Below are 139249 nucleotides of genomic sequence, written 5' to 3'. Positions count from 1 at the left end.
CTCATGCTTGGCCGAGCTTTGCGACAAAATTGGAGAGGATAGAGACTTTGAAGATATGTTTCCCGAATTTCAAGATTACTCATATTCCACGAGCGCATAATCAAATTTCAGATTTCTTAGCTAGGAGTGCGAGGTCTTTCCATAGAGTACTTTATTTCATTGGTTGTTTTATTCCGGTTTCTTACCTAGACCACTTCGGGTTTGAGTAATAGAATAGTCTTTCGATGTAAAAAAAAAAAAAAACCAAAATGATCTAAAATGTAAATTTTCATGAAATAATTGCTCTAATGTCAAAAACTTTTTGTTTGAAAAAAGTGAAAAAAAAAATTATTTGGGAATGGTGAGAGGCCGGAAAAAAGAAAACTGAGTGAAGATTCTGAACCAAAGACAATGTGCGATTAATAAAAAGAAAAAAAAAAACTCGGTTTGGGAATGACGAAGGGGAAGCATGAAGTAGAAAAAGAGTCGGATTCTTCAGACAAGAAAGCTTTTACGATTGACTGGAACTCGGTGCTGGAAGACGGCGGCGGCGACGGAAAAGAACATAAAGTGCCGGAGTTGCTGATTGTCAACACCCAAAATCCTCTCCCCGGCGATCAGATGGACTGCCACAGAAACCTAACAGATCACGCGCTAGACGAGCAGCTGGAGCGTAGCAAATCGCACCTTGTGAAATTAGGTCCTAGCCTACCCGACAATGGTGAGAAGATCCGTCTCAATATCGCTAGCCTCGAAGCCGAGAAGCAACGCAGGGTGTTACATCGCTCCAATATGGTTCGCATTCTCACTACAACTTAGTTTGATTTCTTTTTTCTTGTCTTGTCTTTTTTTTTTTTTTGGGATCCTTGTCGATGTTGCAGTGTTGGCCAAAACTTTATCTTTTTTAGTGTTCTTTCTCTCATGTGTCTCATGTGTGTATGATCATAGTCATGTGGTTATATCAACTGATATATGACTCTTTCACTTTTGCAGGATGCGGACAGAAGTTCGAAGCTCATGCATGCGAGTACCTCAGGTATCTTGTTCCATCTTTAGACAATGTTAGAGATTGTTTGTTTCCGACTAGTTTGGTTAAGCTCAATTAGTAACTATTAGGACCCTTTGCCTGGGACTGTTATCTTCTCACTAGTGAAGCTCAAAGTCTTGTTCTTTATGGTTTTTGGAGGATTGATCTCCCAATTTACTTTTTCACATAGGTTCACGAGGGAATGCAGCTTCAGCAGAAGCCTCTAGACAAACGAATACGGACTCGAAAGAAGTCTCACGGTCTACATTTGCTGCTGTTTTCAGTAAACCCAAAGTATGGAGATTCTTCGCTATTTACACTTTTTTTTTATGGCTACTTCATGATACGACTTTGTGATATATGTGTTCAACAGCCGGATACTCAGTCAACGAAAGCGTTTTGTAAAGAACTAGAAGATTTGGGATGTGCAAGTGTGAAACCCAAGGCGGAGAAAAAGATCGTGACAAGGCAGAAGAACCAATGGCGGATTTTGTCAAAGGCACTGGAAGAAAAGCAGACAGGGAATCACAAATCCAATGGATCTTATGGGAAGAAAAAGTACAAGGAATCTTGCACTTACTCCCTTCTTGATGATGATGATGACGACCCCAATGTCCATAAAACTCCCAAGTATGTTTCTTTTCTCCTTTTCCTACTACTTTGTGTTGATGCTTGGAGTCCAATGGCTGTGTATTCCTCTCAACTTCTTTCTCTTGCAGGGAGTGGTCTTGGGAAGAATATCCATCACAGAGTTCAAAGCGCCGTAAGGTATTTATTGCTTACTGCTCGCATCATATATTGCATTTTTGTACGCAATCATTATATCCCTCAAGAAATATACTCCAGCATTGCTACTTGTCTGTAGCATTTCTTTGGCGAATCTAATACTCTCTTTACACTTACACATTAACCATGCGGTGCTTCCAACCTACTGATAACATTCTCTGAAAAAAAAACTGTAGAACGCAGATGATTCAGTGATTAACATAGACGAAGAAGAACCTCAGCCTTCAACGGTGGCAGATCAAACAGTTGAACTGCCTGAAGGGTAAACCTTCTCTGTTTATCTTCATTAAGTTTCAGTTTCAGCTTTAACATAATCTAGTATTTGATGAACCATGCAGCTTACAGGAAGATATATGCTACCCATCAAGGTAATTTTTTCTCAAGATTGATTCTTACTTACCATAACTCTCGACAATGTTTCTTCTGTTGACTTCATCTGGTGATCCAGTGATGATCCACACTTTGTTCAAGTTTGTCTTAAAGATCTTGAATGCCTTGCACCTCAAGAGTTTCTAAACTCTCCGGTCATGAATTTCTACATCAGGTGTCTTGTATTGTACTTGCAATCATTTTTCATTAAATAAGTGTGTAACGAGTTTATGCAAAAAAAAGTTAATGTTTGCACTGTCCCTTTTTCTTTGGGTAGGTTCTTGCAGGAGCAGCAGGTATCTAACTATTGTCACTTCTTTAACACCTATTTCTACAAGAAGCTCAGTGACGCTGTTACAAACAAGGTGATCAATGGTTGTCTAGTGCACTGTGTTCTGTTTGAATGATTCACAGTTTAATCTCTTGTTACATTTTTAAATCATTGACTTTTTCATTTCAATAAAATAGGGAAATGACAAGGCTGCCTCTTTTCTGAAGCTCAGGCGGTGGTGGAAGGGTATTGATTTATTCCGTAAGGCATATATATTTATACCAATACATGAGGAGTAAGTTTTACAACTTGATGAAAGCAAAATCAAAATCTTTAGACTTTTTTTTAATAAAATCTCAGTTAATCTATGTATTCACCATGATTCTTATACCATGTCCCAGTGTCCATTGGAGCCTTGTAATAGTTTGCATTCCTGACAAGGAAGATGAATCCGGATTGACCATACTTCACCTTGATTCATTAGGAGTTCATCCGAAAAGATCAATTGTTGAGAATGTAAAAAGGTATGGAACCCACCACCAGGAGCTTTATCTTTTCACATGTTTGTCGTTTTTATGCATATGTAGTTTCAATACGTTAATGGAGAGGCATATATGTCAACATTGTGCAGGTTTCTAAAAGATGAATGGAACTTTTTGAATCAGGATGATGATTATTCATCAAATCTACCTATCTCAGCGAAACTATGGAGAAACCTCCCGCGCAGGATTAACGAAGCTGATATAAAGGTCAGACCTTTTACCTTTAATAGTCCCATCTTTCCTTGTGAAAATTTGACTAGTTAAACAGCAAGAGGATCATATCAATACATCTTAAAGGTATCTCTTTGTGCAACAGGTTCCACAACAGAAGAATGATTTTGACTGTGGTCCGTTTGTTCTCTTCTTTATTCAGCGGTTCATTGAAGAGGCTCCTCAAAGGCTGAAAAGGAAAGACCTTGGAATGGTGAGTGGTCTCACACTCTTCTATTCCTAGTACTAAGTCATTATATCTTCTTAGCATTGTATTAACTTGTGTGCTTCGATTCATTCAGTTCGACAAGAAGTGGTTCAAACCTGACGAAGCCTCTGCTCTGAGAACCAAAATCCGAAACACACTCATCGACCTTTTCTGTGTCAGTGACCAGACTGATCGCCACAACGACCCATCTGATGACAATGGAGCATCCCAGTCAAGAGATAGATCACCGCTCTAACAGAGTTTTAATTTTTGTTTGTATAGGCGATCTCATCATTGTAGTTCCTTACTTTTCTGGAAGTTAATATTGTTGAAAACGTCTGAAGAAAAAAATTTAAAATTGTTAAAGAACCTCTGAAGAAAAACTTGTTGAAATCTAATCAATGTTATTTCACAACATGGAGAGTACATCTTTTGCTCTAATCTTCTGACTGATCAAACAGATGCTTTTAGAGCGGTGCGGAACTGGTCAGGCACCCTCATCACTGGTGCTTGAATAGCACCAAGCATGCCAAGCTGCCCACATGCTGCCATTTGATCATTGCCTCGGCTAAACCGCATTAAAACAGTGCAGCCTCCTTCGGCCAGAACATTACGGAACTTGATCATCTTGTCTTCATCGGTCTGTATGAACTGAGAACCACTATGTGGGTTGAACTGAATAAGGTTAATCTTGCATGGGATTCCCTGCACAAGCTCCACTAGCCTCTTTGCATCTTCCATGCTGCCACAATTAGAGAGCTTCTAGTTCATGATGGTTTCAGAATCAAAGTTCAACAATGATGTTACCTGTCATTCACTCCAGCGAGCATCACGTATTCGAACAACACTTTGTACTTGTGCCTTGAACTGAGTTCTTCTCTGAGCGTCTCCAGGAGCAAAGATAGCTTGTATTTTCTGTTGATAGGCATAATCCAGTTTCTAACCTGCAAAATTCATTTTCAATGAGGTCTGACCATAGATCATGAAATGATGAAAAGAGTTAAAGAAAAGAACCTCATCGGTTGTTGCATTAAGACTGACTGCCAAAGCGCAATTACATTCACGAAGGAAACGCTTTAGCTGAGGAACAAGGCCACTGGTCGAGACTGTGACCTTGCGTGGACTAAAGTGAAGTCCATTCTCGTCTACCAGTATGTTTGCAGCTTTGATAACATTGTCAATATTGTGAAATGGCTCTCCCATTCCCTAAAAAGCACACATACAAGCTCCATGAGGAACTGAAGACCTTAACTGCGAGACAAGTATATGGTCTCATGCATACCATAAACACGACATTTGTTATTGATCCAACTTCATGGGAAAGCAACCGCCTAGCGTAAACAGCCTGCTCAACTATCTCAGCAGCAGTGAGATTTCTCTTCAAACCCATCCTGCAAAAATCAGATAAACTACATACATTACACCAGGACTCGAAAACCGAGTAGCTTAAGAGAATATCTTTCTTTCTGGATTTTTTACCTGCCAGTGTAGCAGAACTGACAATTCATAGCACAACCCACTTGGCTCGAAACACAGACTGTTGTCCTGCCACGATCACAAGGTATAACAACTGTCTCGATGACAAGCCCATCATCCAACGTGAACAGAATCTGCAACATCCTGCGAGCTATGAATCAATCCCCACAAGCTCACTGAGATATAACAATCAGTAATTCGAAATACTTGTTTTTGACCATTTATTCACCTTCCTAGTTCCATCTGAAGCCGGACGAACATCCTTGAAAGATAATGCCCCAAACTCAGCATGTTCACTAATCATTCTCTTGAAATCTTTGTTCAGGCCTATAAGAATGGGAATGAATCAGCATTGCTGAAACAACACAAAACCATCTGAGCAGAGAGAGACATAACAGCAGACGACAAAAACCTTGGAGCTGATCAGGATTTTCTGCCCATATGTTATCCTTGTATAGTCTCTTCCACAGCATCATAGCTTGTCCTGGTCGAAACCCATGCGATTCAACCCATTCCTACAAGTAGAAATTTACTCAATTCCAAAATCAAAGAACATGAGCATTTGATTCAATTCAAACCAATTGGATGAAGAAACGTACTTGGAGCGAAGCGTAACTCATACCCTTCAAGATCACCTTCTTGTTATCATCTCTCACCGCCACAGAAGCTATTAATCATCGAAAGTTACTACATTTCTCAGCGAAATCAACCCAAAATCCGGATTAGAACAAACCCATGAATCAAAGAAGTCACCTTTAGTTGATGGGAACTCGTCGAGTGCGGGAAGATAAGCTGCCGAAGAAGAAGAAGAAGAAGAGAAACATGAGAAGGAGGAGAGGAGGCTTCGGGATTTGAGGAGACGAATGGAATTGGTAAGATGGTGATTGCCGAGGGGAGATCGTAACGTCAGGTTTCTGGAGAAAGCCGCCGTCGAAGAGATTAGCGTCGGACTGACGACGGCGGAATTAGTGACGGTGATGATTCCCAGCCGCCTCATTGTCGTCGACAGACCAACCATTATCTCCTTCTCCTTTTTAACTCAACTCCTTCTATTTTTTTTTTTAAAACATAAATCCTTCTATTTAGGGAAAATATAAATTTTTATGTTCAGCACTTTACCTCTTTTCGTATTTACCATTACTGAAGAGATATTTTCAAAAATATATTATTCAGTGGAAAAATACTCTTATATCTTTGTTATCTATATACTTTTTTCGTTCCTAAAAGATGTATGTTCTGAAAAAAAAATTGTTTCAAAAAGATACATTTTTTACATTTTCAATGTATAATTTTATGAAAAATTATAAGTTTCAAAAAAATTAATGGTGTTTATTGAATTTCTATTGGCTAAAAGTTATGAAAAATTGTTATTCACAAAAAACAATGCATATTTAATGAGTTTTCTTAATATATGTGAAAAGTTTAGAATATTCATCTTTTAAAAACAGAAGGAGTATATAATAAATGATTATTTAAATAAAAAAAAAAATTTATATTTTCTAATTATACTTTATCAAATTCTATCAGAAACAAGTGGGAAGAGGAAAGAAAGTTTGAGAAAACCAACCAAAACATTCTTGAAAAGAGTCGATGCACCAGAAAGAGCCAAAGAGAAAATATTTATTTATATATTTATTAGAATTCTAAATTTCACAATTCAAAAACCATATCCTATACCTCTAAACTCTAAACCCTAAGTCTAGATTAGTTAACTCTAGGAGTATAAGTATATTTTACCTTTTATTAAAATTGAGGATAAAAGTGATTAGTGTAAACATGAAAATAGGGTATTTGTGGCAATTTTCCTATTTATTACTATTTAATTTAGTGAAATTCAGTAAATTGTCTCCTTTTGATTCATCAATAATTTTAAATCATCCTTTATATAATAAATCGCAAGTCGCCTAGCGAATCAGAAATTGCTATGTGAAAAAAAATTAAAAAATATTTAAAAAACAAATGACATGTGGAAAAAGTTTTAAAGCCAATAATAATAAAGAATGAAGTTTTTACATGCAGATCATATTCTTATGTAGTCTAAATATAAACTGTCCACTCCCTTTCTTTTCTCAAAACAATTTAAGCTACGTCGAATTTTTCTTTGCGATGTCTTTTAATAATAACTTACCTTTTATAACAGTTTTGAATATCTTATATAAATTAATGTAACAATAAATTAATTTAACAATAACTATCCACGTTGATAACTCCACAAAATATCCTCTTAACTAGTCTCAACTTCCCATCATCACACGATCAAAACATAAATTAGTTTACATATAATTCTCTCTTTTCCCCATCGATTTCATCTTCCTCTTTCTATTTCTTTACGTATAATTCTCTCTCTTCGCAGGTTTATGATCCATCCTTCAATTTTCTTATAATAACTCTTCTTTTTTTTCTAATACATCATCTGATCTATTTTTCTGACAAAGTCAAAGTGTAAGAACGCTGAGAAGGTAAAATAATCTTATGTGAGTATTTAATCTAACTTGAGTTTGTTAATTCTAATCATGTCTTTAATACTTTTACATAAAAGAATTAAAAACATGAGAGATTACATAAGAGATTTGCCTCATGCGAAGCACGGGGAGACACACTAGTTTATCATTTATATAATAAATCGCAAGTTGCCTAGCGAATCAGAAATTGTCATGTGAAAATAAATTAAAAAATATTTAAAAAACAAATGACATGTGGAAAAGGTTTTAAAGCCAATATAATAAAGAATAAAATTTTCTCTGCAGTCTAAATATAAAATGTTCACTCCCTTTCTTTTCTCAAAAAAATTTAAGCTAGTCGGATTTTTCTTTGCGATGTCTTTTAATAATAACTTACCAAACAGTTTTGAATATCTTATATAAATTAATGTAACAATAAATTAATTTAACAATAACTATCCACGTTGATAACTCCACAAAATATCGTCCTAATTAGTCTCAACTTCCCATCATCACACAATCAAAACATAAAATTAGTTTACGTATAATTCTCTCTCTTTGCAGGTTTATGATCCATCCTTCAATTTTCTTATAATAATTCTTCTTTTTTGCTCTAATACATCATATGATCTCTCTTTCTGACAAAGTCAAAGCCTAAGGATGCTGAGAAGGTAAAATGATCTTATGTGAGTATTTAATCTAACTTGAATTTGTTAATTCTAATCATGTCTTTAATACTTTTACATAAAAGAATTAAAAACATAAGAGATTTGCCTCGTGCGAAGCACGGGGAGACACACTAGTTTATATACTAAAGCGCAAGTCGTCTGGCGAATCAGAAGTTGACATGTGACAAAGTTTTGTAAAAAGAATAATAATGTAAAAAAAGTGATTGAGTATGGTTTATTTTTTGAAACAGAAATCTAAATCCCTGAATTTTCTCCTATCATCAATCAAAAATGATCGTGTCATCTATAACTTCCAATTATGCCACGATTTCAATAGGTTTGAACTTTTTAATAAATTGGAAGCAATAAAATCCATCTTTGATCAACTTCTTTCGCTCTGGTTCTATATCTTCCTCATGAAAGTATGCTTCAACGAGAAAGGCTTTGTTCTGATCCGTGAAACTCCTCTTACTTGGTCTTTTCTTCAAGGTTTGGTTCTAAATTCTAACTATGTGCACTGAAAGTCCTCATTAATTAAGCAACAAAATTTTAACTTTGGCACTATTAGGCAAACCATATGTCTTATTATTTGATCTTCTTTACAGCTGTGTACGAGTCAGCTAAACACTGGTCCGTTACTCCACTCCAGTATTAAATCATGCCAGGTCAGTGCAAAATTGTTATTTGACTACTTTTCCTTCCAATTACGTTGGATTACTTCTTGATTTTAGTTGTGCCGCAAGATCTCAGATTTCTAATCTCTGATGCATCACCTTCTCCTCTATTGGGTTTAAGAGAATTAATTAACCAGAAGATCAGACATATAATTTGGATTTGTGTTTGCTTTGACCAGAAATATGTTGAAAGCAGCGTACATGCTACTGCTTTTATCTGGGAATGGTGTTAGCTTAATATGGAAAGCGATCATGATTAGGAGCAACCTTAGACCCTATATTTTCTACACATGGCTGAAGGTGAGATGGTACGAGATAATCTATTTCTATTTATTTGAAGTTAATACCCTTCCACATATATTTGATGCAGAATCATCAAACCGTAACTTTCCCCCAGTATTTTGAAGGCCATGGAAAGTAATGTTTCTTTTACTCATTGTAACTTAATCATATGCTCTTTACATGTTCGTCACATCTCACAACTTAAGAAATCGTTGCTACAGTTCTTCACTTTCTTCCTTGTGGTAAAGTATATAAATTACTATTCTTTCATATATCTCTTTGTAGTTAAAGTAGCAAGAGAATTATGTGTCTGATCTAGGATACATGAGGTAGCTCCAAAGAAGATTAACTGCCCAAAACACATGATATCTACTAACCAGCCTCTAATTACCAAAGTAGTATATTTTTGTAATGCATATATACATATGAATTTTATCTATGTAGGTTTAGTCACTATATATATAGGAGGTGCGACTAGCCATCATTTGAATTTATTCCCACACTCATTGCAGTTTGATCACTGTCAGAAATGGGACGGTTACACGATCTGATTGGTAGTAGAGGCACCATCGACATGGGGATAAACTTACAGCCATAGTCGGAGAAGTCTTATGCACCCATAGGAGATGAAGACATCGAGCTCCTTTGCTCATTCAGAGGTTCAAATAAATAAAAAACGAAACTTCATGCATGAGATTGAGGACATTCAGCTCTGGATCTCATCAAAAAATACTTGGCATCAGATTCGGGAAGTGACAGTACAATGCTCGTGGAGTCAGAGTATGTGGTTTTCACATTCAACGCCAAGGTATGCCTTTCTTATGTGGTTAACGAACCTCACTTACATACTTTACTCCATAAATTAAGCACCAATTCCATATAGCGCGGGGTCCTGCTGCCTCTAGTTATATAATATTTTTTTTAAAAAAAATTACCAATAGAAATTTTAATTTAAATAAAATACATTAAGATAAATAATTTGGTTTTTTTTTTACTAAAAAAAATTGAGTATTTTAATCAAAAATACTCAATTTAATTTTAATCTATGTCAACAATAGATACATATATATTTAAAAAAATTGAGTATCTATATCTAAGGGTGTAACTGGATTGGTATTTTTTGGAATAAAACTGTTTGGAATAGCTTATTCCAAGAGATTCCAAAGAAAATACACCATTTAAGTGGAATTAAAAACAATTGTCATTCCATTAATTCCTGTGAGATAGGTGGAACCAAATGGAATGTAGTTATAATCCTTTCATGATAAAAAAAGAACGTGAATGACTGGAAATGGAATCAAACTAAATCAAAAATAAAAATTTAATTAAGTTTAAATATTTTTTTAACTTACTTATCGCAGTCAGATAGTTGATTTGTTAAGGTTTTAAAATTTAAAATCTGGTAGATTTTTAAGGTTTGTTACTAACTAAATAATAGCAACATCTTCTTCTTATTTAAACATTAATACGTAGACTATCAAACCCACCGATCAAAATTTGCTTTCTCCTAGTATGTCTTATTTCCTTTTATAATTGTTATGATGTTTGTTTCTGAGAAAAAAAAGCTTAAATTTTACTGTTTCTTGATCGATATGTTGTATATAGCCTAGTACATTTTGTTTGCTACATTTCCAAGTTGTGTACAAATGGTTACATTATTGTTTCTTTTTAACATTATTTAATTTAAATTAAAAATTAATTTCATTCCATTCTATTCCTTAAAAAAGTTACCATTTGTGTTATAAAAATATTTTTCTGCAATTATCCATTCCACTTATTTTATTCCATAACTTCTATCATTCCATTAGGTGGCATTCCATTTTTTTCAATTCCTTGCATTCATAGCATTCCTAAACTTGATTACCAGTTACACCCTAATTCTTTTGTGTTCAAAACCAAACCCCTTATATAGCTACTCCCAGAAACTGGACTGATTGGAAGGGACGACAATTGTCTGAAACTCTTTCTGATTGGTCCAAGTTATGTCCCGATCTTTTGCGATCGATCTTCGGATGCTTAATAATCTCTAAAGACTTTTACCGATCGAGAACTGTTTGTTCCGACTGGTATTCCGTTTCGACCACTTATGTGCCAACTGCGTACCCATAGCGAATTTTACTCGACGAAGACTCTACGTACGTTGTTGTTCGACCCAGGAGAAGACAATATTTACGAGATCGGACATCCCGGACTTGACTTACTTAAAACTAGGGGTGGGCATTTCACCCGAAACCTGAACCCGTATCCGAACCCGATCCGAAAAATCCGAACCGAAGTAGCAAAATACCCGAACGGGTATTGAATTAAGAGATATTAGATATCTGAACCCGAACGAGTAATATCTGAACCCGAATGGATATCAGAAGATAACTGAACATATGTATTACTAACTTTATATTTCTAGTTTAAATCTTTCATTTTATTTAAAATATTTATATTGATATTACACATACTTTAAGTTCATATATATAATATACATATAATTACGGAGGAAATGATTTGCTACTTATTTAAAATGCATGTCAAGTTTTTTGTTTCAAGAATTAACAAAAGTTACATCCGAAATTTAAAAACAATAACAAATTAGTGTCTTTTTAGTTTTAAAATGTTATGTCCAAATCTATTAATCATTCAATCTATTAAAAAATAAAAAATCAGTTAAGTGAAAGTAACATTTTTAAATACAAGAAACTTGAAAGATGAAAAAATAATTTCTTTCAAAATCTAAATATCCGAACCCGATCCGAAATAACCGAATCCGAACTAAAAATACCCGAATCCGATCCGAAGCACAGAAATACCTGAACGGGTTCTACACCTCTATACCGAAATACCCAAAAATTTGAAATATCCTACCCGAACCCGAACGGGTACCCGAATGCCCACCTCTACTTAAAACCCATGTTATGGCTAGTTGCAGCAACTGGCTCCTTATTGGACGTTCTGGTCTGAATCTATATCTTCAGTCTTCAGAACGTGTTTACTCGCGAGAGGATCAATCTTCCTGAGTGTCCGTGGCTTACCATCCAAAACTCTTCTTCTTGTCTTTGGATAAACGACGAGGGATTGTGTTGTAGCTTGCAGTTCCAAACAAGGCTGCTTGTTCTCATGCAAAAAAGGAGACGTTACGTGGTTGTGTCATGAACGCATAGAATGTGCGTACGTGACGTATAAAAATGGCAAGCTTTTATGTGTACACGTTCGATAGGTGCATCGAGATTCTTGATTTGGAGATTCGCTTGTCCAAGGAAACCCGTATCATAACCATCCGTTTCACATCGATAATGCGCATATCAGACACAAAGTGTTCCACATCGGTAATTAGAAGGGATCATAAGTAATAAATAAGATAGATAGATCACTCCACTTATCACCAATTGGTTTTACCTTGGAAGCCTATCTAACTTAACATGGTTTCATCGATGTGGGACATTTGTCCTATGAGTGTAATGATAACGAGCTCAGGGGAGCTTTTGATCGTTGTGACCTTCAAAGGAGTAAACAATAGGTATCTAAACAACGTCTACAAGATGAATTTAGAAAATGGTAACTGGGAGAGAGTCTAATCTCTTGGAGGTGAGATGTTGATATTAGGTCATGGAGTCAAAATAAAAGCACCAATCAAAGGTATTAATGGTTGGGGAATCAAGAGTGATACAATCTGTTTCGGTGGTGATGAAGATGATATTTTCCCAAGTAGTGATCGTTGTAACAGAACAACTAACTGTGGTGTATTTGATCTTGCGACAGGTACACAAACATCATTATATGTTCCATTCTTTAAGAGTTTCTGGTTTGTTCCATAATACGAAATCTTTGATCACGAGACTGGTTTTTTTTTTCTAGTATGACTTTTGGATCTACTAACTAATGTCATCGTTGTAGGGCCTTTATTGTTTACTATATATATTTTTTTTTATCTTTGCTTCTAGTCTTTAAAAACATAGAGAGGTTGCATGATTGTCTGAATGAGTTGGAACGTCAGAGAATACATACTGAACTCAAAACTATCTTCAAAATCATTCCTGCATCTGTGATTCGTAAGAGGAGTTTATATAACAAAGATGTTTTTTTTCTGACATCTGTCCCAAAGTTGGCTATTAGCTCAATCCGCAAAGCGTCATTATTAATTCTTGAGGAAACATCTCCTAGCTACCCCCTTAACTGCCCCATTTCAGCTTTAGAGCAATAGCTCAATCCTCAAAGTAGCATTACGCATTAGTTCCAGAGAAAACATGGCCAAGGAGTAGAGCATTCATTGCCTCATCCAACACAAATACATATACTAGAAACGTACAGAGGTTCTGTAAGTCAAACTCGTCGAAACTATCAATATACATTACGCTAGGTCAAGATCAGAACGATTCATGGTCGGAGAAGACTACGACTAATTGAACTCAACGACAGGGTTTGTTTTTGCAGTAGCAAAAGTTATATAGGTGAAAAAGCATAAGAAACAGATAGTAGAAAGGCAAAAAAAGGAAAGCCTGTCATAGAACCGTGCGACCACCCCAGAGAGGTCAAGACCTAACCGGATAGCGATCCTCTACAGCGCAGAGACTCCTAGGAGAATCGTAGCCGTTAATCACACTCAGATCGCACGGCCATAATTCATCAACCAGGTTTAGGGGCCTGTCTCCTTAGAAATCAAGGATACAGAAGTACGAGCCTATAGAACAGATCCTGTTCAAGTAAGGTCGTGACCTCTACCTTCGACTCTGCTCTTTATAAACGGCTTGACTTCTCTGTTTGTTAACGATGTGGGATGTAATAAACAACATGGCACGCTAAATACGTCGTCGTGTTTCTCCCCACAATGACCTATTTCCAATGCGCGGTCGTTTCTCCCCTCAGAAAAAAACTAATACCAAATACAGTAAGCAGATGAAAGAGACTGAAACAGATGTTTCTTTGAATAATCTCTTCTGAGTCCGTGATTGCGTTTCATGATAAGTTTCCGGTAGATAAGTTTGTGACGGAATTTCATGCTCTGTCTCCACAGCGGCGAAGCTCTTGCCCCAGAAGTTCGTAGTCTCGTTCGCTCTCAATCGATTGATTCCACTTCTGCGTAATTATGCGGAAAGCACTTGGGCTGTTGGATAATTTCTCAAGAAGCAGACCCAAGACTTTGGTTCTTGTCAAGCCAAAGATACTACTGGACAATCTAGAAACCGTTTTTGGTGGATTAACTGGTTGTTGTTAACAGAGGTGGTCACAGATTTGTATCGTCATTGCCAAGCTAACATGACAGACACAACTATGACTCATAGTCTATGAGATAACATATCTTTCTCTTGAACATTCACGTCAAGTACTTTGCACCCAAACACTTGTGATCCGTTGTGTTCCCTGGATGTCAGTACCAATTACCAAACATCCTTACCATATAATGTCTGGCTGCTTCAGTCTTGGGAGTTATGGCTATATCAGAATAACCAAAAAAAAAATGGAATATAGCCAGATTATTGTTTACAAGAATCTGCTTCAGTCTCTACAGTTTATTTTCTATGTTTTATCCGCCTATAGAATCTAATGCAATCCTCTAGCAAAGTTTTGTAGTTATGCTCTGTTTCGCTGCTTACTTGCATAAGTCTTCTCTATGGTTAATCCTTATTGTCTGGTCTTTTATATTTCTCTCAGGATATTTTATGGAAAGGGTGTATTATGGGTCATTATTTGTATAAAACTTGTTCTCGACCTTGCCTCCAGGATGCTGATAATAGCACACATAATCTAGTAGTGGTTATTGATGGCATGGAAAATGCTCATTTTGGTGGAATGAATTGCTGACCCAAAAAGTGAACTTGGAAATTTTAAAAGTGATAGAGTTCTCTTGGAGATCAAGGAGGTGTGGTGTTAATCTGTACACAACCTCAAAACAATAAACTTTTGTAGACAGGAAATTTTGAGTTATTAAGAGCTAAAAGACCCAAGAAAGCTATTGCTTGATGCCTATCTATCTAGGCTGATATTACTGTTGTCGATTTGGTATTCTCACGCTTTCCTTAACTTGTCTTGTCAGCTTTCGGGTACTGCCACCGAATTGAACTGATTAGTTATTCCGTTCGGTTCAGTCTTAACTCTTGAGAAAACAAACGTGTTAAATTTTGGTTATTTGTAATTTTTGGTTAATTTTGGTTTAATTTGTAAAAGTTTGGTTCAGTTTGATCCTGTGTCCACTTCACGGCTGCTCGTGAGTTTTTGATATGCCTTTTTCAAGGTTCCACCCAAACAGTTCATTTTACAATCTAGGGTAAAAAACTGAGTATTTGTTGTATAATATCAATTAGTTTTGAATCATAACATCCCAGAGTTCACATATTTTCTTCTGCTCGTAATTCTACTAAGAAAGAAAATTATAAGTTGAGAATCAAAACGGCAGGCAGAAAGTAACTATCTAGATTCTTGTCTTAATGAGTTTGAGCTTCAGAAGACACAGAGCTCAAATGCCATATATCTACTACAACATTCTAATAAACATGGCTCCAGGGCAGAATTACATATATATGAAAAAGCAACAATTGTGGGATCGTTTTGAGCATGTGACATTATAATATGTTTCAACTGAAAAAAGTAAAGCCTGTCAGACAACCGTGCTACCAATCCGGAGAGATCAAGATCTAACCGGATAGCGATCCTCTACAGTGCGGAGCCTCCGAGGAGAATCACAACCGTTAATCACACTCAAGTCGCACGGCCATGATTCATCAACCAGGTTTAGGGGCCTGTCTCCTTATAAATCAAGGATACAGAGGTACGAGCCTATAGAACAGATCCTGTTCAAGTAAGGTCGTGACCTTCACTTCCATCTCTCTGATATATAAACCGTAAAAGTTCCCTGTTATTTGACGATGTGGGACGAAATAAACAAAACCTCACATACTCTATACATTGCCGTTTCTAAGCTCAACGCACTAATGCCACATACGTCATCGTTATAGTTAACTCAAAGCCATCTCTCTGAATCTATCCGACCTGATGCTAGTCCACTTGAAAAAGCCAGAGATAACATTTTTTAGCTAACTTAACTGATTCTATAGTTTGGTCAAACACAGTAGATTAAAAATGTCACTCGATTATAATGTTATTGTGTTAGGACTTGTTTCGTTCGCAGATGGATCTTGCTCTTGCCAAGATTATGAAAGTATTTATGTTATGCAATTGCAGGGAACTCCTAACATTCATAAAAATTCTGGTAGTAAGTGATGATGATGATTCTTCTCTCCTGACTTCCTTTGGTTACTCGTCTTCTGGATCTAGGGCTATTAAGGTTAAAAATCCTTGAAGTAGATGCTGTAGCCGATGCACTGTGTTCTGCCATCATAATGATTGATTTTGTGAAACAATTACGTCATGGAAGTAACACTGTCGCTACATTAGTACAGATAATGTGGCATCATATTGGTGTTTTCACATGAGTTGGAGAGGTCTGAGTTATAGGGTCGATTCCCTTTCTCCTACTTTTCAGAAAACTACTTTGAGAAAACTGCTGAATATCGAGCAACAAAGCTATATTTCTTTGAGTAAGTGGATTACACCGTGTAAGAGATCTTGGAGTAGCGTTGTCTGAACACGGTTACTTTACAAGCTGGCAAACGATTGTGTTGCAGGCGGATATGATAGATATGATAATTGCTTGGCTTGCAAGAAACTGACTTTGGTTTTGAACATAAGCCGAATCTTGCAGATCACGTGACAAAAACTCTTTTCCTGTTAAAACCAAATAATCATGTATCCCTCAACTTCAATCTTAATTTTACGAATATACTATAAAATGAGAATGGAAGCTTTAAGAAAAAAAAAGGGGAGAAAATCTGCAAAAAGAGAAAAAAACGATGAAGCAAAACTCAGTAGTAAATATTAGGTATCCGAACGACAAAAGCTGTCCAAAGCCTTAATCAACAGTAGTCCACGTCATATCATTCTCAAAGATCCAATGACAAACTTCAATCCTACCCGGACCAGACCCTAGAGCCAAAAACGCTACATGACTTGCACTCCACGCTGACGTGTCAATATGACAAATGGCAATACCATGGTTAATCTTCTCTGAACTCTCCGGGTCAAGAAGATCCGCTTCATAGACCCGCACCTTAGGTACCGAATGACAATAATACAGTAGATACGGGTACAAACTCTGATGACATGAAACCGCTCTAGTTAAATCTCCACCGTTGATTCCTTTGACTTTCCCGATCACGATTTTTTTCTTCGACCCGACCACATTCTCCGTCGTCCTCACCACAACGCCGTGTCCAAGCACTGACGTGGCGAAATCGATCATGTCCTCCGCTGATCCCACGCACCGCTTCGTCTCGCCGTAGCTTGGCGGTCTCTCGCATTCGGAAATCGCCGACGAGATTATCCCCGCCATCGACGAGTTCTCGCCGGCGCCGAAGATTCTCCATACCTCGCCGGTCTTAGAAGATGAAAACGATAATTTTGAAACTATGGTTCGGGGTAAAAACGTCCTTTTAGGCATTTTATCCTTAATATCTGGCATTTGCATCAAAGTCCCTTCTCTTAACATAGACTCCCTGAAGAATTTACCCGGCTCTGTCCATTTATTTACCTTTTTGCCACTGGAGCTCGCGTTATTAAAGTACCTCGCGAAAACGACGCCGTCTTTTGTGTACGCTTTGAAACTCGGACCTTGACCGTAGGTTTTGAAGCTGACGTTACCTCCGTCGTTGCCTTGGCCGTAGCCTGTGAAGTCATCGGAGCCCAAGTTGAATGATTTTCCGTAATTTACGAAATTGACCTTCTCGTTGTGCGAATCTTTGGCGTAGGAAGAGAAAGAGTCAGCTCCGATGTTGGACTGGTCTCTGTAGCTCTTAAACCCGTAAACGGCGCCGTTTCCTCTTTCGCCGTACTTTTTAAAATCGTTCACCGGGAGATTCCCGTCGCCGCCGTAGCTTGTGAACGTGTCGTTAGCTCCGTTTGCGGTCTCCCCGTACCCGGAGAAACCAGATTTTACCACGTTTGACCCGGATCCGTAACCCGAGAACCCGTTCGGAGCTCCGTTGCCGTTTTTGCTGTAGCTGGTGAACGTCTGAGCGCCGGAGTTTGCGTTCTCGGAGTACGTCGTGAAGGATTGTGACCGGCCGTTTGCTTCGTCGGAGTAGGAAGTGAATCTCCCGTTGGGTTGGTTTGCGTTCGTGTGGTAGTTCGTGAAGTCGCCGGCGCCGCCGGTGGATCCGGTGGCGTAAGTGGTGAAGCTCTGATCAGCGACGTTGACTTCTCCGGCGTAATTCGAAAACCCATCGTCGTGTCCGGCGGAATCTCGGCTATAACGACGGAAAGAGTCGACGCCGATATTGTCCCCGCCGGAGTAATTTTTAAACGTGTCGGCTCCGGCGAGACGGTCGGAGCCGTAGTTGGTGAAGTTTTTGTCGCTGTAAACGGAGAACCCGACGTCATCGCCGTGCTTCTCGGTTACGGAGTGAGCGGCGAGCTCAGGGAAACAGAAGAGCTTCGCGGCGGTGCAGAAATCATAGAGGCGAGTGTCGAGCGCGTGGCGTGATGCGAGTGTGGCGAAGCGCGTGGAGTCTACGGTCGTTAATGGGGACGCCTTAGAGAGGAAAAAAGAAGGTGGTGGTGAGCCGCCGTTGATGCGTTTGTTCCAGTAACGTATCAGTGAGGCTTTGGGTGTGAATGGGTTCTCTGACGGCGTGATGTTGCCGGCGGTTTGTTTAGTAGCTCCGGCGAAATGCACCTACGTTTCGGCGGGTGAAAAGATCAACATAAATGCAAATTGTTATATATTTTAAAAAGCTTCTATGAAAAACGCTTAAAGTAAGATGATAAAGATTGAATATTGCTTACATTAGAAGATGAAATGAAGCAGAGGAAGAAAGCTGCTTCAATGATGTTCATCTTCTCTAGTTACGGAGTTGGTTGAGAAGGAGAAATAATATGAAGAGAGTTCACTCTGATATCGTGTGGTTATATATTTGAGTATTAAACTTGATTAAAAGAAAAGAGTATCAAACATTTATTTTGCAAAAACTTTATTAGGTATTTCTCAAGAACGTTAATCTATGTTTTCACTGTTTTCTCAACGACTACTTACTAATTAGTCAAAAAGAGGATTCAAAAGACCGTAAAAAAGAAAGAATCTGAATAGCTAAATAAGGCTGCATAAAGTATATTAAAGATAAACCTCTCTCGCCCAATAATTTACAAAAGACCAACATTATTTGAAATAGATAAAAAGAAGATAAAAAAAAAGCTGAGAGACTGCTTTCTTTTTTTTGTCAACGGGAGAGACTGCTTCTTGCTGAAGAAAGGGAGAAAAGTAGATAGAGAAAGTGATAAATTTAACATCTTGAAAATAGTAGTTTTCGGTTTAGTTCCTTTTTCCTTGCATGTAGAGCAATATAAATTTAAATGTATTAATTTGTTTATTTTATTCAAATAATAATATTTTTAGATGGAGATGAGTTTTCTTTTAATGTTATTAATTTAAATGGAGTAATAAACGAATATATTTACTCCATTTTTGAATAGTACTCTAGTTTTATTTGTCTTCTAGTACTATAGAGTTGAAAATAAAATATCTTAAAAATACTTCACTTTAAAATTAAATTTGAAATAAAAACAAAGCGAAGTTAAAGATGTTCTTTGTAAATTATCAATGACAATATCCCTATATGGTACATGCACTCGGTTTTAGTACCTCTTAAAATAAAATATTGATGGACTGTGTCCATGAACCCTCAGTATAAATAAACTATAAATCTGCATTAGTATTAAATCAAATAGCTGGATATATTCACATATATAATGGTTTGTGGAGACTAATTGGTGACTTTATAATTCTGTCTCCCACCAAAACAAAGATTCTCAACATTATTATTACTTTTCCTTCTCGTATTTTACAAAGTACATAGTTTTTGTATAATCAAATAGTCAAATAAATTTGAAATTGTTACTTTTTTTGTCAACTAAATTATTACATTTGTTACAATTTTTAAAAAGTCAGTACTCATATTAGTTAAAATATATATGAATTTAAAGTTCAGAAGAAAAAACATAAATGAATGTACCAAGCTTAATAAAAGTTCAACATTGATGTATACATTGACAATCTATACATCCAAAAAAAAGACTGGATGTATTAGGGTGCAAGAAATGGACCATCAAATTTGAGGAATGTGGTGGCGGCTAACGTGCAACCAATGTAACTTTTTGTAAAATTTTATAGTTTATTTTCTCATTAATGATCATAGAATCCCGCGTTTTAGCACTTGGTGCGATGATGGGTTCTCTCATGGTTTGTCGACAATAATATTTATATATTTATTTTCCAAATTCTAGGTAAATAATATTCATATATTTATATGTTAAGTAAAAATTTCTATGTTTCGGAGATCAATGTTAAAATCACCTAAATATTTTGAATACTTTTTTTTTCTTTGCAATGTTAGAATCACCTAGAAAAGATTCGATTAAAACTAGAAAATGAATAAAAAGGACAACAAGAAAAATATTTAAATTTTTATTAATTAAACCTAAATATCTTGTAGACCCGTGTCCCTAAAACATGTAACCGAATGGTTTTGAGATAAATATTTGATTACATGTATTGAGATATTATTGGTTAAATAAGTGTAATTAAAATCCAAATAAGTGTAATTAATAACAACTTAAATATTTTGGTTACATGTATTGGTTCTTAAATCCAAAGAGTCTACTTTCTTCGAGCAGAGGAAGTTTTGCAGGAGAGGAACCGAATGTTTTTTTAGCTACAACCGTGTGACGTGCACACAAAAAAAGCTACAATTGTGTGAAATATGGTTATTTCTATTCGTGTAGATTTTTAGATGGAGCGGTGCCGTAGAATTATTGAGTGATAATGACTAAAAAGGGAAATCATTCCTAATATTGTAACTTTCAAAGAAGAGAAGTTAATGGAGGCGGGAGAATTATACAAAGAGTTGCTCGGTAGGGGTATATTTCCTGATACCATACACTTATAACTCAGTGATCGATGCTGCTCCTCAAAACATATAGTGACTTTAAATTCTCATAGATGGATGTTGTAGGGCTAAGAAAGTGAACGGTGGAGTGGAATTTCTTCATGACATGTCTAAAAGAAGTTCTGTGACTTCTGTCAAGTGAGTGAACTATATACTGCCCAAGACCTTTTCCAAGAGACGATGTCCCATGTATTATCACAAGTGGGTCAAGCCCAGCTCATGCGAAGCCCAACACTGATTTGAACAAAACGCAGAGCTTTGCTCTTTAGTTTCAACGGTCTTTTTCCTGTCCAAGACAAAACGTTAGTAAGGATAAGACCAAAGTGAGCAATGGAAAGGAAAAATAAATGGGAGAGGGCAAGCCAGCTGGTCAAGCACAGGCTGTCAAGATCCAAAACCGGTACGCTTTGCTACAGGACGAAGGAGCACAAAGCTAAAACCCTAGTTTACAACTCTATATAATGTAACTCATGTTGTAAACAAAACTGCAAGAGAGTGAAGTTATAATAAGAAAGTCAAGAAACTTATCTTTGTTATTCATTCGTTCATGGTATCAGAGCACACGGTGCCACCATGGATCTTGAGCCTTATGACCCTCCTCGCTTAAACATCATTCACTGTGTTACCGTAAAGCTCAATGAGCAAAACTTTTTCTTCTGGAAACGTCAGTTTCAGTCTTTTCTCAGTGGGCAGCGTTTGTTTGGTTTCGTCACTGGTACCATCCCTCAGCCAGTTACTACCATCTTGGCTCCCACCATTCATTGCACCTCTACTCCTGTTCCAAACCCTGACCATGAGCTTTGGTTTCAAACAGATCAAGTCGTCCAGTCATGGCTCCTTGGATCTATCACTGATTCTCTCCAATCCATGGTGGCGAACTGTTCTACAGCTCAAGAGATCTGGTCCACGCTTGAGACACACTTCAACAGACCATCTAACTCCCGTTTGTTTGAGCTTCAGCACAATATGCAGACTTTAGCCAAAGGAGACAAAAAGATGTTCGATTTTCTTCAGGAGGTTAAAGCCCTCAGTGACCAGATTGCCTCTATTAGTGCTCCCATGACGGAGGCAATGAAGATCTTCTCGGCTCTTCATGGTCTGGGGCGTGACTATGAGCCTATCAAGACAGATATTGAAGGCTCTATTGATACTGTTCCACCTCCGACGTTCGAATCCATCTTTCCCCGTCTAGTTGCTTTCGACGACAGACTTCAAGGCTACAATACTGGTCAAGAAGTGACTCCGCATCTAGCGTTTGCGTCAGTTCGCACGCAACAGCAAGGGAACTACTACTCCTCTCGAGGTCGTGGTGGCAGAAGAGGCCGTAGTCGTGGTTCTTACAACACACGAGGACGAGGCTTTCACCAGCAGATCACGTCTTCGTATGATGGAGATACGCGTCCTACATGTCAAATCTGTGGCAAGCCAGGTCACCATGCCCTCAAATGTTATCACCGTTTTGATAGTAGCTACCAACTTGATGAACTTCCTCAGGCTCTGGCAGCAATGCGCATCACAGAGGTCTCTGATGACTCTGGTTCTGAGTGGTACCCTGACTCTGCTGCATCTGCACACGTCACAAGTTCCACGAGGAATTTACATCAGTCACAACCTTATCATGGAACGGACACTGTTATGGTAGGAGATGGGAGTTACCTACCTATCACTCATATCGGTTCCACATCCATAGCCTCTTCCTCAGGTATACTTCCTCTCAACGATGTCATTGTGTGTCCTCAGATTGCCAAATCTCTCTTATATGTATCAAAAGTCACAGATGATTATCCTTGCACTGTTGAGTTTGACAATGTCGAAGTTTCTATAAAGGACAAGGTTACAAAGAAGGTTCTTACCAAGGGAAGAAGGGCTAATGGTATTTATAGAGTTGGAACAAGCCGCAAATAAAAGCTCTATACTCCTCTAGGCAGCAATCTGCTACATACGCTATTTGGCATAGAAGACTCGGGCATCCTCATCAGCAAGTTCTTCAACATCTCTCTGCAAACAACCTCATCAAAATAAGCTCAAGTACCAAGAAGATGTGTCAGTGATGTCAACTTGGCAAGAGCAGTAGCTTACCTTTTCAGTCTTCTAGTTATGTTGCTTCTCGGCTTTTGGAGAAGATTCATTGTGATCTCTGGGGGTTTGCACCAACAACATCTGTTCACGGTTTCAGATTTTATGTAATCTTTATTGACCATTGGTCACGGTTTTGTTGGATCTATCCTATGAAATACAAGTCAGATTTCTTTACAATCTTTTGCAAGTTCCAAGCTTTAGTAGAGAATCAATTAAGATGCGGAATTGGTACCTTTCAATGTGACGGAGGCGGTGAATTTATCAGTTCTGCATTTCTCTCTCACTTGCAAAAAGATGGGATCAGACAACAAATCTTGTGTCCTCATACGCCGCAGCAGAACGGACTGGCTGAAAGGAAGCATCGACACATCACTGAGCTCGGGTTGTCAATGATGTTTGATAGCAAGATGCCTCTGAAGTATTGGGTAGAAGAGTTCTTCACAGCAACCTTCCTGAGCAATCTTCTCCCTACAAGCAGCCTGCCAAACAATCAGATTCCTTATCAAAAACTGTTTGGGAAAGCAGTCAACTACAGTTTTCTAAGAACGTTTGGTTGTGCTTGCTACCCGTCTCTCAGAGCCTATGCTACCAACAAGTTTGATCCTAGATCTCTCAAGTGCGTATTCCTAGGCTACAATGACAGATACAAGGGATATAGATGCATTTACCCTCCAACTGGTCGTGTCTACATCACACGCCACGTTCTGTTTGATGAAACTGATTTCCCTTTTGAACATGCTTACAAGCATAGTCATCCATCAGTCTTAACTCCTCTTCTCAAGGCGTGGCAAATGAGCTTTGTTCCGCAATCACCCGCAGAGCAAGAGAAGGAAACAAAAGCTCCAGTATCAGAATCAGTGGTTCATCAAGGATCTGTTCCTCTGTTCTCTGAATCTGACTTCCCACCTCTGCAGTCTGTTCCTCAGTCTCCATCGGCTTCAAGTAACAAGGTGTCTTCGGCATCTTCATCTACTTCTACACCAACTCCTCCTCCGGAACCAAGTCATTCTCCTATACCACATCCATCTCCACCTGCACCACAAAGACACCAAATGGTCACAAGGTCGTAAGTGGGCACTGTCAAACCTAACCCTCGCTATGCTCTACTCACACAAAAGGTGTCAATACCAGAGCCAAGAACTATAGCAGATGCGTTAAAACATGAAGGTTGGAGAAATGCTATGGGAGATGAGTTTGAATCATGTAAAGAAACTAATACCTTTACACTGGTTCCACGGTCTGAAGATATGCACGTCCTAGGAAACAGATGGGTGCATAGAGTGAAGTTGAATGCAGATGGAAGTTTCAAGAAGCTTCGATCTCGTCTGTTTGCAAAAAGAAATGAGCAAGAAGAAGGGGTTGATTATCTTGAAACCTACAGCCCTGTGGTTAGAATGGCATCATTAAGGACAATTCTACACATGGCTACGGTATTGAATTGGGAAATAAGACAAATGGATGTCAAAAATGCATTCTTACACGGTGATTTACAAGAATAGGTGTTCATGAAGCAACCTGCTGGTTTTGTTGATCAAGAGCATCCTCATCATGTGTGGAAATTGAACAAAGCGATCTACGGCTTGAAGCAAGCTCCGAGGGCGTGGTTCGACAAGTTCAGCACCTTCCTGATTGACTTTGGTTTTTGCTGCTCCAAGTCTGATCCATCCCTGTTTGTTTACAAAACGGAAACAGACATTATTATTCTTCTACTATATGTAGACGACATGGTGATCACAGGAAACAGCTCAGAGAGTCTTGATCATCTACTTAAGCAACTCAACAGCGAGTTCAGAATGACTGATATGGGAAAGCTACACTACTTTTTGGGAATTCAAGTTCAGACACATGATAAAGGGTTGTTCTTATGTCAGCAAAAGTATGCAGAAGACTTACTTGCAGTCGCAAGGATGAAAGACTGTGAACCAATTCCTACGCCTTTGCCACATCAACTGAATCGAGTTGAAGACAAGTCTGAACTGTTCTCTCATCCTACCTACTTCAGAAGTCTTGCTGGCAAGCTCCAGTATCTGACTCTGACGCGTCCAGACATTCAATTTGCTGTGAATTATGTCTGTTAGAAGATGCACTCGCCAACAGTCTCTGATTTTCACCTGTTGAAACGGATCATCAGATACGTTAAAGGCACAATCACAATGGGGATCTCTCTACACAAAGAAACAGACTTCACCCTCACTGCCTACATCGATAGTGACTGGGCAGAATGTAGCTCTACAAGAAGATTTACTAGGGGTTATAGCACGTTTCTGGGGAAGATCTAATTTCTTGGTCATCAAAGAAACAACCTACAGTATCTAAAAGTTCTACTGAAGGTGAATATAGAACTCTATCTGAGACGGCATCTGAGATTACCTGGCTTTGTTCTATCGTCCGGGAGCTCGGATTGCCTCTTCTGACTACACCATTGCTGCTTTGCGACAATCTCTCAACGGTTCTTCTTTCAGCAAATCCCTCATTTCACTCGAGGACCAAACACTTTGCGCTGGACTATCATTACGTCAGGGAAAGGGTTGCGTTAGGAGCTCTCGAGGTGAAACACATCTCAAATCAGCATCAGATCGCTGACATCTTCACCAAATCTCTTCCTCAAGCTGCGTTTTCTTCTCTTCGAGGCAAACTCGGTGTTGATACAATCGATGCACCAAGTTTGAGGGGGCCTATTATCACAAGTGGGTCAAGCCCAGCTCCTGCGAAGCCCAACACTGATTTGAACAAAACGCAGAGCTTTGCTCTTCAGTTTCAACGGTCTTCTTCCTGCACAAGACAAAACGTTAGTAAGGATAAGACCAAAGTGAGCAACGGAAAGGAAAAGCAAATGGGAGAGGGCAAGCCAGCTGGTCAAGCACAGGCTGTCAAGATCCAAAACCGGTACGCTTTGCTACAGGACGAAGGAGGACAAAGCTAAAACCCTAGTTTACAACTCTATATAATGTAACTCATGTTGTAAACAAAACTGCAAGAGAGTGAAGTTATAATAAGAAAGTCAATAAACTTATCTTTGTTGTTCATTCGTTCATCATGGTGTGTGCCCTAATATTGTAATTGACTAATTGATAACACCAGGCTTAACGGTCTCTATGCACTAAGAACATCATTAACGCGTTCTTTATGGTGGGCTTTTAATGTTTTTAGGATTAAAAAAAAAGAAAATTATGTACTTTAATTAGACATGTGTTGGACATTCAGCGTCTCTTCTCTCTCTCTCTCTCTCTCTCTCTCTCTCTCTCTCTCTCTTAACGGATTGATTCCGTTTGCAGGGTTCACCAAATCGTCGTCGCTGCTACACTCATCTCTGTCGATGGCTCGATTCGTTATAACCCAGGCAGAATCGCCCCATCGGATCTGATGTTTCTTCGATCCAGCTTCTTCCCACCGGTAACCCTTAAAAACAAACTCTTCGGATCCTCCGACTCTTCACAGATTCTGAAAGCCCTTTTTCTTTTATAAACAAAAGGTAAACCAATTTCAAACATTTCCTCTGTTTCGTCTCTCACTCTCTTCATATGAAAAAAAACTCTGTGTTGTTAGCAAATCTCAAAAGGGTTTCTTACTCCAGTGTAAAGGGTCCGAATTTATAGGTCTAACTGTCTCATTATGGCATAATTTTATCTCTTTTTGCAGTAACTTTTTGTTATGATGATGATGTGTTTGGATTTGATATAATTGTATAATTGTGATGATGATGATGATGGGGTCTAGTTTCTTTATGATCATGATCTTTGCAGCTCTCACCATGCCATTGTAATTGTGAAGAAACAATAAAGTGTTCGTTTTCCATTTTAAAGTATGTTGCTTTTATCAATGACTAGTGATTTTTGGTTCATCAGTGAGTTTTGTGAATGATGATTTTTTTGGGTTTGATATGATTGTATAATGCTGATGATGATGATGATGATGATGATGATTGGGTTTATTTTCTTTAGGATGATCTTTGTATCTCTCATCATGCCATTGTCATCGTGTGAACGATATAAAGTGTTTTGTTTTTGAGTCTAAAGTTTGTTGTTTTAATTAATGGGTAGTGATTTTTTTGGGTGCAGGAGAGAGTTTTGCTGGTGTGATGGATGAATCAAATGAGATCATCCTGCATAAATCAAAGAGATTGACATCTGTTGTGTGGAACTACTTTGAATGGGTGAGAAAGGCTGATGTCTGCTACGCTGTTTGCATTCAGTGCAACAAGAAACTCAGCGGTTCAAGCAAAAGCGGGACGACTCATCTCCGGAACCATCTCATGCGTTGTCTCAAAAGAACCAACCACGACAGTGTGTATATGAGTACATGTCTCTCTTGGATTTTGATATGCTCCCAATAATAAATTCAGTTGCAATTTTTTTTTTTTGTTGGCTGGGTTCTTAGCTTACAAGTTTTGTGAAAACTACTTATTGATGCATAATTACGAGCATGGACAGTCTCACATATACAAGACTGTTTCAGAAATGCATGTTAGTTGAATCGTGGTGTTTCTTGTTTGTAACGAAAGTGTATTCATAAACTTGTATAAATAAAAGTGTATTCACAAGAAGCCTTTGTTCTTCCTTCTCATTCTCATGTTCTTCCTTCGCAAGTTCAAAATATTCATCTAAATCTAAAACAAATTCTATCTTGTAAACAATTTTTCTAAACAATTTTATCTTTAATTAAACAATTTTTTTTTTTTTTAAAGAACTCCTAAATAAGAGACTCCCATTGGAGGACAAAAATATTGGTGTCTCTTAACTAGGTCTCTTAAGTAACATTTAATACTTAAAAATCATTAAGAGACCCAAATGAGATTTTGGGTTAATGATGCTCTAATGCGAAAAAAGCATTGGGAAATGTTTGAGGTTATTGCAAAGAGTACAATTGACTTGAATATTACTACTTAAACCGAAACGGATACATGGACAGATACGGGTACGGAAACGGCAAAACTAAAAATAAAATATTGAAAAATAAAATATATCACCGTAAATCTTATCTAATAAACTAAAAGATTAGAAAGTAGGTTATAAATTTAAAATCTAGTATAAACTTCTACTTTTTATTTTTTATTTGGAAGAAAAGTAAGTGAATATGCTTAAAAGAGGATAATAGCAAAGCAAATATGTTCTGAAAATTTCCATAATTAACTGTTCCGTCTCTAAAGTGTCCCCGTGCCGTCCCCGAAGTGTCCCCGTCCCGGAAACGTCTCCGGTACGGATACCTCAATCAATTTGACGTCCCCGTGCTTCATAGCTTACAACATCATCATCCATCGAACGTGAAAGGTAATAAGGTAGATGAAGCCTATGATTTATTTTCTAGACTAGTCTCTCTCCCTCACAAGCGTGGAGCCTGAAACAAACACGTTATTCTAGAAAATGAAGAACAATGGGATAGTTACCAAATGGATTCACATACACTACACTCATAGAGCTAGTGAAATCTCTATCATCTGAACTCATCAAGGAAATCTCTGATGGTAGATTGGACAATACTACAATAGCTTTTTTGGATATCATGTCTTAATGTTGGTGTGGTGTTTCTTGTAAGGATAGATTTTTCTTGGTTTTGTCCCTTCCACGGTATAAAATCAGAATTCAACTCTGGTTGTGAATTTAAAGATTAGATATACTTGACAAAACAGAAACATGTCTTGGAAACAAGTTTTTGTTCCTGGTTTTGTATTTTTCTTCTGTTTTTATACAAAAAGACAGAGTTAATCAGATAATTCTCAGATCAACATTCATGTCATATAAATGAAACTATCAAACAAACAAACTGTTAGCAAAAAACCAAAACAAAAAAAACACAATCATGTCAACGTATATCAAACCATAGTTAAGAATCAGAAACAACTTACAAAAGAGATAAAACCCAACAAGTAATTCCCTAATAATCTTGTTAATTAGAATTCAGTAAACTAACCAAAAACTTCAAAAATCGCATGTAATAAGATCTCAAGAACAGTTATAAGAGGGGAGAGGAAGAGTTACTTAGTTACATGGGAAGAGGAACAAGAACCAAAACAGAGGATTCATCGGCATCTGAAAGACTAAAGACTGATGCTGTCGCCGTCTTTCAATCCGTTGGCCTTACCAATATTGTTCCACCCACAAGCCAAAACGTAATGCAGGTTCTTCATCTTCCAACTTTTCAGAATCACACCACGAGAACCGTTCTCTCCCACACCCATATTTTGGCTGTTGTTACACTAAACATGTAACAAACGTATGCATCAAAATAACAGGTAGAAAAGCTATGACAGTTGAAGATCATATACTTGCCAAGACAAGTTTACAAGAAGACCGAGTTCAATTCAGATATTTAAGTCAACAAGATAAAAGTAAACATCAACAAACTGAAATTGTTAACACAAAACATATTCATGTCAAAACTTTCATCAATTCAAAGTTACAATCAGAAACAACAACATTCATCTTGTTTTAAGTAACTGTGCTTCCACATCTTGCCTTCTTCAATGGTCGTCAGCATGACGATCTTCATCTGCAGTGTCATAAAATCCAGCGGGTGCCCTCTTTTCAAAAGCAATCTCTGCACTATAGTCGATCCCCTTCCCCTTCCTGTTCCTATGCTTCCCATCATCAATCCCAGCTGCTTTTAGTTCCCTCCTCTTTTGAAGAGAAGCAAGACTTCTAGCTTCCTGAATTTGCTTATCTCTAGCTTTTCTTTTAGCCTTCTTTCCCCTAGTGTTAGCCAATCTAGCCCTCGCTTCAGATAGCATCTCCATCTCATCATCTTCCATGTCCACTGGATCAGGACGAGCAGGCTTTGATTCTGGATTAGGATCAATCTCACCAGGACGTAATTTCCTTGGATCACCCCCTGCTTCATAACCTTTACCGCATGATGATGCATCAAGAAGCTTTTCGTACCTCTCAAGGCACTGAGATGGCGTGCGCCCCACGGCAGGAGCGATTGTTCTCCACTGAGTAGGGAGAATCTTTGCGAGATGTAGAAGCTTCTCATCTTCTTCGACGGTCCATTCGGTTTTCTTGATAGACGGATCGAGCCACTCGTTCCAGCGAGCTTTGCATTGTTTGGCTGACTTGCGGACGCTGAGAGACGAGATCCGACCCCATTGGTTCTTACCGTACTTCATCATGGCGGCTTTGAGGACCTCATCTTCCGTGTTCTTCCACACACCTCCCTTAACCATATTCCTCATCTTCCCTCGAGATTAGGGTTCGAAATTAACGAGGAAGAAAAGATTCAATCAACCTCTCCTTTGTTTCAGAGCGAATAAAGAATAGTGAGAGAAAGAATGGTTGTGTTGACATTAAATAGTTGAGTACTAATTGGGCTTTTGCAATCAAACCGCCTCAGATCTACTAGGTGATTAGCCGACTTCCTTTTTTTCCTTTGATATGGATAATGAAGAAAAAGTTTTACAGATATTATAAATGAAAATAGGCCATATTAACAATTCTACGAAAAGTTAAGGATATATACCCTTTCTACAATTAAAGTTAATAGATTAAAATATTACAACTAACTACCATCAATTATTTAAATAGTGTTTTGATTTAACAGTTTTTAATCAGATTTATAATTTTATTTTCCTTTTTTTCATTATAATTTTCCAAACGAGATAAATAATAAAAGGAAAAATATTTAAAATTAAAATATACAGTTGGAAAATATCTTTAAAATGGGGAAATTTTACTTCTACTTTTCAAATTTACCTTTATGATAACCAATTTCATAAATACACTAAGTTTGTGATGAAAAAAAAACTCAAAATTAATCATATTAAATCATTTATAAAAATTTGAAAATTATTTCTAAAAGTATATAAACCAATTCTATCTTCTAAATATTAAACCCTAATTTTGTTTATACATATGGCTTATCAATACAATTAAAAGGGAATTTTTTTAAATAAAACTAATTATGCAAAGTTGTTGGACCTATTTACTTTTAGTATCAAATGTTCCAATAGAAAAGGGTCATGTGTCCATCGTATCCGTCTCATCCTCCTCCATTAAAGCATCAAGTGCTTTGCAGAGAGGCATCAATGTGATGTTTAATATATTTTTTTTTTGATCAAACGTTTATTCCCTACGCACATTTTATTCAATGAGATCAAATAAATTTCAGAGGGAGCATGAATAAAGCAATCTTATATTTCATCTCTTCCATTATATTAGAGCATCAAGTTCTTAACAGATATGCATCAGTGTCCAATTTAATATATCAAAACAATTCTATACATTCATTTATTTATCACTTATTCGATTCATATTTATAACTTAGTTATAAGAACTAAAATTGTGTTTTTCGTCACGTTTATTGAATTACAAATACAAAACCAAACCCTATAACAGAAATAATAAACAAATATTTTATACTTTAATATTGATTTTTTTTTTGGAATCATAAATATATGCACGTTTTTAGATTGTGTATTATACACGATTTTGAAAATAATTGATGTTGATATATTCGTATCTTAATAGTTTTACATAATTATCGTCAAATTTTGTAGAAAATGTAATCTAAAGATTCTTTTAAGATCTCTCATTAGTAACAACCAAGATATTTAAAAATTTATACCCTGATTTTCGATGGTCTATACCATCTCTCCCCTTATATTATAAATAGACATTCATTCTTTAAATTTTATAAGATATATGATTTATCTTATATTATTAAAAGAGAATGATTCTTAATAAATCTACTTATGAAAGGTTATTGCATCCTTTCATTTTTTAGTCTAACCTATAATATAAAACCAAATATCATAACATGCTTTTATCATATCAATAATTTAAAACTTATTACATTGTAATAAATAATCCACGATTTCCAACGATTATGATAACGACAATTGTCATCATTTTGCATTTAGCAACCCACATTATTTGAATCACACGAATGTACAAAATATCTTGATTTTAAAACATTTAATTTAAATTCTTGACTTTTGAAAATTTGATTGAAAATATATCACATTTTTCATATGTTAGTTTAGTTATACCAACATCCTTTAATATTTCTACATTATATCAAAGGAAAAAAAATGTTTCAAAACAAAGGGTTCATGTTTGAATCTGTGGGTTGGATTCTTCGGATCCTAAACATTTGACATAACTAAATATTTTAAAATTTATATTTTAAGTTAGGATTGATTATTTTTGGTTCCGGATTAGTTCGGACTCATAATTCAAATATCTGTAAAATAAATTTAATTTTTGAATACATAACAGGTTCGGATTGGTTTGGGTATTAGAATCCATAAAAAACACGAAGTATATACCCAAAACACAAAAAAGACTTGAAACACAAAAATACCTGAAATCCAAAAAAATACTTGAAAAGTATTCATATACTCAAAAGATCCAAAATTTTACCCGTAAACCTAATCCATAGAACCGAAAACAACCAAAATTTTACCAACCCAAAAGATATTTTTCTAAAATTGAAATTTTACCCAGAACCCCAAACTATAACTGAAAACCCGAACCGGAAACTTAAAAGTATCTATAATGCCGAAAACATATATGAAATACCCAAACATACCTAATATACACAAATCATTCTAGGTACTTTGGTACCCGATCGAGTCTCGGATAAGATCCAAACTGGAACAGAGATTCGCCGGTCCAAAAAGATATTGAATAGGTACTTTGCCCAGGACTCAGATCCGAACTGAACCTGTATTTTCGGGTTGGTTTCAGATTTAGTTTCTTAGATCTGAAAAACTGTCGAAGCGTATGAAAAAGTTAAATAAAATATGTACAGATAAAATCTGAAATAATAACGTATAACAATCACAAAACATTAATTCATATAAAACTTTTTATAATAAAAAAACCCGCGCTTAGAAAATCTAGTAATATACTTAAAATTGACTTTAATTAACAGAAAAATCATTTGTGGGATGAATGTTATATTTTGAAATCTGTTCTTTTAGTACTTGAAACTTTGTGTTCTTTTTTAAGAACTTAGTTTAAAACCTCAGATTGGTTTGCTAATAATATGTGTTAAGCTTTTGTGGGTTCTTAACATGCTGGTTATTCCTCTGTGTGTGCATGTGTTAATAGATCGTGGTGATTAGAGAGACCCGAATAAGAAATACATTTACTTGGGATAGAAACGCTTCTCTTATAGCTTTTGTGCATTTTCATGCTCAACCAGTCTCCAACGTTCAATACTCCTACCCTGATTTTACTTCTTGCGCGCTGTGCTTTGCTATATTTGTCGGTTTGATGTTCCCGGTCAAACATTGCTCAAGTTTCTGTGATATCTTCTTTGGCTTATCAGTTTGATAGAGTTTAACTACTTCCATGTCACCTCGAAGAAAGAAGTCAATGAATGCTAAATTACCTCCCCCCCCAATATTGATATGGGAGCACAACTTCTCCGGACAATAAAACAATATCTGAAAGACGGGTTTACCAGAAAGCTTATTCTGAATGATAATCATGAGAAACGTATCCCCAAGATCCAATGAGAGCACAATTCCATAACTCAAACGTGAAGAGGAACAAAAGTTTGCACAACTATCAGCAACAAGAAGAAAAAAAAATGACACAATCAAGAAGGAGCCTATCAGGAACAAGCGTGAAGAGGAACGAAAGTTTGAGAAAACCAACCAAAACATTCTTGAAAAGAGTCAATGCAGCAGAAAGAGCCAAAGAGAAAATAATTGGTAGAAAGCAAGACTTGGCCGAAGCCGAAGACTGTATATATTCATAATTCAACTCTGAAACTTGGTTGTTTGACGATTCACTATGTATTTAGAGACTATATATACTTTTGTTGCTGGTTTTATATTGTTCTTGCTGTTTATACAACTAAACTGAGTTAAAATCCGTTTCATCATCAAGATTCATGTCAGATAAATAAAAACTATCAATAAACTGAAACTTTTAAGACATCAAATCATAGTACAGAATCAGGCAACAACTAAAAATCACTTGAGGTAAACCCAACAAGGTGTTGTAAGATCAAACACAACTGTACCAAAATCCTAATTACAATTCGGAGAAGGCACTAGACACAAACCTACAGAATCGTCTCAACTAAAAGAAGTTATCACAGAGAAAGCAAAAGAAGAGCTACTCTGTCACATGGGAAGGGGGACGAGAGCAAAACAGAGGACTCCTCGGCACCTGAAAGACCAAAGACTAATGCTGTCGCCATCTTTCAATCCATTAGCCTTAACAACATCGTTCCACCCACAAACCAAAGCGTAGTTCCAAGAACCGTTCATCTCCCATCTCTTGAGAAACACGCCCCACTTCTTGATGCCTTGATCGACAAGAACCGCCCCCAAACCCATCTTTTCTCTGTTGCTGATGTCTTCCTCGATGATCCGCGACTCAGCGGGTGTCAAGAAGTCGTTTCGGATGAGTTTGTGGAAAGGGATCGAGAGGCGGCTCTGGCTTGGTTTGACATCGGTTTCGAACAGAGTCTTCTCGAAGATTAGCATCGGGTCTGCGGCTCCTTTCGTGTTTCTCATCAACTGGATCATCCAATCCGGCGTGTCTTTCCCCTCCCATGTGAATAAAGGTGACACCTTTGCTTTCTTGAAACAGCGCTGCTTTCCTTCTAGCACGGCACGTCTCTTGCGGCTGCTTGTGTTGTTGTTCTCTGTTAGGCACGAGGAGGAAGACGATAAGGAACTAGGGTTTTGTGGGTTTGTCTTCTCTGACTCAACCATCGTGTTGCAATTGACGAGCGTCTTAGTATCTGAGGGAATCTTGTTAAGATCGAAGAGTTGTGAAGAAGAAGATGTAGAAGCACCGTTAGGGTTTTGAAGAGGTTTCTTTACCGATGATCTTGGTTCTCTTCGGAAAAGATCGAAGATTCTCTTCATTCTCTGTTCGTCTTCTTCTTTTCGAGATACGGTCTTCTTCTTCTCCGTGTAACATGTTGGCATGTGTTCTTGTTCGTACAGCAAAGCCGCAGTATCCACCAAAAGAGAGAAATTTGACCACGTCTCCGTGAGATCGCTGTAATAAGTATTCATCGTGGTCGGAGGTATTAGAAAAATCAAGTTCTGAGAGAGAAAAGAAAAGCGGGGAGAGAGAGAGAGCGAGCGAGTTTGAGAATTGAGTATGAGAGAAGAGAAAGTGAGAGGAAGAATGTTTGTGTTGTGTTTACACTAAATAACAATCTGGTCTCTCGTTGCAACCAAATCCTACTACGATCGTCATCAAATATAGCCGTTGTTTAGTTTCCATTTTTCACTTGCTCACGTGAAAATTACCATCTAGTCCCTGTTTCGGTAATTTCCTTTTTTCCCCAACCTTGAAAATTCAAAAAAAAAAAAACATCCGAAGTAAATCAAGTGTTGACGAAAGTTAAGGTTTTTGCTTCGGCAGTAGAGACGATTCAATCTGGCAGTGGGCAAGAGACGAGGCGATCGTTAGAAGCTGTTCAGTTCCAAGGTCTAGTCCAGTCCTGTATTATAAAGCGTCGATATATTTTCACAATACGAATCGTAACCGTACACGTGTTGTTTTCTCCATCGTAAAGAGTTGTAGCGCCCCAACATTTTGAAACTATTTAAAGTTTTCCCCGAATTGTTTGATAGTAGTACAATTTACACCCTAGCTAGTTTGTTGTAATCTAACATTTTGCACGGCGTCCCTACATAACATAGGCCATGTTCGTTTACGGGTCGCGCGACCTGCGACTAAGATTATGTTCGTTTACGTGTCGCGCGACCTGCGACTTGCGACCTGCGACTAAAACTATGTTCGTTTACGTGTCGCGCGACCTGCGATCTGCGACCAGTCGCCCGATCAAAATTTTCTTAATTTTTAGTCGCTGTTTTTTTTCGGGCGACTTAAATGGAACCCGCGACTGGTCGCGCGACATCAATACGAACAACGCAGGTCGCATGTCGCAGGTCGCGCGATAGGTAAACGAACATGGCCACTGAATACTTTGGACATGATCTCTGCTAATCTAAAGCAATAACAAAAGAATTCTCGGTAACTTTGATCTTGTATCACCAAACAGTCGTATGAAAATACTACACTGTCAGTCTTACGTATATGTATGTATATAGAGAGATCCAGAGAGAAAGCTTTCTTCTCTAATACAAAATTTTCAGCCAAAGGAGGCAGTGCTCATGATCTGGGTGGCTTGGTAACCCTTCATTTGTAATGGGCTGCAAGGAAAGAAGAATAACAACTGCTACATTATTAAAAACTCAGATTAAAGAACTTTACAAGCTTGAAATGTAGAGTCTGAGGCTGTTCTAAGATAATTTAACTGGTATGTTTTAACTCAAACAAAAACTAAGGTGGATCTAAGCTGTTTTGTGGGTAACCGTATCCAGTAAACTAAGGTGAAACAGGCGTTTATAAAATTTCAGAACTTACCAGTGATGAAGATTTAGAGGAGAACCACGTTGATAAATTTCCTCTTGGCGAATGCAAGCCACCATTTGTTTGGTGTCCCATTAGCTCTATACGCCACGCTCAGTAGCCTCCCACTTGTCTCCTCTCGAACCTGCTTCAGATAGTTCCTGAAAAGATCTGGCATTTTGAAGCCAACAAAACAAGAGGGCTCAAAGAGTTAGTTAGCCAGTGAGGATCAAACTTGCTCAAAAACGGACCTATTAACATTTACCAGCTTCTTCCTGGGACGAAGGAAGTGAAAAGAGACCTGGAAATGGAAACCCGGTTTCTCCAGGAACAGGGATATCCTCTAAACCCAAGTTGATAATCGCCTTAGTTCCTACAGCCAGTGTTCTACACCCTTCGAGCCTCTTCAACGCCACGTTTATGTAAAACGTCAGGTAAATAAGGAGCTTATCAGCAGGACTTTTGATAGGAAAGTTTGTGAAGAAGACATTCGCGCGGAAGAACGTGATTGCCTCATCCACTATATCAGTCCTATCTGCATATGTATAAACAACAATCATGTAAATGATCTTCCGTTTCCTACATTCGAAGATGCTTTTGATGATGAATACCTTGTTCTGAAACAGGTGCAGGACCCTTGATGTGGCTCTTGAGAGGAAGCAAAGGACAACCACACGCCTTTGTTATCCCTTCTTCTTCCACAAAGCTCGAGTGATACACCTGAGAAGAGCGTTTTAACCATGGAATCAAATGAGTCTCATAGAGTTATAACAAGCTACAATCAGTGCATTCAAATTGGTGATCCAACGGGAAAAGGAGGAAGAAGATCCAGATTGAATAATCGTACCATTGTGTTCCAAAACAGATATCAGGCGGGAGAAACAATCGAATCGAAGCTGTGAGAACGTAGAGCTACTGCGATGAAGAAGATCACGAAGGTATCAGAATCGATCGGGAGGTCAACGAAACGAGTCGAGATTTGCTTTTAGAGAAAGCTTTGACCTGAGATCAATCTAACTTCTAAAGCATCTGCGAAAGAGAATAGATAAAATGAAAGAGAATCTCCGGATAACGTGTCAAATACCTGATTCCGGTGAAGAATCCGCGGCGAAGTAGCGACGGTAGTCTCTAATCGACGAACTAAGGAATCGAATGAAAGAAAAAAAATCAAAGGGGGAGAAGACAGTCAGATATGTTGACACGTGTAAAGCCTTCAGAAAGTAGAATGTTAGCTTCGTACCGATACAACTGATAAATATCAATTCCCGGTTTTGGTTTGATGTTGGTTCAACGGAATTGACAGAAATAGGTTATTGCTCGGATGTATATTTAATTCTACACGAAAGATTATTTTTAGAGTGATACAACAAGTTTTAAGTCTCGGTTTAGCCGTTTAGGTATAACAAAAGAAAAACCGTATCAAACAAGTTACTTAAAATTTGGTTCGATTTTCGGATTGGTTTTCCGGTTCAGTTACCGGTTACCTTGGATTTATATGTATATGTCATCTTTACATAAACAGTCTTGTGCCAACAAATTGACTATTAATGAGCGCATCTTGACCTCAAACCAATAACTTTAAAAGACACTTTTTCTACACTGATTTCATAACAATACAACAGGTGATCACTGCACCAAGTGACTAAACTAGATTGATGCTACATTCAATGGCTTCACCATCATTTACATTAGCAGTTACTGGGGTGTGTCGAAAGCTATCATCATCTGAACACTTAAGAACTGCTCTTTCCACAGTATGGTGATGCGGTTTTAACTCGGTACTATGGCTCTGATCTTTGTAGCTCGTGAACGCGCCTAAAGCTCCAAGAAACCCTTCATGTCTTAAGAACATTGCTTTTGCCTCACCTCTCGACCTGAAATTACAAGCATTACTCTTTAATCTGAAGGGAAAGGTTTATTAATATAGTAGCATCAGTCTTTAGATTATACCAGAAATGAACAGCAACAGATATTGTGTCCATGGTGTACTCGAGCCCGCGGATGAAAAACCCACCAAAGAATATACGCTTAAGGCCAAATCTTAGTGCATTCAAGTAAGCAATCTGTAGAGAGATAGAGAATGATACAATATAGTCAGAAGCAAATCATTTGCTTAGAGTTGTGGAAATGTTTGCAAGAAGCAGACCTGACCGATGTTATTTGATATCATTCTTAAAAGGGATCTTGCCACATCTTCTGGCTGGTAATCTTCGAGCTCTTTGCCGTCCGAAATCGCTTTCCCGAAGCTGGAAGCTATGGCCGTTGAGGAGAGACCAATCTAACATTATAAGCAATGAAAATGCTAAATACCAATCCAAAACATTAGCAAAACAAATATTAATCAAGTTACCTTTGAGTAATCTGTTCCACCGTAGATATCACCAACAAGCATGTCAATTACTCTGTTATTACCCTGGTGGCTTAACTCCAGCAGCTCATCAAAACTGAAACTTAGTGATATTAGTTATACTCAGGAAAGTAGGAAACTGCATGAATAGCGTTTATATAAGAAAGAAAGTTACCTCTTGCAATTTGTTAAAAGCTTTCCAAGACCTAGAAATGTGCCTCCACCAAGGCTTGTTCCACTTATTCTCTCATACTTTCCATCTCCATCGACCTACATAAAGAACGAGCTAGAGAGTAAGAACCATTGTTGCTGTACTTGCTAAAGAGGTGATCAGAGAAAAAGCCAAAACCATAGTAAACCTTGATCATGCTAACGCCAGAGCCGATATTAACAAGGAGATATGGATACAAATCATTATGGTCGATCTGGACAAACTCCTTTTGTCCATCCAAATAGGTAAATGCTTCCCTTGGCACTGTCTGCAATATCAGATTCATACTTCAGGTATAAGCCGGCATACAACAATAGCTTATCTGTTATGGATTAGTAGCTATGCAAAAATTGCACAATCTGTTAGAGATGATGATTAGATAGAGAAGAAAAAATCCAACCTTTAAGAGAAAATTGACGCCACAAACAAGAGAATGCATCTCATCTTCCTTATCAAAAACAATCCCAAGTTTTTCCTTAAACAAATCAGCAAACTTAAAGGCTCCACCACCTGTGGCCTTTTGGAACATCATTACCAATTAGCATTACTATAAAATCAACTATAAACTTCAACGCCAACATTCCTTCACTGCTCAGCTTTTGATGATAGCAGATAGCTATTACCTTAACAGAAAGCTTATCGCGCGCTGTGCCATTCGTATGCTGTACACCTGAATAGTCACAATAAAAGGAATCAATAAGCTTATTTGTAGTTATATTAGAAAATACTTTATTTTGCCTCCATTTCCTAAAAATACTTGATAATTCTAAGAGAAGAAAAGCATCAAAGACAAAACTAATTAAACCAGACATGATCATTGAGAAAGTAGACAAGTACATGGTGTTTTGCCTAAATGTTTATGATCTGGTTCTCACAAGCAACATGTGTTTCACACTAATCATTACTCCAAAAGAAAAAAGCAAGAAAGCTTCTGTTACACATTTAAAAAAAAATCAGATCTTTGAATCAGATAAAGAAAACACTAACCGGAATGTTGAAGGATATTGAACCGAATAAAATCTAAGCAATCATCAATCTTTCTGGTCTCAAACTTGGCGAAACAAAGCCTCCCTTGCACGACGGAGCAACCATTACCAACGACGATGCTTCCGCCTTCGCAATTGTCTCCATTAGGAGAGAAATAGACAAGCTTTATCAAAGTCCCTGCGATAGAAAAATCAATTTCCGGATCAATCTAGACGAGAGCCCCAGAACAGAATCGGATCTAAAAGGATGAGAAATTAACCTCCGATGTCGAGAGCCAAATGAGAGATTTGAGTCGAGAAGCGAGAATTTTTTGGATCCATTCCCGTTCTTTTTTTCTCTGATATTTCGAAATGATCTTTTCTTCCTTTTTTGATTTTGTTTTCGAGTTTTTATTTATTTATTAAACGTGAATTAAAAGGATGTTGTTCAACGTTCAACTACTTTGGATCTAACCTATCCCCATGTCTGACTTGTAATTCTTCTCCATTGAGCAATGTGCAATGTGCCGCAATGTTTGGTTCTCTTTTTTTTGTTTTCTTAAGGAAATATTTTTTTCTTTCTGAGAGACGAAATCTTGCTGACTTGTCATTTGGTCTTGTTGGGTTGGGTTGGGTTGCATAAAAAAACATTGTTGGAACCCAAAGAGAACGAACATTTGTTTCTCTGTTGGATTGGGACATGTTCTTTTTTTTGGGTAGAAAACTTGATCGTCGAGGAACCGATGATTTTTCTTGTGTCGAGATAATATGATTAAGTGGATTGTTAAAAACCAGTTAAAAGAATGACAAATTTCTTGCTTGCTACATGACAATGCACATATAGTCCTTACCGTCTTGGGTGCTTTAAAGTTTGAGTTTTAAAGTTTTTTTTTTCCGGATATCCAAGATGTTTTGGGTTCGGATAATAAGTATAATCTGAAATACTAGCTTACAAAATATATTAGGATATTTATAGACCGGACTGAGAACAGATTCAAATTCAATGTCCAGATCTAAAATAGATAATCCGTTAACTTTTTTTCTGTTGAGCATGACTCTCTCTTTTAGAGTTTGCAAAAAGAGTTTGCAAAACTCTATATTTAAAGTTTAAGGTGTTTTTCTGCAAAAATAAAACTTCAAATTTAACTTCAAAATTATTTATAATTTGCACTATGATCTTTATATTTGTCATAATTAATATAAATACATACAATTTTTATAAATAACTAGCACATATATAAAAATATTACAGTAATATTAATTAATAAAATATTATATTAAATATAAAATTGTAAATAAAAGTACATAATTAAATATTAAACTACAAGCAAAATATCACATTATTCCATAAAATTATTTCCGTAATTCTCTATCTTCGGTTACACAAAATTTGTTTGGACAATATTTTAAAGGTTCTAAAGAAAATTTACTAGACTATTACTGTTGTTGTAATATTTAAATTTGTGTAGTAATTATGTCTTCATGTTTTTTTTTTTTTTAAATTTTTATTAAGTTTCTTTTGTAATATTCTTGTTGTCTAATTCTAGTTTTAAATATTATAAATATCATTTTAAGAAAACTATTTAATTTTATGTGTAAAATTTGAATTTATTAAAATAAATTTGAAATATTTATGATATATAAAAGTTTTATAGAATAAAACTAGTAGAGCATTCATTGCCTCATCCAACACAAACACATATACTAGAAACGTACAGAGGTTCCGTAAGTCAAACCCGTCGAAACTATCAATATACATTACGCTAGGTCAAGATCAGAACGATTCATGGTCGGAGAAGACTACGACTAATTGAACTCAGCGACTAAAGTTGCACAAACACAAAGATTATAAGAACTTATCTTCTTATTAGATTTAGAAACTCTCTCAAAACTAAACCTTTCAATGTGTTTCTCTTGATGGAACATCTCTCCATGAGAACTCTTTATATAGGAAGAAGCTACATCTTTTTCTAAGGGCGAAGCTACATCTTTTTCTAAGGGCGAAGCTACATCTTTTCCTAATAATAATATGGAAACATTCCTAAGCTCGATATGTTTTCCTTTTTCCTTAATCCATCAAACTTCACTTTAATGAGTTAACTTGCTCCTCAAGTTAATTGGAATTATCCAACATTCTCCCCCTTAATTCCAACTCGAATCTTGGGTATGTTGATCTTCTGAACTCTGATGAACTTCCATAGACCGTTAATAGGGGCATCACATTTCTTCGATACGATGTTGCATCAGAACGTGAGTATAAATGCTTCACTGCTTCTCTATGACTCTCTCTTGAACTCTGAATATATTTGCTTAATACACCAACCGAAAACGCCAAGTCCGATCGTGTATGAAGAAGATACCTTAAACATCCTATGATGCTTCGATACGATGTTGCATCAATCTCAGGCTCCTCCTCTGCCTTTGATACTTTCAAACTCGTGTGCATCAGATCGTGAGTATAGTTACATGACTCCATCTTCGTCTTGACAAGTATAACTTGCGTGTATCCTTCTTGTTTGATGTGAATGCCATCAGCTCCTTGTGTTACTTCTATACCAAGATAGTATGTAAGCATCTCGAGGTCTGACATCTCAAAACTTCTTGACATATCATCTTTGAATTGCTTGATAACGTTGAGTGAAGTCCCTGTTACAATCAAGTCATCAACGTAAATAGCTATGATCAGAAGCTCCCCCTTCTGTTTCTTTTGATATACCGCAGGTTCCTTGGTGCACTTCGTGAACTCCATCTCCTTGAGAACACGGTCGAATTTTATGTTCCAAGCTCTTAGAGCAACTGGTATAGAGCAACTGGTGCAAACACTTCGTCGAAGTCTATGCCTTGTTGTTGCACGTAGCCTTTTGCGACTAGCCTTGCTTTGTATTTGATCACCGTTCCATCTCCATTCCTCTTGATCTTATAGATACACTTCAAACCTATCGGTTTCACACCTGCCAGCTTCTTGACGAGCTTCCAGATCTTGTTTTTGATGATAGATTCGATCTCTGCCTTCATTGCATCGATCCAAGCTTGTATTACTGCAGCTTAGATGTAACTTTCTGGTTCACCATCGATGGTGAGCAAGAGGTTGCCACTTTCAACTTCAGCGAGTAGGATGTAATCATCGAAACGCTTTGGTTTTCTGATGTTACGACCATATCTTGATGTTACACGCGGGTCTTGGTTTGCATCGTTATTCTCTACTACTTGCTCTTGTTCATCTGCATCTGCAGCTTCTTCTTCTTCATTATTGTTTTGCTCTTCGTGTTGTTGGTGATCTTGATGCTCATCACCATCTCCTTCTTCGGTAAAATCGATATGAGGAAGCTTGAATGATCCTGGTTCTTCGTCCACGTTTGTTGATAGTGTGTACGATGCGGTGAGATGTCTAGTTACATCGTTTTCTTCACAAAAACGAATGAACTCAGAATATGTGAACTCTCCTCCTCTATCGGTGCGAAAAGTCTTGAGTTGTAGCTTCGTTTGCTTCTCCACGTAACCGATCGAACGCTTCACTCTTCTCTCTTAGCAGCATCGTCCACATATATCTTGAGTAATCATCAATTAAGACAAATACATATCTATTGTTTGCTGGTGTTGATGGTGATATCGGACCGCACAAGTCACCATGTACCAACTCTAATGCGTGTGATGCTCGAGACTTTTCTTTAGGCGGGAAAGACTTCCGAGTTTGCTTCCCAACTAAGCAAGCGCTGCACACATCTTTCTCGTGTATCACTTGAGGCATCCCTACTACCATCTCCTTGTCTACCATATTCTTCATGACTCCAAAGTTCACATGTCCTAGCCGTGTATGCCACGTCCATGTAACATCAGTTTATTGTATTTGAAGACACTTCGGATATTCAACCTCCATTGGCGTCTTGTACAATCGGTTTGGTTGCCTTGCGACTTGTACTAATAGCCTTCCACGGGGATCTTTCAGCATCAGTAAGTCTTCTTTCATATTAACCTCACAACCCATCTCAGTTGCTTGTCCAAGACTTATGATATTGTGTTTAAGACTTGGGATGTAGTAGATATCTTTGAGTGCTCTTCTCTCCCCTGTTTTTCCGATGAACGTGATCGAACCTTTCCCAACAATCTCGACGTTTGATCCATCACCGAATTTGACTTTGCCTTTGATGCTCTGCCTTTGATGCTCTCATCTAGGTTTGAGAAGAACTCTCTCTTTCCTGTCATATGGTCACTTGCACCATTGTCAAGGTACCATATACTCGTATTTCCATCGCATTCATCAAACTTCTTAGGAAACACTCTCTTTGTTGAGGAATACTACTTCATGCATATATAATGCATCTGCTTCTTGTGTTTCCGTTAGGTTAGCTTCTTCTCTTGGGCGTGTAGGACAATGTGACATGAAGTACCCCATCTTGTTGCATCTCCATCATTTAACCTTGGAGTAGTCCTTATTGGTCTTGTCCGAAGCTTCTCCTCCTTGGTTATGACCATCAGAACCATTAGACCTTCCTCGTCCTCTTCCTCTTCCACCATAACCTCTACCCCTTCCTCGCGAGTTGCTATGGCTTCCACGACCTTGTGCATCATTCTTTACAAACATTAGCTTCGATTGATCTTCATCTTGGGTTTCTTCTTTGATGCGTTCTTCGAAAGCCTTCAATCTCCCAACAATGTCTTCGAATCCCGTTGAATTTAGATCCAACACTTGTTCTAACGAAGCTACGATGTGAATGAACTTCGTTCTTGGAAGTCCCTTCAGAAACTTCTTTACCAGCTTTGATGCTTCCATTATCTCTCCTAACGCGGCTGCTCTCAATGCTAAGCCTGAAAGTTTTCCTGCGTAGTCATCCACCGTATATGTGTCTGTCATCTTCAGTTTGTCGAACTCAGACATCAAAGTTTGTAACCTTGCTTCTCTCACGCGATCAGCACCTAGGTTACTGGATTTGATAGCTTCCCAAATCTTCTTCGATGTATCATGTTCTCCAATCTGAAGTATTAGCGCCTCCGGGACTGATTGAAATATTAGAGCAATCGCCATATTGTTCTTCTTTCCATCGTTACTCCCTGGATCAATCGTATTCCAAACTTCGTATAAACGAAGCATCACTTTCATTCGCATTGACCATACGGTGTAGTTGGTCGATGTTAGCATCGGATATCGTATGTCCTTCTTCATCTCAAGACCTTTATCACGTGCTTGAGAATCGTCTCCCATGTTTTGATCGAAGTTACAACTCCTCTTGTAAACGACCTTCGAAACCTGGAGCTCTGATACCAATTAAAGTTGCACAAACACAAAGATTATAAGAACTTCTCTTCTTATTAGATTTAGAAACTCTCTCAAAACTAAACCTTTCAATGTGTTTCTTTTTGTATGCAGTAGCAAAAGTTATATAGGTGAAAAAACATACGAAACAGAAAGTAGAAAGGAAAAAAAAGGAAAGCCTGTCAGACAACCGTGCGACCACCCCGGAGAGGTGAAGACCTAACCGGATAACGATCCTCTACAGCGCAGAGACTCATAGGAGAATCGTAGCCGTTAACCACACTCAGATCGCACGGCCATGATTCATCAACCAGGTTTAGGGGCCTGTCTCCTTAGAAATCAAGGATACAGAGGTACGAGCCTATAGAACAGATCTTGTTCAAGTAAGGTCGTGACCTCTACCTTCGACTCTGCTCTTTATAAACGGCTTGACTTCTCTGTTTGTTAACGATGTGGGATGTAATAAACAACATCGTACGCTAAATACGTCGTCGTTTTTCTCCCCATAATGACCTATTTCCAATACGCGGTCATTTCCCCCCTCAGAAAAAAACTAATACCAAATACAGTAAGCAGATGAAAGAGACTGAAACAGCTGTTTCTTCTTTGAATAATCTCTTCTGAGCCCGTGATTGCGTTTCATGATAAGTTTCCGGTAGATAAGTTTGTGACGGCACTTCATGCTCTGTCTCCACAGCGGCGAAGCTCTTGCCCCAGAAGTTCGTAGTCTCGTTCGCTCTCAATCGACTGATTCCAATTCTGCGTAATAATGCGGAAAGCACTTGGGCTGTCGGATAATTTCTCGAGAAGCAGACCCAAGACTTTGGTTCTTGTCAAGCCAAAGATACTACTGGACAATCTAGAAACCATTCTTGGTGGATTAACTGGTTGTTGTTAACAGAGGTGGTCACAGATTTGTATCGTCATTGCCAAGCTAACATGACAGACTCAACTATGACTCATAGTCTATGAGATAACATATCTTTCACTTGAAAATTCACGTCAAGTACTTTGCACCCAAACACTTGTGATCCGTTGTGTTCCTTGGATGTCAGTACCAATTACCAAACATCCTTACCATATAATGTCTGGCTGCTTCAGTCTTGGGAGTTATGGCTATATCAGAATAACCAAAAAAAAAAATGGAATATAGCCAGATTATTGTTTACAAGAATCTGCTTCAGTCTCTACAGTTTATTTTCTATGTTTTATCCGCCTATAGAATCTAATGCAATCCTCTAGCAAAGTTTTGTAGTTATGCTCTGTTTCGCTGCTTACTTGCATTAGTCTTCTCTATGGTTAATCCTTATTGTCTGGTCTTTTATATTTCTCTCAGGATATTTTATGGAAAGGGTATATTATGGGTCATTATTGGTATAAAACTTGTTCTAGACCTTGCCTCCAGGATGCTAATAATAGCACACACAATCCAGTAGTGGTTATTGATGGCATGGAAAATGCTCATTTTGGTGGAATGAATTGCTGACTCAAAAAGTGAACTTGGAAATTTTTAAAAGTGATAGAGTTTCCTTGGAGGTCAAGGAGGTGTGGTGTTAATCTGTACACAACCTCAAAACAATAAACTTTTGTAGACAGGAAATTTTGAGTTATTAAGAGCTAAAAGACCCAAGAAAGCTATTGCTTGATGCCTATCTATCTAGGCTGATATTACTGTTGTCGATTTGGTATTCTCATGCTTTCCTTAACTTGTCTTGTCAGCTTTCGGATACTGCCACCGAATTGAACCGATTAGTTATTCCGTTCGGTTCAGTCTTAACTCTTGAGAAAACAAACATGTTAAATTTTGGTTATTTGTAATTTTTGGTTAATTTTGGTTTAATTTGTAAAAGTTTGGTTCAGTTTGATCCTGTGTCCACTTCACGGTTGCTCGTGAGTTTTTGATATGCCTTTTTTAAGGTTCCACCCAAACAGTTCATTTTACAATCTAGGGTAGAAAACTGAGTATTTGTTGTATAATGTCAATTAGTTTTGAATCATAGCATCCCAGAGTTCACATATTTTCTTCTGCTCGTAATTCTACTAAGAAAGAAAATTATAAGTTGAGAATCAAAACGGCAGGCAGAAAGTAACTATCTAGATTCTTGTCTGAATGAGTTTGTGTAGAAGCCGGATAACCAGACTGAATAAACGAAATAATAAAAGCGATATGTTAAGGAAATAAACGATCGTAAAGAGCGAATACAAGAACGATAAAAAATCGTATTCGCAAATGAACATGGAGTCGAGATATAATCTCTTTCCTTAATTCTAAATATTCGCTCCGTTAGTGAGACGGTACTGTACGAATATCGAGTCTTAGGATACAACCATGGCAGACGATCACGCTTCACTCGTGAATCGCCCTATCGAACTATAAATCTAGAAAACTGCATGACGTTTTTATTTTCTAGACAAACTACTTGTCGTTTCAAAATAAAATGGATGTGGCTTTTGAGAATTTAAATGGCAAAACGTTGAACTTAACTTGGTCCAAAAAGATTATTCTTATTGGGCCAGAGGCCCTCCACCAAGACCAAGCCCAAGCCCAAGCCCACGCCCACGCCGAGCCGAGCCGAGCCGGCCGGACGGCGGCGGCGGCGCGCACGTGGGGAGCTCTCTCTTCCACTGAGCTGTTTAACCACTCATAATACAAGAGCTTATATATATTACTCAACTTTTCTTCTCCCAGCCGATGTGGGATGTTGTTTCACCTCTTCTTTCATTTAAAATAAAACCACCAATTGGTCCATTTATATTCACATTTTCCCAATTAATTTTGAAGCCCATTGGCCTTAATTAATTGATCCAACAATCCCCCACATGAATAGAAATTACTCTTCTAAACATATGCAGACTAAATGCAGACTCGAAAGACTCTAAAACTAAACATATTCTAATCCTGACTAGACTAGACAGACTTATCGAGAGTGTTTGCGAAAAATTCACTGTGTTTGAGTTGGTGGCATTTTTAAGCCTTGAACCACTCATAGTTAATATCTGTCGGGTTTAATTTACCAGAAAGTGAACATGATGTCTTGAACCAACCAGTCTTTTATGTAAATCGAGACAACATGCATAACGCAGCTTCATTTTCTCGTAGAACTTAGTTCTCTATTGTGTTCATTGTGGCCCTGAACTATTCATGGTTTTCATGAGTGAACTTAGAGAATATAGTCTTGCATTCATTCTCCTAGAAACGGTCTCATTTCACACTCATTAGGTGATTGACCATGAAAAATATTGAGTAATACCCCGCTTAGAAGCTATGGAATCATTAAAAGCTTATGCTTATCCTTCACACATTTGTTAGCACTTTTATCATCTTAGGAGCTGGGAAGAGACTACTTTGTCTCAAGTGCTTTGGTTAGATTCTGTTTGATTTTGTTTTCCCTTTGAACCTACGTCTTGGGATCTCCAGTCATGATAGGTAGGGTTACAATCAAGCATCCTCATTCGTTATAGGCTTTAAACCCATTCCTTTTGATGATTTAGCAACAACATCTTGTGGCAAACCTTTAGTAAATGGATCCGCTAGGTTGTCAGCCGATTTGATGTAGTCTATTGTGATTACACCAGTTGAGATAAATTGTCTAATGGTTTTATGTCGTCTTCTAATGTGACGATATTTACCATTGTAGAAATTCTTCTGAGCCCGAGCTATTGTTGATTGACTATCACAATGTATGCGTATAGCTGGCACATGTTTCTCCCAAATCGGAATATCTTCCAAAAAATTTCTAAGACATTCGGCTTCTTCTGCTGCTTTGTCTAAGGCTATGAACTCAGATTCCATGGTAGATCTGGCTAACACTGTTTGTTTGGTAGATTTCCATGATATTGCTGATCCTCCTAGTGTAAAGATGTATCCACTCGTGGATTTTGAGTTTTTAGAATCTGATATCCAGTTAGCATCATTGTATCCTTCTAAAACTGCTGGTCTTTACCATAGTGAAACCCAAAAGCTTTGGTGTAACGCAAGTAATTGAGTACCCTCGTTATAGCTTTCCAGTGTGTACGACCTGGATTACTTGTATATCGACTAAGTACGTTTACTGCATGCGCAAGATCCGGTCTAGTACAATTGGTCAAGTACATGAGACTTCCGATCACACGTGCATACTCGTTTTGTGAAACCGCTTCACCTGAATTCTTTGTCAAGTGCATTTGGGGATCTAACGGAGTTTTTGCCGTACTATTAGAGTAATTTTTAAATCTCTCTAATATTGTTTGAGCATAATGAGATTGGGTTAAGATAATTCCGTTTGAATTTCTTGTGACTTTAACCCCGAGAATTACATCTACTAATCCCAAGTCTTTCATCTCAAATGTCCCTTTGAGCATGTTCTTTGTTTGATTGATAATGTCTTTATTGCTTCCAATAATGAGCATATCATCTACATATAGACATAGCAAAACATACGCATTTTTGGTAGTTTTGTAGTATATGCATTTGTCACATTCATTTATTTTGAAACCATTTGACATCATTGTATTGTCAAATTTTTCGTGCCATTGTTTAGGAGCTTGTTTAAGCCCATAAAGTGACTTTACAAGTCGACATACTTTGTCTTCCTGTCTGGGAATGACAACACCTTCAGATTGTTTCATGTAAATTTCCTCTTCTAAATCACCATTTAGAAAAGCAGTTTTTACATCCATTTGATGGATTTCTAGGTCTCTTAAGGCTGCGATTGCTATCATCAGTCTTATTGATGTTATTCTCGTCACTGGAGAATATGTATCAAAATAGTCAAAGCCTTCTTTTTGTCGGAATCCTTGAACTACAAGCCTAGACTTGTATTTTCCACCAGGTTTTCGTGTCATTATCCATTTATTCTCTAATGCTTTGCAGCCAGGTGGTAAATCCGTTATGTAATAAGTATAATTTTGCATGATCGAATCAAATTCACTCCTGACAGCTTCGTTCCAAAATGGAGCTTCTGGTGAAGCCATGGCTTCTGCCAAAGTTTTTGGAACATTTTCTACTAAAAATGCCATTAGAAAATCTTCTCCAAAAGATTTTTCTTTTCGAGCTCTTTTGCTCCTTCGAGGTTCATCTTTTTCTCCATTTTCTGAAATATCATTTATAGAAATCTCGACGTTTGTCTCAGTTTCTGAGTTTTTGTCATTGTCTCTTTCTTCTCGAGTTCGTTTTGAACCTTGTTTTTCCTTATATGGAAAAATATTTTCGAAGAAAGATGCATTTCTTGATTCCATTACTGTATTTACATGAATGTCTGATATTTCAGATTTATGTACCAGAAATCGATAAGCATTACTGTTATGTGCATATCCGATGAAGATGCAATCCACTGTTTTAGGTCCAATAGAGACCTTCTTTGGTGGTGGTACCGCAACTTCTTAGGTCCAATAGAGACCTTCACATATTTCTTCTGCTCGTAATTCTACTAAGAAAGAAAATTATAAGTTGAGAATCAAAACGGCAGGCAGAAAGTAACTATCTAGATTCTTGTCTGAATGAGTTTGTGTAGAAGCCGGATAACCAGACTGAATAAATGAAATAATAAAAGCGATATGTTAAGGAAATAAATGATCGTAAAGAGCGAATACAAGAACGATAAGAAATCGTATTCGCAAATGAACATGGAGTCGAGATATAATCTCTTTCTTTAACTCTAAATATTCGCTCCGTTAGTGAGACGGCACTGTACGAATATCGAGTCCCAGGATACAACCATGGCAGACGATCACGCTTCACTCGTGAATCGCCCTATCGAACTATAAATCTACGAAACACTCTCGAACCATAGACTTACGCTAAGGGATTTTTGCTGTTGGTTTTTGATACGGAAAAAATTAAACAATGAAGGAAGAAGAGAGACGATATTTAAAGAGACAGAGAAAACCCACTTCCCGCAACAGCTGCTGCACGTGGGCGAGAATCTCGCGGAGATCAAGGGAAGTTGAGTTCTGAAACTTCTTCCTCAAGACTCTCTCTTATCTCGTTTAAAAAATTTCGAGAGAATAAACTGCATGACGTTTTTATTTTCTAGACAAACTGCTTGTCGTTTCAAAATAAAATGCATGTGGTTTTTGAGAATTTAAATGGCAAAACGTTGAGCTTATCTTGGTCCAAAAAAAATATCACCGAGACCCGAGCCGGCCGGACGGCGGCGGCGCACGCGCGCGCAGGGAACTCTCTCTTCCACTGAGCTGTTTAACCACTCATAATACAAAAGCTTAGATATATTACTCAACTTTTCTTCTCCCAACCGATGTGGGATGTTGCTTCACCTCTTCTTTCATTTGAAATACAACCATCAAGTGGCCCATTTATATTCACATTTTCCCAATTAATTTTGAAGCCCGTTAGCCTTAATTAATTGATCCAACAGTTTGAGATTCAGAAGACACAGAGCTCAAATGCCATATATCTACTACAACATTCTAATAAACATGGCTCCAGGGCAGAATTACATATATATATGAAAAAGCAACAATTGTGTGATCGTTTTGAGCATGTGATATGTTTCAACTGAAAAAAGTAAAGCCTGTCAGACAACCGTGCGACCACTCCGGAGAGATCAAGATCTAACCGGATAGCGATCCTCTACAGTGCGGAGCCTCCGAGGAGAATCACAACCGTTAATCACACTCAAGTCACACGGCCATGATTCATCAACCAGGTTTAGGGGCCTGTCTCCTTAGAAATCAAGGATACAGAGGTACGAGCCTATAGAACAGATCCTGTTCAAGTAAGGTCGTGACCTTCACTTCCATCTCTCTGATATATAAACCGTAAAAGTTCCCTGTTATTTGACGATGTGGGACGAAATAAACAAAACCTCACATACTCTATACGTTGCCGTTTCTAAGCTCAACGCACTAATGCCACATACGTCATCGTTATAGTTAACTCAATCTACTAAAATAACTCAAAGCCATCTCTCTGAATCTATCCGACCTGATGCTAGTCCACTTGAAAAAGCCAGAGATAACATTTTTTAGCTAACTTAACTGATTCTATAGTTTGGTCAAACACAGTAGATTAAAAATGTCACTCAATTATAATGTTATTGTGTTAGGACTTGTTTCGTTCGCAGATGGATCTTGCTCTTGCCAAGATTATGAAAGTATTTATATTATGCAATTGCAGGGAACTCCTAACATTCATAAAAATTCTGGTAGTAAGTGGTGATGATGATTCTTCTCTCCTGACTTCCTTTGGTTACTCGTCTTCTGGATCTAGGGCTATTAAGGTTAAAAATCCTTGAGAAGTAGATGCTGTAGCCGATGCACTGTGTTCTGCCATCATAATGATTGATTTTGTGAAACAATTACGTCATGGAAGTAACACTGTCGCTACATTAGTACAGATAATGTGGCATCATATTGGTGTTTTCACATGAGTTGGAGAGGTCTGAGTTATAGGGTCGTTTCCCTTTCTCCTACTTTTCAGAAAACTACTTTGAGAAAACTGCTGAAGATCGAGCAACAAAGCTATATTTCTTTGAGTAAGTGGATTAAACCGTGTAAGAGATCTTGGAGTAGCGTTGTCTGAACACGGTTACTTTACAAGCTGGCAAACGATTGTGTTGCAGGCGGATATGATAGATATGATAAATGCTTGGCTTGCAAGAAACTAACTTTGGTTTTGAACATAAGCCGAATCTTGCAGATCACGTGACAAAAACTCTTTTCCTGTTAAAACCAAATAATCATGTATTGACTCTCTCAACTTCAATCTTAATTTTACCAATATACTATAAAATGAGAATGGAAGCTTTAAGAAAAAAAAAAGGAGAAAATCTGCAAAAAGAGCAAAAAAGCGATGAAGCAAAACTCAGTAATAAATATTATCCAAACGGGCAAAAGCTGTTCAGAGCCTTAATCAAATGTAGTCCACGTCATATCATTCTCAAAGATCCAATGACAAACTTCAATCCTACCCGGACCAGACCCTAGAGCCAAAAACGCTCCATGACTTGCACTCCACGCTGACGTGTCAATATGACAAATGGCAATACCATGGTTGGGAAAACGGTTTATTGATGCCCTCACTATAGAAACCAGAGAAAATACATACCCAAACAATATTATTGTGCCAAAACATTCCTAAACTAAATAGAAATTTGAATTGCATACATAAACTCATAATAAATAGCTAAAACATGTCTCGTAACTGACACGTGTCAGTCCATTTTAAAATGTATTGATTTATTTTTTTAAATTATTATCTTTTATAGTGAATTCTTATACAACTAGGTGTGGCCTCACACTTTGTGCAAGCTAATATATATTCTTAATATTTTTTTTACGCTGATGTATTTAATTAGATATAAATATTCTTTTGTGTGATTTCGGTCTTTATTAACCAAATCTCAATTGCTTATTGTGTGGAAATATTTTTCTTATTGTTTATACATGATTTTTTTTATCTCGAAATTTAATCCCAAGTTTTTTTTAATATTAAAGAGTCTAATTTTATAAATTTTGGTTTAAATGTAAGCGCATTCAATATGAAAGAACAAATCTTTATTTTAGTAGTACAGTTCTTGGCTAAATAGAACTATGCAGAGAACTTGAGTAAAACTCAATAATACATATCACTGTAATTTTCATGATCAGTTTTAAGAAATCTGATACTTGGTTTGCATACCAAAAATGTGCATGTTGAACATGTATCACTAAATATTTAAAATTTAAGTAAGCGTCATGTCATAAAAATAAAACAATATTAAATTAAACTCTGAATAAAATTTACATTGTGTCACGAATAGTTAAACATTTTTTTGCTGCAATGAGATATTTTAAAGGTTCAACATTCACAACTTCGCCAGTAATATCTAAAACACAAAACATTAGAATGAAGAACTCGTGAACAAACATATCATAAATTGAATACATCAATAAAAACAAAATATGATATAGAAAATTCACCGACTAGACATTCCTTTTCATATTGACGTCCCAATATTTATTTAAATTTCATGAAATATTTATTTTTTTTTAACTCTTTTGAAAAATCATCACAAGGTATGATTTTGCTTGTTCTGTAGAAGTTCATCTTAAAAAGCAGAGGAGACGTTCTATATTTTATTGTATAATCACCGAAAGTGAAATTATGCAGAATAAACGAATCCCCTTGACATAACTTAGATCAGAAATTACCAAAAAAAGTCGCCAAAAGAATATTTATCAATAGAAGCATGAGTCCCTAATTCCCTAAAAATTAAATTTCAAAATAATTGACTAACACCAAATCATATAATTAATGTGAATCAATAATGAAATAAATTAATATTTATGATGGTATCAACCAACACCAATCCAGTTGAAACAAATTTTGATTTTTTCATAATTCTAAACTATCAATACTTTTACTCTAATTTTATAGCAATATTTAGCTGAGTCAAAATCTCCAATAAGAAAAGGTGAAACATGCTTCTTTTTCAAAAAGACAACGTTTGAAGTGTTTCATATTATTTAAAGATGAAGTTTTGAAAAGTTTTATGTGCATTTATCATCAAACGTATGATGAGAATATACACAATCATAGCATAGAGTCGGCAAACTATAATAATAGATTATTAAGATGGATACTAAGATAAAGTCGGCATCATAATTCTATGTATTAGGATTTACATACTACTATAACTATAATATGACATAGATTAAGATAAATATCACTTACACATTATTTATACTAACATTAAGCTATAAACTATATTAAAAGATAGATTATGTTCCACATCCAGTAACAAATATGATTTTAAAACAGAATAATAAGAATTGATCATAACTCGTCAAAATTACAATTTTTATATATATATATATATATATAAAATTAAAAATCTTGAAATAGTTATATTATTTAAATTAATAAATTAATGACTCAGCTAAAAACTATTAATAAATTAATGATTCAGCTTAAACCTAATTAAAACATGAAAAATAAGCAAAATTACCTAAAATCATGGAAATCATGACAAATAAGCTAAATCACTTCATAAATAATAGTATAGATAGTTGGACATATACGTTTTTGATATTAAAAAAAGAAGTTCATATACATTTTAAAATTGTTGTTCTCATAATTTATAAATCAATAAATTTATTTTTGTATATATAACACTCTACTTATGATACTAATTGATTTCTAGACTTGTAATTTGTAAACATATGAACACTCCACGTTTGTATAGTTGATTGCATAATAGGTAAATTACGTATTTAAAGTGTTGCAGATAACTATGTAATTAGCTAAATAACATTCTACTAGACGGTATTTGTAGAACAATAACAAAATTCTATTTTACCAAGAATCAGACAACAAAATATGTTTTATATGTGTGATTGTATGTTACATTCATCATTTACATTTTTTTATTTTTTGGTTTATTAAATATTTTTATTAATGTTTCAAATAATCTAAAAATATTAAAAGTCCAGATATCGACCAAAAATCTATGATAAAAAGACGATATATTTGTTTTTTTGTTATATTTTAGCAAAAATGCCATGAATTATTATAGTTTGACAAATTTATTCTCACCACACAATCAAAGAAAACATATAACTTAAAGCATAGAAATCAAACACACCAAAACAGTAATTGTAAAATTAATTTGGCTTTATGCCACGCCAAAATATTTCAAAAGGGCTTCCGCATCTTCACCAGGTATTTACGATTTGAAATCGAGGGATTCGTCGTTATAAATATCCCACCATCTCTTGACCAACATTTTGACATCTTCTCTGTCCATGTAAGCTTCTTCTCCAGTGAACTTCCATGGCTTGGATCCCTACCATTATTCACCAGTAATACTTATAAAAAGGATGAAAGTTTCAGAATCAAGGCATGTATGTAAGCAATAGAGAGTACTTACAGGTGCACAGTAATGAATAACTTTGACATTCTCCAGCTCCACATTCTCCGGGTGGCGCCAAAGTACAGACATAATCAGGTTGTAAACCAATGGAATCGGTTTAAAAACTTTCTCGAAGAACACATTGAGAAAATCCTGCCAAAATCCCACGTACCAATTCATCATCATTCAAATCAGTGGAAAATAATATTTCATATCTTTTATTTTCTCAATAACCGAGTATGATTTTAACATTTACGAAAACATGTTTGCATCATTTTAATCTGATTTTTAATTGTATCATATAACTCACTTGTTCTGCAAATTCTGAAGGTGGTGTGACCTTGAGAGTCTGGAGGAGGCTCTCATATGTAGAGAGGTTAGGCTCAAACACAAACATTCCAGCGTTGTAGTACAGTGGAGGAGGAGATTCCATCTCGACCGGCCACTTCACCTTTTCCGGGCACTGCTGGCAGTATCCAATTTTGTATTGGGGCGTGTGGCTCCATGTTTTCTCACAGAAACAGCCTATAACGCCATGCAAGTAACCATCTGGCAAATCAAAGAGCTCGTCTATATTGTCATAGACTTGAATATCCGCGTCAAGGAACACTACCTTGTTGTACTCTATAAACTACAAGTTTAAAGTAAATCAGAAACTTAGAGTTCAACATATATAAAAAAAGTGCTCTGGTTTTCAGTTTGTAATGCTTTAGACATGCTTACGTTCCAAATACGAAGCTTCGAGTAGTTAATAATGTAATAGTCCCTTGCATAAGAGACCTGGTCGTCCGGAGGATATACAGGCTCGATCTCACGCATTATACAGGCTTGAGACCTCAAGATCTCTTTATGTTCCTCAGGCACATCAGGCATCACAGCAACAACGAGAGGGTAAGCACTTTTAACCTTACGCAAACCCTTTGCTAGACCCACTACACCCTTCACATACTCTCCATTACCTGCCAGGAATGTCATATAGGCTCTTTGTTGATGGGCATTTTGCTTTAAAATGACTGGATCCATGGGAATGGATGGGGCCATTTGGAACAAGGAATGTTAGGTTGGGTTTGGAAGTATTTAAAATAGGAGTCTGTTTTCAGATGAAGCTTGTCTGTGCCAACTTGTGACGTTGGCCTCTGAATTATATACACTTATGTTACTGATGAAAGTTAGCACCAATTAAGTCACATATAGAAATGTAAAACTGTGGTGACACCTTATTGGTCCATATGTCATTCATATATCATGAAAAGAAATTTTTGAAATGTATTTGTACATACCTTTTTTTGACGTTGGTCCTTATTGTAATTTTTTCCATACCTTTTTTGCTTATTCTAAGAATGTACAATGTAAGAAATTTTTGAAATGTATTTGTACATACCTTTTTTTGTTAGCATATTCTTAAGAAAAAAAATATTACCAAAAAAAAAATATATATTTCTAGTTTTAACAGTTGACCATATTTACTTTATATATTACTAGGGCAAACCCGCCCTACGGGCGGACGGGTGAATAAATGAAATGATGTAGGTTTTTATTATTTTCACTGGTGGACTGCATGCAGGTGATATCTAGAGAATGTGGACTAATGTTAATGTGTTTAAGAGATGATATAGGTTTTGTTTTTTACTTTGCCATTGGCCGAACGTACTATATATTAATATTTGGTTGTGGTAGAGTCAGAGTAAAAGAAAATGAGAGAATTTAATCTATTAATTGAGTGTCATATTTTTTATCTACCATATAAAAGTTTATGTCAGACGATTCATTAAAACTAAATATACTAAATTTACTCATATATAATATTTTCTTAATAGAAACAAATAAATAATATACTTTTAAACAATAACATTCCTAAGAAAAGCTAAATATATTTTATGCTATTTTTTAATTGTTTATCATGTTTAATCTAGACTAAATTATATATATATTTTACTAATTAGTTTTAAAATTAAAAAGTACATTCCAGTTCTTTTGTAAATTATCATATTAATTTTTTTACTAAACAAAATAAACAATAATTTATCGGTTGTAAGATTTTATGTTTGATTTTTGTAATGAAAATAAAAACACCAAACTGAAATATGATATATTAAAATAAAATTATATTTAAAAAATATAATAGAAATAATTTAATTTAGTCACATACAAACATTTCGAGCATAAAAAATTTTAAACAAAGTAATGTTTAAATTAAACTATTAATATGATGTTGCATTTTAAAAAGAATAAAAAAATAGTAGGTGATTAATATATGATTAGTACAATTTCATCAAAAAAACATCAAATATAAAACTTTCAAAATAATATTATATACTTAAAACTGATATTAAATGTATATCTTTATAACTTATTTTATAGTTTAAATATTATTTTAATATATATATATCTGCACGTAAGTGCGAGTTCAAATCTAGTTAAATATTAAAGTAGAGTTTGCTAGATCAATCTCATGAACATATTCGAAGTAAAAAAAAAAATTCGAAGTGGTTTAAATTTTTTGGTATTTATTAATCTCGCATCTTTTTTTCTTCATTGCTTAAAAGTTTGATCTGAGGGAAAACATTCATAGGTTTGCATAAACTTAAATCACTCGTATAAGAAGTCAAACGGAATTCATAAGATGGTTAAGAAATTATTTATTTTAAAGAAACTTTACCAGATGCAACATATTTTAAAAATTGATGCCGAAACATTATTCAAACAGAAAATAGTGGGTAGAGAGACTTCATGATCTTCGCCTATGCGACCCATGCCTTCTTGGCAACCTTGGAAGTTGCTGTTGCGGGAGGCTTATTGGTGTGGACACCAGTTGAAGTAATTCCTATAGTTGGTGCTTACTCACAGTCGTCACCATCAGTGTCCACCTTAGTAAGCACTGAGATATTCCCGAGCATATCATCGCCATGATCATCGTAGCCATCCTGTTAAGACCGTCACTCTTCATTATTTCCATACTACAAAAGGACCAGAGTGGAATATAATTTAAAACATATATGGGCAACGAACTCAGAGAGTGGCAGACGGTCACGTTCGTTCAAGATGCGTGATATAGTGAAGGTTTGGTGATTGGCAGCGAAATTGTAGCTGCTTACTCTGACCTGGAAGGTGAAAGTCTTGCCAACCATTTGTTACGGTAGGCACGTACCAAGATATGCATTTTTTCCCATTGAAATCAACAAATAGACTTTCAGCAATCTCATCAGCAATAGTTGTTTCCACACGATCCATAAAATAAAATGTTTAAAATGTATGTTAGTTGCTGATGTGTCTATGGGACCTCATTTTAGGGTCCAACATATCGAAGGAAACCAACTGCATTGGTGTTACTGCAGGTTGCCAAGTAAAAGATGAGACTGTCCGCTGAAGCTTCTTTGTACATCTGGAGCAAGAGACATAGCACCAGCCTTTATCCATATTAAATCCAGTGACCTTCATGGGGCAGACAAATTCAACCTTTACATTTTACATTAACATAATCACATGCAAAATACAATCATACTAAATATTATTGTACAACCTGAGGCTGGGAGTGAGGATAAACTCGTTTAGTTCAGCTATGGTCACATGCTCAACCTTGGATTAACCCCTCAGCAGTGAAGCTGATGATGTGTTCCCAGTGTCTTGAGAGACCAGCCTGTAATGATGGACAGTAACCCGTCAGAGCATGTAGTGGATAAGTCATAGAACAAAACAAATTTGGACGTAAAAGTGAAAGAACTACCAAATACTTACTTGTAAAATAGGTTTCCTCTGCATTAGTCTCCTTGTCAAAATAAAGTTGTCTCCCAGATGTGGCATTCAGGAACAGACGCCTGCAAATCAATAGTGTTGTAAGTGTTCCAAGAAGCATTAGGGTCGATCTTAGTTAAACAATACAGAGAATATGTGACAGAGTACCTCTTTTCAATTGTGGGACTTATGCTAGCCGTCCAGGTGGCTATGGAATGATACAGCATCTGAGTCAAACATACTCAACGTCCCAGAAACATCACTGTGAGGAGAAAAAGAGTGCAAGGAATGCTCAACATTTTTTTTTTTATATAGATGTGAGCTCAGCGATTTATTCCTGAAAAGGATTATCATTTTAAGATCTTAAAAGTTGCAATGGTGAGTCTGTGAGAAACTGCTAGTAAGTGGATTACCTAGAAGCTGGGTATTTGTGTTGGCTAGGCCAAGCAGCTGATTTTGATTTCGAAACCTGAAGTGTTCTTCTGGAATTGAGGAAACCGGTTCGGTTAACTAATCAAAACTGGTTGAATCACTCAACCATATCAATAGAGGAGAGTCCGACAGACTAAAATTTTGATTACACCTAGTGACATCAAAGCCGCATAGAACCCGCCTTTAAGTGCCGTCTGTAGGTGGTGAGATGGTGACGATCCTGGCATGAGTGTCGCCTGAAAATGAAAAAAAAAAAAACATAAGCAACAACAGGATAAACCACTCCGAAAAAAGGAAAAATTGAATTTCGCAAACATTTTTTGGATATATATGAGCCTAACGCAGACGTGTGTTCAAAGACTACAATGGACATGAGTTTTAAGAATTGGGCAAAAAATTATAAAAAAAAACCTTAATCAACATCCGGATTCGAAACCATTTCCCAAAAATAAAAAATGTTATTTGAAAACAACCGGATTTGGCAAAATACGAACGAAAGAACAGTTTGCTCTGAGAACATATTTTTGATAACTATGATCCTAAATGCCGTCGCGTGTTCAAACACTACGACGAACATGATTTTTTTAGAACGGAATCACCTTGGAGTCGAGGAGGAGCATATCCACACCGATGAGCTCACCACCGCGTTTGACGTTACTAAGAACCAAGTTTTGATTGTGTTAGGATTGGTGAGGATGATGATTATGGAACGAATACTGCCTTTTTATAGGTAAAGTTTCACCGACTTGGAGGGAGTTACGAAGTATTGAATGAGATGGTGTGGGTCCAAGATGGCCGTAAATGACGATGAGCCACTTAATCATGTAACGTATCATAGGCGTTGAATCGGAGACGGAACGACATGAAGGAAACCAACAGAGAGATTTGATACAAATATTTGATACAGAAAACCTCCTAGAACCTCCATGAGAGTTTGACCTAATCGGATTTTAAGAAATCGATTGAAGAAGACGACCTTTTACTTTTTTTTTTTTTTAACAGAGCAAATATTGTGTCTCGTAGCCCACAAATAAATAAAAGATGTTACAGCCCAAAGAAAACCAAACAATTGGAGATCGAGGCCCATTAACAATACACGCAACAAAATAATCAAAACGAAAACCGAGGACACGTGTCAGCTCCTGAACCCATAAATTATCTACGTGGAATCTGAGGTGGCGCTCTCACAGGAGAGAGAACCTTACTTTATAATAATAGATAATGCAATATTGCACTTTAAAATTTCATATCAATATTTACAGGAAATATATATTAATATAGATGATTTTACATATGCACTTCGAAGTACATTAACCGCAAAAATCAAAGCGTAAAACAGTATTAAGTTTGTAATAATAAAATTTGGGGGAGAATTCATTTGTTATATATTAATAAAATAACAAAAGTTATGTTGAAGATAATTAATCCATAAAATAATTCCTCCTACATAAAGAGTAGGACGTCAGTTTTCTTTTCTTGCCTAGACGATTTCCGATACCGAATCATTGGGCCAGTGACCCATAATCAAGACATGATGCAATGGGAACCATGATTTTTGGAGTCATAATTAGGGAAAAATTTAATCTGATGTATACTTTTGGTTTGTTTGAATAATCTGTAGGGATTTAGTGAAATGCGATGGTAAAGGGATTGTTAATAGCCTTTTGCTGCTCGGTTTCGATCCGCGTTCGGAGAGACTATTTAACAAATGCAAAAGTTCCCGGCAAAGAGGTGAACAACTCATTTTTCTATATTCAAAAAAAAAAAGGAAATTCATTTTCAAATGATTCAGTTTACAAAAATATCAAATTTTAGTTTTAAATAATATTAGATTATTATTTGTGAAAAGTCTCTATTATCCTTAATGAATAATCTATACTATTATTTATGAAGTGATTTTGATTTCTTGTCAACTTCTCCACAATAATAGGTGATTTTGCTTATTTGTCATTGGTTATTGCTTATTTGTCATATTTTTCATAATTTTAGGTAATTTGTTTATTTGTATGTTTTAATGATTTTAGTTTTGCTTATTTGTCATATTCTCCATAATATAGGTTATTTATTTATTTTTCATGTTCTTTATAATTTTAATTGGTAATTTTATTTATTTTATTTATTTTTTAATTGTTTTATGTGGTAATTTTAATTTTGCTTACTTGTCATGTTCTCTATGATTTTAGGTTGTTTTGTTTATTTACATATATTTTATTATTTTTAGAAGCTTATTTCTCATATTCCATGATTTAGGTTGAGTCATTATTTTTAATAAAAAACTTTTTGAATTGTTAGTTTTTAAACATTTTTAATGATTATTTAATAAATATTTTCATTATATTCAGAGATAATTATTATTAACAAGTATTATCAAATTATTGCAATAGTTTTATAGTTTTGTTCATCTTATGTTTACTTTAGTAAATATTAAATAGTTTAATTTTTTATCTATCATTTTTAAAAGAAAGATTTTTCTCTTTTATGTCACCGAATTATCTTACCAATAAAAAATATGAGTCTAAAGAATACAATATCTCGCCATTATAACTAAAAAATTCAATTTTTACTAGACATATATAATCTATCACTTTTAATTTATAAAATTTTAGTTAAATAAAACTATTTTTTTAATTATTATGGATAATAGGTGTAACTATAAACTCTGAAAAAGGAAATTCATAAATACAATTAAGGCTTTGACGAAGATTTAGATATCATAATCAGTCTAAGTATAAAATATTTATACTCAAATATAATGTAACGCTTCGACCCGTCCACGGCTAATGGACCACCCACGCCCACTCTCTCAGCCCGTGAGCCCCATCCCATTCGACGGTTGGTCCGTTAATTTTTCCAAAGCTCGAAATCATTGTTTACTGATCCTGCAATCACCACCCGACCTTTCCCCGTGTTTTGGCCTCACTCGCACGGTATCGCGAATCACTTCCCGATAGGTTACCCACCCTTTCACTACTCCAACCCAAGCACGCTTAACTCTGGAGTTTTAAACGGATGTGTGACGGAAAAGGTAACTCAACTTTGGTGACATAGGTAGCCAAATCGATTCTCTTAAGCCTTTCCATATATCACAACTCAGGATGTTACAATTCACTCTCTCTCAAAGAACGCAACGTCCTCGTTGCGCTCTACGACAGGTCTCAAGACGTCTCTCGGGTCAGAACTAAGATGGCTAACCTGCTCTGATACCACTTGTAACGCTCCGACCCGTACACGGCTAATGGGCCACCCACGCCCGCTCTCTTGGCCCGTTAGCCCCATCCCATCCGACGGTCGGTCCGTTAATTTTTCCAAAGCTCGAAATCATTGTTTATTGACTATGCAATCACCACCCGACCTTTCTCCGTGTTTTGGCCTCACTCGCATGATACGCGAATCGCTTTCCGATAGGTCACCCATCCTTTCACTACTCCAGCTCAAACACGCTTAACTCTGGATTTCTAAACGGATGTGTGACAGAAAAGGTAAGTCAACTTTGGTGACATAGGTAGCCAAATTAATTATCTTAAGCTTTTCAATATCACAACTCGGGATGTTACGTATAAATTCTAAAATAATCTAAATTTAATTTAAACATATGGAAAAAAATCCGGAAAAATCTTAAGTATATATTAAAGTTGTTTATTAAAACAAATGAATCAACTTAAAATCTTGGATAAAATAACAAATCAATATAATCACTTTTCGAATTATAGTAGATAGACTCGAGTCAGAATTTAGTATCCATATTAAAGATGTCGATGAAGCTTTCAACAATGTTCTTAAAGTTGGATCGGACGATAAACTCGTTTAATCTTTTGGTTTTGCAATATCTCCTAGAATTGCATCTCTTATTTCTTAAAGATGTTTCCACCACGGGCCGAGATGAATCGTCGGGCTAAGTGCAGACTTGTCTACAGAAACCTTCCATATTATTTTTTAAGAAAATCAATCTCAGATTGTCCAAGGCCAAGAACACACTTTTGCATCACTTACTGTTCTGTTTGTTTTCAATCATGCTTACAGAATATGATGGAGGGATAATCAATAGGACACCTTAACCAATATAGAAATTAGAACACCAATAGTAAATATATCTTTAGCAAAGCTTCACATAGATACAGCAATACAAATACTCCAATTCCTTATAGGTTAACACCTTACACACTAGCATATACTATTTCATAACGTCTCGGGTCGAGAAAGGGAACCTGAGAACTGTAATTTCAACGCGCAAGGGTTTCTATTTCTGCTTATACTATTTCAAACTATGTATACATATATATCAAAAGAAAATAGATAGAGGAACATGCCAAGTCTTTTTGCACTTTATTTCTAGACCATCTCAAGCAGCGGAAGGTGCAGGAATGTAGGTCATTTCCGGTTCGAGTACCGAAGCTAGGATGGTAGATTTTGTAACGGTCTCTTCCACATCTACAGGGATTTTCGACTTGAAATCGAGTGATTCATCGTTATATACATCCCACCATTTATCAACTAACATCTTGATGTCTTCTCTGTCCATGTTAGCTTCTTCTCCTGTGTACCTCCATGGCTTGGATCCCTATCAATTTCATCATCAATAGTAAAAGGAATCAAAATTCAGCAACAAGCCAAAAAACCGGCTCCGGTTTGTAAAGCAAAGGGGTCACTACTTACAGCTGCACAGTAGTGGACAACCCTGACTTTCTCCAGCTCCACGTTCTCAGGGTGACGCCAAAGCATAGCAAGAACAAGATTGTAAACCAGAGGGATCGGTTTGTACACTTTCTCAAAAAACATATTGAGAAAATCCTGCCAAAGCAAAGTTACAAAAATATACCAAATACCAAAATTAACAAAACCAGGTCTTAAGTATAATCAGATATATAATCAATTATTAAACTTAATGTAACTCACTTGTTCTGCAAAAGGTGAAGGTGGTGTGGTCTCTAGGGTTTGAAGGAGGCTCTCGTAAGTCAAGGGGCTAGGCTCAAACACAAACATACCAGCGTTGAAATACAGAGGAGGTGGTGGAGATTCCATATCTTCCGGCCACGTGACCTTCTCCGGGCACTGTTGACAATACCCAATGGAATACTGCGGCGAGTGGCTCCATGTTTTCTCACAGAAACAATCCATCACGGCATGGAAATACCCATCAGGCAAATCAAAGAGGTTATCGATATTGTCAAAGACTTGAATATCTGCATCCAGATACATAATCTTGCTGTACTCTTCAAACTGCAACAAGTAAAACCGCATAGATATTCAACAATAACTTATCTTTTTTTTTCTTTAAAAAAAAAACTATAACATATATCTTGATGAACTAGATTTTTTGTTAAGAATCGAAATACTTACATTCCAAATACGCAACTTTGAGTAGTTGAGAACATAATACGCCATAGCAAACTCAACTTGGTTGTCTGGAGGATGAACAGGATCAATCTCACGCAGGACACAGCCTTGAGACCTCAAGATCTCCCTATGTTCCTCAGGCACATCAGGTAACATAGCAACAACAAGAGGGTAAGCACTTTTGACCTTACGCAAACCCTTTGCTAATCCCACGACTCCCTTCACGTAGTCCCCATCACCTGCCAAAAACGTCACGTAAGCTCTCTTTGAAGGTGCTTGATGTACCTTCTCGGATATACTGAGCGTGTTTACGGAAATCTCTGGGGCCATTTTGAGGAAAAAAGGGTTTTGGGGTGGGTTTTAGGATATAACTGAAAATGTTTTCTTGGGTGTTTGAGAAGTTAAGGAAAATAGTAGTTTTGTTTTCTAAAGGATATGCCAAGTTTAAGTTAGTAACTTTGAGTTTTGGCTTGTGAGTAGTTTCCATGAAGGCTACCACAACGTTTGGTTAAATAGACGTAGCACGAAGGGTAAATCCGAACAAATTAACTAATAATTTACTTATTTTGCTTCTATGTAATACAAGTTTTATATAATGAAACTGAATTCAACTTTCAGGTATACTATAGAAACTAGGTTATGATCCGCGCAATTCGCGCCTTGCGCGAAATGAACATTATATATAAATTATTTTTACGTATTATATATTTCTTATTTTACATATTATGAAATAATAAATATATATTAAATATTATAAATTCAGTAACTATTACGTATATTATTAAATTGATGTGAACACATAAATAAAATTTTTTAATCCAAACAAACACTTTTTATTTTATATGGTATATAATTAAATTTAAATGATATTAACATAGATAAATACTATATGTTTAATATTGATATTTACTAAATAATATTTTTTACTCATTTTTTTGATCATTTGTATCTTTTTATAATAAAAAAATTTGAATCACTGATAGCAAAAAATTTCACTGTGTGATGTTTGATAGTTTTTGTAATTTATAATTTTATAAAAAAAATCAATGCAAATTTAAAATTTAACTATTAAATTGTCAATATTTGTTCAAAGCTTTTATCAAAAAAAAAATTGTTCAAAAAAAATTTCAAAATTAAAATATTTATTTATTTTATATGGTATGTAGTTAATTTAAACGATATTAACATATATATATATATATATATATATATATATAATCTTATTTATTAAATGAGTTTTCATACTTATATGATTTTGTAATCATTTTTATCTTGTCATAACAAACATTTTGAACCATTATTCATGCAAATTTTTATGTAAAACTTTTAACAATTTTAGTAATTTATAGTCGCTTTTCAAAATTCAAAATATAACATATATGGAAAATCTAAATTTATATTATATGGTTAATGTGGTTGTTTAGTTTATTTTAATGAGTTAAAATTGAAAAATGATAGAAGATACACTAATTTATCAAATCTTTATTATTCAAAATCATTAATTTTCATATATACTTTAGACATATTAGGTAATTTCGTAATTTTTATTTATGAAAAGAATGAAAAATATTAATAATTAATTTATGGTTAGTTTAATAAAAAACTTATCATATATTTAGATGGACAAACTTTTTTTCTCTAGAGATACTAAAAATCATTATGGTGATGATACATGGTTATTTCAAATGTTGTAATGTTTCTCTTTTCATATATAGGAAATATATTTGAGAAATACCCTATGATACCACTAAAAAAGTTTTTGTCATAAATATAGACTCTGAGGATCAAAATGACCAAAATGTTTCATTAAAGAGGTAAATATACATTTATACCCTTGGAGTTACTAATTCAAGCTTTAGGGTTTGGAGTTAAGGACGGAGGATTTGGGATTGAGGTTTAAAATTTTATAAAATAAAAAATAAATATTAAAATTTTGAAAATAAAAATTTGAAAATAAAAATTTGAAAAATAGTTTCAAAAAGTATTTTCAAATTACAGAAAGAAAATTTGAAAAAATAAATAAATAAAAAAATTCAAAATAAAAACTTCAAAAAAAAATTTTATAAAAAAATTTGAATTTGAAAACATATTATTTTTTATATATCTAGGGTATTAGTGTCATTTTACCTATTAAATGAAACATTTTGGTCATTTTCCTCCTTGTAGTATATTTTTGTGACCAAAACTCGAAAACAGTCTATGAGAATTGCCCAATATATTTTCCAGTGAATTTGAAAATGAAAATTTATCTTGTATTTTATTTCATTTTATCATCGGTTGACGTCACTAGGAGAGATGAAAGCTAAAATATAGTTTACTACAAATTCAAAAGAATTTTCTTTTTAAAGAGAAAACTAAGCAGTTGAATTTAAATATTATAAATCATTTTGGAAATTCATTTTCGTAAATGTAAAAAGAAAAATTTAACGAAAAGGTAGATTCAAAAGTGAGTAGTAATATAATAAGATTGGAACAAGACTATGAATTCCTCGTGGAAGGTCGTTACAGCCTCCAAAGAAGTGGCATGTGTGTGTCACACGGAGTATATTTTAGACCTTCGAATTGTTAAAAACTAATCCTCCTCAACATATGTTATTTGTGATGATCATGCTCAATCTGATAAAAGTGAACTAATCAAAAACAGAAAAATAGTTTGGATTTGATAATACTGAACAAATCAAATAAATATTACTTTTACAAAAACACAATATATATATATATATATGGTACAGTTTATAAACTGATAAAACTGAATAAACTAAAAAATTAATTAATTAAAATAATAGTATAGATATAATTCTATTTATATTATATGATGAAAGTGATCATATATATAATTTATTTTATTAACATGATCTTGATATTAAAAACGGATATTAATAAAATGTTTTAAGTTTTATTTCTTTCTAAAAAAATATTGATTAAATCAAAAATTACACAAGTTTTTGATTAAGCCAACGAAACACCAATCACTCGGAAACAAAGAAAAAAGGTAAAAAATAAAGATCTCTAATTAAGTTATAAATTGGTGTAATTATCTTTCTATTTTCATCAAATTAAATAAAATATTTATTGTTGACAGATAGTTGTGCTAAATTTTAGTTATTTAATAATAATATGATATTACTAATTTTTTCTTATTTTTATTTTATGGAAATTATCATTATTTATTTTTTATTTTACTAATTATTTTTAATAGTTAAATAAAATATGAAAAATATTTTTACTAAAATATTTTTATGTTTGTTAATAAATCTGATTCATAATCAAATAAACAAAAATTTCACAAAGTGTTATTAAAAACAAATATAATTATGGTATCAAAAATTGAAAAGTATGTATCAACTAAAGTATATATGTTTTATTGTGGTATCTCATTTTTATAAATCGAAATACTAAATAAAATGAACCAAAATCTGAATTAAACACCCATATAACATGTAAAAATACGAGATTACACAAAAACATAAACTATTATTTTGTAACACTGATGTTTAATATGAACTCAGCACGTACTAGAAGTATACACGAACTCGATGGTGGGTTTTGAAAGATGTTTATTGATGATCATTGAGACGATTACAAGAGAACTATTAGACTTTTATGGAGATTAGATTAAACTGACGAGAATAATGTAAACTCTAACTCTTGTGCCAAATTGCGTATGTTTGTGAATATCTGTTTTGGCTTAAGGCTCTTCCTTTATATACATGTCTTCTTTCTTTCTTTTTTTTCAAATTGGTCTAATCTTACGCCGACTTTAATTTAGCTCGACCGACTTTAGTTGGCCGACCTGGACCGAATTAGACTGATGAAGAGAAAAATGCCGAGTTATGTTATTCGATGAGCTCTATTCGAATGATTATAATTGCTCTCCAACAACTGATTTATTATCTTATTAAAAATTATGAAAGTATTGTCATAACAATTTTACAAGCGACAATTCTTCATATCTTATAAAAAAATCATATCTAATCATTTTACTTACACTACACTTGAGTGTTATATGAAAACTCTCTTTCATTAATATATAGTAAACTGTATTTTTATAATTCAAACTCGAGACTTTTTATGTAGAATTATTAGTGAACTTTTGATGAACCGCTGAATTAAAAAGACTTCATGGATTTTTTTTTTTTTTTTTGTAACTGGACTCCATGGATCTTTTTTTTTTTGACAAAGGGCTTTGGACTTCATGGATCTTGTAACGTGATTTTCTTTTAGGAATGAAAATTATACATTGATGCACAAGTATTGAGAGTCTTTGTGGCCTTTCATATATGTGATTCTTATGAATGGCTCTTTTATGCTCAAGTAGCAATAGATGGTATGTATAATTATCATCCAGGGTGTGAGGAGATGTTTTTATAGATGAAATTCACTCGACTTTTTCATTTTTTTTGAAGGAACATAAACGTCTTTTGCTGAAGTTTTACGGTTATGTCTATTTTTTAAAAGATGTTTGGTCTATCAGTCAACAACTTAAAGACTTTCCATGTATAGCTCTAATATCATCAGAAACAGGCTACAATTTTCTCATTCTCAAACAGGATAGCCAAAGGCAACATAAGATTGAACTCTATTTTCTTTAGACAGTTTAGACCACAATATAGGCTTCTCTGTTTGCTGAAGTTAGTTCCAATGAAACTCTCCACTCCAAAGTACGATTACACTTACTAAGCCCTGAAAGACGACCAAACTTTCGGTCTTTAACTGCTTCCACCACCATCTGAGCCAGTGAGCCTTTATCAGATGAACTTTTGTCGTTACATTAGCAAAAGAAAACAATGTGCCAAAAATTCCACAGCTATAATGCAGTTTAATGCTAATTTCAGATTGGTAGGTTTATTAGACTACTATATTATTTTATTTTTATGACCCGGAACTTATCGACGCCTGACACGTATTTCTTCTTAGATCAGATCATGTTTAACTTTTATAGCCGACAGAAAAAGTATAATTTTATATACTATCAACAGAAATAAAAACAGTTTTAAATTTTAATCTTGGCTTACATCACGTTCAAATTTTAAAATACTCTCTTTTTGTAATATTTTTCCAGAAGCAAATTATATATTGCGATCATTTGACTAGTCTGGATCATTTCTGTGGGCAGGATACCTCTGTATAATTCAATATATATATATATATATATTGCGATCAATATGGGGTTGAGCTAGGGACTGAATCTAGGTAACCTGAAAATATAAGCAGGACAAGAGTTCCATTTTGTTAGACGGATAATTTGTTAGAGGTTTATCCAAACTTTGGTGGTTTCATAATTGTGTTTTTTTCTTATATCACAATCTGCTTGTTTTCGTTATAGCGTATTTTGTTTGCATATATGTGTCTTCTTTAAAAACACCAACACGTCTCATATCATGTCACTTTAATGACGAAATACTCATAAATGATATCTCGCCGAACGATTTTTTTTGTCTATATTAGTCATTTCATTTAGACGAATAGTTTTCTTGATAATTTTATTAGTGATTTAAATTAGGGACTTTTATCCGAGATCCGATCCGGATCCGTTCCGAAAATTCGGATATCCGGAGAGGCCGAATCCAGATCCGGATAGTAAAATGTTAGATCCGTAAAAACCGAATCTGGATCCAGATATCTTGATTTTTTAGTCCGGATATCCGGATCCGTAAGTTTTATTAAAAACTATTTCAAAAATAGTAATATTTATTTATAAAACCTAATTTTATTTAATATATTTTCATTTTTATAATAGTATATATAAATTTTATGTAAATTTTGTAATATTATACATAGAAATAATTAAAAACATTATATATATTTTTATTTTTAAATTATTGTTAATATTTTATATATATTAATATTATTTATTTTAAGGATTCAAATCCGGATTCGGATATCTGCCGGATATTATAATTTTTAGAATGATATCCGACACTCGGATATCCAAAAACTCTGTATCCAGATTATGAATCTGCCGGATAAAGATCCAGATCTAAATATCTTAAAATTTCTCACATATCCAATCCGGACCTAATTTAAACCATCCTTTACAGCAAGGTTATCATCACTGAGACCTCTCAGAGAATAAGTATTTTCCACCTTTATTCGGATTATTTTTTAAACAGTCCATTAGAAGATTTTACAATTTTACCATGAACTGAAAAGGAAAAGAGAAATGTAATTAGTTTACGTGTGTAAAAAAGCTTCGAGAGGCTCTGGGCTCCTATGCTTACAACTAGGCATTTTATCCGAAATCTAGATTCGATCCGGATCCGATCCGAAAATCCTGATATTTGGAAGGGCCGAATCCGAATCCGGATAGTAAAATGTTGGATCCGTCAAAGCTGGATCCGGATTCAGATATCTTAATTTTTTAATCCGGATATCCGGATCCGTAATTTTTATTAATAACTATTTCAAAAATAGTAATATCTATATATAAAAACTAACTTTATTTAATATATTTTCATTTTTATAATAGTACATGTAAATTTTGTAATATTATACATTTCTAATTAAAAACATTATTTTTTTTATTTTAAAATTATTTTTAATATTTTTATATATATTAATATTATTTTTTATTTATTTTAAAGATCCAAATCCGGATATGGATATCCGACGGATATTATAATTTTTAGAAGGATATCCGACACCCGGATATCCAACAACCCCAGATCCAGATAATGATAATAAAATTATGGATCCGCCGGATAAAGATCCGAATTCGAATTGCCCGGATATCCGATCTGTTTCAGGCCTAGTTACAACATCAGCACATTTATATATATTCAAATAAGTGCCTGACTTAGTCATGACATTGATATTCGACTTGAAATTTAAAATGGAAAAATCTCTGTAATATGGTAAAATAATGGAACTTTGTATTTTTACCAATCGATATCCTTTAATTTAAAAATATTAAACGGAAAATAATAATTTTAAATCCAACACATTAACATCACATATTCACACGCGTTTTGGGTCTATATTATTTTATTGTTCTGTTATACAAAAATATATACGTTCAAATATATTGGAAGCACTAGAAGTAATTACTTTCACGGAACTTAATTGAAGTAAATAATGGATCTGGTAAGTTTTTAACTGTGTATTGCATTGGTTACTAACTTACTATCATGCCATGCATATGTTTTTTTTTGGTAAACTATCATGCCATATGTTATAAGTTTTTAACTATGTATTGCATTGATTAGGGCATGATTAACCCCGGTCTTTTAGCCGGGGTTCTTAACTCATGATTTGATATTTTTTTGTTTTTTTATTTTTTTTTTATACTTTTCGACTAAGAGATTGGTCTTATATCTTTTATTTAAGAGACGGTTCTTAACTTTTCTTAGTTAAAATCTAAGAAAATCTAAGAACCGTCTCTTAGCCGAAGCTAAGAACTCCAGTTAAAAGACTGAGGTTAATCATGGTCTTACGGTCATGCCATATGTTTTTTTTTATTGGGTAAACTATCATGCCATATGTTCAAAAATCGAAAAGAGATTGGGAGCCTGCATGTCTAAAATAAACCTCATAAATGGTTGTCTCACTTGGAATCATCAAAACTCTCACCCTTTTTATTTATAACATGTAACCTTATAATATTTTTTGACAAATATATTAACTCACTGGAACTCTTTTTTTTTTTTTTCTGACTAAACGGAACTCTATTTTCTTCTTACCTATATGTTCGTATATTTTAAAAGTTGTTTTCATATTCAGATATTGTTTTGGTCAAAGTCCAGATCTTTGCACTGCAGTATTACACGTGAAAGATTATATCTCCAACCGACTGAATTAGTTAATTACAACGTTGAAGTCAAAAGAATGTGTTTTTTATTGTTTTTTGCAACTTTTTTTTATGTGTTTTTTATTGTCCAACGAACATTTGGAAATTGTACTGGATATGAATTAAACATAAGGTGATATTGATAATATTAAAAAAAAAAAATTGTCGTTGGTATTAGTTTAATATAAGAGATTAATATAATCCCTTGAAACGTCTCGAAAGCTAAGCACACATGTAAAAAATATATCAATCAATCGCATTCATGCATGAGTTTTTTACGCCGACAATTTCTCGCTTTCCAATTACACTATAGGACATTTAGTGTTTGAGACACATTTTCTCATGTCAAAAAGACTCTTATGACCCTAGACTTTATTCTTTCTCTCATTGTTTTATGTTTTTAATATAAAAGTTGTTTTCTTCTTATCACATGAATCTTTTTCCTCTTTTTATTCCACTTTATGTTTTCATTTACTTTTATCTCAGATTCTAAAATATATTAAATAAAAATAATTATCATAATAAATTATACATAAAAATCTCTATTTTTTAAGATCCATCTTCATATATATATATTAACGTGTAAACAATATTAAGTGTGGACGTGGACACCAAAGCGTGGATAGTAGAGTTATATACTAGTTGTGGACATGGACATCTTACCACGAAAGTTGTTGGCTGATACCTCTAAGAGCTTATTCTTCGCTATAGTCTCTGGCAAGGAAAAACCCACATAACCACGTTTCCACCGTTACTCCCACCGTCACAGGCACCGCCGATGCCACCACCACCATCTAGCGGTTTAAAAATCTCATTTTTGGATGCTGAAGATTTACCATGTGACCACATCCAATCCAACACAACTAGTTAGCTCTCGATCTCTGATAAGACAGTTCTGATCGAGCTCCAATGGATAAGACATCTCTGATCGAGCTGTCTTATCGAAGATCGAGAGCTAGCTGCGTTGTATTGGATGTGGTCACGAGGAAGTCTCTAGCAGATCGATGTACATCGGATCGAAAGATGAGACCTTTAACGAGTTAGAACCAAATCTCGATCGTGGTGATGGTATCGGCGGTGCCGGTGACGGTGGGAGTAACAGTGGAAACATGGTTATCTGAGTTTCTTATTACCGGAGACTATAGCGAAGAACAAGTTTTTAAAGGTATAAGCAATGACCTCTGAGTTAAGGTGTTCATGTCCACAACTAGTGTATAACTCTACTATCCACGTTTTGGAATCCACGTCCACAATTAATTTTGTTTACAAGTTACCATACATATATGAAAATAGAACTTAAAAAATAGAGAATTTTAAATATAGTTTATTATGACAATTATTTTTATTTAATATATTTTAGATTTTGAGATAAAAACAAATGAAATCACGAAGTACAATACGAAAAATAATAAAAAAAACTAAGTTGTCCAAAAATCTAATGGACCTCATAAAAAAATGTGTCACAAGTGGAATGTGTTTTTTATTGTTTTTTGCAACTTTTTTTTTATGTGTTTTTTATTGTCCAACGAACATTTGGAAATTGTACTGGATATGAATTAAGCATAAGGTGATATTGATAATATTAAAAAAAAAAAAATTGTCGTTGGTATTAGTTTAATATAAGAGATTAATATAATCCCTTGAAACGTCTCGAAAGCTAAGCACACATGTAAAAAAATATATCAATCAATCGCATTCATGCATGCGCATTGCGTCCACTAAAGCATTTTCTTATTTGTGATTGTATGGACAAAATAGAGATATCATATCGCATTCGGGCCGGCCCAGCGTTCTATGGACCGTAAGAGTCGAGGCAAAAAAAAGGTTAAATCGTTGGAGGTAGGTTTCACTCTTTAAAACCCGATTTAGAAGATCCATCGTAATAAATGGTGGCACTCTGATGGGAATCTCTTCGAGTTTGGTGTATACTCATTAGTTTTGGATATGTTGTAAAAGAATGGGGAATTCGATCTCACTTATTAATGAACAATAGAGGTTCTTTTTATAAGGATTACAAAGTATAAGTAAAAAGAAAATTATCCAAAACCTAATCCAAGAGAAAATAGGAAAACTACTAAAAATAACAAGAAAAGGAAAACATCATAATCCTAAGTCGGCCAAGACTGGACGACTTAATACTAAGTCGTCCAAGCCCAGTCGACCTAATACTAAGTCGGCCAAGTGGCCGACTCTCTCTCTCCTCTTGGTCGCGGCCGCGGCTGGGCCTAGACATGGCTGATGGGTCTTCTCTTCTGGTCTTGGTTAATAGCAATCCACTCCATGATTTATAACACTCCCCCTTGGATGCTATAACCATATGGGTTTGTATCATGCACGACGTTGCCTCATTAAAACCTCTCTAGGAAAACCAAAAACCCAAGGTGGGAAAAAATGGAAACCGTAGACAGGAAAAAGAGTACAACACATGACACTCCCCCTGATGAAGGCATCACTGAAGATCCTTCAGCTGGCGCATTCCTATCTGATGAACCAGCTTCTTGAATGTTGAGGTTGGCAGAGACTTGGTGAAAAGATCGGCTGAATTGTCACTGGACCGAACTTGAACCACTTGAACTTCATTAGCCTTCTGCAGGTCGTGGGTGAAGAAGAATTTGGGCAAGATGTGTTTCGTTCTATCTCCCTTAATGTATCCATCTTTGAGCTGAGCTATGCAAGCTGCATTATCCTCATAGATGATCGTTGGCTCTTCTTTTTCCTTTCCCACGGCCAAGCCACTCTCTTTAAGAATATGGCCGGTCATGTTCCTCAACCACAAAAGCTCTCAGCTTGCTTCAAACATGGCTATGATCTCGGCATGATTAGAGGATGTTGCCACTAAGGTTTATTTTGTGGACCGCCAACATACTGCAACCCCACTGTGTATAAACACATAACCTGTCTGAGATCTAGCATTGTGTGGGTCAGATAAGTACCCAGCATCTGCATATCCGGCCAAGTTCTTTCCTGGTCGGCCGGTATAGAACAATCCGAGGTCTGCTGTTCCTTGCAGAAATCTGAACATATGTTTTATTCCGTTCCAGTGCCTAAGTGTCGGACATGAACTGAATCTAGACAGTAAACTCACGGCAAAACTAATGTCCGGTCTTGTATGGCTAGCCAAATACATTAAGGCTCCAATGTCACTTAGGTAAGGCATTTCCGGTCCGAGCATCTCCTTGTCCGGCTTCTTTGGTCCGAATGGGTCCTTTTCCAGGTCTAAGGACCTCACGACCATAGGACTTGACAAGGAATGAGCCTTGTCCATATTAAACTGCTTGAGTATCTTTTCTGTATATGTCTTTTGATGCACAAGGATTCCATTTTCTACATACTCAAATTGCAGTCCCAAATAGAACTTAGTTTTTCCTAAGTCTTTCATTTCGAATTCTTTCTTTAGACATTCGACTGTTCGGGAAATTTCTCCAGAGGTTCCAATTACATTCAGGTCGTCCACATAGACAGACATAATCACAAAGCCCTTGCTGTCGAATCTCTTTATAAAAATACATGGACTTATTGGATCGTTCTTATAACCCTCTTTCATTAGGTACTCTGATAATCTATTGTACCACATTTGACCTGATTGTTTCTAACCATATAAGGCTTTATTCAGCTTAATACAATGTTGTTCTCGAGAACCTTTCTTATCTTTGAGCTCAATACCCTCTGGAACTCTCATATGAATTTCATTATCCAATGGGCCATACAGATACACTGTTACTACATCCATTAGGCGCAGATCAAGTTTCTCTTTCACGGCCAGACTGATCAAATATCGTAATGTAGTTGCATCCACCACAGGGGAATAAGTTTCCTCATAATCTATTCCTGGTCTCTGTGAGAATCCTTGTGCTACAAGCCGTGCTTTGTATCTCACTACTTCTCCTTTCTCATTTCTCTTTCTCACAAAGATCCATTTGTATCCCACTGGTTTGACATCTCTAGGTGTCACGGTTATAGGGCCAAAAACGCTTCTTTTCTTTAATGATTCTAACTCCACGTTTATAGCTTCTTTCCATTTGATACAATCTGATCTTTGCATGCATTCATATATGGACGTGGGTTCTAGATCCTCATCTTTTTCCATGATCTCAAGTGCTACTTTATAAGCAAATATATCATCGACGTCGATATCATTTCTGTTCCATTTCATTCCAGACATTATATAGTTTATAGAGATCTCTTGATTGTCCGGCTCTTGTGTCCCATGAAGTTCGGCGTCCCGAACCCCATCATTTGGAACGGTCGGATCATTTGGCATGGCCGGCTCACTTGGCTCGACCGTCTGGGTCGGCTCGGCCGGTCCATTAATGTTCTGGACGGTTTTCTTGATGCTCTCGGATCCAGCACCTCTCTTGGACTTCCGAGGCTGTTTATCTTTGGAACCAATAGGTCTACCACGTTTGAGACGTTGTTTAGACTCTGTAGCCACTTGACCTTGTCCCTTCTGGACGTCTATTCGTATTGGTGCATTACAAGCCGGTATGTATGACTTTGTCACTCTATTTGGGTCAGCAAATGAATCTGGCAGTTGATTAGCTAGCTTTTGAAGATGTATAATCTTTTGGACTTCCATATCACATTATTTAGTCCGAGGATCTTGCCAAGATATTGATGGTCGAGACCATTCGATTTCATTTCTCAACCGGCCGTTATCTCCCCCTAAGGTCGGATATGTGGACTCATCAAACTGTGAGTCTGCGTATCTGGCCTTAAACAAATCACCGGTTGTTGGCTCAAGATACTTTATAATGGTTGGGGAGTCATATCCAACGTATATTCCCATCCTCCTTTGTGGTCCCATTTTAGTTCTCTGTGGTGGAGCAATTGGAACGTATACGGCATATCCAAATGTTTTGATGTGGGACATGTCTGGCTCATGACCCGTGAGTAAATGGGATGGCAAATATCTATGCTCACTAGATGGCCTGATGCGAATCAGTTCTGCTACATGTAATACGGCATGTCCCCACGCTGATACCGGTAGTTTAGACCTCATGAGTAATGGTCTGGCGATCAGCTGGATACGTTTAATGAAGGATTCGGCCAAGCCGTTCTGTGTATGTACATGTGCCACGGAGTGTTCTACACTTACCCCCATGGACATACAATATTCATTAAACGTCTAGGACGTAAACTTACCAGCATTGTCTAGACGTATAGTCTTTAAGGGGAAATCTGTAAAGTGTGCTCTAAGTCTTATTATCTGAGCAAGTAGGCGTGCAAATGCCAAGTTCCGTGTGGATAGTAGGCAAACATGCGACCATCTGGTCGATGCATCAATCAGGACCATGAAATACCGAAACGTCCCACTAGGTGGGTGTATTGGTCCACATATGTCTCCCTGAATCCTTTCCAGAAAATTTAGGATCTCTTTATCCACTTTGGCTGGTGATGGCCTAGTTATGAGTTTCCCTTGTGCACATGCTGCACATGTGAGATTGTTTGGGACAAATCCTTTGAACGTGTGCCCTTGTGAATTCATTATTAGTTTTCGCATCATATTAGTACTGGGATGGCCAAGCCGGTTATGCCATAGAGTGAAATTGTCGCAGGCATTAGCCTCGATCATACTGATCTTTGCATAGTATAGACCAGTAGCTATTGCGGGTACGGTCTCTAGGACCGTCCTATTGCCTTGGGTGATCGAAAATATGTTAAGGAATTCTTTATTTCCTTCTTCCCATGTTTCAAGATGGAAACCGTTCAATCTTATATCCTTGAAACTCAATAAGCTCCTTTTAGAGCTAGGGGAATACAAGGCATTTTTAATCTCTAGACGAGTGCCTTTAGGCATCAATATATAAGCTTGGCCGTGACCCTAAATCAGGCCGGCCACGCCCGCAATAGTGTGTATGTTTGCACTTTGCATTATGAGATTGACGAAGTATCTTTTGTCTCTAAGAATTGTGTGACCTGAGCCACTATCCACCACGAGTATACTCATCTCATTCATTCTATATAAGAAGATTTCTAATCTCAGAGACTTTATAAAACTTTAAAGCTTTCATATTTTAAATTCAAACAACAAAAATAAAAACACCAAAGCAATCACAGAACAATCAAAACTAAAAATCGAATTTAGTCTTTAAGACAATCGGATGTCTCGTGATCCATTGGATCATCCTTTTCATGGTCGAAATCATAATCAGCATCATACCCATTGTCGTGAACCATATGAGCTTCTGGTTTCTTGTTCTTAAGACTCTCTTGATATAGTTCACATAGATGTTTAGGGGTTCTACAATTCTTGGCCCAATGGTTACTCATCCCGCACCTGTGACAAACAGATTTGGTCGAGTAAGACGACTTAGATATACCGCCTCGACCGCGGCCAAAATTGGCTCTTCCACGGCCATAGTTGGAACCACGACCACGGTTATTGTGGTTTCCATATCCACGAACATAAGCATAATTGTCACGGCCACCACGTCCCTTGTACCCACCACGGCCTCTGCCGTGTGTTCTTCTCTCATTATAGACGTGGTTGCTTTCTTTGGGATCTTTCTTTTCAGCTTTGTGAGCTTCTGGTAATGGTTCTGATCCTGGAGGTCTCATCTCACTGTTCTTCATCAGGAGTTCATTATTTGGCTCGGCCAGAAGTAGGCACGAGATCAGATCAGTGTATGTGGCGAATCCTCTCTCTCTATACTGCTGCTGCAGCAACACATTCGTTGAATGGAATGTAGAGAAGGTCTTATCAAGTAACTCCTTCTCGGTTACTTCTTCACGACACAGTCTCATCATTGAAACTATTTTCACCAATACAGAATTGTATTCATCCACAGACTTATAGTCCATGAATCTGAGATTCTTCCATTCATATCTAGCCTTTGGAAGTAGCACCATTTTCTGGTGATCATATCTATGCTGTAAAGCGGTCCAAAGGTCTAGTGGATTTTCCATTGTTAAGTACTGATCCTTTAAACCTTCAATGAGGTGATGGCGTATAATACTAATCGCCCTGTATTTGTTATTATCATTCTCATTGTTTCCCTCGATGATAGTATCACCGAGTCCCTTTGACCTCAGGTTGATCTTTGTATCTAGCGCCCACTGTAGATAGTTATCTCCAGAGAGATTAAGGGCTGCGTAGTCTAGATTTGAGATTTTCGACATCTGGATCACATTGTCATTTAAAATTCAGATTCACAATGTGATCATTCGACCTTTAGACATTCAAAACAAATCGGCTACAAGCATGCCTTATTCGGCCATGTTTTTAAACAATAGGATCGGCTATGTAAATCTATTTGACCATGGTGCGAACAATCCTAATTATGATTCTATATGTGACAGAGAGATTTAAAGCCACACGTCCATATGCTTTATAAATGTAATCAGATTCGAATTCGTATGTTCTATATGCTGGTCGGTTTTTAAACAATACGAATGCAGTTCAATTTTCAGATTTAGATGTAATGTAAACAGCCTAAGCAAATCCGATTTCTATTGGATTCAATTTATGAATTTAGGGTTTCAATTTAAACAATACAGGCTGCTGGTTTAATCAATATGATTTCAAGGTTTCAAGGCCTTTAGAGTTTAAATTGATTTAGATTATTCAAGCAATCTATTAATCCTAAAACCTCAGATCATCAAACACTCAATCAAGAACAATTAAATTCGGATTCATTCTTTTAGGTTTAGGGTTTTGATTCCAGAATTAGGGTTTCTTAAATTCTGATCAGGAACAATTGATCAATCAAACAAATTCTAATGGAATCGATTCTGGTTACTAGTTATAAGATTTGTAGATTTTAATTTGTGATTTCTAGGGTTTCATCAAGAACAAAGTTTCCATAATAATGGATTAGGGTTTTGATCTTTCTAGGTTCTCAGATCACGGTATACCTTTGTTTCGTAGAGGTTTAGAACCGGACCACCTTTAGAGAGAGAGAGAGAACATATGAAACTTCGAGCTGAGACGAACGGATGCTTGATGTCTCCTATCGGGTCGCAGACGGGGGCAGGCGCGAGCTGAGGACGGACGCGGGTCTGTCTCGGATGCGATCGTAAGCTGGACGGGTTTCGTCTGAGCTGGGACGTGAGCTGAGGACGTCAAGGATTCGAGATGGAGTCGTCTGGGTTCAAGGATGAACGAAGAACGTATCTAGGGTTTAAGTGTGGTCGCCGGTTTAGGCTTTTAGGTTTCGATTTTGTCTCACGGTTCTGGAGGCTATCGTGCTGATAACGTGTTGTAAAAGAATGGGGAATTCGATCTCACTTATTAATGAACAATAGAGGTTCCTTTTATAAGGATTACAAAGTATAAGTAAAAAGGAAATTATTCAAAACCTAATCCAAGAGGAAATAGGAAAACTACTAAAGATAACAAGAAAAGGAAAACATCCTAATCCTAAGTCGGCCAAGGCTGGACGACTTAATACTAAGTCGTCCAAGCCCAGTCGACCTAATACTAAGTCGGCCAAGTGGCCGACTCTCTCTCTCCTCTTGGTCGCGGCCGCGGCTGGGCCTAGACATGGCTGATGGGTCTTCTCTTCCGGTCTTGGTTAATAGCAATCCACTCCATGATTTATAACATGATACTATTTTTGTGGAAAATAAATTATCATTATTTGACCAGTCTGAATTTGAGTTTTGGCATAAGTGATTTACATGATAGATCGTAACAGATGATCGGTTCATCCTTTGTTATTATTTGGAAGGTATTCCAAACTCGGTTCAGTGTAAGATTCATACAGAACGGCATAATACTATATGGGCCGTAAGGCAAAAAAAAAATTTTTACCCTCTAAGATTTATATTCAGATAATCTTTAAAATATTTTTAAAATTTAATAAGTAATATTTTTTTATATTTTGTGATGAAAATAACTATATACATATCAAATAATTTTAGTCATTTTCAAATTTATTTATTATATTTATAATTTCTTAGAAAAATATAAATTTATAAAAAAATTAAATCCTTTAACTATTAATATATGGAGGACACGAATTTGGAACTGAAGCCCTAATTAACCCCTAACTCAGCCGGCCCTAGAGTCATACCGGAGAAAAAGTTCTCCCCCGTTACAATCTTTACAAAAACCAGGTTTACGCGGAGAAGAAGGAGGGAAGGGGAGCTTGGTCTCTACTCTCTTGGTGCCCCCCATAAGCTTGAATCTTATATTCTCTTGTATTCCGATATATATAATTATTGATTTTCATTGAATTCCGTTGTATCTCAATTCATATTTGATAACAAAACATCTTTTTACCTTGAAATCTGTTGGGAATATTACCCAATATCGATGAGATGAAGATGGGATTAGACAACTAAAAGATTTAAGAAGAAGACTCTTTATAATTTTGGAAAGAGTTTACAAAGATTTTGTTTTGAGAACTCTCTCTTACAAATGTTTTCTCTCTTTGTTTTCTTGATTCTTGGATGATGTTACAAAGGGACTCTACACTCTTATTTATACTAGTGGAGGGTAACTACAAGCTAATTCTAGAGACTTCTCCATCTTCTTTTCTTAAACACTTCAACACACTTCTACACACTTCTCAATCCACACTCTTCTTCTCCTTCTAGATATTTCTTCTTCTTGGACTAAGGCTTGATTTGTTTTGGGCTTAAGGAGGGAACTCCAACAAATCTCCCCCTTCCCGATTTAGCCCGAAACAATTGCCATACCCGTGCCTTTGCAGCAATCTTCAAACTTCTTGATCGGTAATACCTTGGTCATAAAGTCTGACCAGTTTTCATCGGTGTGTACCTTGTTGAGATGTAGAAGCTTCTCTTCAAGAACTTCTCGAATCCAATGATGCCGAATGTCGATATGCTTCGAGCGAGAGTGAAAGCTTGGATTCTTTGCTAGGTGAATGGTGCTTTGATTGTCACATAGCACAACATACTTATCTTGATTTACTCCCAACTCAAGTAAGAAGTTCTTCATCCATAACATCTCCTTGCACGCTTCCGTTGCTGCGATATACTCTGCTTCTGTGGTGGATAAGGCAACACACTTTTGTAGCTTCGATTGCCAGGAAACAGCTCCCCCTGCAAAGGTAGTCACATATCCTGATATTGACTTTCTTGAGTCTTTATCACCAGCCCAATCTGCATCAATATAACCGCTTAACTCTAATTTTCCATTGCCAAAACATAGACACTTCTTCGTTGTGCCTCGTAGATAGCGTAGGATCCACTTAACTGCTTTCCAATGCTCCTTTCCTGGATTCGCTAGAAAGCGACTCACAACTCCTACAGCATAGGCAATGTCGGGTCTGGTGCACACCATAGCATACATGAGACTGCCCACTGCTGATGCATATGGGGTAGTCTTCATTTCCTCTTTTTCCTTCTCACTTGTTGGACTTTGCTTCGAACTTAGCTTGAAATGTCCACCAAGTGGAGTGTTCACTGGCTTTGCCTTATTCATGTTGAATCTCTCCAACACCCTTTCAACATATCGTTCTTGGGATAACCACAAAAGCTTCTTTGGTCTATCCCGAGTGATCTTCATTCCAAGAATCTGTCTCGCTTGCCCCAGATCTTTCATCGCAAAGGACTCTCCTAAGTCTTTCTTCAATGCGGTTATTTTGTTGCGATCTTGGCCCACAATCAACATATCGTCAACATATAGTAATAATATGAGAAAGTCGCCGCTTTCGTACCTCTTTATAAAAACGCAATGATCGTTCTTGGTTTTCTTGAAGCTGTGATCCACCATGAAGGAGTCAAACTTCTTGTACCATTGTCTTGGGGCTTGCTTGAGGCCATAAAGACTTTTCTTTAGTCGGCACACCAAGTCTTCTTTTCCTGGAACCTTGAATCCTTCAGGTTGCTCCATATAGATCTCCTCCTCGAGTTCACCATGTAGAAAGGCCGTCTTGACATCGAGTTGTTCAATCTCAAAGTCTAGAACCACTGCTAGACCAAGAACCACTCGGATAGAGGACATCTTCACCACTGGAGAGAATATTTCTTCGAAATCTATGCCTTTCTTCTGGTTGAATCCTTTCACAACCAATCGAGCTTTGTATCTTGGATTTGAGCTTCCCTCTTCATACTTCAACCTGTACACCCACTTGTTCTTCAAGGCTCTCTTTCCTTTTGGTAGCTTCATCAGCTCATAAGTGTGATTATCATGCAAGGATTGCATTTCATCTTGCATAGCTTCAACCCACTTATCTTTATGAGTGTCTCCTATGGCCTCCTCATAGCTTTGAGGCTCCCCCTCATCTGTAAGATTAACGTACTCATCTCGATAATATCTTACAGATGGTCTTGTTTCTCTTCCAGACCTTCTTGGCTCATGTTCTTCCTCTGGCTCCACTTAAACTTCTTCTTCACCTTCATCACCATTCGGGTCCATGATAGGATCCCCTTCGCCATCATCTCCAATCACTTGTTCATTATCTTGAGGCTTATGAGAATCTTCATTCCTTACAACCCTTAGCTTTGGTTTCTTTGATTTGTTGATGTCTTCGATTGTTTGATCTTCTAAGAAAACAACATCTCTGCTCCGTATAATTTTTCTGTTAACCGGATCCCAAAGCCGATAGCCAAAATCATCTCTTGGTGACCCAAGATAGATGCACTCTTTAGTCTTGGAGTCTAGCTTGGCTCGTTCATCTTTAGGTATATGAACAAACGCTCTGCAACCAAACACCTTCAAATGGTTGTAAGAGACCTTCTTACCCGACCAAACTTCCTCCGGGACATCGCCTTCCAAAGGAACTGATGGTGTAAGATTTATGATGTCCACTGCAGTCTTTATGGCTTCTCCCCAAAATGGCTTGGGTAGTTTAGCGTGAGAGAGCATGCACCGAAATCTTTCTGTAATCGTTCGATTCATTCTTTCTGCTAGCCCATTCAGTTGTGGCATCTTTGGTGGTGTCTTCTCCATCCTGATTCCATGAGCTTTGCAAAATGCTTCAAAGGGACCTCGGTACTCTCCACCATTGTCAGATCGAACACACTTGAGTTTTTGACCCGTACTTCGCTCTGCTTGGGCTACAAATTCCTTGAAAGCATCAAGAACTTGATCTTTTGACTTCAAAAGGTATACCCATACCTTCCTTGAATGGTCATCAATAAAGGTGACGAAATATGATGCCCCTCCATTGGATTTTTCGGACATGGAGCATACATCAGTATGCACAAGATCAAGAATATGCTTTCTTCTCATAGGCGTAGACGATCTTCGGAAAGAGACCCTATGTTGTTTTCCGGCTAAGCAATCATGACATGGTGAGAGAGAGGTACCTTTCATATCAGGAAGAAGTTTATTGCGAGAAAGTATATTCAAACCTTTCTCACTCATATGCCCGAGTCTTTGGTGCCATATATCAATGTCATCACTTGCGACATTTACTTCATCCTTGTAAAGCTTGGCTTGTGTTACGTATAATGAGCCTTCTTTTCTTCCTCGAGCCATGATCAAACTCCCTTTGATTAGCTTCCATTTTCCACTGCCAAAGTGACTGTCCAAGCCGGCATCATCGAGCTTTCCGGTTGATATGAGATTGAGTCGCATGTCGGGAACATGTCTCACATCTTTGAGAACTATCTTACATCCAGTGTTTGATGTAAGAATAACATCCCCCTTTCCAACGATCTTGCTTCTTCCTTGATTTCCCATTTGAACATTACCAAAGTCACCACTTTGATAGGTTGTGAAAAAGCTTCCATGAGGGGTGACGTGAAAAGAAGCACCATAATCAACGATCCATGAGCTATCATCAGAGCTAAGATTACATTCTCCAACAAGATATAAATCTTGGCTCTGGTCTTCAACAATGGTCGTTGTCTTGTCCTCATGCTTCTTTGTAGGATTGAACCGGTCTGGTTTGATATTACCGGCTTGTTTATCTTTCTTGAGAAACCGACATTCTGACTTCATGTGACCCGACTTACCACAATAATAGCATGTAACTCTTGGACGTGACTTGGATCTTCCTCGAGATTGGTCTCGTCCTCTGCTTCCATTGTGACCACGAGTCTCTTCTCTACCCCTTCTATCAACAATGTTAGCTTCTGAATAAGAACTCGAACCTCGCTCCTTCCTGCGAACTTCTTCGTTTAGAAGGCTATCAGTGACGGTGTCCATGGTAAGCTTTCCCTCTGGTGCTGAATTGCTTAGAGTGACGACTAGTGTGTCCCAACTCTCTGGTAGTGAACTAAGGAGTAAAAGGGCTTGCATTTCGTCTTCAACCTTCATATCAACTTTGTTAAGCTGATTTACAATCCCCTTGAAATTGTTCAAGTGCTCCATCATGCTCTGGCCATCCTTGTACTCCAACTTTACCAACCGTCGAACAAGAAGAGCTTTGTTTCGTGGTGTTTTCTTTTGAATCATGGATTGAAGTTTTGTCCATAATTCAAAAGCATTTGTGTAGGTAGAAACATGTTCAAAGAGAGATCGGTCAATGTACTTACGGATTACAACAACCGCCTTTCGGTTTAGTATTTCCCATGTTTTGTCATCCTTTCCTTCCGGCTTCTCCTTCATGATGATGGGTTCATGCAAATCCTTATAATAAAGGTGATCTTCCATCATCGGTTTCCAATAAGAGAAGTTGTCCGTCGTGAGCTTGAACATGTCACCTTCAAAGGTAACGGTGGCCTCCATCTTGAATCTCACGGGTCTTGATGTTATGTTTGAGCCTAGCTCTGATACCACTTGTTGGGAATATTACCCAATATCGATGAGATGAAGATGAGATTAGACAACTAAAAGATTTAAGAAGAAGACTCTTTATAATTTTGGAAAGGGTTTACAAAGATTTTGTTTTGAGAACTCTCTCTTACAAATGTTTTCTCTCTTTATTTTCTTGATTCTTGGATGATGTTACAAAGGGACTCTACACTCTTATTTATACTAGTGGAGGGTAACTACAAGCTAATTCTAGAGACTTCTCCATCTTCTTTTCTTAAACACTTCAACACACTTCTACACACTTTTCAATCCACACTCTTCTTCTCCTTCTAGATATTTCTTCTTCTTAGACTAAGGCTTGATTTGTTTTGGGCTTAAGGAGGGAACTCCAACAAAATCATAGTAATAAATTTATTTTATTCATTTCTTTCTCAATACGCATGTCAAAACTATAACCCTAAAATTCTGAGTAGATTTTGAGATCCATCATTTGACGTGTTTAAGATAAAATAGCCTTTTGAAGATTTTAAGTGAAATACACATACGCACATCAAAATGGCTGAAACAAACACGTCCGATTTGACAGTAGCAGCAAATCCATGAATCCCTCGTCGCAGACCGCATGCCAACAGCTTGCTGAGGACGAAACTCCTACAACCATCCCACCGCCACCACCACCAGTCATGGATCTTGATGCTGCTCTATCCGAGGTACCAACTGAATTACCAACTATTTTCTCTTTGTTGCTTCAACGTACAGGGCAATATGACATCGTGGAACATCATGCTCTACAACGCTTACATGAACTTTCCAAAATCCATGATGAACAGCAGGCGTAGATCAATTCTCTTGTCACCCCGTCACCAAAGAGCCTGCATAACCCCATCTTAGCACAACAAATGACCTCCACGGAGAACAGATTTCACAGCGTCCATCGCGAATCTAACCCAAAACACACAACCCTGAGCCCGGACAAGACCACAACCAACCTCGGGAAAATACAATAAAAAATTCTTCGTGCTACCAGCTCAGTCCATGAAGTCGTTTAAGTCATCGAAGAAATACAGAAAATGCCGTTTACAAATGTATCGTCATTATTCCTAGTTCGAACACGGAACATCAAGCTAAAGATCTCATATATATTTTTTAAAAAAAAACAGATCTTCGGGCTTATGATAGCTTTCTGTAGAGTTATGGGACGAACCTGATAATGACGGAGAACAAACATCAAACTGAAATTGTCAACTCTTCATGGAAAATCTAGCAGGACCATCTCTAAACTGGTTCTCTCGCCTATACACAACGATACCATCAACAACTTCTTTCAACTCTCTACGGTGTTTATTATTACTTCATGTTCATAGAAAAATGAGAATTTGACACGGACATGTGAACATTGTCCCAAAAGTAATAAAAGATAAATAAATTCATCACCAACGTTCTGTTATATCTATCGTTAAAGACAAGAATCTTAATATCACAATCCCAAAATAAATCATTTTTAACTGGCAACTTATACGACTCCATAACCACCAAAATTCAAAACAAAAAGAGAGAGAAAAAGGTTTTGAACAAGAAGCAGAGATAATGCTTCTCCCAGAAGCCAAAGCTTTCGTCTCACAAAGCTCAAGCCTGCAAGCAAAACGTAGAACAAATATCAAATGACTACAAAACCAAAGCAAACTTTCATTATAGTGTAGACTATAGGAAGAAGAACAAAGTCAACTGCACATCAGCTAAATTTCAAAAACTTTTCCCGGATACTATAATCTGGAATGTGTCTGTAAATGGAAGGCTCACTTTGTTAGCAATGTTGTTGGAGAGCCAGTCCAGACCTTCGTACAGTCCCTCACCGGTGGTGGCGCACGTGCTCTGGATGTACCTGAAGAGAACAACGGAACAGTGTTGGTTTTATGTTTTGAGAGCTCACAGACAATAACAATGCGAAACAACAAAAATGTTCTTTGATAATCACCAATGACGCTGCCGGAGAGAGTGTAGTCCAAGCTTATCGGTTATCTCCGCAGCATTCATTGCATTTGGGAGATCCTGCTTGTTAGCAAACACAAGAAGTACTGCATCACGAAGCTCATCCTGCAGATTACAATCATTAATAGGTCAGTCAGCTTCCTAGTCTGATTACTATCGTAAGTGTAGCACAAGACCAATGGAAGCAGCGTTATGGGATTGACTATAAGGGAGCAAGTAAGTGAAGAGTAGTAGTAAGGTACCTCGTTTAACATCCTGTGAAGTTCATCTCTTGCTTCAACAACACGATCTCTGTCATTGCTATCGACCACGAAGATCAGACCTTGAGTGTTCTGGAAGTAGTGCCTCCACAAGGGACGGATCTGTAAGAGAACACAAGTGAGGACACGTTTTCTATTACAACCATAGAAAGTTAAGAGATGGTAGAAACCTTGTCTTGACCCCCGACATCCCACACAGTGAAGCTGATGTTTTTGTATTCAACTGTTTCCACATTAAACCCTGTATAAAAACAGATCATACAATGAGTCTCTCCACAGATCAAGTATGTTGATTTAATTATAATCACGTTTCCTAAGACTGTTTGTACCCAAATCACTTGTCAATGAGTATTCTAATGTAGCCTCCAACATTTAATTTATATCTTTGTTTGTAAAAACATTAATTGAGGCAATTGGTTAAATCCAAATTTATAAACCCCATGCAACTAAAAGTATTGAGTTGATATTCTAGAGAATAGAACATCCAAAAGGCAACATCTATACTTGCAATGACCAATAAGCAAGATGGTGATCATGCAGGATAAATTATGTAAAAATGATGGTTATAAAGTAGAGAAGACTGACTGACCAATGGTGGGGATGGTGGTAACGATCTCACCAAGCTTGAGCTTGTAAAGAATGGTGGTCTTACCAGCAGCATCAAGACCAACCATAAGGATACGCATCTCCTTCTTCGCAAATAGCCTGCTGAAAAGCTTTCCAAATGAAAGCCCCATTTTCCCCTTCAGCTACTGATCCTGAAACACACACAAACAAGACTCAGATCTTAAACATTTTAACTCAAAGATTTTTGCCAATTTGAAATTCAAATAGAATACGAACTAGCCAATCATCATCCTAACATGAATAGCACTCTCGGTCTACTGCCAATTTGAAAATTCAACACACAAAACTATAGACTGCACTATGTGATTCCTGATCCTACGACCTACAGAGACTCATCAACGAGGAACTTGACATTCCAATCACGTAAACAATTCGGAAGCAAATGAAATGTGAGACAATACGATCGATCACGATAATACGTATTTCAAGATGAATCTCTTAACACAGGATCAGGAAAACTACGAAGAACGAGATAACTGCAGATAGATATTTCAATTAAATTCAGATCAAATCACGGATTTGAAAACAGGAAGCTGTCACAATCTCTGAAGAACAGAGGATCTAAGCCAAAGAGATCCGATGTGTATACGAAGCAACAGACTCCGAGAGCATCGAAATCAAATCATCAATCGCGTGAAAATCTTAAGAAGCAAAACGATCAAAAAGGTTTGGAGTTTACCTTTCGAGCTTGATGCGAAAAGATCTGAACGAGAGAAGTTTTCAATCAATGCGAGTAGGTAAAGTGAAAATGTATCCTCTAAACGTGTGTTATTTCACTACTACCCCTGATATTATCATTTTGTTTCAATTTATCCCAGAAACTAATTGTCGTGCATTTTTCCGTTAATATGGGTCCGATTGAAAATAGAGAAATTTCCGATAGACCTTTTTTAGTTTATTTTCAGAAAAATAAACTTCAAAGAAGAAAATGATCAAAATAAATCTTATTAAAGAATAAATATGCATTTATACCCAAGGGTTAACTAATCTAAATTTAGGATTTAAAGTTAAAGGGTGGGGTTTTGGAGATAGTATTTCAAATTTTAAAAAATAAAAAATAAATATTAAAATTTTCAAAACAAAAAAGTATTATTTTGGTCATTTTATTTTTTTTAGTGCTATTTTTGTTATAAAAACTTAAAAAAACTATTAGAGAGAACTGTCCGTGAAAATATTCCCAATCTGTTTGGTACGGTATTTATTGCTACTATACCCCATTTTTAGATACCCAAATTCACAATTGCATATTATGATTCTAAGAGATTAAAAGGAAAAGAGTTTCTTAGGTTTTTTTTCTATAATTTATAGTCACGGAGGCAGTATGGGAGAGCAATTTAAATTTGCAAGGACGAAAATTCAGAAGCTAAGGAAGTAATGGGAGCATTTTTAAATTTTCATTTTTTAAAATGAATGAAGAATCCACCAGGGTCAACATGGCAACAACACAAACGAACATATTCAGGGTTAACAAGTTTATTTACAGAGTAATAGTTTTGTCAGAGTATGTAAAAGCCAAGAACATAAATCAAACCTTCGAGTGTGTTTTATTGACGTGAGATAGTAAAAATAGCATATACATTTTCCGGCTAACCCCGATAAAGTTAACACTGGTTCTCAACGCCAGTATTGAGCCCATCTGTGTATGGTTTCAACCATTTGCGGGAACAGAGCGCTTACGCTTTCATTAATCAGATCTTGGAAGAAATGGATGCATGCTTCGTCGTCCATATCAAGCCTAAACTTTTCTTGGAGCTGTGCATAAACAAAAAGACGCAGCGTTTAGGAGACCAATAAGGCGCAAGCAAGAGCCGGTCCATGTACAAGAAAACCATAAGAGTGAAAGAACCTTACTTTGAGAATGCCCTTCTCTGGATCTGAGGCTATATCTGGAATAGTGGAACCCGCCATGAGATAGAACAGATTCAGAATAAGGTTGCTTGATTTCCGGAGAATGTTGTAGGCTTCACAACAGTAAGATTTGAACCTTGTGTAGTATTGGCTGCATGGAACACATAGTACTGAGTAAATCTGATGCTATATACCTCTCCAGCCAATGATTCATCGAGTTAGTAAACATGGTACCTTTCTGCTCCGCCCATGGCTTCCACCATTTCTTTACAGAGCTTCATCGGTGGAGGGAATGGTTTAGGATCTCTACCGAGTATAAACGCGAAATCAACGTGGAAAAGACGGCCATCATCTGTAAGGAGGAGGTTGTCCAGGTGTCTACATTTCAAAAACAGGCCATCAGCATTTGATTACAAGGCACGTATATATAAAGAAAGACTTCTTGAACACAATGCCGAGTAAACGTACCGGTCTCCAATGCCAAGTATATACGTGATCACAGAATACCCCGCACAGCTTTTTATAAAAGTCTCGAGGCAAGTTGCTGTTATCCCGAAAGGAGCATGCTCATCAGGATGAAACTTCTGCAGATAACTTGTTATGCTTCGGTGCTCTGAGAGAATCTGAACATGCAAAAGGCACCTATCTTAGAATAACGAGATTGTTTACTCTCGAAATTACAATGCCCTGATGGTGCTGCAGAGCGTACCTGAGCCAAAGAACGGGATGGTATGAACTCCAACATTCCTTCGTCATGTCCAGTTGCTAACACCTTATAAGGAGTCAGGCACAGATCAAGATTTTCTAGCTTAAGCAGTCTATCCATGAGCCAAACCATTTGAACAACCTATACAGGAGATTATAGAAAAAAAAATCACAACATGAAGAGAAGATTTATGACAATGAGATGCAATAAACCTAACTATACCAGTTGGTCTTGCCGGAGATCATCTCCCTTCTTAAAAATAACTTTACAACTTCCTTCGTCTTCTGTTCGGAAAGCTAGCATCAGAGGATTCAATTGACTTTTAAAGAGCGTTGATTCTCCGGGAACAATCCCTTTTATGAGGACACTAGGGGTAAGCGGTGATCGAATAGGCTGAAAATAAGCCGAATCCAGAAAATCATTACAACACTTCGAGTCAAACATTCTTTGATAAACAACACTTGTTACTAATTAGCTATACTCTAGTGAAAGTACCTCTTCAAAGTAGGTGAGTTCGCTAAGGAGTCCACTTAAAAGCTGCCTGAGCTTCTCAATTTTCTTCTGGGTGTTTCCACGTACATTTCTCACTTCTCGTGTAATGGAAACTAACTGAGCAGTAAGTCCTGTTTGGCCCACCAAACTTTGCCACAGTTTATTTCCATCTTCTCCATTAACATCAGGCGGCAGCTGATATTATTAAGAGGAAAACGACAATTCTATAGCAGTTAAAAACAGATCTCACTTGATGAATAAAACAGCTCAAAACGGACACAAATTACAACGTAAGGTGGCCACTACTACTCTCGCTAGAAGTAAGGATTCACACCTTTTTCATACTCTGCTCGAGTAAGTCGTATGTGCTGAAATATCGCTTGTTATAGACATGGTCAGTAAGTTCAACAGCAACATACCAGCGAAAAAAACTGGCCAGCTGAATATTCTGCAATGCTAGAAGTTCGAAGGAAGAATAACAGAAATCAATCAATGAATAACTCAGGGAACAAATGTAAATCAGTTACATAGAGAGAGAGAGAAAATCAGCAAATTTTCATGGATAATAAGTTCAGAACATACCCCGTTGGACGAGGAACTGAGAAAGTCTGGATCTATCAGAGCGTTCAAAACGGAGAGCCTGAACCAGTTGAAGCAAGTAACACTGGAGCTCTTCATCATCAGCTCTTTCAAGGACACTCACAGCATAAGCTCGAACCTATCAGTAGGTGTAGTGAGGAATTAGCAAACATTTAAAGATACCAAGATGAAGGAAAAGCAGATCTAGTACGAGGTTACAAGACCAGAGGAAAAGAAAAGTTGGCATATCTAGTACCTCTTCACTTTCGAATAGAGGAGACAATAGCTCCAAGGCATCACATACATCTATCGTTTCCCATTTGTACATCAGTTGAATTGCTTGCTTCGCTTCCTGCCAATATGGGAAAGATCATGCAACATGAAAAGATCAGACCCAAGAAAATAGATGAACAAGCAAAAGATGTACGCTTACCTGAACATCACTCCACTCCACGCAGCGAAGAAACTTTGTTAGAGCTCTCTTTTCAGACATCAGAGAGAAACGAAACTTCCAAAGAAGTTGTCTTTCATCTCCACTCAAAGTCCTTGTTGGCGGATATTTTAGAACTCTTTGTATTGATCTTTAAAAGAAGAAGATAACCACTTCCATTATAATATGATCAAGAAATGATAGGAAACTGTTTCTCTAAAGAGTGGCACACAACTTCAATTAAACCAAGAGAAAAAAAACTTAATTTCATACTTACTTCCGCTCGGTATTACTCGGCTTGAGATCCCTGTCAATAATGCCACGATCCAAGCTCCTTGCAAGCTTAAGTTGCTTGTGCTCTGAAGGATTAAACTTTCCTAGTTCTGTATCCCAGACAGTAACAAATTCATTTGTTGATCCTATTGGGGAAGTTATCAACAAATTGGCTCCAGACTCCTAGAAATCCAAAGCAGATAGACATAAATAAACATGGAGAAATTTTTCTATTTCAACAGTTAACACGGTCACAGACAGATTCAATAGCTACCTGAAATACGACTCGATGTTCAAAACTACAAAAGTCGACAACCAAGTAGAGATATGAGTTTCCATGTTTGGAGCTTTCTTGTTCCTTGATCTTATCCAAGGATTTCAACAAAAGTCGGTCCAGCCAATCAATACTTTGGATCTGCCCCCTTTCAAACTTATTCATGAGCTTCTCCAAACGCTCTAGCTCGCCTCGTTCATGCCGTGGAACCTAGAGTATAGCAAATTACAGAAACCCCAAGATAAAGGAAGTCGGCATAAAGAACAACATTTCGAAATGTAAATCAAGATTAATCAAGAAACCTTTCCAGGAGTAGAGGTAGGAAATGAACCATCCGCTTCCTTCCCCTGCCAGAGCCTAAGCTTCTGCTTTCCTGATTTCATTTGCATCTTGCTGTTAAAGAGAAGGATCGTGGCACCACCAATGAGTCCCTGACCTTTTCCACACGAAACATCCCATACCTAATAAAAGTATAGATTCTTCGATAAGCAGAAGAAAAAAAAACAGAGGAAGCAAAGGGAACAGCGATTTGTATACCGTGATGGCAAGTTGCGAGTGAGCAGTCAAGTCCCGATATTTAGAACTGAGAGTGATGAGTTCGTTCCAGGAGTATGGTGGCCCTGTAGTGTTCAACCTGGAATTAAGAAGAGAGCTAGATGAAACATCAAAACGCTTCTACAAAGGTCATCAAGACACATTCAAGGAAGGCAAAAATCATGAGAAGTATATATATAGAAAACAGAAGAAACCTTGTTCTCATGGGAAGACCAAAAGGAGCTCCATCTATATACAATGCACACTCAACGTAAAGCTCTGGTCTTTTGTCCTCTGCGCCGAAAACAACTCCTTAGAAAAAAAAAAAACATGAACCAAACCAACATCTCAAGAAACTGAACACAGTTCACTACAAATCTGTGTCTCCTTAGCAACAATAAGCAAGTTCTGACATGAAACCTTAAATTCTACAACAAGCAGTGATCGCATTAACATCAATCCAATTAGAACAGATTCGATTCAAATCTACTTCCACCAGTAATAAACATATAGATTGAATCTTTTGAGTACCCGAATCAGTAGAATTCTCGACGGGGAGGGTTCCATCGAGCTTCTCGATACGGAAAGTGACGGGCGAATTGAGATCGCAGGAGAGGAAGAAACGAAACTCACTCGCACCCATCTTCTGATTTTTTTTTTCTTCTAGAAAATCAAAATTAGGGCTTTTCTCATCTGCTGAAAGAGCTGAATCGATGGATATGGAGAATCTGAAACTTGAAATTCTGAAAATTCGATATTGTTTTAGGGTTGTAGACGACCGGCGCGGTGATTGATCAGCTTACGCTATTAAAACGTAGGCAGGCGGAGTCTTAACTAGTACCGTAGACGCCTCCGGCGAAATAGACTCGTACAAATGTTAAATGAAAAATACAATTGGAGGAGGCCTCGGACTTATCATCAGAATCCGCTCCGGATCCGTTCCGAAAATAGAATATCCAGAGTGTCCGGATCCGAATCCGGATAGTAAAATCTTGAATCCGTCCAAACCGAATCCGAATCCGGATCCGTATTTTTAAAATACCTTAAATTTTTAAATTTCATGAATATTTATATTTGATATATTAATATTTATACATGAATTAATCTTATAATATTATATTTTAGTTTTTACAATATTATAAACATACAGTAGAATCTCTATAAATTAATATTCCATAGATTTGCAGTATTTTTTAACTAATATTTATAAAAAAACTTTTTTCTATCTCATGGCGAAGACGACGGCGACAAGTTTCTAGGGTTCGATGGAGTTACGCAATTAGGATCCAGGGAATCAAGGGGTTACAGGATTTTCTTATGGGATTCTACATTATCAGGACGCGATTGTGCGAAGGATTCATGGTAGTTTCAAGGATCTGAAACATAAAGATCTTCTCGATGGTGGGGGCACAAGTCCAAGAGCAGGGGCTGCCAAGGAGGCTCGGGAAGAGGGAGAGATCCAGCAGCAGGAGCGGAGGAAATCTTCTCGCAATGAGCAGGAGGCTCCTCCTATGATTCCACTACAGGAAAACCTTGCCAGTTCAATCATCTTGGCTGATGTCCAAAAGGTAACTTCGGCTCCTGAGTGTGAGGAAAATGGTCTAGATGTGGTTAATGAATTACTAGGAGATGAGAATAATGATGTTGAGAACGATGTAATGGAGTTAGATGAGGAACGGGTTCATGGGATGGGGAATGATGAGGGTAGTGGTGATGGGTTTCAAAATCTATCTGATGGGGAAGTAGAGGTGAACAGTGATCAGGCCACAGAGGTCGTGAATCTAGCGGATGGGGATGTGGTTAATGATTTGCCAGAGGAGAACGACCCAGTTGTTGGTGAAGCGGATAAGAAAAGGTGGTGCGCAAAGGTCTGTTTAAGTCAACTGTTGTTGCAGGGGGCTCTACAAAGGCACGAATGGTCCAGGCCCTTATGGCCACTCGTAAACATACGACTACTAAACCTGCAACCCGTCAAGGAGAGGGAGCTAAACAGCAGGAGGAAAGGGGTCCTTCAAACCCCAAACCAACTTCTTCCAAACCTTAGGAGCTTTTATGGAAGTACAAGCAATGGAGGAGTTATGCAAGCAAGGGGTGCTTTCCAGTGTTTTCTTTTTATTTGGCATAATAAGCTCTATGAGCATCTTTGTTAGTTTTGTTTCTGGCTTTTGTCTGAGTTTCTATTATTTTCAGCGTTTTGTTAGATCATGTTATAAGATCTTGACTTGGAATAAGAATGGTCTTCTTGGTTTTTGGTATTTTTATGGATTTGAATTCTGGCTATTTGGTCTTCTTTGATCAGTTCTTTGGTCAGTTCTTGGTTATGGTATTGTTATGAGATCTTATCAGGGTCTGCAAGATGGTCTCACTTTACAGCAGCTAATGCGTTTGGTCCCTTTAAAACAGACACAAAGATCACAAGAGTGCCTGGAGATGGTTACACTGGTGAGATATGGTTGTAAGGATAGTTGGTTGATGCGGAATCGATTGAGAATGGAAAGGCTCTGGTCACAATTTTGGATTACTGCATATCAGTTCTACGCTTTTCAAGATACAAACAAGTCCTGGTTTTTTTACGGCTTCACTTTGGTCTTATTAATCTTCAATGGATATGGGCTCTATATTTATCAAAGGTACAAATATTGTGGTTAGTCGAATTATGCCTAAAAAATAGAAGGCATGGCGAGGCGAAGAATGATCAACATGGAAAGGTAACTTGGATGTGCTGCAACAAATTGGCAAGATGGTATAGGGTTCTCGTACCGGTTTTGGAGCGAGTACCACCAAACCAAGTGCGGTTTGATTCTGGTTGTTACATTGAGTCTCACAAAATGGTGGTTTATGTCATCTACATTTAGTAAATTATATTAACCAAATGGAGGGGTGGTGCGAAAATAAGGTGCGAGCAAGGGTGCCAATTGCTTACGAGGCTTGCTTTAAAATTTATGCGGGGACTCAGGTTTTGATACGGCTTGTGGAATGGAGAAGAAATGCACCGCATCTTGCGTCTGGTATTTTATGGTGTTTTTCGAATCTATTTCTACGTGGGCACAATTTTATCTTGGTAGGCTATATTGGCAGTGGGGAATTGATGTTAAAATACTCTCGGGTCTCATTAACCCTGCATCTTCTGGCTCAAGGGAGCAATACAAATATTGTTATATATGAAAATACTAAGCTGGAATTGTAGAGGATTAAGAAGTCATTGGACTATAAGTTATCTCCGGGAAACATGACACAAACATAAACCATTTTTTTATTCTTATCTGAAACGAAACAGGATTTCGATTTCGTACAACGGTTTCAATCTCATTTTGGATATGATAGTTTGGTTACTGTGGATCCAAATGGGAGGAGCGGTGGTTTGGCTCTTTTTTATAACAATGAATATCAAGTTAAAATTCTATATTCCAGCAATAGGATGATAAATATAGAGGCGGTGGCCAAAGGAAAACAAGTGTTTCTTACTTTTGTCTATGAGGAACTGGTGCAAAAGTTAAGAGAGCAGGTCTGGGAGAGATTAACTAGATTTGGATTAGCACGCTCGGAACCTTGGTTTATCATTGGAGATCTAAATGAAATCACTGAGAATCAAGAAAAGGATGGGGGTTCCCAATGAAGCACAACTTCCTTCATTCCTTTTAACAATATGATCAGGAATAGTTGACTTTTGGAATTCCCGGCTAGAGGCAATACACTGTCTTGGCAAGGAAGAAGAGACAAAGGAAAAGGAGCACTAACGATCAAATGTCGATTGGATCGGGCTTTGGCAAATGAGGAATGGCATACGCTTTTCCCATGTTCTTACACAGAATACTTGAGGTTGGTGGGGTCTGATCATCGTCCCGTGGTTGCTTCTTTAGAGGATAATGTATCAAGGAAAAAAAGGGGACAAGTTCAGGTTTGATAAGAGATGGATTGGGCAAGAGGGTCTTATGGAGTCAATTGTGGCAGGCTGGACGGAAAGTCAGGGAGGACAAACAGGGGATTTTGTTACAAAAATTAATAATTGTCGTCATCAAATATCTTCATGGCGAAAAGACAATCAGTCATATGGGAAGGAAAAAATTACGGATCTTCAACAGGCCCTAGAAGAAGTTCAAATGGATAATAGCAGATCACAAGAAGAGATTCTTGAGGTTTCCAGGAAGTTACAAGAGGCCTATAAGGATGAGGAGGAATATTGGCATCAGAAAAGCCGGAATATGTGGTACTCGTCTGGAGATCTTAATACTAAGTTTTACCATGCCTTGACAAAGCAGCGTAGGGTTCGTAATAAAATAGTGAGGCTACATGATGCATTGGGTAATGGGATAACCGATGAGAACGAAGTTGAGAAGGTGGCGGTCGATTATTTTGAAGATTTGTTTAGTTCCACGGATCCAACGGAATTTGATAGTTTCTTGGAAGAGATAGTTCTATCTATTTCCCTCCAAATGAATCAAATTTTATTGAGAATGGCAACGGAGGAAGAGGTTCGACTAGCTTTATTCATGATGCATCCGGAGAAAGCGCCAGGTCCGGATGGGATGACAGCTCTTTTTTATCAACATTCCTGGCATGTTATTAAGAAGGATGTGGTTGAGATGGTGAATAATTTTCTCCTCACAGGAAATATGGATCCACGGTTGAATACTACTAATATCTGTATGATCCTGAAAATAGAGAGACCCACAAGGATGACGGATCTAAGGCCGATAAGTCTATGTAATGTGGGTTACAAGATTATTTCGAAAGTTTTGTGTCAAAGATTGAAAATTTGTCTCCCGCAACTAATTTCGGAGACACAATCGGCTTTTGTGGCGGGTAGGTTAATATCGGATAATATTCTTATAGCGCAGGAAATGTTTCATGGACTGAGGACCAATAAGTCTTGTCAAAATAAGTTTATGGCGATCAAAATGGATATGAGTAAGGCGTATGATAGGATAGAGTGGAGGTTTATTGAGGCTCTTCTTCATAAAATGGGATTTGATCCTCGTTGGATCAATTTAATGTTAGAGTGTATTTCTTCGGTTCAATATATGGTCCTTCTCAATGGTCAGCCAGGAGGTCTTATCATCCCACAGCGGGGACTATGACAAGGGGATCCTTTGTCTCCGTATTTATTTATTATGTGCACTGAGTCTTTAATCGCAAATATTAAGAAGGCAGAGAGAGTGAAACAATTAACTGGTTTAAAGATAGCAAGAGCTTGTCCAACAATATCTCATTTGCTATTTGCAGATGATAGTCTTTTCTTTTGTAAGGCAAATAAGGAGGAGTGTCATACCATTCTCAGGATTTTGAAGGAATATGAAGTTGTCTCAGTACAACAAATTAATTTTCAGAAATCTTCAATTCAATTTAGACATAAGATTGAAGAAACTAGTCGTCAAGAATTGAGAGATATTTTGGGAATTCAGAATATAGGAGGAATGGGATCTTACTTAGGTTTACCAGAAATTCTTGGAGGATCTAAGGTACATGTGTTTGGTTTTGTACAAGAACGCTTGAATAATAGGGTTAATGGTTGGACTTTTAGATTTTTTACCAAAGGAGGAAAAGAGGTAATTATTAAGTCGGTGGTTACGGCCCTGCCAAACCATGTCATGTCTGTTTATCGGTTACCGAAGGCTACAGTTAAAAAGTTAACGAGTGCAGTAGCACAGTTTTGGTGGAGTCCAGGAGGGAGTACAAAAAGTATGCATTGGAAATCATGGGATAAACTATGTCTGCCTAAAGATAATGGTGGACTAGGCTTTAAGGATCTTATGGATTTTAACACAGCAATGTTTGGCAAGCAATTGTGGAGGCTGATTGAGAAGCCAAATACTCTTTTTTTCAAGAGTCTTCAAAGGACGGTACTACATGAATGCTTCACCCCTGGAACCGATTCGTTCATACTCCCCGTTATATGGCTGGAGGAGTATTATTTCTGCTAGATCTTTGGTTTGTAAAGGACTAATTAAAAGGGTGGGAACAGGTTCATCTATATCAGTATTGAATGATCCTTGGATCCCAGCCACTCACCCGAGACCAGCAAACAAAAACCTTCAAAACAGTTACTCGGATATCACAGTGGATTCCCTCATTAATCAGGAATCCCGAACATGGAATTTACAGGCAATCAGGGCTTTGGTGGATCCTCAGGATGTAAAAAATATTGAAAGCATTCCATTAAGTCGGAATCAGATGGAGGATAGAAATGGATGGCATTTTACCAACAACGGAAAATATTCGGTCCAATCAGGTTATCAAGTGGAAAGGGTATATCCTGATAAAGAAAAACCACCATATTTTTATGGTCCCACGGTGGATGCATTAAAAGCTTTCTGCTGAAAAGTGCGGTTCCCCCTGAAAATAAAACACATCTTATGGCAACTCCTTTCAGGATGTATAGCGGTACTGAAAAATCTAAAATCAAGAGGGATACAAGGAGATATATGTCGTGCCCGATGCGGAGATCCGGAGGAATCAACAAACCATGTGTTTTTTGAATGTCCTCCAGCACGTCAAGTATGAGCATTATCTAAAATCCCATCGCATCCCAATATTTATCCTATCAGTTCTTTGTTTGCTAATATGGATCGTCTTTGTTGGAGAGTTAACCCACAGATGGATGACCACCAATTTGCATGGATATTATGATATGTATGGAAATGCCAGAATAGTAAAAAAATTAGCAATCTGGGTATTGATCCGAGGGAAACACTTAAATTAGCAGAATTGGAGTCATCACTCTGGACTGAGGCACATGTAGTAAAGGATCCAACAAGGGGGCAGCAGGTACAGACCACTTCCACGTTAGTGACATCAGGACGATGGTGTTTCATAGATGGATCATGGAAAGATAAGGATTTATTTTCAGGGCAAGGCTGGTATAGTACTTTACCGGGTTTCGATGGTTTATTAGGGGCAAGGAATGTAAGGGCATGTCTCTCACCTCTTCATTTGGAGGTGGAGGCTTTAATTTGGACAATGGAATGTATTAAGAATTTAAGACAGGTTCAGGTAACGTTTGCAACGGATTGTTCTCAATTGGTGAAGATGGTTTCAGAACCAGAAGAATGACCAGTATTTGGAAGTTATCTGGAAGACATTAAGCATTTGAAAAGAATTTTCCTCAACTCAGACAACGTTCATGTACCACGGACGGAGAACCTACAGGCGGATAGCTTAGCACGCAGTGCTAGGAAACAGTCATCTTTCGTCGTTCACATGGATGCAGAGTTACCGATTTGGTTTACAGAGTCAATATGAGTCTGTAAATGTTTTTGCTGTCAAAAAAAAAATACTCGATAAATTAATAATCTCTACAATTTAATAAATTTTGCCGGTCCCAAATTGGACCGGTTCAAAATTTGACACAAATCGATAAAATAATAAGATAATATTGTTTTAAAAAATTCTATGTAAATATATGGTCCCATTAAAATTATAAATTAATAATTTATATGTATACATAATTTATATAAATAAGCATCTATTATTATATTGTTTGTTTTATATTCACAATGTAATTATTTTTATATTTTCTTAACACTTCATATATATTTGATGAGATGTAGTAATATTATATATAAAACCACATTGAAGTTCTATCCAATATATATTATATACAACAAATAATATAATAAAACTAATATAAATCTCAAATTTTAAAAAATAACAATTAATGTCTATAAACTAAAATTAAATATTTTTCTTATCTTAGAATAAATATATCTTAAAATAAAAAATCTAAATAAGGAAACATTTGTAAATTAATATCTCTATAAATTAATGAAATTTCAAAGTCCCAACATTATTAATTTATAGAAGTTTTACTGTATATACCTATATTTATAAATATTAAATTTAAGTATTATATTAAAAAATTAGTATTTTTAAAAAAAAATATTATTTTTAATTATTTTTACGGATCCGGATCTGGATATCCGCGGGTAAGTCATTTAAAATTATATTATTTGGTAATTCATCTAATTTATTATATGGTAAGTCATTTCATTATATTAATCAAAGTATTTTTCACATGATTTTTCTAGAGTTAATACTCTATTAATAAAATTCATATAGCTTGGATTATAATAAATTTAGCATGCTTATTTTTAATAGGAAAAAGAGCAGACATAAATAAAAGAACAAGAGGAAATAATAATAAAATATGTTTGTTGTCTTCTTGGTATTTTTGTATTCTTATGTATTTAATTTTTATTTGTTTGTCGAGGTACATGTACTTTTTTGTGTTACTATAAATATGAACTAATTAGTTTTATGTGTTTTTAAAATGTTAAGATAAATTTAGTAAGGAAGTTCAATGAAAATGACAATCTCTATAATTGTTAAAGTCAAAGGTGGAAAATATAATGTAAATTGAAAGCAAGAAAAAATTATTTAAAAATTAAAGATATTTAAAATTTTAACAAACTTTATACAAATAAAAACATTTTATTTCATATAATATTGGATCTCACATTAATATTAAGTATATGTTCACAAAATAACGACATTTGGTTATTTAAAAATTGAAATATTTTTTTATTAGTTAATCAGATTTAATTAATATAGGTATGTTTTAATTTAATTTAAAATAAAATATAACAATAATTTTAAATGATATGTAAACTATGATTAGTTTTAATTAAAAATATTTGGTTGAATGAGTTAGTGTTTGATAAAATAGTGTGATGATCAAAGAGAATTGAAGGAAGAATTTGTTTGGTTAACCCATTTGAGTTTTATGTTAAACACTAAATTAAAATAAATGAGTGAGAAAGTCTAATTTGGAATAAATTATGAGAAAAATTGCTTAAACTACCATTTTCCTAATACATGCTTTTATGTTTACCTTAATCAAATTTATCGTTAGTTTTAAAGCGATAAATTCTACTATATATTAATTGAGAAGCCACTTTAATAGATTAATTTTTTTTAAATAGTTATAATTTGATTAGTTGTTAACATTCATTAGTTATTATTTTAATCAGATCTAAAAATAAAAGGTAACTCTATAACTAATTAATACAAATTATCAAATAACACAAATGATATTACAAATAATGATTTATGGTAACTAATTGTAGAATTAGTGAAAGAATATATATGTTTTATCAATTTCTTTATTTTTATCAATTAGTTATATATAATTAAATAAAATACTTTAGCATTTTTTATAGAAATAAATTTAATGGTTATGTATTATTATATAAAAGAATTATATTTCTAGGTAAGAAATTATTATAATTTTTATGTCTTTAAAGCCCACACAAAACCGTTTACAAAAGATCTTTCATGATAAAAGCTTCCGATCATTATATTGGTCATATTGGAGTTTTACAAAAAAAAACACTCTCTTTTTTCTCTCTTGTGAGTTAGAATATTTTTGCTTTTCATGTGTTAAACTAAAATATAAAGTAATTATACAACCAATTATTGAATTAATTATAATATTATTTTCTGTAAGACAAAGATTTTTAATGGCTAAGGTTTATGTTTTTAAACTATTTTAAAGCTCACATATCTTCTAAAAATATATACTGAATTTTTTTATTATCCAAATATTTGAAATTAAAAACTAAAATTTTAAATTTCTAATTATTATTCAAAAATTATAACAGTGTAAAGATAATATATATTTCTTTATATAATATAACTAACTGCAAAATTGCGGACAAACACCTAGTTTTTATTGTTTTTAACATCAAATTAGTTTCATAATATGTGAACAAATTCATGAAATACTAGCCTAGTATATTTTTTATTTTTTATTTTAACTGTAAGAGAGGTATATTCAAAATTGAACATCAAGTCATCAATTAAATCAACTAATATTGTTTTGAGAGACATTTTTTTCTTAATCTCCTTCTTATTATTTGAGGAGATCTCTTATAACTAAACCTTTATTCCATGTGTGATTCACAACTTTGTCATTTCCTAGGTGTCAACACCACATTCCACTTCACGGCCTTTTTTAAATAACCATCTTTGGCATGTTTGGTTTGGTTTGGTTTAATTTGGTTTTGGTTGTATTTTTCAGTTCAACCGAGCTGATTTTTTAGTTTTCTTCTAGTTCAATTACAAAAATATGATTTATAAAAACATAAACAAACTATCATTTGGCACTAAATAATTATTTTCTTCGTATTTAAATGTAAAATCAAACATCACAAATAAATATGTAGAAAATGTAATCCAATAATTTCATATTATTATCTTCAAACCTAATATAAATATCATAAAATAATTTTTCTGTTTTGATGTTAATGTATGAGATTCATATTCTTTTATTTTATTTTTAGTTGTGTTTATTCTATTCATTTAAAAGTAAAATGTATAAAATTATGTTTAGTTGTTTAGGCTAAATGGTTAAATATATCAAATCTTAATATTATTAGTATATTTAATTAATCTAATTAAAAATATTTCGGTTTTTGGGTTGGTCGGTTTAAAACCAAACCAAACCGAACCATTTGGATTGATAAAATCTTGAACCAAATGAGTTACACATATACTTTGGTTTGGTTTGGATTAATTTGGGTTCGGTTGGGTCGGTCCGGTTTGGTTTGGTTCGGTAAATAACTAAAAGTGATAACTCAAAGACGGTAAAGAACTCAAAGTGATAACTCAGATCTGGTTTGGTTTTAACCAAATCTTGACTCAAGACGGTAAAGAACTCAAAGTGATAACTCAGATCTGAGATAGTCATATAGAACTTTGCTAAGTATATAAATCAACCATAATTTGGCATTTCTCTTCAAAATTATATATATATATATATATGTTATATTGATGAAATCAAGTCCATGGAAAGGCCAACTCCAGACTTACATAAACGAGAAAGAGTACTAAGCCGTGTCTTAGAAAAACCTAAAGCCGTGTCCAGAAACCTTGATTAATTACTAGCTGATTCAGAATAAATACTTAGGTGGCAATCTCTACGCTTAGCCACATCCTGAATAGATCATAATAACAATGCTGAAGATCATGATAGAATTAAATTGAATCTCTTTAATGTTTCGCTCTTCCTTTATTCCATAAGTCTATGGCTCCGACTGGGGACATATAGTATGATTTGAGTTCGATGTAACTTGCAGTAAAAAGTATGTGGTAAAAACGATAAATTTATGTGATAAGCTTTGCAGTAAAAATAAAAATTATTATTTTATTAAAACTTAAAACTGGTAACATTTTTGATGTATAAGTTGCAGCATGAGTTATGAATAAAAGAATTGAATATATAAACATATAAATATAATTTTTTTTATCAAGCTATTTTTTAAATAAATAAAAATAAAAATTATTTTAAATAAGTATAAAAAGTTTGAAAAGTAATTTTCAGTATATATTATTTTCTAAGTATTATAATAACTACTAATAATATTATTCTAATATCAATAAGTTAAATTAAATGAAATAATAATATTAGCATGAACTTTAAACTAAAAAAACCAAATAATAGCAAAAAATTACAAATGTCCATTCCAAATCATGTTTGCAATCTCATCTCTTATGCTGTTCATGTATTGACCATCCTCTTCAAGTCTACTAAGCTCTACTTCTTCGATTTGTCGTCTTTGTTCCTCTTGACCACTGCTATATCTATCTTCAAAATCAGCATCTGGAATTTTGTGAAGCCTAATAAAATTGTGAAGAACCATTATAGCATGCATAATCTTATTTGGGGTCTTGACGTCATAGAGAGGAAAATTATCAAGGATTCTCCATTTCTTTTTCCAAACTCCAAATGTTCTTTCAATGACTGAGCGAAGTGATGCATACCATTTGTTGAACAATTCTTTTTTTGTTCCTAGGAGGACCATCATCAAATTTTGAAAGATGATATTTGATATTTTCTCTACTGCTTCCTCTATATGGGGCTAAAAATCCTCGTTTATTGGCATATCCAGAATCAACAAGATAGTATTTACCTATAGGAGGTCTAAGGAATATAGGGTCTCCATCTATTGCATACTGCAACACCAATGAATCATGTGCAGAACCAGATGCACCTAGCCATGCATACGTGAAAATCATGTTTATATCACATATGCCCATTATGTTCAAGCTTGTTTGTCCATGTCTATCCCAATATCCAACTGCGTCACTACCTCCGACCTTAACTCTGACATGTGTTCCATCTAGTGCCCCAATAAATCCACTAAAAAGGGCCAATAGTTTGAATTTTCTCGTAACTTACGTGGATAAAGCTGGAGCAACGCCATTGTTGGAGTTTTTAAGTACTCACATGGAAGACTCTCCACTGCGTCCAACACTTCATGGAACTTTCGATAGATAGTCTCTTGGGAACGACCAAAAGACATACCGTTGTGTATCATTTTGGGCACACCGAATATTGCCATCATCTCATCAACACTAATATGATCGGTACTCTTTAAGTTGTGACGATCCTCTAACTTTGTGCATAGGTTTTGAAATGCTTCTGGATGCATCCTTAGCATGTTCATGCAATGGTTTGGATTATTATGAATCTGATTCTCAAGATTTTGCCAACCCAGTCCCCATTCAAATACCATTGGTTGCTTGGAAAAATGACGCTTGTAATACTCCATCAAAGGTTGTAGAATCATATCAATATACTCTTCATCTTCTAGATCATACAGCTCTAGCAACTCTTCATCTGTAAGATTTTCTAAACCTCGAGAATATAACTCATTTAATAGTATGATCTGCAAAAATGTAGAAGATTTGAAAAAAATATTAGAATAATGTTGACTATCATGAAAGATATATTCACTAAAAATAATAATTTATTAAATTTGAAAAAAAAAAAATATATATAACTTTATTCTAATTAAAAAGAAATATTAAAATAAGATTTTAATGATCGAGATTAATTCTTGTCTCACTCGATTCTCCCCCCATCACCATTATTCCCAAATCCACGTTTGTATCCTATTTCTTCAAAAAATGACATTAGTTCTGAATTAGATGGGACACCAAATTCCTTATGACTCTCCATGGTTGTTCTTGTGATGTTTTGCTCTCCGTTGGCACTTGGAGGATCACCATGGCAATGTTGCAAAGCCTTGAAACGTTCTCCAGAGAAAGCTCCATGGCGATCGTATCCTGTATAACCCTCCAAAAATGTAATCTTATCATGATCACTTTCGTTGTAGAAAATCATTTATCGGGCAAATGGATCTTCTTTTAGCACTTTGATGCAAGACCACCAAAAAATCTGTCCACCTTGTTAGACCTTGAATTGATTTCAGGATTTCATATGCTTCTTTAAATGGCTGAGCTTCATTTTTCTCTCTGAGTTCTTTTGCTTCTGCAACTTGAGAACGATGTAATTCCATCATTTCTTTGAACTTCTCATTTATCTCTCTTTCAAATGACTTTCTTCTTCGTGGGATATTGTTTTCTCACGGCTGAGGGATACGTCTTTACCTCGACTACTTTCATATGGAGGAACACGTGTTTTTTTTTCTGTTTGACCTCTTTGATGGACCAATAGGTGATCTTGGAGGAGAGTCTAGTGAAATGGTTTGTGAGTCGTGATGCACGTCAGTTTTATGAATGATATTTGAATCGTCTCCATCATTATCGTGGATTTCGGGAACATGCTTATCCAGCTGCTCATTCTCATTTTGTTCAGCATACATTGCATCTTGCACATGAGTTGAGTACATAGCTTCTGGTTTACTACCTTGACGTCCAAATATGTGCCTCATAAGTTCCATGTGGGGGATCCCATTTTCACGGATCTTTTTTGCATATTGAATTTCCTGCACAACTCAAAAACAAAGTATATAACATAAATGTCAAGAACTTTTGTAAAATATAAAACTATACACTAATGTACCTTTTCGCGGTCGTCCCACCATTCGGAATCCATCTCAATCAAACCAGTATTATCATCTGCTGAAACTCCGGTAAAATTCTTGAGCCTTTTATACAATCCATACATATTTCTCAATGTATCGTACTTGCTTTTGAAAGAATCCCAAGGAAGACTTGTACCAGTTTTCTCCAAAAATTCTTTACAAATATGTTCTCTTCCCACTTCTTTCGGTAACTTTTGTTTGTATCAAATTTTAGTCAACTCAATATCTAGAAGCTCCAAGTATATCCCAATATGCTCATCTTCCCATATAATTTGCTTTTGTTTCTATAGTTATGTTAAAATAATTAAAATACTATAACTTCATCTAATTTTAAATTTAACATATCAATTATAAAATTTACCTTACGACGTGTAGTTCCACCGCCGTCTTCAGCACCAGCACCAACATCATCAATATTTTCATTATTAGACATCTTCATCCAAAAGAATAAACAAAATTAATAAACATAAAAAGGTACTCTATTATTTTTAAACAACATATAAAGCCCAAGTAAAAAATGAAAATATGTTTTGCACGTAAAGAAGAAGAAGATAGAAAAGCTCAACTTAAGCTTATTGATTTCTTCAAGTAAAACCATAAAAATATATTTTTTGGAAGTAAAGAAGAAGAAGATATAAAAACATTTTTGCAAGTGAAAAATGAAAATATTTTTTGCAAGCAAGAAAAAGACGACAGAAGAAAACAGACCTTAAGCTTTTAGGTTTTGAAAGTGACGTGATACCACACTAACTTAGGTCAATATATATAGAATTTTGTGACTGGTATTTTTGTGAATTATAAAATAGAATTTACGCTAAGATTTTGTATAATTGGCTAAACGTTTGAATAATTCAAAAAATTAGGAACAATAAAGATTATAAAATTTTTGACTAGAATAAATTTAGTTAGAGTATTTACGGGACACTCAAATATTTGTTCACGATTTTCTCTTTTTGTAAAAAGGTTTGTTCACGATTTTTATTTTTTTAAAACAGAAAAATCAATTAAATTTGTAACTCAACTCCTAAAAGATTGTATTTTGGTTGACGTAAGTTTATGTTTTGAGTTATCAATTTTATAAAATGTCTAAGTCAAAGTTGTAACTCAACTACAACACATCTTAAATCAAACTTAAAATAAAAAATAAAAAATTTAATGCATGATTGGTAACATTTTAGAGTTACAAGCTTAACTCAAACTTAATCAACCCTACCACATGTCACCAATCAAACCATATATGCCTGCAAAAAGAGTCTTAATCAACATCTTTGAATTCGTTGGTACACAAATCCAAAGCAGAAGCATTAAAACCAAAAATTGACCGGGAGCTTGTGGTTAAGTGGCAAGAAAAAGAGTTTGGGATGTCACCAAACTAATATTGTCATGTGAAGCTAAGTCACATTTTTCTGATCACCCTATACGGATATGGACTACTGTTTTTCGGTCCATTTGAATACCCGGAAGATGGTTTATCTGTAGGCTGCACTTCCCATCCGGAGATTATGTCTATGTCTTTAGTAGATCCGGATTTAACCCTTTTATTTTATAAAAAAACACTAAAACCAAAAATTTCCCATCTTTCATAAGGTTGGTGCGTATCAAATCATGGACTGCGTGCTATTTCCAAGTTACGAAAAGTCAAACTGGATTCAAAATCTAAAAAATACATATGACTAAGCTTTAGAAAAGATGTGAAAGCTTTAAGGTTATCACATGATCATAAAGTAAGGAGAAATATGCTCGGAGCATTTAAACTCTATAACTTTAAATATAGAGTTTTTTGCTTTTTTAAAAAGAACTTCAAAACTTTAAATTTAGAGTTTTGAGTAGTGAAGTTTCACTACTCAAAACTCTAAATTTGAAGGTTCGTCTTTTTATTTGCATCTTGGTCTTTATAATTAATTATACATCACATTTATGATTCTTAAATATTTTCTCATTTATAGTTTTAATCTTTAAAACTTTTGTATATTTTAAATATTTCAAATTTATTTTTATAAATCAAAATTTTACACATAAAAGATTTTCTAAAAATCAAAATAAGATTTATAATATTTTAAAAGTAGAATTAGACAACAAGAAATATTACAAAAAAAACTTAATAATTTTTTTAAAAGAAAATACATGAAGACATAATTATTACACAAATTTAAATATTACAACAATACTAATAGTCTAGTAATTTTTTTCCGGAACTTCTAAAATATTGTCCAAAATTTTTGTGTGTAACCAAAAATAGAACATTAATAAAATAATTTATCTCGAAACTTCAAATATAGAGTTTGCAAATCGTAGATATTGCAACATGGGAGATCAGAACAAGTGAATGTGCATGCAATTATGGTGTTTGATGGGCAGTATTATAGTTTTGGAGTTGGGTTTGGACCTTTTGTGTTGTTTTGATTTCATAATCTATTTGGCTATGGTACGTACGTTTTTAAATATTCTTGTGTGGTACACGCCAGTAAACTTCACGTATATTGTGTTGTCTTTTGAAGTGAATCCCTAGTTATCTATAAAATAATCAAGGGGGCACTGCAGGAGTTAATTTGGCCAACTTTGAAAGACTGATTTAGGTTTCAATTTAGTCACATTGATCTTAAATTGTGTTTCAACACCCTATCTTCCAACATATTTTTTCACATGTACATACATTCATATTCCTTTGTTAAGTCATCATAAACTATTTTCATATACTAATTAGAGACATCTTTATTTATAAATAATTTTAAAAAAAAAAAATTACATCAATGGTATCAGTCCATCTTCTTTTTTATTGATTTAGGAAACACAATAATAACCCGCACGCATCATATAATTTATGTCAAAAGAAATGTCTACATATTACGAATAACATTTTCTGACATTTAGTTATACAAATACTGTATGTAGACTTGACTTATATTTTTATTATTAAAAACGAAATTTTTTATACTAGATTTATGTCCCTGCATGGTGCCAAAAGTTTAGAAATTAGTCGTTATACTTCTAGAAATTAATTCCTTTCAAGTTAAATCATCATAAACTATTTTCATATTAAACAAATTTTTTTGCTCAGAAATTAAAGACCACAGTTACCTAATAGTATCACTGTTCAATTGCTTCACCACACTGGTTAGTTTCTATTACTTCTTACATTCAATTCGAAAATTTAACCCTTTTCTTTTTGCTGATATAGCAAACAGAATACCCAGCATGCATCATCTTGTTAATGTCAAAAGAAAGAATTTAAGTTACTACATATTACGAGAAATTATTTTTCTGATTTTCAGTTTTAAATACGTATACAATGAAGGATTAAAGGGAGGCCTTTTAGCTTCATCTACGAGCTAAATAGGTGTAATTATGGACTTAGTTAACTTTTTTCAATTCCAACATGCACGTCCGCCTACATCCTTTCATCTCAAACGTTTTATTTCTTGATTACATCACTCAGACATAAAACCCTTATGATATCTCTCTATATATATCTTCGAGTGTCATCTGAGAAGAATCACACTTTTTCATAAATATTTCTTATATCCGTAGCAATCTCTTCCACTATAGTCGAAAATGGCAGGTCGTAACAAGCATGTTGTCTCTAAAACCTCTTCTTCTCTGGCTATTGTCGAAGCAAACCCCCCGGCCAACAAAATTGTACCCATTGAAGCACCGATAGTTTCTTCTTACAATGACCGAATCAGGCCGTTGCTGGACACTGTTGACAGGCTGAGGAACCTGAATGTAATGAGAGAAGGGATCCAGCTTCCAACCATTGTCGTTGTTGGATACCAGTCCTCTGGGAAGTCGAGTGTTCTTGAGTCCTTGGCAGGGATCAGTTTGCCTCGTGGGCAAGGAATCTGCACTAGGGTTCCTCTTGTGATGAGACTCCAAAGAAGTTACAGCACTGAGCCTGAGATCTGGCTAGAGTATGGTGACACAGTTGTTCATACGGATGAGGAACACATCGCTAAAGCTATTTGTGCTGCAACAGATGTGATCGCTGGTATGTTATCTCTCTCTCTCTCTCTCTCTTTCCATGGATAGTTTAATGTTAATGAGACCGTTATCTGAAACATGAATGTTATAGTAAGTTGTTTACGCGTACTCCTGAATACAAGTGCTTATAGATGTTATGTGATTTTGCCACTCCTAGTTTGTTCTTTACTCATCTGAAATTGTTAATTTGAATGAGACATGCATTACACTAGTGTTTCTATAATATGAAACTACAAAGCGTGTCCGTGTTTCAGACTATGATAATAAGTACTTATAATATACCTATGTTGCAGGATCTGGTAAAGGGGTCTCTGACGCTCCTTTAACACTCCATGTGAAGAAGGCTGGTGTTCCTGATCTTACCATGGTTGATCTCCCTGGGATAACTCGCGTTCCAGTGAATGGACAGCCTGAAAACATCTATGAGCAGATATCTGCTATGATCATGAAGTACATCAAGCCTCAAGAATCGATCATTCTCAATGTTCTGTCAGCTACGGTCGACTTCACGACCTGTGAATCCATCCGCATGTCTAGACAGGTTGATAAAACCGGTGAACGGACTCTGGCTGTTGTCACAAAGGCAGACATGGCTCCTGAAGGTCTTCTACAGAAGGTTACAGCAGACGATGTGAGCATCGGACTTGGTTATGTCTGTGTGAGAAACCGAATCGGAGAAGAGACATACCAAGAAGCTAGGATGCAAGAAGAGCTTCTGTTCAGGACTCATCCAAAGCTAAGCTTGATTGATGATGACATTGTGGGGATTCCGGTCTTAGCCCAGAAGCTAATGCTTATCCAGGCGACGATGATCGCCCGCTGCTTACCAGAAATCGTCCGCAAGATCAACGAGAAGATGGAGATCAGTGTCCTCGAACTGAACAAGCTGCCAATGGTAATGGCTTCCGCAGGGGAAGCATTGATGACACTGATGGACATCATTGGCTCAGCAAAAGAGTCTCTCCTGAGAATCCTCATCCAAGGAGATTTCTCCGAGTACCCTGGAGATCATAAGATGCACTGCACCGCTCGCTTGGCTGAAATGTTAAGCCAATTCTCAGACAATCTCCAAGCACACTCCAACGACGTCACCATCGATTTCTTGATGGACGAAATCAAGATTCTCGACGAATGCAAATGCGTTGGCCTTCCCAATTTCATTCCGAGATCAGCTTTCTTGGCTATACTATCACAGTACGTCGACGGAATCCATTCCAAGCCGGTGGAGTTCATCAAGAAGATTTGGGACTACATCGAAGCTGTTCTCATTCCGGTGATTTCAAAATACGCTGAAAACTTTCCGCAGATTCAGTCTTCCGTTAAATGAGCCGGACGCAATCTGATCACCAAGATGAAGGAGCAGTCAGTGAACAGAGTTGCCGAGATCGTTGAGATGGAGAAGCTGACGGACTACACGTGTAACCCTGATTACATGACGTCTTGGACGGAGAAGACCGCTTCGCAGCAGAGCTTCGTCCACGCCGTGTTGTACGACGAGGCCAAACCTGAGAGCTTCTCTCTCGCTGGATTTGGGGAAGTGAAGATCTCGCATCTGAGGAAGTACCACGCTCATCTGCTGCAGCAGGCGTTTGACATGAAGATGAGGAGAACATTGTTCTGAGGCGGATTGTGGATAACCTTGCGCTGTTTCTTCAGTTCTCGGTGAAGAATCTGGTGAACGCTCAGTTTCAGAAGGAGATCGTGGCGGAGATGGTTGATCCGTGAGGCGGCGGAGGAGTTGAGAGGATGATGGAGGAGTCTCCGTCTGTGGCGAGCAAGAGGGAGAAGCTGGAGAAGAGTGTGAAGCTCTTGAAGGAGTCTAAGGACGTCGTGGCCGCCATCGTTGATCAGAATTCTGGTTATGGTGGTCGTTAAATTGATGTTTCATCTTATTTAGCTTTTCTGAAATCGGAACGTGTCGGGTCGGGTCGGGTCAGGCCCTTGTGAGGTTTTTTTCTCTCTAATTTTTAGTTTTCTCGGATGTTGTGTTTTTAAAAGAACTTTTGTTTGTAGTTACGGGCTTTTCAGATTATGTGGCGTTGCCTTTCGAAAGTGAATTTCAAGTTTTAGTTAATTTGGTCAAACAGCTGAACAGTTACTTCATCTGCTTCTGTTGGAAGATCTTGGAAGGTTGGAGATTGTGTTGCTGTTTGTTTGAGTTCTTTCACTTGTTCTATTACTGTCGCTAATTGGTATTAGAGCGAGTCGGTACCCTAACCCATTAATCCGACTGGAAAGTGGCATGATGATGATCCTAGGAACTGATGGTCTAAAAAGGTTCTGATACCATGTTAAGTTATAGCGATAATGGATCAATGGTTTAAAATATCGTCATTTAAAAAAAAAAAATCCATTTATTATACAAAAGAAGATGTCCTAAGACTTGAAGCACAAATTGATCAGCGTTTACAAAAGAATTAACAGCCAACAGCCACAGGCGTACAAGTTACAACACACTGACTTAGATCACAAGCTATCCGCAGACAGAACAGAACAATTGAGTTTGAGGCCTGAGGGCCGGTTGCAGTGAGCCATTGAAAATGAATCAAGCTCATACTTGTTAGGCTGATTTCAGCAAATGAGAGAATAGACAGCTAAATGTAGGCGAGAGTTGCTCTCTTTCCAAGAAGCATGAGACCATCTTTAACCCTAACACTCCATATGGAGTGTTTAATGATTATTTAAATAATTAATTGTACTTTACATGTACTTAAGAACTCAAGTTAAGAAAGTAGCAGAATGTGTGCTCCAATGGTAGGTGTTTAATTAGGGGTTCTTAATTATTTTTTTTTTAAATTATTTATTATATCAAACATATGAAAAGATAATTTAAAACATAGATTTGAAAATAAAAACATAATAACAAAGATTAGTAAATAAACGAGAATAATTTGAAAAAACATTCGGAACTTAGTTGTTGTCTGCATCCTCTCCAAATTTACTCCATAAATGTTCAACCAAATCAGCTTTGAGTTGTTCATGCATTGGCCTATCACAGATTCTAGTTCGAACACCCATCATATTGACGAGATTTGTAGGCATATTTGAGGAAAAATCGAGATTGACATGTGAACTTCCGGTTTCTTCTCCTTGTTGGAATCCTGAAACATCAAATTGAGTATATCCATCTTGTTCGTCTTCTACTATCATATTATGGAGTATGATACATGCTCTCATAATCTTCCCAATTTTGGCTTTATCCCAAAAAAATGCAGTTTTTTTAACAATGGCAAAGCGAGCTTGCAAGACTCCAAAAGCACGCTCGACATCTTTTCGGACAGCTTCTTGATGTTTAGCAAATAAAGCCGCTTTCGGTCCTTGTGGTAATGAAATAGATTGGATAAAAGTTGCCCATTTCAGATAAATACCGTCGGTCAGATAGTAAGCCAAATGATACTCTCTTCCATTGACAGAGAAAGTGACTTGCGGAGCTTGACCATTTATTATGTCATCAAAAACAGGTGAGCGATCAAGAACATTGATATCATTTAAGGTACCTGGAGGTCCAAAAAACGCATGACATATCCATAGATCATACGAAGCCACCGCATCCAAAACGATTGTGAGTTTTCCCGAACCTCGTGAATATTGTCATTTCCAAGCGGTGGGACAATTTTTTCACTCCCAATGCATACAATCGATGCTTCCTATCATCCCGAGAAATCCACGAAACTCACCAATATCAAGTAGACGTTGAAGATCAGCCGGTGTTGGTCTTCTTAGGTACTCATCGCCGAATAAATGTATTATTCCTTCCACAAAATGTTCGACACATGACCGAGTAGTAGTTTCACCGAGCCTGAGGTATTCGTCAACCGCATCAGCCGCAGTACCATATGCCAAGACATGAATGGCTGCTGTACATTTTTGAAGTGCAGAGAGACCTTGCCTTCCGAGACCATCTCGTTTTTGTCGAAAGAATTCCATTTCATTGGAGAGTCGATCAACAATTTTCATGAACAACGGTTTGTTCATTCTAAATCGTCGGCGAAAAAGAGTACCAGTGTATGTTGGATTTTCACTGAAATAATCATTCCACAGACGAAGATTGCCCGCTTCACGGTTTCTTTCAATATAGGCTCGTTTTTACTTTGTTTTCTTGCTTTTCTTGATGACCAATGGTAAAATTCTCAAATGTTTGATCAAAATATTGATCAAAATGTTGAACAAAATATTCATCAAATGCATCATCAAGTGAATCTTCAAATTTGTTTTGAGAAGAAGATGCCATGAGAAAGAGAAGGTGAAAAGGTGTTTAAAAAACTTAGTGATAAAACGACGATCTTGTTTTGTGATAAAAAGAAGACTTGTGATGTTGAGGAATCGTGAAAATGAAAAGAAGAAAAAGAGTTGTGATGTTGAGGAATGATGATGATGATACAAAGAAAGAAAATTCTAATGTTGAGGAACTTTGAAAATGATACAAAGAAAGAGAGATGTGATCTTGAGCAATCGTGAATACAAAGTTAGAGAGAAGCAACTACTTTATAATACAAGTCTCCTAAAACTTATATAAGTCCGTGACATACAAGACAACAAGACTCGTGACTTGATACAACTAAATATTACAAAAGTCTGTGACACAATGGAACAAAACAACAACACTCGTGACTTGAAACAACGAAACAACAAGACTCGTGACACACTGAACATGTAACAAGACTCCAAGAACATGTGACTTCCACTCTTCCAATCTTGCACTCTTTTACTCTTTCCCTCTTTGTCTCTTTCACCTGAAACATAGTACAATAACAACAACAAATATTAAGAAGAAGTTCCATATATGACTTAAGCAAGCAACGAGAACAAGAAACACAAACTCAATGACACAAACACGGAACAATACCAACACAAGCAAAGAGAACAAGCAAATATAAACTTAAACGCTTTTTGAGTTGAGTTAAACTTAAGCTTAAACTTAAACATATCAGTCGAACAAGACAAACAAACCGAGACGAAATCTATGGAGACATCAACTCATTCATGAGTTGAGTCTTAAACGCTTCTTCAACATCCGTTAGTGGTCCTTGTTTAGTAATGAGACCGTCGAGTAACTTCATCTTATACAACCTTGATTTCAAAGCCAAATCTTGCTGCTTGATGTTCCACATTGTCTGAAACTCAGACAGTTCCTTCCCATCACTCATTGTCTTCTTAGAACGAGCCTTTGCTGCCTTAACACCCGGGGGACGAGTTGTTGCTTCATCATCGTCACCGGAATCCACTTCAGTTGCTTTCGAGCTTGCTGAATGTAAAACATCCCCACAATTCCTCTTTTTGGAGCCTCCATCATTTTTAGCAGTAGACAGCTCGCACCACTTCTGGTCATTACGCAACTCTTTCCAACCATGCTCAAGGGTGAATTTTTTATTATGGTTAGTGAAGAAGATCTGGTGGGCTAGTTTGAGCACATCATTCTCATTTTGACCACTGGTTTTCTCTCTGTTCGCAGCTTCGTATGCGCCACAAAACTTGCAAACTTGGTCATTGATCTTCTGCCAGCGATTCTTACAGTGTGCTGGCTCTCTCTTTTCACAGCCACCAACAGAGGGACTAGCATTGTAGTACACAGCTATTCTTTTCCAGAATGCATTAAGACTTTGCTCATTCCCTACTACTGCATCTTTGCTCGTGTTTAACCACGAGCTAATGAGCAGAACATCATCTCCTGGCGACCACGTCCTTCTTTCTTTACGAGAGGCTTGGTTGTCTTCACCGAAGTTTGAAGGCTCAGTGCCTTGAGTGCCATAGAAGGGAACTTGCGCTTCAGATAGTGAAACACTTTGTTGACTGCTTAGCAGTTCATCAAAGTTTGAAGGCTCAGTAAATGGATTAAATTCCATCTCGGAAGTGAAAGAAGAGAGAATTAACATATAGGAATCTGTTTGAGATAGAAGAGAAAGAAGAAGTTTTACAGCAGTTTTGGAGCTGATATATATCTAACTTCTATTTATTACCCTTTCACAACCATAATCAAACACAAAGCAAGTCATTTATTATCGACAATTCAAACTAAAGCTAGTCATTTAACTACAGCAAGTCATTTAACAACCTACCGCAACCAAAAGCAATTCCCTTTTCATTGCCAACATCAATGCAACCACACCAAACACATTAACTACATAACCCAACCAATGCAAACAGACCAAGCTTTCAATGACTAAAAAATATTAAAAATTTACCTCTTTTTGTCCGGTGAATACACTCCTTTGCTTGCAAACGATCCTGCAGTTGTAGTCATCTTCTTTAACGAACCTTCATCCATGGAGCTCATGACACAAATAAACAGAAACCAAAACAACAATGAGAAATATACCTCAAGAGACAAACAAACAGATACAAAACTAATTCAGGACATTCGATTCAATTCAGACCAGAAGCTAAATGATATAGTAGAACTCTTAAACAATTTCAGACAACATCCATTCATGACACTCGATTCAGTTGACACTATCTCGATTCAATTTCATCCATTTTTAAACAATTCAGACAACAACCATTTGACAGATCAAAGAGGGTTGAAGTTTTACATGTCTTCATTGTAGACGTCTTGTTTGACGAACCTTCGTCTCTAGCTCCGACCATATGAAGAAACAAAGATAGACAAATCTTGAGGCAGGAACAAACTAATAAAAATATCAAAGGTCGATTCACACTTAAATGGCAACATCCATAGCTTTACCTTTCTTTTGTTGACGTAGAGGAGAGCTCCGAGCCTGAGAGAGGAGATCGACACCGCGAGACGCCGAGAGAGAGAGATGGAGGAGCTTCATCCTCGGGGTGATTCTTCATCCTCGTAGGAGAACGACACCGCGAGACGCCGAGAGAGAGAGATGGAGGAGCTTCATCCTCGGGGTGATTCTTCATCCTCGAGGAGATCGACACCGCGAGACGCCGAGAGAGAGAGATGGAGGAGCTTCATCCTCGGGGTGATTCTTCATCCTCGAGGAGATCGACACCGCGAGACGCCGAGAAAGAGAGATGGAGGAGCTTCATCCTCGGGGAGATCGACACCGCGAGACGCCGAGAGATTCATCGCAGGGTCGTCGAGGAGAGAGAGAGACGAGGACAAATTCATGCACATGTTTCTCAACGAGGCGTCGAGGAGGCGTCGAGGATAGCGAGATAGACGAGGAGAGAACATCGTCGATCATCACGGAGGCTTCGGGGAGAGCGACAGAGACGAGGCGACATCACCGTCGATTGATCACGGAGGCTTCGAGGAGAGCGAGAGATACAAGGAGACATCATCGTCGATTGCTCACGGAACCGTCGAGGAGAGATCGATTTCGTCGAGAGGAGGAGAAGATTGAAGGCGGAGTCGTCGAGAGAGATACAGAAGAAACGCTTGTGTTTCGTGAGAGAGAGAGAGAGATAGAGAAAGGGACACAGACTCGCATCATGCCAACACGTGTCCTATTAGCATCGCTTCCTCTGAAACCTAATTAAGCAGCGCTTCCTCTCCAATTAATTCATTTTCTTTTTTTTTTTAATAAAAAAATCACTAAGCAGCCCACTAAGCATCAGCGTTAAAGATGGTCTAATAGTTTGAAAAACCAACTTGAATAGTATAAGGTTTAGTTACCCGTTCATGCCTCAGAGAAACTATGTCACAGTCAATACTATTAAATCATACTATCACCTTATTATGTTTCATTTCATGACAATTTAGTAGTTACATAATATAGCAGAACACATATCGATTTACTTAAAATGTTTATGTTAGAATATCTCATTATAATAAATATTAAAATATCTATATGACTATTGAATTGTTATGACTTATGTTTAATACGCACTTGTTTAAAATTATACGTTTATCATTAGTTTTCTGGGTTTATACGTGGTATATATTGATGTGGGTTCTATGAAAGTCTTTTGTTGCACAAAAAAGTAATAGAAATAATATGCTATAATATTACAAGAATAAATGATAACAGAGTATTTGTTTATGTGGATATTAGATTTGTGCTAAATAAGGATTCACAGTAGAAACTTCAAAAGTATTAATAAATTAATAAATATGATAAAATTAATAAATTTTACTAATTTTAAATTAAATAATATATTATTTTTTACATAATTCGATAAAATAATAAGCTAATAATTTTTAAAAAACTCTATGTAATTATATGGTTTCAATAATGTAAACATAAATCAATGACTAATATTTATATTATTTATAAAAATCTAAACCATATCTATTGTATAGTTATGTTTTTATTCGCAATGACATTCATCTTTAATTTTTCTTAATTTTTTCATAAAATATAGCTTTGTTATTATGTAATATTATAGTTAAAATGTATTTACATCTACAGTTATATTTTCTATATGCAAAATATTCAGAGTAAAAACATCCTAAAATTTATATTAATAAAATCTGATCAGTGCACGTATCATAAAATAGACTATTTTTTAATTTACATAAAATCATTTTTAAATTATATAAAATGTTTTAATAAGTTTATAATTCCATAAGTTAATGAAATATCAAAATATTAATATTATTAATTTACAAAGTTTTCACTGTAATATTGAAAGATTATCCAAATAAATACAGAAAATATAATTGATATTTATAAGGAAAGACCAATTATAACAATCACACAAAAAATTATATATTTCTGTTTTAATAGATACAAAATTAAATTAGAATTGACTTAGTTTATTAACAGTACATTGATAAACACTAATCTGATATAATCTTGTTCTAATACTATAAAGATTCAGATTTTTTAAATATTTCATTTTATATCTATACTATTATTTGATAAGTGAATTTGTTTACTTATCATCTTCTCCATAATTTTTGAAAAGTCATTAATTTTAGTATTATTAAAAAATATTTTTGATATATTTGAGATAATTAATAAAAACATATGTACTAATTATGCCAATATACATATATTATTATTTTTTAAAGTATTATAATATATATCATTATCATGACATTTAGGATATTTAATTAATAAATATATATTAACAATAGATATTAAACAAATTCTACCTATAATATCATAATTACAATTTTTATTGGAAATATTGATCCAAACATATTAAAATTAAGATTAAAGGTAAAGCATCATTAAAAATATATGTTGTAAAATATAAATTGTATACGTATGTTAAATATTTTAAAATCAAAATTATATTTCAAACCTAAAATAAATTAATATTTGAATATGAAATACATCAAATTATTTATCCGTAAATTCACAAATGTTATCAAAATAATACTCCATCCGTTTCAATATAGATGATGTTTTAGAAGAAGCATTTTGTTTCAATTAACAAGAAGTTTTGAAGTTTTAAGGTTAACTTTAACTTTATTGGAAACTATTCAACTAATTAAATTTTATATTTTTTATAATTGGCTAAATGATTTAAAAATTATATCTTTAAAAAATTTTTTTAACAAAATATAATTTTTTTAATCTTTGTGCACTAAAACAAAACATCAAGTATTAAAAAACATAAAGAATATATTTAAAACCAAAATAATAATTATTAAATGAACGAAAAAATGAAAATTAACCAAAATATTTAAAACATATGGAAGAATTAAAAACTAGGATAAAACATTAAATAACATTAAAACTTACAAATAATAAACATAATATAAATATAGTCTATGAGATATATATAGATAATTTTTTTAATTTATTATTTTGTGTTTTTGTGTCACTGTTTTTTAAAATATAAATTATAGAGAATATAATATTTATTGGATATTGTTATTCTATCAATGTTTTATGGATTATGATTGTTTATGATCCTTTCAACACCAATAGATTTTTTTAGTCCAATAAATATAATAAATATTTAATTTCAATTTTAAACTTCTTAATTTGATTATTACTATTTTCTACTCCAAAATTTACAGCCAATAATTAAAATATAAAATAAAATAACATAATTTAATGCATCAATTACTAACATGAATATTGAAATTTATAATTTATAATATTAATTTAAAATTTGTATTTAATTTAAAAATTTAAAATTTGAATAAAAATAAATATGAAATTAAAATTCATTAGATATATATATATTTGTATGCGCAAGATGCAGACCTTCAACTAGTTAACTATTACAAAGTTATTTTTTAAATATTTACAAAAAATATAGATATGTACATAAATCCATAAAGATAAACTTGAAAGTTTTTCTTTTTTTTTTCAACATTTAACAAACATAAAACATTTATTATCTTTTAGGGTGTGCCTGTATGTATTCATTTTCATTTGTCTCTATGTATTTATTAGAGAAAAATTGTATTCTAGATTTGACATTTAGTTTTATTTTAATTTTTTTTCACCAATCAAGTAAAAATGAAAAGTAAAAAAACTTTATTGGTTTTAGTGAATTATCTCTCTACTAAAATGAAGAAGAAATGAGCGTGATGCATTTTTTTTTTCATTTTCCTTTTTTTTTTTTTTTCAATTTGACCATCCGCAACGCGGGATTTTAACGAATCTTTAAGTCCAAATCCTTAACTATCAGGCATATAATAATAATATTTAACCCAAATGACGTAAGGATCAGTCTTTTGCTAAGGATTAAAATGTGTTGATCCTTGTTGACGTGGCACATCAATTTTATCCGTCGAGTGAAAGGTTTCACGCGTTCGTTTCATTTCGAGTCTAGACGAGAAAAAAAAAAGTTAGTGTCGGCGATAAGGCGATTGTGCTCTGTCCGGGTAAAGAAGGTTAATCGAAGGGTTCTGTTGTTGATTTCCTCTGATTCTTGGGATTTACATTCGATTTTCATGTCATTTTCTTCGAAAAGATGTCGAGCGGGTTTTTGGAGTTTTGCAATCTCGATTTGCAATGGTGAAAAACCCGGCTCTTTCATGAGACCAGGATAAGATAGGGAAGAGTATGAGAGCATGCATCATACTACACAATATGATAGTCGAAAATGAACGAACTGGATACAACACACAGTACGATACATCTGAATTTGAAGAAGGAGATGTAACCAGCAGTTCACGGGTGCATAAGTCTCGTGGTACGGACATCCCTCCAAGCATCACTGAAATTCGTGCCAATCAAGTTCAGGTTCGGGAGACGGAAACACATCACCAATTGAAAAATGATTTAATTGAAAATATTTGAAACAAATTTGGTGATGAAAATTAATAATTGTTGTATTTCATATTTAATCATGTAATAAATAAATATTTCAATTTAACATGTTTTAATTTTTTTTTCTTAATATCTTACATGTTTTCAAATTTATTATTTTTTTATTTTTAAGAATTCTTAATTGGATAACACCATTGGGTATACTAATTTGATTAGAGTTTTTAACTATTTAAAAAAAAAAAAAACCTATAATATTTTTAAGGATTCCAATGGTGAATACACCTTTGGAGATGCTCTTCCACCACTTGCTACCAATCACGCTTTTAATATTATCGCAGTAACTATGACAATAAAACGTGGTTATGAATTTACTAGAGAATGGTAGATAAGATTTAGTAGACTTGCTTTTAAGAGTTGTAGATGTAATCATGAGTCGTGACTGCTCTTTCCCTTCCCAACGATTTTTTTTCTTCTGCTCGTTACGTTTAGTCATCTCAAAACATTACTTCTTTCACTTCTCAGTCACATATTCGCAACCACAAAGCCACATGTGCTGTGCTGCCACAGAGCCACATGATTGACCGATTGATTGACACACACAAACAATAATATTCTCTACCAATATTTGCAATGGAACTATATTCCTTTGAACTGAGCTAAACAAAACTACTGTTCTGGTTTGTCTCAAACTAGAATGCTTCTAAAGACAAATTACTCGGAAACGAGGTTTTGTTCGCCAATTAAAATAACTTTTTAAAAATCTATTCGACGTATACATACATTCATGATCTTTCATACACAAACAACTGAGATATTTCTCTATATATCTATGCATTTCTCCAAACATAATCTTACACCTACCCTCAAAGCTCTCTTTCCTGACCCTAATCTTCGACTCTTCTCTTGTGTCTTGAAAAATGAAAAGCAGTAAGAAGTATGCTGTCTCACAGAGTTGTTCTCTGGCTATTGTCGAAGCAAATCCTCCCGAGAACAAAAAAGTGGTCCCCATTGATGCACCGATTGTATCTTCTTACAATGACCGGATCAGGCCGTTGCTCGACACTGTTGACAGGCTCAGGAACCTTAACGTGATGAAAGAAGGGATCCAGCTTCCAACGATTGTCGTTGTTGGAGACCAGTCCTCTGGGAAGTCTAGTGTTCTTGAGTCCCTGGCAGGCATCAGCTTGCCTCGTGGGCAAGGAATCTGCACTAGGGTTCCTCTTGTGATGAGACTCCAGAGAAGTTCAAGTCCTGAACCTGAGATCTGGCTAGAGTACAGTGACAAAGTTGTCCCTACTGATGAGGAACACATTTCTGAGGCGATTTGTGCTGCAACTGATGTTATAGCTGGTATGTCCTGCATCTCTGCCTTCCTTGCTGTTAAATATGTTTTGGTTTGAAACATGCACATTCAAAACGAGCTAGCTGCTTAGAGAGAACCCCCCTGAAACTACATATGCACATGTAACTTAATACTAATGTCAATATGTGTGTGTATGAGTTTATAAACTCTTAGATGGCCTTAAGGGATATTATATATTTTATGATAGACTAGTTTTGTTTCTTGATAAAACTTTAGTGTTGTATGATAGAGACTTAACCAAAGTATGTCTTGATTCTGAAATGTACTAGACATGTGCTGCAGGTTCTGGTAAAGGGGTTTCAGACGCTCCCCTGACTCTCCATGTGAAGAAGGTTGGTGTTCCAGACATTACCATGGTTGATCTCCCTGGAATAACCAGAGTTCCAGTGAACGGACAGCCAGAAAATATCTATGAGCAGATATCAGCTATGATCATGAAGTACATAGAACCTCAAGAATCCATCATTCTGAATGTTCTGTCAGCAACCGTTGACTTCACGACCTGTGAGTCCATTCGCATGTCTAGACAAGTGGACAAAACCGGTGAACGGACTCTGGCTGTAGTCACAAAGGCAGACATGGCTCCTGAAGGTCTTCTGCAGAAGGTGACAGCAGATGATGTAAGCATCGGACTTGGTTATGTCTGTGTGAGAAACCGCATTGGAGAAGAGACATACGAAGAAGCTAGGATGCAAGAAGAGTTACTCTTCAGGACTCATCCAATGCTAAGCTTGATTGATGAAGAAATTGTGGGCATCCCTGTGTTGGCTCAAAAGCTAATGCATATCCAAGCAACAATGATCGCTAGATGTTTGCCTGAGATTGTCCGCAAGATCAACATGAAGATGGAAACAGCTGTTTTAGAATTGAACAAGCTGCCAATGGTGATGGCTTCCACTGGGGAAGCATTGATGACACTGATGGACATCATTACTTCTGCAAAAGAGTCTCTCCTAAAGATTCTCATCCATGGAGACTTCTCCGAGTTCCCTGATGAGCCAAAGATGCATTCTACCGCTCGCTTGGCTGATATGTTAAGTCAATTCTCAGATAACTTGCAAGCCAAGCCAGATGACAAAGAAAAGTTCTTGATGGATGAGATCAAGATTCTTGATGAATGTAAATGTGTTGGACTGCCAAATTTCATACCAAGATCAGCATTTTTGGCTATTCTTTCTCAACATGTCGATGTAATACATATGAAGCCGGTCGAGTTCATCAAGAAGATATGGGACTACATTGAAGGTGTTCTCATATCAGTACTTTCCAAGTACTCTGAAAACTTTCCACAGATTCAATCATCCGTCAAAAGAGCCGGTCGTAATCTGATCACCAAGATGAAGGAGCAGGCTGTGAACAGAGTTACTGAGATCGTTGAGATGGAGAAGTTGACTGATTACACATGTAACCCTGACTACATGAAGACGTGGACAGAGAAGACAGCTGCGCAGCAAAGCTTCATACATGCTGTGCTGAACGATGTGAAGAAACCTGAGAACTTCTCTCTCACTGGATTTGGGGATGTGAAGATATCTCATCTGAGGAAGTATCACGCTCATTTGCTGCAGCAAGCATTTGATATGAAGATGAGGATCACATCTTACTGGACGATTGTCTTGATGAGGATTGTGGATAATCTTGCTCTTTATCTTCAGTTCTCGGTGAAGAATCTGGTGAACAGTCAGTTTCAGAAAGATATTGTGGCGGAGATGGTTGATCCGAGAGGTGGTGGTGGAGTTGAGATGATGATGGAGGAGTCTCCGTCTGTGGCGAGTAAGAGGGAGAAGCTGAAGAAGAGTGTGAAGCTCTTGAAGGAGTCTAAGGACGTTGTGGCCGCCATTGTGGACCAAACTTCAGGGTTCGGAGATCGTTGAACGAGTTGCATGTTTCTGTCTTACTTGGGCTATGTTTATGCTCTTTTGTGGGTAACCCCAAGCTACTAAGCTTCTTGTTTATGTTGTCTTGCTGTTTGAAACCTTTTCTTGCTGTTGTTTATTTGGACTCAAAACTTGTGTTAGCTTTCTATGTCCGCTTCAATCTGTTTCCTATTTTCTCAGTATCGTTGCCTATCTAAAGCAAAAATAACATGCCTAAAGTCTGGAATTGATTTGTAATTGTAGCTATGGTAAATGTCTTGTGTTCTTATGGCTCTTGTGATCTCTTGAAACATGGATTTTGCGTTAAGTTTTGTGGTAATGATAATTGCTTAGTTTAAACGTTAATGTTTTTCTCGTTTCTATTAATCCAAATGAACTTTAAATAGATTTTTATCACTTCATTGTTTATCATAGTTGAAGTCTAGAATTAATTTGGCAAACAAACCAAAGGAATATGATTGAAATGAGGACAAATGTTTGTATGAAAACACCTGAACTGAGTTCAAGGTCGCCGGGGAAATTTAGAGAAGTTCGGTGGTCGGCGTTGCATATAAGCTGTTCTTCCTTCTATACCTTCTTCGGTTCCATAGAATAAGAGCGTGGCATCACCTCCTAGCCCCTGTGTACCAAATAAAGTTAAAAGTGTATTAGTGAAATAATACTGACTTGTGGCTTAACAAGTTGGTGGAAAAGGCTAGAACCTGAAGTCCGGCATGGCCATCATCGACTGCATTGAGTGCTGCCTTAAGCACACGGATTGCAGTAGGGCTGTTCCGTAAGATTTCTCTGCACCATTTCACAGTTTCTTTCTCCAAATCCTCTAGCTAGTACAGAAAAAACATGTCTCAGTTAGGAACGTTACGTTTTATGAATATGTGATAACACAATGGGTTACACGATTAACTTTACCGGTACAACTGTATTGATGAGTCCCATTTTATCTGCTTCCGAAGCTGTGTAGAATCTCGTCATGAACCACATTTCCCGTGCCTTTTTAGGACCAACCTGTTTTTGTTTTGTTTTGTTTTTTTTCAGACAGTTTGATCAGCCCGTGTTTGTTGCATCGCAGTATTAGTCAGTTGTATCGAGTTATTACCAGACGAGACATGATTGAACTTCCATAACCAGCATCAAAACTTCCAACCTGCAGACAGAAAATCGATACTTAATGATCAATGAAGATTAGTATCAACTCCTGCTCCTACTTCACTGTCACATTCAAAGTTGAAAAAAAGAGGCTAGAGGGAGAACCTTAGGACCCGTCTGACCGAAAATAGCATTATCAGCTGCAATGGTTAGATCACAAACCATGTGCAAGATATGTCCTCCTCCAACAGCATAACCAGCAACCTGAATTAGTCATCAAAAATGACATGGAACCAAGATCAGTAAAAGATGAATATACTAGACCGGCAATTGTATTAAGAAGGTGCATACCATTGCGATAACTGGTTTTGGCAGTCTGCGGATTTGAACCTGAGAATGAAGATAAGAAACAAAGTTGGAAAAAATACACTAATCCTACTAAGACTAGATAACCTGAGCTTTTATTTTTGTATTGAAAATCAAAGACATACCTGGAGATCAAGGACATTAAGTCGACCAACATCATTGGGATCAGCATAACCATCTGGTGTCCTCAACGCTTGATCACCACCACTGCAAAACGCTTTCGTTCCCTATACCACCAACAACACAACTATTCAGAACAATCAATTTGGAGCCAAATGACCATTCAAACTTTGACAGCGGCTTAAGGCCAATGTTTCATCTCTGGCTTGAGCCTAAGCTAGACACAAAGTAACATAACCTAAATCTAGACAAAGCTCATAACTAACTAATTTACCTTGCCGGTGAGTATGATGACACCTACAGAGCTATCGTCTCTGGCGTCATTAAACGCACGCATAAGCTCCTTCACAGTCTGAGGCCGGAACGCGTTTCTTCTCTCTGGACGGTTTATAGTAATCTACATAACCAAAAACTATTCAACTGAAGAAGAAAGAAACACACACAGCAGAGAGAGAGAGAGAGTTAGTCGAACACGTTACACTAACAAACCTTCGCAATATCTTCACCAACGGCTTTCTCATATATAATGTCAACAAACTCGAGTTCAGATTTTCTCCAAACGACTTGGTGAGTCGGCACTTCACCGTGAACCTTATGGTACTTGTCATTCATCGACGAAGCAGTAGAGAGTTCCACTGAGTGAACGCGAGTTGGAATTGTTTCCAAGGGGATGAGATGATTGGTGACGACGGAGATACGGCGGCTCGCGGTGCCGAGTTCCTTGGAGTCCGCCATTGGAGAGGAAGGAGCGAGGGACAGAGAAAGATGAGAATGATTGGTGATGTAGATGACAATTGACAAGAGATTCTATCGCATGGACTTTGACACTAGTAAAGATAAATTATATTTTTAATTAAAAAGGAATAAACAATTGAATTCTTCCAAAGGAGAAGAAGCTTGAAGGTTTAGAGAATCAGAGGAAGTGGACGTAATCTATTGGCGCGCCTGTCTCTATTAAGAACGTTTGACGATGAGATAAGATAAGGCGAAACGCAATATACATTTGCGTTTTAGTTTCGCAATTATTTTCATAAAGGCCCTTTAACTTTGAGATTTATTTCGGCTTTATTTATTGTTAAGAAATCTGTTTTGGGGAATTATATAAAACCGAATTTCATAACATTGTTATGCCTTTATTATAACAACAACTTAAAACTTATTACATTTTAATAAGTAACCCACGATTTCTAACAATTATTATAAAGACAATTGTTATCCTTTTATATTTTAGCAACTCACATTATTTCAATCACACGAATGTACAAGATATTTTTTTCGTGTACAAGATATCTTGAATTTAAAAACATTAAATTTAAATTCTTCACTTTTGAAAATTTTGATTTAAAATATATCAGATGTTTCTTATGTCAGTTTAGTTATACCAACATCCTTTAATATTCCTACATTATTTCAAAGGAGATAAAATGTTTCGAAACATAGGGTTCATGTTTGGATCTGCGGGTCTAGATTCTTCGAATCCTAAACGTTTGACATAACTATATTTTAAAATCTATAGTTTAAGTTAGAGTCGGTTCTTTTTGGTTCCGGATTGGTTCGGACTCATAATTCAAATATCTGTAAAATAAATGTAATTTTTGAATACATAACAGGTTTGGATTGGTTTGGGTATTAGAATGAAAAAAACACGAAGTACACAAAACACAAAAACGGCTTGAAACAAAAAAAATACCCGAAATCCTAACAAATACCTGAAAAATATTCATATACTGAAAAGATCCAAAATTTTATCCGTAAACCTTATCCGGAGAACCGAAAACACCGAAAATTTTACCAACCCAAAATATATTTTTCTAAAATTGAAATTTTACCCATAACCCCAAACTATAACCGAAAACCCGAACCAGAAACTTAAAAAAATTTGTAATGCCGAAAACATATATGAAATACCCAAACATACCTAATATACACATATCATTCCAGGTACTTTGGGTACCCGCTCGAGTCTCTGATAGAACCCAAACTAGAACAGATATTTACGGTCCAAAAAGATATTGAATAGATACTTTGCCTATGACTCAGACCCGAATTGCACCTGTATTTTCGGGTTGGTTTCAGATTTAGTTTTTCAGGTTCGACAAATTATCGAATCGTATGAAAAAGTTAGATAAAAATGTACAGATAAAATCTGAAATAATAATGTATAACAATCTCAAAACATTAATTTATATAAAAACTTTTTTATAATCCAAAAAAATAATCCGCGCTTAAAAAGCACGGATCAAAATCTAGTAAATACTTAAATAAATAGGGACATTTGCTACAATAACCTTATAAATGTATAAAATAACTAATATAACTTATACAGATTTTCAAGATTTTCAGAAGACACTTTTACTATATTACCCTTAATTATATAATTTATTTTCTTGAATGTATCATATAAAATTAAAAGGATTATTAATTTCCTTAAAAAAATTAATCAAAATTCGAATTTAATCAAGTGGAAATAATGTTAATGACAAATATAACATTAAAAATAAAAACAACATTGATTGCTTTTATAGAAAAGGAAAACATATCTGTCAGAAAGGAAAATATATATATTTTTTAAATCACCGTTGTTACACATTTATCTTCCTAAAACATATTTTTATGCTTAAACAAATTTTTCATCAAAACAGAAGTTTATAAAGTTTATACGATTCTATGACCACTATTATGAAATCATTAACTTATATTGTCTTTTTATATCAGTTCTAAAATTTATAATATCATTTATAGATAACAATGTTGTATGTTTTGTCTCTAATACTGCTAACCTTTTTTGTAGATCTAATTTACTTTTAAAAAGCATTATAAAATACGACATGAATTTTAGGACTGAACATCTACAAAGATCCAGGTAACTGAAACAACTTTATATATGTAGAAGATGAAAAGAACATAATTAACTTTTAGTAGACTAGAAACTTCAAACCAATAGACGTTCTTGGTAGACTAGAATCGGTAGACTTATATTTGGTCTGCGACTACTCACTGGATTAGATGGTAGATGCGATTATCCAAACTGCTATATGTTTTTTTTCTGGAACAACTTATTGGACTTGCATAGTGTCTACATGATTTTACATTCATAAAATTCAAAATCTGTAGTTTAGTTTTTTTTTTGTTTGCTTGTTTTTTTGTTAAAATTTGGAGATTAGTTTGTTGTCTTCTCAAAATAGGTAGATTAGCATAAAGTCTACACATGTATAACAGATTTTACAAGTGCATTTGGTAAACTTGTGTAATGGCTACATATTGTCTACATGGATTTACGGACATGAAATTCGAAACTTGTAGATTAGTTTGTTGTCTTCTCATAATAGGTTGATTACCATAAAGTCTACACATGTATAGAAAACTTTACATGTGCATTTGGTAGACTTGTCTGAGCATGTGTTCTACACAACTCGTGTTACATCAATATCTTTCTAAGATGGACCTTTACAACAAGGAGGTCGTCTTTGTCCAGTATAGCAGCAGAGTTTGGAATCTCTGAGATCTGTACCATGTAGAAGACACTATTAGATATATAAACATAATATCAGTGGCAGATCCGGCCCTAAATTTAAAGGGTGTCAAACAATTGTGCTTTGGTCCATAATAAAAATATTTTTATAAAAAAAATCAGTTATAATAGGAACAACTTGGCATCGAACCCCGGTTAGGTGGATCAGATGAAGCAAATGATCCACGAAATCTTTTGTACAGTGAAGCAAACCAGCTGATATTGTCAGCTGACCCACTGTTGATCAACGTGGGTCCGTCTATGACAATATGTCAAGATGATTGAGATTGTTCTCATTGATCCTCTTATCCTCCATTCCATATCTGTAAGTACATCTCTATAACTATATATGTACTCTTCATTGGGATTTTGAGAAGAATCACTTCCGTCAGCATTGAACCCCAAATTAGACGATCCCACATTCTAAACAGTGTTCTCGTCTTCATGAACCCCAAAATAAATATATGCGAAGAGAATACGTTTTTACTACATATTTCGAAAAATCATGCCAAATGAGTAAATTCACCAAAACTCACCATAGGTAAATATATACATAAAATTGAAACAAAATAAAATGATATAATTAAATAGAAAAACCCCGGACGTAGCCAGGCCGACCCTAGTTAAATTAAATATATATGTAACTTATTAATGTCCTTTTTGTGGTATTTTAGCAATTATACCTAATACCTTATTTTTGGATAAGCCCTACGAACTGATCCAATAGCCCTGAAAAGAACACACTTGTTGTTATAGAGTAGACTATTCTAAAAGCTATTGAAATATTTACATCATCCTAACCAAAATAATGTCTATCTACTCTATTACAATGGAGCCAAATTTGAAAATAACTTTACTCCGTCGACAAAAAAAAGAAAGTAAAATTTCTCCATGTGTTTACTACTATTTGAGCTATTGGATTTTATTATTTGCATAGAGTCATCATTAAAGGTGTGATATTAGAAAATATCGACCACTTTTAATATTTTGGTTCAAAATAAATTATATAGTTAACCAAGTAACCGATTCATTACATGTCAGTAGAGCACCCAATTGTAATTCAGTTTAGCTTATAATTTTAAATAACGTACACAAACCATTTTGTTCCAATTTCATAAGTGCATAAGTTAACTTTTTTTGGGTCAAAACCACTAGTCTCGGTACAATAAGTTTGGTTTTGTCTTTGATTCAACAGTTAACCATGTGCTGACTCATTATTAAACTAAACCCTAAATCTCTTCTCCTCTGCACTCTGTGAGGTGATTCAAACTTGGAAGCTTCGTGGTGGGTTTTTTGCATCTCTGCTTCGGTTTAGAAATCAGATTCTTTGAATAACTATAGGAGCTAGTCGTTTGTTTTTGTTTCCCTGAGGTGTTCCTTTTGTTTTCGCTTTCGATTTGGCTTTCACCCTCGTTATTTTTTATGATCTGGTAAAGTTAGATCCTCTTTTCTTTTGTCGTTTTAGCTGTTTTTAACATTGATTTTATGTGTATATATGCTTCGTGTGAGTTTTGATAAGTTTTGTAGACCGAAGCTTACAACAAATTTGTATGTTGATTCAGCAAATTTCTTGTTGCCTATTTTCTTCCTTCAGTTAGCATTAGATTTCAAAATTTCGTTTCGCTGCATGGAGTGGACGTGTAAGTTTTCAGTTGAGCTCTTCGGAGACAGTACAAAAACGCTAAAACTCATGAATGTTAATTATGACGTATAAGAATATTTGTTTGGAGAACTAGCTAGTCATTTAATTTGCTCATATATATTTCATTACTTTGGAAGTTGATGCTTAATTGCTCTTCGACTTAGAAGACTAGCTAGATATATTCATGTATCTTTGCTTACAAGAGTTCGATAATATCTTACGTATAAATTTGTAAACGTGTTGTCCATCTCTGGCACAACTTAATTGACATGTCTGTGGGAGGATCGCCTTTTTGTTCGAGGTACAAAAAGCCTAAGAGAAGTGTTTTTGTAGATAAATGGAGGATCATAAGCCGACGACTTTCACGTTTGAGATAGATAACTTCTCAGAGAAGGAAACTGTAATTTCATCCCCAACATTCTCAAGTGGAGGCTGCCAATGGTAAATGAAATATTTCATATATTTTTTTGATATTTTACTAGTTGTCTAGATTCAAAGAAAAAAAAATCCGTAAGTTAAATCTATTTCTACTTTTTCTAATTCAGGTATGCAAATGTTTATCCCAAAGGAAATGGTATTGAAGATCACTTGGCTGTATACCTCCAAGTTGCGAATTATGGATCATTGCAACTTGGATGGAAAAGGCGAGCTAAATTTTCCTTTGTTCTGTTGAATCAATCCGGCAAAGAATTCTACAAATCAACTGGTAAGTTAACTAATAAGACACAAGGCTGGATCCGAGATTTTAGGTGCTATAAACATTTACTGAGAATTTTGATTAAAAAATCATATATATGATGATGCTTAAGAAATCTAATCTCTCTGTTTTGGTCTTACAGAATTGTGCAATCTATACTGCGCTCAGGTTTCAGGATGGGGTATTCCAAAGGTCTTGACTCTCAAAAAGCTTAAAGAAAAAGGGTTCGTGGAGAAGAACAAACTGATCGTTAAAGTCCAAGTACAAGTACTTGAAGTTGTTAATGAGGCAGAAGTAACTGGGAACGAGACTATGGATGTCAAAGGTTTCCAAGTTCTTTATTCTCAGGTGTGATTATGCGAATGCTTCTTGTTGCTGTTTTTTTTCTTTCTTTTCGATTAGTTATAAGAAGTTCATGCTTGACAGGTTGTTCAAGTAAGTTGGATTTTCGTGAATCATCCGGACATTGCTTTGAATTTCAAACCAAAGAGCCACTTGGTGAAGACAACATACATGAATCTCCTCCTCAAGCTCATCGAAAAACTGGACAAGCTTCCACAAAGCTTCTCTGAGACTGAGCTAAGAAACACTCGCACCGAGTTGGTCGATCTAACAGAGACAGGGTTCAAGCTAGACTGGCTGAAGGAAAAGCTTGATGAGATTTCCTTGGAATGGAAGAAAACATCCGAGGCTTCCCGTATCCAAGAACTTGAGCAACACAACAAGAATCTCAAAGCTGAACTGAACAAGGAGAAGATCAAATCTGCTACTTCTGCTGCTAAAGTCTTATGGTTGGAGCAGACGGTGTCAAATCTCAAAACTAAGCAGAACAAGAAGCCGAAATTAAGCCCCAACTAATTCTCCTGCAAATTTGGGAATTTTTTTTTTTTGTTCGTTTATCTCAGAGCTGAAGATTAAATCTACTATGTGGTAAGTCCTAAATTTTTAATACATTAAGAACTATGCAATTGGTGATTGTTTAATTATGCAAATGGGTGATCGGCTTGCTATTAATCGATCCCATGGTAGCGAATATTGCTTTTTCTTTGTTAGCACCAAGAAACAATATCCAAATCACGATGACACTTGTTGCAACCATTGAAAAATATCTCATCAGAGGAGCCTTAATTAAGCCCTCTAGTAATCTCAGAGCGGAAGGTCAAAATCTTGTGGATGAAAAATCATGTGATTATATAGTTAAACTATATCTGATACAAATAATATACATGCACTGCTTCAACAAAGCAATGAAGCAGTTTTTTTTTTGTTTTTGATTTCTCACTTAATTGTCTGCCTTAATTACTCTAGAGAAGAAAAAGGCTTTCTAACCTTCTAAACACTCCACAACACTATCAACATAACAGAAAAAAAAAAATCAATTGAGCAACTAATTGTAATATGTATGAAGTACTTTTTTGGTAATCATTTTACATCTACATATCTCCATGCTGGTCATACACATATATCATGATCTGTATGGACTCCATTTCTCGCCGGCTTCCCGATCTGTAAGCAATCAATCGGTGGAACAGTTGGCGAATTGAGCAATCCAAATGCTTTCCAGCAAAATGGATCATACATGTGGTATTGTAGCTGCACTGGTTTTAGTTCTATGCCTGATAGTTGCACATCTACGCAAGGGAAACTGTCACTGCAAGCAAAATGCACAGGCTTTACAGTATAAGTGCCACGTATCTTCTCATACGTGACTCCTTCAACGGCCACTGCTGAAGTCTGGTTCCTGCATTTACTGTGATCACAGTAGAATTGATCTATCACTATGGGAAGCTGAACCTCTGTGAGCTGAATGTTTGAGAATAGTACTCCTTTCACTGATCCTACTCCTCCCTGCATTAACACATTAAAGCTAATTGAGATTTCACTCATTTAATTTTTGCTTTTATGTAAAAGATTTATTGTTAATTACCTGCCAGGTCTTGATCCGGACACCGGTCATTGTGTTGTGCATAACTACATCTCTGACTGTTATGTTGGAGACACAAGCTTTGGTACTGTCTTTACCGAGACTCCCTATGCTGATTCCATGTCCTGGTCCACAATTCACATTGTGAACATACACATTGGAGCAACCGGTTTGAATCGAAATACAATCGTCTCCTGCCAAAAAACAGAGGAATCAGTTTCACCGAGTTTTAAAGATTTTTTTGACTAATTAAATGTATTTGTACCGCAAGCTAGTGTGCTAGTGTGAATCATGACATCTCTGGTGTTTTGAAGATGAATCCCATCTGTGTTTGGACTGTCTCCGGGAGAAGAAACGGTCACGTCATGAACTAAAACCTGGACGCAGTTATCAAACTTGAGGTGACATTGGGGACTGTTCTGAATGGTTATACCCGTCACTGTCACGTCAATACTCCCATAGAACCGCAGCGCCTGCACCGTAAAACCCGAGGTAGATAAAAGTTTAACCATGTAGTAAAAGAACACATATATTGACTATTTCAATTTGTTTTTGGTATCTCACCGTTGGTTTAATGCTAGGCATTCCATTAAGCTCACTTCTTATCTGCCATGTGAAGTCAAAACAAAAACAGAGTTATGTGTTAGATGATTCTTGTCTAAATGTGAAGAATGAGATGCATTAGAAGAAGTGTGGATGTATTACCGGCATTGGAGGACGTTCTTGAACCGTATTATTCAATGGGACAATGAGCTTGAAGTCATCATCGACAGGATAATCAAAAGGGTTGTCTTGTTGCCACCAACCAGTGCCTCTTCCATCAATAACACCGTTTCCTTGTATTGTAATGCCTTTAAGCTTCGTGAACTCAATCCACCACAGAAGCCCTCTTCCCCATGACTCCGAGTCCGTAGGAGCTACAATCATCCCATCCAGCTGCAAGCAAACAAAAAGTTCACGTCTATCAGCCCAAAGGGTACATTCTGTTACATTTTTGTTTTAGAATCTTGATGAGTAACTCTCACCTGGAATACAATGTTTGCTTGACAATAAGGACCAGAGAAGGATATGGGGCCAACGAGGAAGATATAGTCAGGCGGTATGACCATAGTTGACGCCTCCACTTTGCAAGCAGAAGCCCACGCCGCTTCAAACGCCTGCAGATATTGTTAAAGCTTTATTTTTATTTTTATTTTTTCTCACAGCAAACAGAATTGTGGAGGAAAATCATGGAGATTCTGGTCCCCTCTAAACTTTGGTAACTTTTTTGTCACGTCTCTATATTTGTTTGTTTGGTTTTATCGGAATTAAGACATTGAAAGGGAAAAAACAGTTGATTGACTTTACAGACAAAAGAGAAAGCTTTTGTGAGCTCTGTTTTTTTGTTCTGTCTCGTGTTACCTTCTCAACTGTTATTCACATTCTGTTTTTTTTCGTTCTTTTTTTTAAAAGAATGTTAATGAAAGCGAAGATTAAATTCTTGATTTAATCAAGAACCAATAGGTTGAATTTTTTAAATTGGATAATGAAATGTTTTGAATCTGTACCTCAGTGTCATCACTCATGCCATCACCCTTAGCGCCAAAATCAAGCACATTGAATTCTTGAGACCCTTCAAGTGGCTGCAGCGGAAGAGGTGCTGTTGGTGGCGGTTGTACTTGTGGTGATGGTGGCGGTTGTACTTGTGGTGGTTGTGGCAGGACAGGTGAGCCGGATTTTGGCGGCGGAGTTTTTAGTTGTGGTTTTGACTTATGGGAATGGCTATTGTGGTGGCTTTTTGGTTTCTTGCTGGACAAGGAATCAGACAAGGTTGAGGAAGAGGAGGAGCTGCTATGGTGGTGCCTCCAATGTCTTCCTTTTCTGGCAATGCAGGTCTGTAAAGTTACAGACCAGACAAGAATTACCATAAGAATCATTATTGTGACGCTTCTCAGCCTTTGACTCTCTCTCGTTATCATGTTTTTGTTTGTTTGTTTTGTATGATATGTGTTTCTCTTTGTTTGACACAGAAAGATAAGGAGAAGATGAGACTTTGGTTTATGCGTTGATGTTATGGATTGAATGAAAAGAAATAGGTTTCTGGGGTTTATATAAGGAAGCGGTCCAAGAATATAGAAGGGGACTCACGGGAGTTTAACATGGATGGAATTTCATGATGTAATCAAGAAAAAACATTATTTTCCTTCTAAACTAACAAAACTAAGAGTGTAAGGCTATATATTATCACAAGGTGTTTTCCTGCGCATGATTTTTTTTAAAATTAAATTATATTTAAAATGAAATTTATTAATATTATATATTTTATTATTTTTGACTAATATTTAATATAAAGTTGATTATTTAAGCATAAAACTAAGAAATAAATAATTTTGTCTATTTTAAATTACATTTAATAATATATATGTAATATATTTAAAATTTGAATCTTAGATAAATTTTTTATCTATTTATTTTGGTTAAATGTATTAAATCAACTTGTATAAAATTACTAAAAATCGTATAAAAATTGTATAGTTATTAAAAATTATAACTAAACAATATTTATAAAATTTGTAGATATCTAAAAGAAACTAATGAAATTACGATTAACACTTTTTTAATGTTTTAAAAAAGATGTAGAAAATTTTGAAAATATTAGTAATAAAAATAGTATAATTATAAAAATACAATTAAATAATGTATTTCGAAATTTATAATGCATATTTTAATATATTTATTTAGTGATGATTTATGAATTATTACCGTATTTTAAGAAGTTTAACAAAAATATAAATCAACATTAAATGTAATGTATTATTTATTTTCATATTCTATAAAGTGTACCAAAAATATATGTCAGTAATAAATGTGATTGTCCATGTCATATTAACTATAAGCCATATCATCAATCTTGTTAGCCATGTCATCATTTTTTTTTGTAGAAATGATTGTAAATAT

The 139249-nt window shown here is 35.9% G+C and overlaps 17 protein-coding genes, 2 long non-coding RNA genes and 4 other non-coding genes across 31 annotated transcripts; 5 read left to right on the top strand and 18 right to left on the bottom strand.

Annotated features, from left to right (window-relative positions):
- Window positions 1–328: 328 nt before the first annotated feature.
- Window positions 329–3807, top strand: LOC106429127 (ubiquitin-like-specific protease 1D). The gene is made up of 14 exons (XM_013869863.3): window positions 329–774; window positions 973–1015; window positions 1197–1300; window positions 1380–1636; window positions 1726–1774; window positions 1969–2054; window positions 2131–2160; window positions 2241–2336; window positions 2439–2526; window positions 2630–2727; window positions 2834–2956; window positions 3064–3181; window positions 3291–3398; window positions 3487–3807. Exons 1-14 carry the CDS (start codon window positions 433–435, stop codon window positions 3646–3648), a joined length of 1704 nt encoding a protein of 567 aa, XP_013725317.1. The 5' UTR covers window positions 329–432; the 3' UTR covers window positions 3649–3807.
- LOC106429128 (dual-specificity RNA methyltransferase RlmN) lies at window positions 3759–5933 on the bottom strand. The gene is made up of 9 exons (XM_013869864.3): window positions 5622–5933; window positions 5468–5535; window positions 5281–5383; window positions 5098–5195; window positions 4872–5002; window positions 4675–4783; window positions 4407–4598; window positions 4200–4336; window positions 3759–4134 (listed from the first exon to the last, which is right to left on the bottom strand). Exons 1-9 carry the CDS (start codon window positions 5884–5886, stop codon window positions 3846–3848), a joined length of 1392 nt encoding a protein of 463 aa, XP_013725318.1. The 5' UTR covers window positions 5887–5933; the 3' UTR covers window positions 3759–3845.
- A 2-nt stretch (window positions 5934–5935) lies between these two features.
- Window positions 5936–10225, top strand: LOC125593458. The gene is made up of 4 exons (XR_007329360.1): window positions 5936–8466; window positions 8583–8642; window positions 8831–8951; window positions 9022–10225. It is a non-coding gene; the product is annotated as an uncharacterized LOC125593458 (long non-coding RNA).
- Window positions 10226–13409: 3184 nt separating this feature from the next.
- LOC106429090 (polygalacturonase 1 beta-like protein 2) lies at window positions 13410–19006 on the bottom strand. Its single transcript, XM_013869833.3, has 2 exons — window positions 18759–19006; window positions 13410–18648 (listed from the first exon to the last, which is right to left on the bottom strand). The coding sequence occupies exons 1-2, from the start codon at window positions 18807–18809 to the stop codon at window positions 16828–16830; spliced, it is 1872 nt and encodes a 623-aa protein (XP_013725287.1). The 5' UTR covers window positions 18810–19006; the 3' UTR covers window positions 13410–16827.
- LOC125593771 lies at window positions 13418–13634 on the bottom strand. The gene has a single exon (XR_007329662.1). It is a non-coding gene; the product is annotated as a small nucleolar RNA U3 (small nucleolar RNA).
- On the bottom strand, window positions 15511–15727 carry LOC125593773. Its single transcript, XR_007329664.1, has one exon. It is a non-coding gene; the product is annotated as a small nucleolar RNA U3 (small nucleolar RNA).
- A 5185-nt stretch (window positions 19007–24191) lies between the features above and the next one.
- On the top strand, window positions 24192–25098 carry LOC125593457 (uncharacterized mitochondrial protein AtMg00810-like). Its single transcript, XM_048770114.1, has one exon. It carries the CDS (start codon window positions 24499–24501, stop codon window positions 25069–25071), a length of 573 nt encoding a protein of 190 aa, XP_048626071.1. The 5' UTR covers window positions 24192–24498; the 3' UTR covers window positions 25072–25098.
- A 4352-nt stretch (window positions 25099–29450) lies between these two features.
- Window positions 29451–30161, bottom strand: LOC106429095 (cell division cycle 5-like protein). Its single transcript, XM_013869837.1, has one exon. It carries the CDS (start codon window positions 30159–30161, stop codon window positions 29451–29453), a length of 711 nt encoding a protein of 236 aa, XP_013725291.1.
- Window positions 30162–31849: 1688 nt separating this feature from the next.
- Window positions 31850–37548, bottom strand: LOC106429131 (actin-related protein 2/3 complex subunit 3). 5 transcript variants are annotated; one of them, XM_013869869.3, is made up of 6 exons: window positions 37403–37548; window positions 37166–37320; window positions 36930–37038; window positions 36584–36853; window positions 36334–36489; window positions 35935–36142 (listed from the first exon to the last, which is right to left on the bottom strand). In XM_013869869.3, the coding sequence occupies exons 2-5, from the start codon at window positions 37166–37168 to the stop codon at window positions 36347–36349; spliced, it is 525 nt and encodes a 174-aa protein (XP_013725323.1). In that variant the 5' UTR covers window positions 37169–37320; window positions 37403–37548; the 3' UTR covers window positions 35935–36142; window positions 36334–36346. The 5 variants fall into 5 exon arrangements, with proteins under 5 accessions (XP_048626070.1, XP_013725323.1, XP_022556411.1 ...); XM_022700690.2 differs by having other exon boundaries at window positions 35935–36119; window positions 36620–36853; XM_013869867.3 differs by having other exon boundaries at window positions 35935–36119; window positions 37403–37547.
- A 328-nt stretch (window positions 37549–37876) lies between these two features.
- On the bottom strand, window positions 37877–40373 carry LOC106429130 (pantothenate kinase 1). The gene is made up of 10 exons (XM_013869866.3): window positions 40123–40373; window positions 39864–40040; window positions 39500–39546; window positions 39277–39393; window positions 39025–39144; window positions 38841–38935; window positions 38669–38762; window positions 38465–38596; window positions 38269–38381; window positions 37877–38192 (listed from the first exon to the last, which is right to left on the bottom strand). The coding sequence occupies exons 1-10, from the start codon at window positions 40181–40183 to the stop codon at window positions 37961–37963; spliced, it is 1188 nt and encodes a 395-aa protein (XP_013725320.1). The 5' UTR covers window positions 40184–40373; the 3' UTR covers window positions 37877–37960.
- Window positions 40374–42106: 1733 nt separating this feature from the next.
- On the bottom strand, window positions 42107–42590 carry LOC125592492 (uncharacterized mitochondrial protein AtMg00810-like). Its single transcript, XM_048767691.1, has 2 exons — window positions 42202–42590; window positions 42107–42137 (listed from the first exon to the last, which is right to left on the bottom strand). The coding sequence occupies exons 1-2, from the start codon at window positions 42588–42590 to the stop codon at window positions 42107–42109; spliced, it is 420 nt and encodes a 139-aa protein (XP_048623648.1).
- A 2678-nt stretch (window positions 42591–45268) lies between these two features.
- On the bottom strand, window positions 45269–45485 carry LOC125593772. The gene has a single exon (XR_007329663.1). It is a non-coding gene; the product is annotated as a small nucleolar RNA U3 (small nucleolar RNA).
- A 6116-nt stretch (window positions 45486–51601) lies between these two features.
- On the bottom strand, window positions 51602–51818 carry LOC125593770. Its single transcript, XR_007329661.1, has one exon. It is a non-coding gene; the product is annotated as a small nucleolar RNA U3 (small nucleolar RNA).
- Window positions 51819–55349: 3531 nt separating this feature from the next.
- LOC106429114 (galactinol synthase 4-like) lies at window positions 55350–61214 on the bottom strand. The gene is made up of 11 exons (XM_048770111.1): window positions 60835–61214; window positions 60688–60745; window positions 60240–60324; window positions 60070–60138; window positions 59825–59918; window positions 59660–59739; window positions 59445–59561; window positions 56648–59356; window positions 56235–56555; window positions 55943–56077; window positions 55350–55858 (listed from the first exon to the last, which is right to left on the bottom strand). Exons 8-11 carry the CDS (start codon window positions 56963–56965, stop codon window positions 55739–55741), a joined length of 894 nt encoding a protein of 297 aa, XP_048626068.1. The 5' UTR covers window positions 56966–59356; window positions 59445–59561; window positions 59660–59739; window positions 59825–59918; window positions 60070–60138; window positions 60240–60324; window positions 60688–60745; window positions 60835–61214; the 3' UTR covers window positions 55350–55738.
- A 2933-nt stretch (window positions 61215–64147) lies between these two features.
- On the bottom strand, window positions 64148–65900 carry LOC106429112 (galactinol synthase 4). Its single transcript, XM_013869850.3, has 4 exons — window positions 65426–65900; window positions 64982–65305; window positions 64742–64876; window positions 64148–64646 (listed from the first exon to the last, which is right to left on the bottom strand). Exons 1-4 carry the CDS (start codon window positions 65750–65752, stop codon window positions 64428–64430), a joined length of 1005 nt encoding a protein of 334 aa, XP_013725304.1. The 5' UTR covers window positions 65753–65900; the 3' UTR covers window positions 64148–64427.
- Window positions 65901–79289: 13389 nt separating this feature from the next.
- LOC106429097 lies at window positions 79290–79781 on the bottom strand. Its single transcript, XM_013869839.1, has one exon. It carries the CDS (start codon window positions 79779–79781, stop codon window positions 79290–79292), a length of 492 nt encoding a protein of 163 aa, XP_013725293.1.
- Window positions 79782–88216: 8435 nt separating this feature from the next.
- On the bottom strand, window positions 88217–90520 carry LOC106429137 (ADP-ribosylation factor 1). 2 transcript variants are annotated; one of them, XM_013869874.3, is made up of 7 exons: window positions 90376–90520; window positions 89659–89827; window positions 89240–89310; window positions 89052–89171; window positions 88796–88914; window positions 88621–88702; window positions 88217–88452 (listed from the first exon to the last, which is right to left on the bottom strand). In XM_013869874.3, exons 2-7 carry the CDS (start codon window positions 89804–89806, stop codon window positions 88447–88449), a joined length of 546 nt encoding a protein of 181 aa, XP_013725328.1. In that variant the 5' UTR covers window positions 89807–89827; window positions 90376–90520; the 3' UTR covers window positions 88217–88446. The 2 variants fall into 2 exon arrangements, with proteins under 2 accessions (XP_013725328.1, XP_013725329.1); XM_013869875.3 differs by having other exon boundaries at window positions 89659–89821; window positions 90376–90449.
- A 610-nt stretch (window positions 90521–91130) lies between these two features.
- Window positions 91131–95716, bottom strand: LOC106429126 (phosphatidylinositol 3-kinase VPS34). Of its 2 annotated transcripts, none has more exons than XM_013869861.3 (17): window positions 95364–95716; window positions 95048–95144; window positions 94836–94932; window positions 94601–94759; window positions 94299–94508; window positions 94029–94207; window positions 93755–93902; window positions 93578–93673; window positions 93325–93460; window positions 93077–93198; window positions 92746–92937; window positions 92473–92643; window positions 92254–92391; window positions 92013–92167; window positions 91779–91922; window positions 91548–91695; window positions 91131–91448 (listed from the first exon to the last, which is right to left on the bottom strand). In XM_013869861.3, the coding sequence occupies exons 1-17, from the start codon at window positions 95473–95475 to the stop codon at window positions 91311–91313; spliced, it is 2442 nt and encodes an 813-aa protein (XP_013725315.1). In that variant the 5' UTR covers window positions 95476–95716; the 3' UTR covers window positions 91131–91310. The 2 variants fall into 2 exon arrangements, with proteins under 2 accessions (XP_013725315.1, XP_013725316.1); XM_013869862.3 differs by having other exon boundaries at window positions 95048–95126.
- Window positions 95717–111992: 16276 nt separating this feature from the next.
- On the bottom strand, window positions 111993–121521 carry LOC125593456. 2 transcript variants are annotated; one of them, XR_007329359.1, is made up of 3 exons: window positions 118819–121051; window positions 112919–117369; window positions 111993–112707 (listed from the first exon to the last, which is right to left on the bottom strand). It is a non-coding gene; the product is annotated as an uncharacterized LOC125593456 (long non-coding RNA). The 2 variants fall into 2 exon arrangements; XR_007329358.1 differs by lacking the exon at window positions 111993–112707 and having other exon boundaries at window positions 112743–117369; window positions 118819–121521.
- Window positions 121522–124381: 2860 nt separating this feature from the next.
- On the top strand, window positions 124382–127145 carry LOC111205206 (dynamin-related protein 4C-like). Its single transcript, XM_022700685.2, has 2 exons — window positions 124382–125076; window positions 125372–127145. The coding sequence occupies exons 1-2, from the start codon at window positions 124644–124646 to the stop codon at window positions 126961–126963; spliced, it is 2025 nt and encodes a 674-aa protein (XP_022556406.1). The 5' UTR covers window positions 124382–124643; the 3' UTR covers window positions 126964–127145.
- A 183-nt stretch (window positions 127146–127328) lies between these two features.
- On the bottom strand, window positions 127329–129479 carry LOC111212117 (1,4-dihydroxy-2-naphthoyl-CoA synthase, peroxisomal). The gene is made up of 9 exons (XM_022713542.2): window positions 129028–129479; window positions 128813–128935; window positions 128544–128645; window positions 128404–128442; window positions 128218–128316; window positions 128063–128110; window positions 127876–127971; window positions 127668–127790; window positions 127329–127585 (listed from the first exon to the last, which is right to left on the bottom strand). Exons 1-9 carry the CDS (start codon window positions 129271–129273, stop codon window positions 127469–127471), a joined length of 993 nt encoding a protein of 330 aa, XP_022569263.1. The 5' UTR covers window positions 129274–129479; the 3' UTR covers window positions 127329–127468.
- A 3747-nt stretch (window positions 129480–133226) lies between these two features.
- Window positions 133227–135371, top strand: LOC106429118 (MATH domain and coiled-coil domain-containing protein At2g42470). Of its 2 annotated transcripts, XM_013869854.3 has the most exons (5): window positions 133308–133333; window positions 134025–134132; window positions 134237–134397; window positions 134531–134736; window positions 134815–135371. In XM_013869854.3, exons 2-5 carry the CDS (start codon window positions 134029–134031, stop codon window positions 135244–135246), a joined length of 903 nt encoding a protein of 300 aa, XP_013725308.1. In that variant the 5' UTR covers window positions 133308–133333; window positions 134025–134028; the 3' UTR covers window positions 135247–135371. The 2 variants fall into 2 exon arrangements, with proteins under 2 accessions (XP_022558020.1, XP_013725308.1); XM_022702299.2 differs by having other exon boundaries at window positions 133227–134132.
- Window positions 135372–135746: 375 nt separating this feature from the next.
- Window positions 135747–138412, bottom strand: LOC106429139 (polygalacturonase At1g48100-like). The gene is made up of 7 exons (XM_013869877.3): window positions 137860–138412; window positions 137338–137469; window positions 137018–137248; window positions 136877–136918; window positions 136578–136785; window positions 136316–136506; window positions 135747–136236 (listed from the first exon to the last, which is right to left on the bottom strand). The coding sequence occupies exons 1-7, from the start codon at window positions 138268–138270 to the stop codon at window positions 135841–135843; spliced, it is 1611 nt and encodes a 536-aa protein (XP_013725331.2). The 5' UTR covers window positions 138271–138412; the 3' UTR covers window positions 135747–135840.
- Between the last annotated feature and the right edge of the window lie 837 nt (window positions 138413–139249).

The sequence above is a fragment of the Brassica napus genome, chromosome C9 (assembly GCF_020379485.1).
Source record: "Brassica napus cultivar Da-Ae chromosome C9, Da-Ae, whole genome shotgun sequence".
Taxonomy (NCBI): Eukaryota; Viridiplantae; Streptophyta; class Magnoliopsida; order Brassicales; family Brassicaceae; genus Brassica; species Brassica napus.
The sequence above is the reverse complement of the archived record's forward strand: the minus strand, read 5'-3'. Positions and strand labels throughout refer to the sequence as shown.

Excerpts from the sequence above, each read along its gene's own strand:
- LOC106429127 (XM_013869863.3), top strand. The coding sequence starts at position 433 with ATGACGAAGGGGAAGCATGAAGTAGAAAAAGAGTCGGATTCTTCAGAC. Across the intron at positions 1,637-1,725 it reads AATGTCCATAAAACTCCCAA|GGAGTGGTCTTGGGAAGAAT; the intron begins GTATGTTTCTTT and ends TTTCTCTTGCAG. Across the intron at positions 3,182-3,290 it reads TTAACGAAGCTGATATAAAG|GTTCCACAACAGAAGAATGA; the intron begins GTCAGACCTTTT and ends TTTGTGCAACAG.
- LOC106429128 (XM_013869864.3), bottom strand. The coding sequence starts at position 5,886 with ATGGTTGGTCTGTCGACGACAATGAGGCGGCTGGGAATCATCACCGTC. Across the intron at positions 5,196-5,280 it reads AAATCCTGATCAGCTCCAAG|GCCTGAACAAAGATTTCAAG; the intron begins GTTTTTGTCGTC and ends CCATTCTTATAG. Across the intron at positions 4,599-4,674 it reads TAACAAATGTCGTGTTTATG|GGAATGGGAGAGCCATTTCA; the intron begins GTATGCATGAGA and ends TGTGCTTTTTAG.
- LOC106429090 (XM_013869833.3), bottom strand. The coding sequence starts at position 18,809 with ATGAACATCATTGAAGCAGCTTTCTTCCTCTGCTTCATTTCATCTTCT. Across the intron at positions 18,649-18,758 it reads GCTTCATTTCATCTTCTAAT|GTGCATTTCGCCGGAGCTAC; the intron begins GTAAGCAATATT and ends GCCGAAACGTAG.
- LOC125593457 (XM_048770114.1), top strand. The coding sequence starts at position 24,499 with ATGAAGCAACCTGCTGGTTTTGTTGATCAAGAGCATCCTCATCATGTG.
- LOC106429095 (XM_013869837.1), bottom strand. The coding sequence starts at position 30,161 with ATGAGGAATATGGTTAAGGGAGGTGTGTGGAAGAACACGGAAGATGAG.
- LOC106429131 (XM_048770113.1), bottom strand. The coding sequence starts at position 34,970 with ATGAATACTTATTACAGCGATCTCACGGAGACGTGGTCAAATTTCTCT.
- LOC106429130 (XM_013869866.3), bottom strand. The coding sequence starts at position 40,183 with ATGGATCCAAAAAATTCTCGCTTCTCGACTCAAATCTCTCATTTGGCT. Across the intron at positions 40,041-40,122 it reads TTTGGCTCTCGACATCGGAG|GGACTTTGATAAAGCTTGTC; the intron begins GTTAATTTCTCA and ends TTTCTATCGCAG. Across the intron at positions 39,547-39,863 it reads CAATATCCTTCAACATTCCG|GTGTACAGCATACGAATGGC; the intron begins GTTAGTGTTTTC and ends GTGACTATTCAG.
- LOC125592492 (XM_048767691.1), bottom strand. The coding sequence starts at position 42,590 with ATGGAGTTCACGAAGTGCACCAAGGAACCTGCGGTATATCAAAAGAAA. Across the intron at positions 42,138-42,201 it reads AGCATCATAGGATGTTTAAG|AGTTCAAGAGAGAGTCATAG; the intron begins GTATCTTCTTCA and ends AAATATATTCAG.
- LOC106429114 (XM_048770111.1), bottom strand. The coding sequence starts at position 56,965 with ATGGCCCCATCCATTCCCATGGATCCAGTCATTTTAAAGCAAAATGCC. Across the intron at positions 56,556-56,647 it reads CGAAGCTTCGTATTTGGAAC|TTTATAGAGTACAACAAGGT; the intron begins GTAAGCATGTCT and ends TTAAACTTGTAG. Across the intron at positions 55,859-55,942 it reads TTATTCATTACTGTGCACCT|GGATCCAAGCCATGGAAGTT; the intron begins GTAAGTACTCTC and ends GAATAATGGTAG.
- LOC106429112 (XM_013869850.3), bottom strand. The coding sequence starts at position 65,752 with ATGGCCCCAGAGATTTCCGTAAACACGCTCAGTATATCCGAGAAGGTA. Across the intron at positions 64,877-64,981 it reads CTTCACCTTTTGCAGAACAA|GATTTTCTCAATATGTTTTT; the intron begins GTGAGTTACATT and ends TTGCTTTGGCAG. Across the intron at positions 64,647-64,741 it reads TTGTCCACTACTGTGCAGCT|GGATCCAAGCCATGGAGGTA; the intron begins GTAAGTAGTGAC and ends TGAAATTGATAG.
- LOC106429097 (XM_013869839.1), bottom strand. The coding sequence starts at position 79,781 with ATGAAGAACAGTGAGATGAGACCTCCAGGATCAGAACCATTACCAGAA.
- LOC106429137 (XM_013869874.3), bottom strand. The coding sequence starts at position 89,806 with ATGGGGCTTTCATTTGGAAAGCTTTTCAGCAGGCTATTTGCGAAGAAG. Across the intron at positions 89,311-89,658 it reads TACCACCATCCCCACCATTG|GGTTTAATGTGGAAACAGTT; the intron begins GTCAGTCAGTCT and ends GTTTTTATACAG. Across the intron at positions 89,172-89,239 it reads ATGTCGGGGGTCAAGACAAG|ATCCGTCCCTTGTGGAGGCA; the intron begins GTTTCTACCATC and ends GTTCTCTTACAG.
- LOC106429126 (XM_013869861.3), bottom strand. The coding sequence starts at position 95,475 with ATGGGTGCGAGTGAGTTTCGTTTCTTCCTCTCCTGCGATCTCAATTCG. Across the intron at positions 94,933-95,047 it reads GGTCTTCCCATGAGAACAAG|GTTGAACACTACAGGGCCAC; the intron begins GTTTCTTCTGTT and ends TCTTAATTCCAG. Across the intron at positions 92,644-92,745 it reads AACTCACCTACTTTGAAGAG|CCTATTCGATCACCGCTTAC; the intron begins GTACTTTCACTA and ends GCTTATTTTCAG.
- LOC111205206 (XM_022700685.2), top strand. The coding sequence starts at position 124,644 with ATGAAAAGCAGTAAGAAGTATGCTGTCTCACAGAGTTGTTCTCTGGCT. Across the intron at positions 125,077-125,371 it reads TGCAACTGATGTTATAGCTG|GTTCTGGTAAAGGGGTTTCA; the intron begins GTATGTCCTGCA and ends CATGTGCTGCAG.
- LOC111212117 (XM_022713542.2), bottom strand. The coding sequence starts at position 129,273 with ATGGCGGACTCCAAGGAACTCGGCACCGCGAGCCGCCGTATCTCCGTC. Across the intron at positions 128,443-128,543 it reads TTAATGTCCTTGATCTCCAG|GTTCAAATCCGCAGACTGCC; the intron begins GTATGTCTTTGA and ends CTTCATTCTCAG. Across the intron at positions 127,586-127,667 it reads ATGGCCATGCCGGACTTCAG|GGGCTAGGAGGTGATGCCAC; the intron begins GTTCTAGCCTTT and ends TTTGGTACACAG.
- LOC106429118 (XM_022702299.2), top strand. The coding sequence starts at position 134,029 with ATGGAGGATCATAAGCCGACGACTTTCACGTTTGAGATAGATAACTTC. Across the intron at positions 134,133-134,236 it reads TCAAGTGGAGGCTGCCAATG|GTATGCAAATGTTTATCCCA; the intron begins GTAAATGAAATA and ends TTTCTAATTCAG. Across the intron at positions 134,737-134,814 it reads TCCAAGTTCTTTATTCTCAG|GTTGTTCAAGTAAGTTGGAT; the intron begins GTGTGATTATGC and ends CATGCTTGACAG.
- LOC106429139 (XM_013869877.3), bottom strand. The coding sequence starts at position 138,270 with ATGATAACGAGAGAGAGTCAAAGGCTGAGAAGCGTCACAATAATGATT. Across the intron at positions 137,470-137,859 it reads GCATGAGTGATGACACTGAG|GCGTTTGAAGCGGCGTGGGC; the intron begins GTACAGATTCAA and ends CAATATCTGCAG. Across the intron at positions 136,237-136,315 it reads TCCGGATCAAGACCTGGCAG|GGAGGAGTAGGATCAGTGAA; the intron begins GTAATTAACAAT and ends GTGTTAATGCAG.